The sequence below is a fragment of the Natator depressus genome, chromosome 1, assembly GCF_965152275.1.
Source record: "Natator depressus isolate rNatDep1 chromosome 1, rNatDep2.hap1, whole genome shotgun sequence".
Classification (NCBI taxonomy): domain Eukaryota; kingdom Metazoa; phylum Chordata; order Testudines; family Cheloniidae; genus Natator; species Natator depressus.
In genome coordinates this window covers 257,243,648-257,367,447 of record NC_134234.1, presented here as the reverse complement: position 1 = coordinate 257,367,447, position 123,800 = coordinate 257,243,648, and the positions used below count along the sequence as shown (strand labels likewise).

At 44.9% G+C, this 123,800-nt stretch overlaps 3 protein-coding genes across 5 annotated transcripts; 1 reads left to right on the top strand and 2 right to left on the bottom strand.

Annotated features, from left to right (window-relative positions):
* Window positions 1-18,396: 18,396 nt before the first annotated feature.
* RBX1 (ring-box 1) lies at window positions 18,397-32,383 on the bottom strand. Its single transcript, XM_074941673.1, has 5 exons — window positions 32,178-32,383; window positions 29,427-29,505; window positions 21,742-21,812; window positions 19,998-20,083; window positions 18,397-18,569 (listed from the first exon to the last, which is right to left on the bottom strand). The coding sequence occupies exons 1-5, from the start codon at window positions 32,289-32,291 to the stop codon at window positions 18,557-18,559; spliced, it is 363 nt and encodes a 120-aa protein (XP_074797774.1). The 5' UTR covers window positions 32,292-32,383; the 3' UTR covers window positions 18,397-18,556.
* Window positions 32,384-65,704: 33,321 nt separating this feature from the next.
* Window positions 65,705-90,694, bottom strand: XPNPEP3 (X-prolyl aminopeptidase 3). Its single transcript, XM_074950249.1, has 10 exons — window positions 90,299-90,694; window positions 86,897-87,013; window positions 83,254-83,661; window positions 80,072-80,274; window positions 79,449-79,511; window positions 76,432-76,545; window positions 72,599-72,684; window positions 71,679-71,862; window positions 67,302-67,422; window positions 65,705-66,619 (listed from the first exon to the last, which is right to left on the bottom strand). Exons 1-10 carry the CDS (start codon window positions 90,357-90,359, stop codon window positions 66,453-66,455), a joined length of 1,524 nt encoding a protein of 507 aa, XP_074806350.1. The 5' UTR covers window positions 90,360-90,694; the 3' UTR covers window positions 65,705-66,452.
* A 170-nt stretch (window positions 90,695-90,864) lies between these two features.
* On the top strand, window positions 90,865-123,592 carry ST13 (ST13 Hsp70 interacting protein). Of its 3 annotated transcripts, none has more exons than XM_074941668.1 (12): window positions 90,865-91,076; window positions 95,630-95,684; window positions 97,076-97,145; window positions 97,272-97,342; window positions 97,929-97,995; window positions 99,386-99,470; window positions 104,744-104,854; window positions 107,319-107,421; window positions 116,314-116,430; window positions 117,355-117,406; window positions 118,664-118,764; window positions 121,984-123,592. In XM_074941668.1, exons 1-12 carry the CDS (start codon window positions 90,967-90,969, stop codon window positions 122,110-122,112), a joined length of 1,071 nt encoding a protein of 356 aa, XP_074797769.1. In that variant the 5' UTR covers window positions 90,865-90,966; the 3' UTR covers window positions 122,113-123,592. The 3 variants fall into 3 exon arrangements, with proteins under 3 accessions (XP_074797769.1, XP_074797771.1, XP_074797770.1); XM_074941670.1 differs by lacking the exon at window positions 90,865-91,076 and adding an exon at window positions 91,981-92,002; XM_074941669.1 differs by lacking the exon at window positions 90,865-91,076 and adding an exon at window positions 94,760-94,782.
* Window positions 123,593-123,800: the final 208 nt, after the last annotated feature.

Below are 123,800 nucleotides of genomic sequence, written 5' to 3'. Positions count from 1 at the left end.
AGGTTTATCCGGTGTCTGAACGCGGCTGATAACCGCAGGGTACACCACAAATCTGGAAGTCGCCAAGAGAGTCTAGGTTGGCAGTTTTTGGAGTGAGACAATCCTTATTAATATGTAGAGAGTATGTGTCATAATCCACTAACCTATAGGCTAAGGGTACCCATAAATTTCTTAGGGTATGGAAATAAGATTTGGGTATAGTAGGTTGGGCATGAATTACATAGCGTCAGGATCCTATAAAACATCATGTAAGAATATCTTAGGGAGCTTTTTTCTTTTCTTTGTTCTCCTATACTCTATAGACTATCATTCTATCAGCTCAGCTTGTGTAGTATAGTATAACTATTCATAACTATTGGGGAAGCCAGAACCATCATGTTATCGGGCATGCCAGGAGTAAGGCTGGTCCTTCACCTCCTATTACCGAGTCCTCAAGGAAGGGTGAGAGTATGTTAGGTTAAGGTATTTATAATAGGAATGTTCCCACCAGGAGTTTTGGAATTCTTTTACTGTTTTGCAGTCATAAGTTTCATACCATTTATTATTCTTTTGTTAATCTCAATAAAAGTTTTTATCAATTTGTTATTGTCCTCAGTGCAAGTGTTTTTGCCAAGTGCCCCGAAAGTCCTCTCCCGATAAAGAACTCTCTGAGTTCTCGGACCCTGTAGCCTGAATCAGTGGCGGATTAATGATTTTGCCGCTCCTAGGCCCAGAAATAATTGCCGCCCCCTCCCAGCAGGTCCCAACCCGTCCCAGCTCACCTCCGCTCCAACTCCTCCCCTGAGCGTGCCACCGGGTCCTGCTTCTCCCCGCTCCCTGCCAGTGCTTGTGCGCAAAACAGCTTTGCGAAGGACAGGGGAAGGGGGGGAACGCAGCATGCTCAGGAGAGGAGGCAGGGCCGGGGCGGGGATTTGGGGAAGGGGACCAATAGGGGCAGGGAGGAGGCGGGGAAGGGGTGGAGTTGGGGCAGGGCTGGGGGCAGAGGGCGTGAACTGGTACCAGGGGAAGCAGCCTCTAGCTGCTATTATAAATTTGCCACCCCTGCAAATTTGCTGGCCTAGGCGTTAATACACCACTGGTCTGAATTGAACAAGAACCTATAAATCTTCTGGTTGGATGTGATCAGTGGCGAGCCATAACAACTAACCCATAAAATTCAGGTCAACAACTGGGCTTTCAAAAGGCCGGCTTGGGCTGAACCAAACCCTGGCCAGAGGGTTGGTGCAGCCTTCTCCTGCTGTTCCAATTCCTCCTTCTGGACCCGTCTTTGTGGTTCTTCTGACTGAACCACTGCTGGCGCTGGCGCTTCGGACGAAAGTATAGAGGCCCAGGGACCTGAGAGTGGTGCTGGAATCTTTAAGGCTGTTTAGCCTTTTGTCCATTTTCTCTGAGAAGAGAGTCTCACCCTCAAAGGGAAGGTCTTGGATGGTTTGCTGTACCTCAGAGGGGAGGCCAGGAACCTGGAGCCATGAGTCCCTTATCATGGCCACTCCAGTAGCCATAACTCTGGCTGCCGCATCTGCCCCATCAAATGCCACCTGAAGGGACGCTCTGGAGATCTGTCTCCCTTCCTCAACCAAAGCAGAAAATTCAGTGTGGGAGTCTGAGGGGAGCAACTCCGTAAATTTAGCCATTGCTGAGCCGGTATTGTCGGAGAACCTGCTGCTGATGGCCTGCTGGTTGGATATTCAGAGCTGCAGTCCCCCGTGGAGTAGACCTTTCACCCGAAAAGGTCTAGTTTTTTGGCGTCCTTATTCTTGGGCAAAGGGCCTTGAAATCCTTGCTTCTCCTGCTGGTTAGCAGTGTCCACCACCAGGGAATCAGGCTGAGGGTGGGAATAGTTCATAGCCCTTGGAGGACACAAAGTACTGGTGCTCATTGCACTTGGATGAAGGTGGCAATGAAGCCATGGTCTGCCGCAGGGTCTTGGTCATGTCCATGTCCATGATTGCCTTTATCAGTGGTAAGGCAATACGGGCAGGGCCAGAGGGAGACCGGATGTCCACCATAGGGTCCGCATCATCCACAACTTCCTCCGCCTTAATGCCCAGACCCTGGGTGACCCGGCGCAGAGCTGGTGCTACTGAAGTGCCTGCTAGGGCCTCATCTGGTGAGGGGGAGGAGGAGGAGACCACCAGGGGAGGTGGTTGCTCCCTACCATCCCCACCTGAGGGATCTCTTGACCCCATGGGAACTGTGGTAGGTTGGCCTGGTCCTGGTGCTGTGAAAGGTGCGGGTGTCGGTGCCGACATCATGCCCCACGCTGGTTCCTGTAGGCACCGTCACAGCCAGTGCCAATGATGGAGGTGGCGTTGGTGCTGGTGTGGGCGCCATAGTCGTTGCTGAGGGTGCGTCGTGCACCTTGACCACAACTGGGGCCGTTGATGCCTCCGGTGCTGAAGTGGTCAATATCAGTCCCACAGTCAGTGCTGGTGCCGAAAATGGCACTGCAGGTGCAGGTGCTGGTGTTAATGACTGAGGCACTGGCTCTGGTGCCAGTCGTGGTGGAATGAACATTGCAGACGCCGCTGATGCTGCACCCAAGCGGGACTCTGGGCTCCAACCTTGGGCTTGATGAAAAGCCCATGGAGTCCAAAAGAGGCACTGCAGCAGATTTTGCCATTGAGGGGCCCACTGCTTCGGGTGGGACAACCTATAGTGCCGCAAGAAGGATCTTCTGCTCCTGCTATAGTCAGAGTGGTAGGAGTCTGACTCTGACTCCGAGTAGAACCACCAGGGTGGGGCTGCTCCTCTCGAGGTAGAGCTTCAAGAAGCAGCGGACTGACTGCACGCCCTGGATGGCGCTGCTGCAGTAGAAGGGTGCCAAGGTCAGAGGTGAAAGTAAGCCAGTATGCCCTGGACCGGCTTTCCCAGATGGCAATTTAAAGCCCTAGGGTAGCGGCAGCGAGGCCCCGGTGGGGATTTAAAGGGCCGGGGCCTTAGCGGCTGCCGGAACCCCAAGCCCTTTAAATCTCCGCCTGAGCCCTGCTGCCTGAGCCCTGGGGTAGCGGCGGCGGGGCTCCGGCGGGCATTTAAAGGGCTCGGGGCTCTGGCAGCCGCTACCACAGTGGAACCCCAGGCCCTTTAAAGCTCTGCCAGAGCCCAGAGCCTCAAGGTAGCAGTGGCAGCCGGGTCCCCAGGGCTCCTCAGTGATTTAAAGGGCCCAGGGCTCTGCTGCGGTAGCGGCAGCTGGAGCCCTGGGCCCTTTAAATCACCCCCGAGCCCCAGCGCTCCCAGCCACCTCTGCAGCTGGTAGCTTGGGGGTGATTTAAAGGGCCTGGGGCTCCCAGCCACCACTACCCCAGCTGGAGCCCCGGGCCCTTTAAATTAAGATTTAAAGGGCCTGGGGATTTAAGGCCCGGCCTCTTCCGGTTGAGGCCACGCCTATTCTGCTTGAGGCCACGCCCCCTGCGCAGGACTCCGGCGTTCCAGTAAGTCCTTTAACTTACTTTCACCCCCTGGCCAAGGTGATGGGGATCAGTGTGCCATCATTGCCGGCTTCCTGTTTACCTGCATGGGGTGCTGGGATGGAACCTGCGGAACTGGGACACTTTTCTGTATTGGCAGCGAGAACGGCGCTGTGACCCTTGATAGGTCCTGTGCTGCTTCGAAAGCCTCTGGGATGGACGGGAGCAGTAGATGCTCTGATGAGTGTGGTGAGGGAGATGGGCCCAGACTCAACTGCCTTGCTTGGGCAGGAGTCAATGTGGCCCCACTCTGAGTCTCCGAGCCATGGCCCGACTGAGGTCCCACTGGTGGCTGTTCCCTGGGTCTTGCCGAGGGAGATCAGCCTCTCTCTGACCTCTTTTTCTTCTGCGCCAGCGATTGGGACCGGTGCCAAAGGCTGGAATGTCCCCGAGAGGCTCCATGCCTGTGCCAAGCTTCCTTGCCAGCATCTTTCTTTGGCGCCGGATCCTTCAAAGACTTCGCGCCGAAGACAACGTGCTTGGAGCAGGATCCCCGGCTGGGTCTGGCTGAGATCAGAGAGCTGCCTCCATAAGGAGAATTTCTGAGACACTGCTCCCTCTCCTTAATGGTTCTCATTTGGAATTCCCGACAGATCTTGCAGCAGTCTTTCTGGTGACCCTCACCCAGGCACCGTAAGCAGGAGGTGTGGGGTTCACTTTTTGGCATGCGCTTTGCTCAAATCTGGCAAGTATTAAGGCCCGGGGATCGCAGCATACCCCAGTAACGAATGAGGGGGAGAAATGGGGGTGGAATGGGGGGGAACCCCCCATAACTGAAACTTATAAAGAACTACTAAACTAAACTATATACAGTGTACAGCTAAAGCACTGCTAATCCACTTGCCGAAGCAAGAGAAGAGCAAGAGTAAGTTCCAGCTACCGTCACTGGTGGTAAGAAGGAACTGAGGGGGGTCGGTAGGGCTCCATATTGGGCGCCATGAAGGCGCGACTCCAAAGGCCACCGAGGCCGACCCTACGGTTGCTGCTAGGGGGAAAATCTTCTGGCTACTGTGCACGCACACAGCTGATTGGAATTGACATGAACAAGCACTCGAAGAAGAACGAACAGCTCCGCAGTGGTCCAAGCAGGAGAGCATTTGGTGCAATAAATGCCATGGTTACCTGGGAAGATGCAATGTGAGCTCTCCAAGCCGAGCCAGCAGGAAATGGAATTTCAAAAATTCCTGGGGCTTCTAAGGAGGAGGGGCAGATGATCATTTACCTGGCTGCAGGGCAGTGGAGTTCAAACCACTGACCAGAGCAATCATGATGGGCATTGTGGGACACCGCCTACCTACTGGAGGCCAATTAAAGCGATGAAATCAAACATAGTGTCTACAGCAGTGTTCCTTCTAATTTTTCACATGAATTTTGTTATGTGCACCAGTATGGAGGTGGTGTGTCACACATCACCTTCATATTGGTGCACATAACAAAATTCATGTGGCGGGGTTGGGCCGAGCAGTTCGGGGTGTAAGAGAGGGCCGAGGTCCAAGGCAGAGGGTTGGGGTGCGGGAGGGAGTGAGTGCTCCAGCTGGGGGTGTGGGCTGTGGCGTGGGGCCGGGGATGAGGGGTTTGGGGTGCAGGGTGCCCTGGGGCTACAGCAGGGAGAGAGAACTCCCCCCTGCTCTCTCCCCCCAGCAGCACCTAGGCTGGGGGGGAGAGGCACCTCTCCCCAAGCTGCTGCAGGTCCAGGCCAGGCTGGGTTGTGGCCAGGGGAGGCGCTCCTCTCCCCCAGCCGTGGCAGGTCCGTCCGCAGCCTGGGCCACTGGTGATGGTCCGCAGCTTTGGGCTCCCCTGTGGAGCCTGAAGCGATGGACCATCCGTCACTGGCAGCCCGGAGGAGCGGCAGGGGGCTCCTTTCCGCCCCCCATCCCCCGTCACTGGCAGGAAGCCGGCGGCTGCTGCCTACCAGTGATGGAGGGTGTGGGTGGAGAGAGAAGCCCTCAGCTCGCCAGCTGAGAGGAGCGAGTGGGGGGATGGTTTGGGGAGAAGCCCTGGGCCCAAAGGCCTAGAGGAGCACTGGGGAAGGGCTGGAGAGGAGAAGAAAGGAGCCAGTGAAGTGGAGCACCAAGCAGGTAGGGCCCCTACTGAGCATGGGCCTACCACCATTATAAACCCGCTACTGGCCGGGCTGGGACCGGCGAGGAGAGGAGCCTCTCCCCACCCCGCCATCGCCCTGAGCGCCTGTGCGGCGCTTTATAGGCTGCTGCGGGGCCACGCAGCTTACAGGGAACTTAGGTCTACACTGGCACTTTGTCGAGAAAAATGTAGAGGAAAAAGATGTAAGTCTCTCATCAGGGTGGACATATTTATTTGCCAACTCTGGGCATCTTTCCTGACAAAAGTCGCATCGTAGTGTGTATGCACGCACTGTTTGGTCGACAAAAGGCAGTTTTTGCTGACAAAACTTGGTAGTGTAGACAAGGCCTAAGATTTCATTGTTTTTTACTTCTGTTAACCCTGGCTACAGTTAGGAAGAGTGAGCTGGAGTCTAGTTCATCAACAGAATTGCTCTCTATCTGCCAGTCTGTTACAGCCATGCAAACCCACTGAAGAGAATAAGGTTGCACAAGTGACATTGTCCCCTTATTACTGGAGACTGGATGAGGTGAAAAGAACTCAGTTTGACTCCCGGGGGCCATTTTCCAAACATTCTCAGCATTCAAAAGACACATTATGTGTTGAACTTTTTGAAAATCTAGGCCTGATTATGGGCACTGAGCTCTATCGAAAGTTCTGGCCTCAAAGCCCAGGATGCATTTGCAGGGCTAGTAGGGAGTAAACAGAACACGTGAGAGACAGAAGCAGAGGTACAGTAAACATGTAGCCCCAGAAGTCTCATGTCAGAGCAGAACTAGGCTTTTTATATATAATTGTTATAGTTAATGGCTGTTGAATGTGAGACCTGAATGCAACATGTCATACCAAGGAGTTAAGTCTTTGTGGCCAAGGTATTAATTCTTTTACATAGCAACTACTAACAAAACATATGGTGTAGCAATATAAGCTTGCAATATAATAAAAGATGGCAACACGTAATTATAATAAACATGTAAAGAGATATGATCAAGAGAAAAATGATTTGTGAAAAATATCCTGAACTACATTAGCACTGCAGATTAAAAACCAAAAGTCCTTTCTTTTTTTTAAAAAAAATCTAATTGACTTTTTACCATTAATTTACGCTGTGTTTATTTTTTGGGCTTCACTGAACTTGGACAATTACATCTAATTCGTTTCATTTTCTGTTTCTAAATATTTGCATTTACAGTCACTAGCACCGTACTCTGGATTTGGGTCTTCTAAAGTGTAGTGGATTTTTTTACATTAAACTATCAACATTTAAAAGTACATCCTAGAAGAAACAAACCTATTAATACCAGGCTTTGTCAAACCCTTTCCTTTTATTTGCAAAACCAACATGTAGGGAAGCTATTTGAGAGTGTCCCTTTAAGAAAATGGACACTCCTCTCTTTATGTAATCACGAAGGGTGTGTGTATGTGGGGGAAGTTGCAGTCAGCACCCAGTGAATCAGAAAGCTCTGTTCAGTCAACCTGCATCATTCTTTTTCTATGTAAAGTCTGGTAAACTCACCTTGTTCACACACTTCCCTCCCAGTGCTGCATGTGTACGCAGTGAGAGGCATATCATGCTTACATGGATTATTAGGGGGAAGCAGATGTGCTTCTGTTTCCCAATGGCTTTTTCTGAAAGGCAGAAAGAAACAAGAGGGTAGTGCAATTTACCACTTTTCATCACAGCCAATCCATTTACAAGCAATTTCACTCCCAGACAATTGGCTCACTGGTGATTTCAGTCTCAGCCAATCCAGCTCGTTCCTTGAAGCTCCAATTACACTCTCAGAGGGAGCTGGTTAATTGCATGTTAGTGGCTGCCAAGACCTGCTCCTCTAATAAAACAAGCTGTTGGTTCTTTATACCAATGGAGAAATATTCGGTGGAAACTAGCCCTTTAGTCTGTGCATGTACAGAAGAAAACTCACCTGGAAATAGTAAACCAAAATTGCATCTACTTCACCTCATGTGCCTTTGGAATTTGACAGGAAAAGAGATTGTACATTTCAGCAATAAAACAAGGAACAGTCAAACATTTCTGGGAGATTATAGCACACCTCACACTAAGGCCAGTGACTACCTGAGAAAAATTGTTCCTGAAACGACATACCCTAGATTTTCTTCATTGCTACAATTAAAGTGACAGAAAACGCTGCCTGCAAGTTACTTGATGTTACAGACATAAATGTGACAGTACTAACTAGGCACCTATCAAGACAGGATTGGCTCAGCACATTTGTGGGAAACTAACTATAAAAGTCCTCCAGGTCTCAAGGGCCATCACTGGAAGAAGCATTTCAAGTGAGGGTAGTTTCACATTCTCAAAGAGGGTGCAAAGTATCTCTCTTGGTTTGATGATTCCAGAGGCCTCTGTGTACCACTGGGCTTGTCCTGATGAGAACACCCTGAGGCTATGTCTACACTACCACCTATGTCGGCAAAACTTATGTCGCTCAGGGGTGTGAGCATTCCACCCCTCCAAACAACATGAGTTACACTGATAAGTGCTAAATGTGCACAGCACTACGTTGGCGGGAGAGCTTATGTTGCTTGCAGGGGTGTTTTTGTTTTGTTTTTTTTAATGCCGACAGGAGATCGCTCTCCCATCAGCATAGGGCATCTTCAGTAGACGCTGTGGTGGCACAGCTGTATCAGTACAGCTGTGCCACCGCAGCACGGTATGTGCAGCCATCTAGCGAGGGATTACCTCTCCCCAATTTTTGTACTACAGTCCTGATTTTCTTGGGGGCGAGGCAGCTGTTCCTGAAACTTACAAACTACCCAGAAACATTTGGAGCGGACACAGGTGTCACTGAAAAGCGAAGCCTATTCCACACATTTCAGCTGGCTGTAGGCATTAGTGACAAGGTTACTAGCATCAGGAGAAATCCCAGCTTTTGGTACAAAGAACTTAAACGACTGCTCCTCACAAAAGGAAGCTTCATTCAGCAACAAAAATCCACTCAGGGCATCCCCAGCAAAACTGACTCCTTTTCACCATGATCACATTCCTAAGCAAAGGGCATGTGGGTGCTTTTCAGGCTACCCCCCATCCAGCCCCTGGCTGAAGAAGTGCTGGGAATCTGTGCATAGCTCCCCACTTTTACAAAAGTTTTGCAAGGGACATTTATTCATATAAGACTAGAGATCTCTCATTGTGACAAAGATTGATTTTTGACACCTTTGAAGCTGTTAGAGCAGTTGAAGTATAGAGACAATGTGTGTGAATTTGCGACTGCACATGTCATAACATCTCTTGGTCAGGCAGCTCTACAATCCATCGTTTTATGTTGGAATTATTAATCATCTCAATTTTCCTTGATTGCGTGACAAAGCTGAGTGTATAGTGGCCAGCACGGTTAGCATCCTCACTACTATGGTTGAGCCAGTTAAAAAAAAAGGGGGTGCGGGGGTGGGGGGGCGGAGTCTGGAAATACCTGTTGATACTTATTTTCCATTTAAGGCATTGAAAGGGCAACAATTAGTGCCAGGGCCAAATTAATTACTGAACAATTGTTTGTTTTCTTTTTCTTTGTTAAAAAGAGCCCATCTGCCACTACAAAACCAACCAGACATGGTCACATATCATGGTCACATATCAAGAACACAAGCAAATGTTCTGCTCCCCCTGTTCCTTCATACAGACCTCGACACAATTATCAAAACCTTTGATATCATTAAGGACTCAAATTCAATGTTGTTATACTTCATCTCCACTACTACAGAGCCACCTTTTAGTCACGTTGACACACAAGCACATTGTAAATGAGCCACTCAAGATGGCAGTTTTCGTGGTTGTAGATAGGACCAAAGTGTGTGTGTATGACCAGGATGCTCACAAAAGTGAGAGACCAATAGGGCTAGCTAGAGACAAGTGCTTCATTTCACATTCCCTCCTCTTAGACTGCTGTTCTCAGACATTTTAGCCATCTTCCTCCTAATTTGCTCTCCCTGGCGGTCCCTGCCTCTCTCTTCCTGAATGGGGTCCTGCTGCCCTCATTACACTTCAGTTGTCTTCTGCTCTCCCTGAATTGCCCACTTCCAGCTGCCATGAAACCTTCTGAGTCCAATATTCCATTCCTGCCCCTAAAAAGGACACAACTCAAAACAGTCTGTTCTGTTTGCTGTTTGAACAGCACTAGAGGAAAAACAGTGTTGCTCTGTGTTGTTACTTCTGTCAAGCCCTGCAGTGTTCCCCTGAAAATGGAATGGAAGGGCTATCTCCATGCAATTCTGTTTGGGCCCTTTAATCCAAGCCTTCAATACATAATGCTATTCCAGACTGGAGCCTCTTCAGAGCAACAGTTTCCAAAAATGCAAGATTATGCTGTAGTTTAGTTACGTGGATACACTTTTACCATTAATTCCCCCTGGGAGGGGGTAGGGAGAAACTTCCTGACCCTCCAAGCCACACACAATCTTCAGAAGTTTGGTGCGCACCTGCCAGGGCTCAGGGGCTTTTGCCCTGCGGGGTCAAGGGGCTTCAGCCCCACGGGGCATGCCTGCCAGGGCACAAGGCTTCAGCCCATCTCCTGCTGAAGCGCCAAGGCCCAGCAGGCACCTCCTGCGGAGTTGAAGCCACAAGACCCCCCTGGCCCTGCCTGCTGGGCAGAAACTTCTAGCCCCACCACTCCACTGCAGGGCAGAATCCCTTAGCCCCCCGAAACAGGCTGGTAGACAGAGAATGCCAGGGGAGGACTCCAAGAGCCACACTTTAACTATAAAAGAACCACATGCGACTCATGAGCCACGGTTTGGCCACCCCGGAACTAGACTGAGAAGTCACCAAACTTGTTGCAAGGTTTTGCAGATGTTGAAAAGGGTAATTTAGTAAACCACTGTAGTCTAAAAAACCCCTTACTGTACAGTCACTTCATGCAGTGTCTCATTTTCCACTCTGACAGATGGAGTCACCGGGTCAGATTCTGGCCCCTACTCCAGCATATATAAGGGCTGTAAAGGAGCTGCAGCAGCTCCAGGGAGAAGGTAGTCCTATGTTACCCCTTTCCCTGCTGCCCCCAGAATAAAGGCCTGTCAAGGGTGAGAGTGGGCCTCCCAGGCATGGAGGAAGAGTACCCAGAGTACTTTGCACTAGAGCTATTTTGGGTTGCAGATCAGCCCATATGCAGTAGTGGGGAGGGTGCCATAAATTACTGCAGTCCCCAGGGCTGTTCCAACTTATGCTAGGAGTCCATCAACTCCCAGGGCAGGCAGAATCCAGGAGGCACATAGATGGTTTAAAGATATCTTCATCCCCTTTCTCGGCTGCATCTTCTGTGCATTGCTTCCTAAAAGTTGTAACACAGAATCTAGCTCACTGTGTTTATCACTCCTCATTCTTCAACTAGCTAACCCTGCGTGGGGCACCATGTCACATTCACATGTGGCCCAGTCCCCAACTGCCTCACGATCCAACTCCACGGTATCACTCATGAGGAAATGGTAGGCAAAATACATCTCACTACAGCATATACATTACTTTCACTTGGTCAAAAAAAGGCAAGAAGAGGGAGTGAAGAAAATGTAAGTGGTGTCCAAAATGGGTTAGTTTATTTGAGAAATGTCTGAATCACCTTCCTTTCTAGCACCTGGGTGCCAGAACATTAATACCAGACAGATCCCACCTGGGTAACTCAATGAATCACCACAGCCATTGCTTTCTGATTACATGGTTCCGTCAAAATGAGCATTGCCATTTGAATGGCTGCTCCTTCACCGGGCCCTGAAAGCTGAAGAACCCATGCTCTGACATCCAGTTAGAGGAAGTGAATTCCACAGCGAGATCCCTCTCCTGAGAGCAACCAGGACCATATCTTTAAAGGAACTTAGGCACCAGAAGTTGCAAGATGGAGTTGTTAGAGTGAACGGGCCCTGGGGCAACAGGAGGCAGGGGAGGAAGGAGTCAGGGCAGCGGTGCTGCTGGGGCACAGGCAGATGAGACGGCCCAGAGCTAGGGAGTTGGGGAAGTGATGCCATTGGCTCCCAGGAAGAGAAAAGCTGCTGCCGGGCCCAGAGAGCAATAAGAAATAGATGGCAGTTTCCCAGTCTTAGGGGCGAGGAGAGGGTAAGTGGAGTCTCCACCTGAGCAGACAGGGAGAGGTGTGCATTTTTGTGTGCATTAAAGATTGACTTATCACCCTGAAATTACCACACACACATTGGCAGAGGAACAGAGGGGAGTTAGAAGATAAACTATAAAACATGAACAGGTTTAAAAAAAAAAAAAAAAACCAACCACCTGACACTTCTCATGAGTTTTTGGGGCAACCTCAAGATTTATGTTCTCGTGAACTAGCACTCAGAATCCAGCCCTTTTGTTATATGCTTCCTGGGACTTACCTCCTTAAGGAGGCAGAGAGTTGCATTCTGGATTTAGCTATAGCTTCCAGATGGTGTTCAAGGGAAGTCTTACATAATGTGCTTTGCAGTAGACCAGACTGGAGATGACAAAGGTTTTGATAATTGTGTCAAGGTCTGTATGAAGGAAAAGGGGGAGCAGAACATCTGCTTGTGTTCTTACCCCAACAGCTAGGCATTATCTGCTTGATGGGCAAGACAGGTTTCCTTACTGTGCTCCTCCTGCCACATGGGGTCCTCTGCTGGCACAGTGTTTGCAGGAGGCCCGTAGAGCAGTGGATCCTGTAGTTAACACTCAGTCTCCCTTGAGATACATGGAACAGCTCATACCTCTCCGAGCTATTGTTTCAGGCTAGCTGCAGGCTCATGCAGACATCTCCACGTTACTTACACTTGGGTTGTGTTTTCAAGCTTTTCTTCACAACCATAAGGACTGACATTTTAATTTCTTTAAAAAGAAAAAAAGGAATTAAGATTCTGAATTCATCAGATGATTCCAGGAGCTGGGACCTTGGCACTGCCCTATAATGCCTATGCCTTAATCCAACTGTAAGGAAGAAAGATTGCAATTTCTTAAATGAATCATAGCTAGAAAACACTTCAGGGCCCCACTGCTGCCTAAGAATCCAAGAACAGTGGTGGATTGAGACCACAAAATATTTTTGCAAATGGTAGCCATACCTGCCCAATATGGAATGAACAGAACAGCAATACACATAATATTTTGCATCACTAATATCTTTAGGCAGAATTACTATGAATGGATAATCCCAGAAAACATTAAACAAAATTCCAGTTATACCATGTAGCCGGTAGCATTGATTTGTATAGACCATAGATATTTTAGCTATTTTCTGTGGTGCCAAATATTCCTGTAATTTGTTTCTAACATTGTATGAGACAGAGTACAGGGCAGCAAATATGACATGGTGGCTACTTGCATTTTGTTTTTCTTGTAGAGATTAATTTTAAATCTCAAAAGGTACAAATTGTTCATGGAAGAGCATAAAGTTTAGATCCGGCATAAATCGCTCTTGTATTGCATGATTCACCAAAAAAATGAATACATATGTTTAAAAAAAAATCTTCCTGACTTCTGGAGAGCAGGTGAAATCACATGCAATCTGCCCTGAAGATGCTGAATGTTGCCACACAGGGCTTGGAATCAGGTCAGTGGGACAGGAAGTGTCTGGGCAGGATGGACATCTGGAGGACAGGAAGTTATAGAAAGATTATGTTTGATCTCTTTATGAGTCACCACAGGAACTTCACAGTTCAGCGGTCTCATCTTCTTAAGCCATTTTCATTAGGCACTGATTTTTTAAAAAACAAAAAACTTACAAAAAGCACTTACATTTACCCCATAAATAAATATTTATACTGAACTTTTCATCTTCAAAGCACTATAAAAATATTGGCTAATTCTAACAGCACCCCCATGAGATTGTATGTATTATTTTCTCCCTTGTATAAATGAGACAGCTGAGACAGAAGCTAAGGATAACATTTTCAGAAGACTGTGCAGACAAAAATGATTGTTTGGGTGTATAAAAAGGATTGACGACTCTTCTGGGTACATGTAGCATTTTCAGAAAGTGACCACCAGGGTCCCCGAGTGTCCATGCCCTTTCCCACACCTCTGTCCTTCCGTTTTGTTCCTCACTCCCACATGGGCACTCATGTGGCATTTTCAAAAGCTCTAACAGTGATCACACACAAATAGGGACTTCCGCTCTCTCTGTGCTTCAGGAAGAACTAAACACCTCTCACAAAGATGCAGCACTCAGAAAAAGACACCATAACACACTTATTAAAAGACAACCAAACACATTACAATTTTTCAGAGCTGCACAAGGAGATAGAGCTACTGAGGGGAGAGACAGAGGGAGTGTGTTCAAGTTCCCAGCAGGTGGTTTTCATCCTTGGGGAGAAGAGTCATCAACCAATGGGTCCAACCCCAGGGACACAAAAGGCTGCCAACAGCACGGTCAGTTACACATACAAACACAAAAATACATCATCAGCTACACAACTGAGAAAGAGCAAAGGCTGAAAAAGAACTCACAACAAAACATTTTTGCTGTTGTTTATGAGATGCTACAATAATGCCATTGTCTGAGGACTTGCTGTATCTTCCTCAAGTATCCATTCCACTTGAGGTTTCAACACTGCCGTGTCAGTGGAGAGAGTAGGAGCCAAGGGCAGAGATGCTTAAAGGATGCTCCTGGAAGAAGAGAAGGGTTTCATGGGGGAGTAGATCAAGTGTACACATAGGATACATTTGCATCTCTGGATCTTCAGTCTCAGGATGGTGGAATCAAGACTGAAAGGGGATAAGGAGGCTATTGCATGACATCCCCTGTTGGTAGCTATCTGCAAAATGGGAGCCAATACCGAAGTAAGCATGGAAGATGAAACCTCCTGAAGCAAAGCCAACAAGTGCCTTATAGTTCAGTTGACTGACTGGTTCACGTTTACTTTGATCTGTTTAGTCCTCCTGCAGGGAAGCTACAGACTCTTGAATGTTCCCATGGATGTTAATAATTCTACCTTTGTATTGGTAAATTGCCTCAACAAAGTCTTTTCAACCCTATTCCCATGTGCCTAAAGCGGAAGGGTGATTTGGTGCATCAGCATCCTCACCTAGGTGGAGGGGCATCTCCTTTTATTCCATCCCCATCACCTTGTAAGAGACAACAGAATTGAGACAAACCTGATAGGAGAACAATTCTGGACCACCCTTGGTATCGATCGCTGCAGGGAGATTTTTAGGTCATAAGGAGGCTACTGGAGGATCCACATGCTCAGACAAGCTGTCAGTGCTGTCATCCTCCTTTGTTGGTCTCTTGTGGGAGCACCATGGAGGAACATGATTTATGGATGTTTGAGGCAACCCTTCTTCCTACTGGCTGACTAGCAGGCAGAACAGCAGATATTGGAAGGGGACATAGGAGGAAGAATCATGAGATGGACAGCCACCTGCTCCACCTAGATCAGAAGAATGCTGGTGACTAAGGCTGATGGGGTGGTATGTAGAGTTTCCAAGGTGCCTGCTGAAGTGCTCAAACTATGTCCAAAGAATTAAAGGAGATATTCACTTAGGCCCAGATCCACAAAGGTATTTAGGCTCCTAGCTGTCACCGATTTCAAAGTTAGGAGTCTAAATACCTTAGTGACTCTGGGCCCTGGAAACTCCATTCACCTTGTGTAGTCTTCTATACAAAAGTGTCTACACATCAGGACCTTGATAGTGACCACCACTAAATGCTTCCCCCAATTAGTGCAGTACCAGCAAGGAAGCTTAGATACTCACCATTGTCTCTTAAGGAATGCCTTTCAGCCAGGCTCCCAGGTAACTGGGAGCCACGGCCCTCTGATAAGCCAGCCTGTTAAGAACAGCCATGTACTTCATATATTTGGTTCCTCTCCTGGTCCCAAGGTCCTTCCTGTTTTCCCTTTATATCTTCATGCCAGCATCCAGCCCCAATCCCACGTTGTATTCACCTTAAGTCATTTACTCCATAAATGGGCTTTGACTGTAACTTATGTGCTTCAAAGGTTTTTTTGTTTGTTTGTTTTTTTAAAAGAAGTCTATTAACTTCAGTCTGTCTGTAAAATTGCTTTCAAGTTTTCCATTCTCTGGCTTTTAAAACAAAACAGAGCTTCTCCACCTGGTCAGGATCCTTCACAAATCCACCTCCTGAAATCCCACAAACTCAATTCTTCTGACAGTCAACAATGCCTCAATTTCACCATCTGTAATGTGGGAACAACATGGGGCCTCATGGGTAGTGCAGGGAGAAGAGACTGGTTAGTTAATGGTTTGTAGAGAGCCATGTATGTGTTCAATTACATAATTAACAATTGCTTAATTATTTCAAGGCAGGAGGCTCCTAGCAACCTCAACCAGTGAAGGATTCCTCACAACACACACACTCTCAGGGTCAAGGTGGCAAAATACGCCTTTTTAGGAGGAGGAAATGCAGCTATTTTAGCAGCAACTGCTGGAATTGGCAGGCTTGCCCAATATGGGTTGGTCAACAACAATTATCTGTTAATCCAAGAACAATGATAGCTAGCCTTCTTTCACCTACTGAAATGTGAGACTCATTCTCTTCTCCTCAAGGTTAAAATTAATCAACCTTGAAGGGGAGATGGGGGAAGAAACTTCTTACTCCCTAAGTTGCAAGTGAAGAATAGTATAACAGAGGGACCAGAGAACTAATCCACAGGGATCATGAAGACTTACTTTGCAATGGTAGGGCCCATAATGCGATTTCTGCTATCCTACCACAATGTCCCTGGTGTGAAAGCTCCCTGTCTGTTTCCTGGTGCTAGCAGTTTGAACTGGCCCTAGATCATTGCTCTGTCTGGGGGGTGGGGTACGGTGTTGATGAGAATAACTGCTCTCAAATGAGTCATTACACAGGAGCAAACAAAAATCTACCCTCTCAAAGTCAAAGACCGCAATCCCATTAAGAGGAAAAAAAAAAGATTTCCAAAACAGTATATGAATTCTGTGATGTGGCTTCTCTTAGGAGCCTTGGACCCTCTGTCTCAGGCCTTAACTCCCGCTCTCTTCCTTTCCTCCAGGGTGGAATCAATCTAGTGACCATACCTGCCCCAGTAGGTGAGCAGTAAGTAACCTCTTCCTTTGAAAGGTATCACCTGCTGACAAACAATTCTGCCACTCTGTTACACATCTGCACTCAGCTCTGATTCAAAAAAGTCCTTGGACACTGAAAAACATGTCACTTCTAGGACCTGCATTTGCAACCTTCTGCTCGTTAGCACTACAGGGCTCTAGTGCAGGGGCTCTCAATCTTTCCAAACTACTGTACCCCTTTCAGGAGTGTGATTTGTCTTGTATACCCCAAGTTTCACCTCACTTAAAAACTACTTGCTTATAAAATCAAACAAAAATACAAAAGTGTCACAGCACACTTACTGAAAAATTGCTGACTCATTTTTATCATATAATTATAAATCAATTGGAATACAAATATTGTACTTACATTTCAGTGTATACTCTATAGAGCAGTATAAACAAGTCATTGTCTGTATGAAATTTTAGTTTGTATGAACTTCAGAAGTGCTTTTTATGTAGCCTGTTGTAAAACTAAGCAAATATCTAGATGAGTTGATGTACCCCTAGTTGAGAACCAGTACTTTAGCACTCAGCAGCACATTAGTTACTAAGCTTAACCACCCTCAACAACTGGCCAGAGAGCATTTGTAGAGATCCCAAGGTAGCTCAACTGGAATAGATCTACTGTACACATGGTTACTTCCAATGATTAAACTAACACCTCATGCCAAAGCTACTTGTTAACAGAGACTCAATAGTTTAATTTTACTACACTAGAATAAGAAATCAGAGAGAAGCCAATGATCTGCAGTGGATTTTTTTTTTTTTTAAAGCAGCATTGAGACACTAAAAAAATTTCAATTTAAAATAAGAGATTTAGTGGGAATTTAGTACTTTCGGAAAGGTATGAAACTGACAGCCCTGGAAACCAAAGTCATTCATTTATAGATCTAGTATAGCAAGCAACAGCAATGTTAATTTTCCAAAATTACCACAACATGCCTTAATGCTAATGAGGTAGGACCATATTTTGTGATAAGATTTTATCTCTATGGTCATGAGAGTCCTTGGCCTTTCTGCTGAGACTGTGAATACAGATGCCACATTATGATGATTTTATTATATGGATGGTTGTCAACTGGGAACCAGACAGACCAAGTTTAATATAGACCACTACGTAGTGATCAGATGGTAATGACTTTGGGTCATATAACCCCAGGCTTGATTTGAACTGGGGATCTAGAAGTGAAGGTCATCCAGTTTTAATTTGCTCATTCACTGCCCCATTTGTGGCTTTGAAAACAATTTTGAATGTGAGCTACTTGAGGCAGGCACCTTATTTGTACTTTTTATTTAGAAGTGTTTTATGAGTAGCAACATTTGAGAACCTGCACTCAGCTCAACACCACCAAGCTGAATGGGTTCAACGAACTGGGAATTGTTAACGAGGTTTTCGCCTTGTAAATCATCTGTTCCACTTGAGTTTCATATCAGAAGCAATGGAAAGTAATTTCCATCTGATGACAATAGGGAATTTGTATGAAATGATCAACTGATATCACGGTCTGCCTTCTAGCAGAAAAGTGTCCATCTCAAAAATACTGTCAGCACAACTAAAACCCCTCTGCTGGCCCAGAATTAAGGGCCAGGTCCTCCTCCCATTGACCTCTCACAGAATTTAGTAAGTGCAAAGATGTAGTTTTAAATTGCTTGGTGAGAAATCAGGCATATTGACAAGGCAGGTTGTATGGGAAGTTCTGTCTTGTGGAACACAGGATGGTAGTCCCCAGAACTGTCACTAACACTAAATTGACTAATAAAAGCCCAGTTGGATTCCCTTTGAAGAGGATACCACCCTGTTCACAATCATTTCATTCATGAATACAAAACAAAGTTAGATGGGATGTTCCAACAATATTTTATTTAAGAGTATACAATATGGCAGCATTAAGATTAAAGCAAAACACAAGACATAACTGATTTACATAATTCCTAAAACAGACCCACTAACAAGAGGAGCCAATTATGGTGGTGACAGAAGGGTAAACTTGGCGACCATCTTTCCTTAGTGCCCATACCTGAAAATACAAATATTTGTTATGTTACCGTGCTTGTTATTTTTATACTGAATACCAATGTTGATTTTTTGGCACCAGCTTCACTCTCATGATAATATTTAATCCAATTAACATGCAACATACAAATATGTATTTCAACCTCAGTAGAAATAGCAAAAAGCAAAGGTACCTATTTAACTTTTTCCTTAATTCTCCCAGACAGTAGTGATTAATTGGGGGGAGACTAAATAGCTTATCATTTCATGGACTTGTGACCCTATCGTCACAATCTCCTGCCTGAACTCCACTTCTCAGGTCTGTCCTTGGCATAGAGAGGCTGGAGTATATCATTACCCCTTATACATTACTAGGCATGTATAAAATGTAAGCCAGTTCATGTCTCATACTGGTACCTAGGCATCTTAGTCACTAGCCAAACAGAATAGCTGCCCCATGAGTCCAGTTTTCAATTATGGCTGCCTTAAGATGTTCAAATCCTGCACTTTGGTGCTGAAGTTGTCACAGAAGCAGCCATTTACACAACTGAGTGCCAATTAATGCCCAAATATGGGACTGAGAAATTTTAAAACTCCTGCTTTAGAAGTCAGGACAGTTTAAAGAGAATGCTCTTAAAAAAATCTGGGTGAATCTGTACCTAGCAAAGTAAGTGGTTAATAGATAAATGATTCCGTTAAACCAGGCACAGAGTGGGGCGGGTGCTAGGTCAGTTCTTGATACCATTTTCAGCTTACTGCATCTCAAACCCAACCTTCAATACTCCCTAGTATCACACTTCTGTACCCCCATATAAATAGGTCAGTGCCCCTCAATACTAATCAGTAGCTTCTCTAGCTATTCTAATGATGGGTCTTTAGGCAAGGCCATCAGTCTGGCTCATTTGCTTAGTGGTTCTGCACTGCAAGCAAACATCCACCAAGCCAAGACAGCTAAGTTAGTTTTAGTCATCTGTAACCTTAATAGGGTTTTAAAACAAATCTCAACAATGCAAGGTCAGAGTGACCCGATACAATTTTTGGCATCTTGACATAAACACAATACCCAGGTTTTGGAGCAATGGATTTAACCCAGGTTAGTTTCTGAACCCAAGTCACTCATGTGGAGCTCTGCTATCAGTGAATTTCACTTCTCTATGCTCTCTAGAGGAAAATGTCGATGTAGAGCTCCAGTTTATAACTGCTCTCACTTACACCAGGACTATCTGGACACCCTTCAGAGCCCATAAACTCTGTTAGCAAAGATCGCTGTACAGTGACACAGAAAACTCCTCCTAGTAGGAACAGAGCATGCGGCCAAACCCCAAAATGAGAAAGATACCTGGGTGCTCTATCAGCAAGATCTAGCAGAGATTAACATTGCCTAGCACTCATCACAAGAGCCAATGGATGGTCAATAGTATGTTCCATGTTGGGAAAGGCACAGGATACCTACTTTTGGAACTCCCATTCTCTGTTGTCCAGTGGACACACCTGGCGAGTCTTAAGCCAACGAGAGATGCAGTGGAAGTGGAAAGCATGCTGAAAGAGAAGGTACAAGTTACATAGTTTCATAAGGTGCTGTTCATGAATCTCTTAATACAGAGAAATTAAAGCAATGAAAGTGTCACTATAAAAAAGGGTACACTGAGCGTTTGTAAACTAGGAGATGTGGAGAGCTGACTGAGCTCAATGATAAATGGCAAGGAAGAGGATGGTTTTGATCTGTTAAGAAAAGGAAGGGAAATATCAATGAAGTAGCAGCGAAGAGGCTGTTTCAGAGCTGATGCTAAGGCAAACCACAGATTTCTGACAAAGGAGGGAGAGCAGCGTTCAGCAGCTGTTAGTACTAGCAGAGTAGAGGCCAATAGAGACATGTCGATGGAGCCAAGAAGAGGAATTTCATAGTGGACAAATATTTGAAGAACCAGAGAACGTCCTGAAGGGCAGGAATGATGGAGATGAAGGTAGAGGCTGAAGGAAGCATTCTGCAAGTACTCTGAACCAAATGATGTTTGAATACAAGTGACTTTGGGAGGCCAGATAGAAAGCTCTATTACATATTTGCTGCAGATGCTGTCCTCCTTTAGCTCCTTAAAAATTAGAGTCCCACTTATCAGTCCCATTAAAGGCTTATGTTGGGAATCCCAGTTCCAAACACTTAACACTAAAAGCCATGATTTTATCTTGCCTCTGTAGACAGATACAACTTTGTTTTTAGCCTTGTTGAGGCACTATCTTGTTGTAACATGGCTCCACCACATAGTAGTTTTTGTAATGTAGCCAGGTCCAAGTCTGGCAAGAGTAGTTTCTTTATGCAACCCTTTAACTGTTACCCTGGACACAGTGGCATGCCATGACACTTGGTCAAGCAAACAATGCCAAACCTCCAGGCAAAATGGCATCCTGCATGTGTTGTGACCTAACACATACAGTGTACATGTGATCACACTGTGTGCAGGATGCCATTTAGTTCTAAAAAAAGTATCCTTCATGCGTGTTCAGGGGCTGCCCAGAACTGTTCTGCAGGTAAAACCAGTCCTCGGGCATGCAATGCATGCCTTGCATACATACATACACAGTATGCCCTTGCCAGTACATGAGGTGGTGGGGAAATGCTGATTTGCAAGCTTGAGTCTAGAGACATGGCTGGTACCCTGTGTGAAGGACAGCGATGCCTCAGCAAAATGGGAAAATCTGAAATTAACTGGAACAATTTTTAAATACAGAAAAACCCTCTAGTCAAAAAGCTGACCCTCCACATAGGCTTGCACATCGAGAAATCGATGTGTTGGCATCCAATAACACTTTGTTTTCTGAGGATGGGACAACTCCCAGCTATGAGCCTGTCCCTTGAATATTCAGAGATATTCACATCTCAAAATTAAATTCCTACAATATTGCCAAGCAACAAGGTACAGAGGTATTTCTATCCTTTACCCCTTCCTTTTCTGTATTCTCTTTCTCCCAACCTGTCTTGTTCTACACATTCCCAACCCTCATTTTTCCATTTTCTTCTTCCCTTCTTCTCGTCATCTCTCTACATCACAGTAAGCATCCAGGGTTTGAAAATTCTTTCCTAGTAAAGAACTATGAGACCATCTTAATGGATTAGCTTTCTCTATTCTGATTTTGAGCAATAGAAAATAGGGGACCTAATTTTTTCATAATAGCTGGTTAGTGAAAGCAGTTTGCCTTACATTGCAGACACCCCATGCGACAGTACACTCTTCAGAGGTAGCCGATGCCTGGTTAGCTTGACATTCTATACCTGTAGAGAAAGATTAAACACATTCAGAAGTGAGACCCTTTCTACTTGTAACAATCCTCTTTACTACAATAAATGAGGAAAAATACCCGAGCTCTTTGTTTTGTTGGACTTATTACAAACAAGCAGAGTGTTGGAAATCACTGGGTTTAAGTAAGATTTTTTTCAACTTGGGGAGGGAGGAACTAATCAGTTATTAATGAAGACAGATTTTTTTGTTCACTTTCTTAGATTATTTTGGGGGTAGGAAGGGGGAATTGTGTAGGAGTACCTATATCATCTGTCACTGAAATGTGTCTGCTTTCCAAATTGTAAAGACAAATATTTCTAATTTTGTCATACCAAAGTCTGTTTGGCTTTTGAAGGGTTTTTATTATAGTTATTGTTACGGATTATTGTATCAAAATTGTGAGGAAAGATTTAGTTAAGAGGAAGATTTGCTATACAAGATTCTCTATCTGGGACTGCCCTCTCCACCTCGTTCAAGATATTTGGTTTGTAACAATCAGCGCTTGTGCAAATTTATTCATGTAGCATGGACCTTGGCCACATCTTTGTAGCCTTGTACCAGATAAGCACTTCCAAAGCTACATGGTACAGTACATGTTAAATATTACTTAACAGTAATCTCTTATTCAGGTGTTATATAGAGAGGGAACCTGCAAAGACTGTCGTAAAAATGCCCAAAGAACTTCTCAGGTGGCATGAAAGGAGAAGGGAGGGGAAAAAGGAAGAGGTCAGCCCCAGATTTTCCATTCTAGAGTTGGACCTCTCCAATTAGAGTACTTGTGGCACCTTAGAGACTAAAATTTATTTGAGCATAAGCTTTCGTGAGCTACAGCTCACTTCATCGGATGAATGCATCCGATGAAGTGAGCTGTAGCTCATGAAAGCTTATGCTCAAATAAATTTGTTAGTCTCTAAGGTGCAACAAGTACCCCTTTTCTTTTTGCGAATACAGACTAAACACGGCTGCTACTCTGGAACCTCCAATTAGAGTGTAATCTGAAATAAAATAAGCAGTAAGGACGAGATAAAGGTAAGTATTGCCCCTTCCCTAGAATCAATATTATACGGTTTTGATGCCAATGCTTAAAACACACACACACACACACCCCGACAAAGGATGCTTCTGCAAAGCGGTAGAAGTCAAGCCCACATTGTTATTAACAATTTTGATAGGTAACCAGGGGACAGATCTTTTTCCTACCAAGGAAGAAGTTGAATAGGCTACAGTACTTTCCGAAGTTAGTTTGTGTCTGAATATACTTCAGGGATATAGAATTTGACCCACCAAACCATGGAGGATTTGGATGCTTTCAAGCCTAGGCATTTATTGTGGAACCTAACAAAGATGAAGTTTTACTGCATTTATCTATTCTACTGAAGTCTGTTTTAATTGCTCTTCTCAGATTTATCATACATTTTCTTGCAGGTGTTCAGGCATTAGACAAACAAGAGGAAGAACAGTTTTCTCATGAGGTATGAAAAGGTGAGTTAACCTTGGTTGTGAGCAACTATCCATACCAAGTTATGCCTAGGGATTTTCAATACCATCAGGTAATCTACTACAGATTTAGGTAAGATTTCATTTGTCACACACTTTCCACAGTCACATCTTTTCACGAAAGTCTTAGGTTCAAAATCTAGGCAATAACATAAGAAATTCAGAAGAGCTGAACACCTGAGTTCGTGTTGCTGACCTTTCAATCTTGACACCAATGGAACTGTGTCCAAATTCTTTAGTTACTCAAGAAGGTGGAAGGTATTCAGGAGGCTGACAGAGCTTTGTTACTTTGGAGAATTGCCCATTGGTTTGGAATTCATCATTTCAGTGCCCAGACTCAGTCTTACATAGTTAGGATCGGGAAGCAGGACCACATCCTGGGACAGGAACAGACAGCTGCAACAACTTTTCTTTGGCCAATTTGGGGTGGCAAATTTAAAAAACATTGTAATCAGTCATTCTTCCTAGGAGCAGAAGGGGGAACCACAGACTTTATTCAGTCATCTATGAGCCAGTGTCCGTTCCTATTAATCTTTGACCTGCTTCCCTCGTGCAGAAGAGTCTTGCCTTCGCATTCCTACTTGATACTAATAAGTCAAGCTAGGGATAATGTAGTTGCTTGGATATCAGTCTACTTCTTGGGGGTTGGGGACCATTCCAGATAGTCTGTTGATGCAGTGTCTCCATAAGAACCCCTTATGTTGGGGAATCTGGCAGACTCCATCCTGAATTTTATCTTCTTAGTGGAACTGTTTAGTCTCTCAAGGTCTAAGATGGCTGAGATTCCATAAGATCTTTTTCTTACTATGGATACTGAGTAGATCTCTGAGCTCTTTCTCTCGAGATGAAAAATGCTCAATCACCCATAGTTATAGGAAGTGAGAAATTACCTTCAAAGGATGATTGTATGCTGACTTCTGGAGACTGAAAAATTAAGTGAAGGTATGTGGAAGAGCCTGATGCTCCACAGAGCATCTGAACTGCACAATCACGCATACCTCTCTCCAAAATCAACTGGGACCAATGCTCTGAGAATTAGGATATCTTGCCCTAACCCTATTTCTGCATGGAGGTAAGATGGCTCTAGTCATACTTACTGTTTGGGCTGTACTAGCTTCCCTCAGACATTTCAGAGGTAATGCCTAGACCCAGAACATAAGTCATCCCTTCCCTGCTACCTTTGCGATGGGTAAGGATTAAAAGAACTTCTGCTCCTTCCCAGACTTTGAAAAGCGAGGAGAAAATGCTTTGGTATGTCCATAGTATTGGGTATAACACATCAAGCTTCTCTCTCAACATATTCCACCTGATAATTCTAAGGCACAAAAAATTTACTTTGAATAGTTATCCACTGTCCAGGGCTTAAACCAAAGTTGACACCTGCCCACTAAATTAGCGGTCATAGCTCTGTGTCCCTCCCCATGTCTGCCCCTCTCCCCTGCCCCAGTCCAGGGTTCCATCAACACGAACACAGTATAAAAATTTATTTGATTTGTTGTAGTTTGTGGCAAACTCCTCCTTAGCGTTGGATAGGAAATATTTATCCTTGGTTTTAGCCTGTTTGTCTTGTTTTGCTCGCTTGATCTTGACATCCTCTTCCTTCCTCTTTGCCATTCCAAATATTTACAGAGGAAAGAATCTATCCTACTTCTCTGGCTTGGGGTTATGATTGTTTGCTCCTGAGGAGAAGTTAGAACTTGGGGAAGGTGATTAGGATCTAGAACACTTTTGCCATTTTGAGGTGATCATGGTTATCTACCAAAGTTCTGTCTCAGCTGGTGTTCTGGCTCAGGTTAATCTGTAGGGATGTGTAGGTTTTGAGCTCTGGTGGTCCGCATCATTCAGTATTAGAATTGAATAGGAAGCGTAGGGGAAAGCTTCCCTGAGTGTCCAGATCTTCCTCTTGGGAATAAGATGGGTCAGACAGGACACCAGATTCCTTGGCAAATAAAATTACTCACTTAAACCTGAAGTAGGACCCTGGAGCTTCTCTCTTCAAGGGGAGACTTTTCACTTTAGAGTGTGTGTATGTATGTGAGTGTGTAAAAGGAGTTTTGGACTTATTCCTGAAGAGCTGTTCATCAGCAAGTATGGTCCATACTGCAGAGTCCCAAACACTTAAGAGGTCAGACCGCTTGCAGACACATCTCTGGGGGAGCCCTGGGCTGGTGTTGGTGGATGCAAAGGCCCCCAAACGAGCCATCCAGACTGAACTCCTTCCCTGATAGGGCAAGTCTTGGCAGGCTGGAGGCAATCATAGACATACGCCCATTCTTTAGCTCCCAAGGCAGCATCCTTGCAGATGGATCACCTCTTGACCTTCTGCTTCTCCACGTTTCCAGCTCCACCATGACAGACAAGGGGTTAACAAAGGGAGAGAAGGAGCTCCCTTGGTGGCCGCATTCAGGGAGCAAATCCTGAAAATTCTGCCTCTGCGCCGCCCCCCCCCCCCCCCCCCCCCAGCAGGGGAGATTTGCTGGCTGCTGCCCCAAATTAAACTATAAAAGCAGAGATTGTAGTAGATAACATGGGAGTGCTTAACTACTTCTCTTTGCTAGCGGCAGAGAATCTGAAGTGAAGGCAGAAGGGGTGTGGCAGAGACCTGGAGTCTTGTGGACAAGCATGAGCTATCTGTAGTATTTGAAAGAAGTGCCGCCCAAATGTCTTGCACTAGGGGAGTGGTCAGGATCCCACAGTAAACATGTATTTCAGCATTTCTCCAGTAAGAGACCCCCTTTTGTTTCCTCCACTACTTTGGCAGCCTTCGGTATGTTAATATGGAAAGAGAAGCAACCTAAGATTCAATTTTCTCTCTAATAATTGCTGACAGAAAATAAGGCATGGTTCTCCTTTATTTGCAGCTATATTAATGGACCTCCAAATTAATACTTGTTAAGGTGTGGCTACCCAGGAGACTCCTTTTTTTCCTCCCTCCTTTTATTATTTTGAGTGGCTCCTTTGAGCAACAGTATTGTGAAAATACACACTACATTGTGTTCTCTTTCTCCCTGCAAAGTTGCCTTCTAGAATTATTCATGGCTTCAAGTACTGTACTGCATCAGAAGTCAGAGATGGAAGAAACAATCAAGTCAACTAATCACCTTACTGCTAGTGCAGATGTTTCCTACAAAGTTTTCTAGGGCTTCCCCAGTCCAGTTTTTAAAATTTGGCACAGGAGGGGATTCCACTATGCTCTTTGGAAGACTATTCCAGTACTTTATATTTACAATACTATATATTTCTATTGGATTTTCTCAATATTTAGTTTCATTCTTCTGCTCAAGGTCATATGATCACTTCTAGTTATAATCCCCTGTACCATATTTCTTTCCTCCATTAGTGTTTACACCGTCCAAATATTTGTAGACAGTTATGTTCCAGGCTTAGTCATCACATAGTCAAGCTATTCACAATTACTTTTTAGTCTTCTCAAATTAATCCCTTCAATCCCTTAAGCATTGTGTGTCTCTTCTCTGGACTCGATCCTGTTCGTATATATTTTTGTGGTTATGAGATGGCCAAAACCAATACAGTATTGTAGGTGCAGCGTCACCAGAGTTGACCAGACAGAGGCTTCTTTAATAGCTCAATGTATGCAGCCCAAGACTGCACTAGTCTTTTTTGTTAGTATATTACATTGCAAATTCATTACAGGAGGAGGCTGGTAATACTGCATATCATTCACATTGCCAGACATTTCTTACTATATTTCAAGTTGCCTCTAAACTTTGCCAAACCTTACCCATTTGAGCTGAAATTTTACATGGCAGGTGTCTACCTCAGGGTGCTTTCTCCCCCCCTCCCCCCCCAATTTCAGCCAAAATGGTTCAGCTGTTTGAGAACAAAGCTAGAGGAAAAATACATTTTGGTCATATTAAAACATTTAGAAAGTGACACACAAAATTGTTAAAACACTAAGGTTAAAACACTAAGAGCTAAACATTCAAAAGTTAGGAAAAGCCAGAATGAAGGCTGTCTGTGCAACCTTTAATTCAGCCCTCTGATACAGCTTTTAATTACATGATCATGTACTTTTTTCCACCCCATAGGACCCCTGCCTCATTCAGTGCACAGGATAGACTTCTGGCATTTCCTAATTTTTTAGTGCTTGACTTTGCAAGCCAAATGTTCTTTTAATGTAGTTTGTGTGTATAATATTTTAATATTCTGCTTCCTATTACTCATAGCTCTCTTTCAACATTCCTGCTTTCCAGGTTTTCCCTTGCCATTAAATATCTGTTTCACATACCCTAATCCCAAGTGTATTACCGTGCATTTTTTTAGAAGTCTCATTTTGGTGGTCCTGCAGATATTAATTTCAGTTTCTGAATGATTTCTGACCTCTCAGTTTACTATATGAAAAATTAAAATGCTGTTTACTTTCTTCCAGATTAATTATGTTAAATAAGTCCAGAACCAACACTAATCCTTACAGCACCCAGTTAGACACTTCCCCAACTCTGTACAAGTCAAGTATCACTGTTTGTTTGTATCTCAGCCCATTTTCATGTGAGAGTGCCCCTATCCAAGCCAATATGAATTAATTTAGCAAGTAAAAAATTTGTTAAACATAATTAAGTGCTTCCCCAAAATCAAGTTATTACATCAGGCTCCCTTCAACCACTGTTTGTAATTCTACTTGCACAACCCCTCACCTGCCTCCCCCAAAAAGCAATGCACTGTGGTGTGAGTTTTTCTAAACCTGTTGCTGCTTATCTTCTAGATGTAATTTTTTCCTCTTAGTATTTGGTCCATTATTTTATTAAGGCTGACATGAGACTTACCAAGATAGTAACAGCCAGGATCATTCTTTCCATTTCCTCCCCCACAAAAATTTCTCCACTCTTTCCCAGTTCTCCATGATTTCTCAAAATAAATGTCAGACCTGACCAAATACTGCATGTTAGGTCTTGGTATGGAAGACCATAAATAGTTTGGGGGTAGGTCAGTTGTCTTAAGTCACACCAAGTTCCACTGGTTTATATAAACAGAATTTATTCCATGAATTAAAAATTATGTTAACCTATGGGATTCTCTGAGGACCAAGATTTGCTCATGCCTATATTCTAACTAGGGCCTCAAATGTTTAAATGCCCCACAGGTGTACTTTTTATTTTACAAGACTGAAGATAATGAACAAAGCAAGACCAGCCTTGGAAAACTGTTCTCACAGGGTTCACCTAGAGTATGCCAAATATTTTTTTGTCCATCTATACTAAGGCAAGGGTAGGCAGTTAGATTTTGTGCCTCTGCTAACACTCAATTCTGATAATCTGTTTTTGTACCCATTTTGTAACTCTTTGCAGAATTGATACGAGTGACTGATCTGTGTTCGCGTATACACTTCATGTTAGAAATTTTTTAAACTGAACTCCAGTTTAATACTCTTCATATGGAGTAAGTGTTTTGATGTTTATTTGTAAAATTAAGCTTATTGTACAGTGTTCCCAGATAAAGCAGAACAGACATTTAAGGGTAATGTTTGTATTGTTCAAGTATTTTTGATTGTTTGGTTTGTCTATTCTATAACAAAACAATCCACATGCCTCTGGATAGCCACCACACAATTCCAGATTATAATACCCAGCATGAGGTAGCTAATGCTATCTTCTGTGGAATGATACAAATTGAGGTTAGTGGTCTGACTGGACTCTTGGTCTGTCAGTAATTGTATAAGTATTGTGTGTCATAATCTTCACTGGTTTAATGCAAGAATCAATAATCAATTTGGGTTTTCTAATTAGTTCAGTTTATACATGATTCCCACCCCTAAATAATCTCATCTCACCTTTGGCCCCTCATCATTACTCCACCTCCCGGCACTTCTTTCCAAACCCCTGCCCAGCCAACACTGACTCCTGTGTAGCAGTGTGACACCAATTTAATTCTTCAGTTTGTCCCTCTTTTAAAGTGGGGAAAAAAGGGAAATGCGGTGGTGAAGGAGATTAGATCCTGGCCTTTAGACATTACCAAAACACAAGCTTGCAATTTTGGGCTTTGAAAAAACCTCACTCCTAGAGGTGATTTTGGCTGTACATCACATCTGTGAGGGAACTACCATGTCTGAATAGCCATAGTGCCTGTAATTTCCCCCCACTCCATTTACTTACACAGATCCATGATATGGTTCCTGCAAATGGCACAGTTATCAACCACAATGTCCCAGGCCCAGAGAGCTACTGCATTCCACTACAAAGAGAAAGAAGAACACATTTTCTATTGAAATTACAATATCTGTCAGAGGATTCCTTCCCCCCCACCCCCCGTTGCACTATTCCTGAGATCCCAGCTCTTCAGAGCACAGGATGGAGAGATCTCCTTGAAAACCTACCACCACCACTCTTTGGAAAAGGTAGAGTTGCTTGGGAGTAATGAGACACTCCTGAATCCACCCCAAGACCCAAGCATTTCCTGCCAACCCAGGAAACAGCAGAAATTATTTATTACACAAGAAATATAAATATAAAACAGACTCCTAGTTAGGAAAGATGTAGTCATTTACCTACATAAGCCAGTCACTCTTAAATATAAGTCCCTTATTTTTACTAAGGGAAATACAACCGTTCATATTTCTATTCAAAAGATCTGAATCCCATATCCATGTGGGTCTTTTCCTCCCCAAGCCACATCCTTAGCACTGACGGAATGCGTGCACCTTACTGGAAGTCCAATCCAGATATCCTTGACAAAACAGAAACTACCACCATTAGCAGCAGCCCTACCAATAAGTCACCACTGCAGAACAATGGGAACCAATTACTTGAGACAGTTTATATGCCTCCCTGCACTGAAGTCCCTTTTTTCAAACACAATAGGAGCTAGCACAAAGAACTGCAGGGCACATCTGAGGATCCAATATGGGTGACTGAATAAATGGTTGTTGGGTTTTTTTGGGGTGGGGAGCTAAAAATCGCTTAAAAGGTGAGATCTGAGGTGTCATCCCCCCCAAAAAAGGGACTGACTTCCATGATCACAAAAGCCTACAAGAAGAGGGTCTGCTATGCATTTAAGGGGACAATATTTGAAAGAAAAAAAAAACCACAGGATTGGAACTCTTAGCCAAATGATACAGAATTATAACAGAGTGCATCCCATCCCCTTCTCTGCCCCCCAAAAAGATTCAATTAGAAGACACTTCATAATTACACAGGATACCAGAACTTGGTTGCCTGACATTGTGGGTGGCAAATACTCTAGACCGATTATGTCACAGCAATATAAGTTAGAGATTATTGTCTAACTCCCTTTCCAGTAAGTGATTGTTCTCCACAGTATATAATTTTCCTGTATACAAGCATATCAAGTGATGTTTCCATCACGTCTTCTCAGAGTCCACCCTACCAACAGATGTCACCATTAGTAAGTGTTTCCTGATACTTGTCCTAAATGTCTCCTTACTTGCTCATTATAGCTCTTTGTACAAATTACTTTTCCTCCCCTCTCAGTGTTTTCATGCTGCATAAACTGCAGGCCCAGATTTCTGACCGCTGCTACCATTAAAGTGTTTTTCTAAACTGAGAAGTAACAATGTAAACTTGTAAAAGCCTTCTTACTCAGGAGACCTGATGTATCCAAGTCACAGCTATTAAATTTAGAGATAAAAATCAGGATTTTATTGCTTATTTTACATCTGTCAGATCAGTAAAGCCAATATAGCTACAGGGGAAGGCAGAAGATGATCCAATCAACTACACTACAGTTAGAGTGTCTTCATTTCTGGTGATGTTGTATTCATGCCCACTGGGCAAGGCTGGAGTAACCAACTGGCCTGTGACTAGAAGCTCTGACTGGAGTCACGAGATCTCTGACATCATGTGTTGCCAGGGGAGGTCATGTAGGACAAGCTTCACTCAGCATGAGCCAGTCTTACCCACAATCAAACTCACATTCACACACACTCCTGGAGTGCGGCGGCCACTACTTCTGTCACTCAGGTGTCTGAGGAAGGTTATGAGAGGTCCTGAGCACCCTTTTCACTTTTGCCCAGTGGAGGTCTCCATTGGCAAACTTCTCGCTGGGTTGACAAGAGAAACCTCATCATGCAGGGCCCACTCCTGGGCTGCCAGCGCACCCCTGGCTCCCTGACCCTTCATTTTGGGGGTTGAATGAAAGGAGGAAATGAGACAAGACGTCCTTCCTCCTGGATGGGCCCCAGCCAGCTTCGAGGCAGAATCCAGGGGGTGGGGAAGAGGAGCCAAGGCCACTGGCAAAGGCGCAGTAATACTGTCCGGGGGTCCCCTGCACCACCCCAAAGACTAGACCAGGGTCAGGAAGAAGGAACCTTCAGCCTGTCAGCAGACCCCCGCAGAAGAGGGCTCCCAAGTCCTGACATCACCAAATTAAGCGGCAGCGAGGCCCCGTCACGGGTGGCTCCGTGTTGGGGCAGGGCTACACCAGAGACCCCATGCAGCCGTGTCCCCGGTGCGTTACCTCGCCCCCCGCGCGTCCCCCCACACCTCCCCGGCCAGGCCGCGCAGCATCGTCCTGACAGAGTTGGCTGAGCCGAGGCGTCGCCCCGCCCCCATCCCTCCCCGCCTGCCACCGCCCAGGCCCCTGTGAGAGAGCGGGCGCCTCCCTGACACAGCCCCACCCCTTCGCCCCTCCCCGTACGCCACTGTCACCCGGCAACAACAGCGCGGCTGATTGGCCCCTCCATCCCCCACGTACAGCGGCCCCGCCGCAGCTATTGGCCCCGAACTCCGCCAGAAACCCAGAGCCCCGCCCCCTCCTGAGTAGCGCGGAACCGGAGACCCGGCCCCTGAGGAGAACAAGACCCGCCCCGTCCTCGCCCCGGAGCGACCGGCCCGTTCGCCCCTATCTCGCCCCGCAGCTGTCAGGGTGACGCCCCCCAGAGACCGCACCTTCTTCACTTCGAAGCGCTTCTTACTGGCGCTGCTATTGGTGCCGCTCGGGGTGTCCACATCCATCGCCGCCGCCATTTTGAATACACGATTCCAGGTCCCCTTATTGCGCATGCGCGGGACAGGGGACGAAGACTCGCGACAGCCTCCCTTTTCCCTTCCCCTCGCCCCTCCCCGCGCGCAAACAGGTGTGTGCGGAGCGGGGGGTGAGAGGAAGGAAGCGTCACACGACACTGGTCTCTTAAAGGCGCCGGCCAGGGCGGAGCCCAGAGTCAGCCTCCCCCGCCCTCATGACAGAGTTGCGCAACCCGATGGGGGGGCTGGGCCCGGCAGCAGCATTTAAAGGGAGACGCAAGACTTCCCTCCCGAGCGTTGGAGTGCTGCTGGGGGCCCGCCCCGCCCGTCAGTCTGCGCGGCCCCTGTCCGGCCCCGCGGCGCGCGCAGCGCCTCGTCCGCAGCCTGGGCCCGAGGCCGCGAGGTGCGCGAAGCCCCGGCGCCAGGCCGGCCGCATACGCGAGGCTGTTGGCTGTTCTCTGCTCCCTGCTCCATGGCCGTGGCCCCCAGGGACCGACAGGACATTGCACTGGGGCAGCCACAGGCTGGACTTGGCCCTATGCCTCCCTGTACAGAAATTCAAACTAAGTGTCTCCTTCCAAACAAATGCACCAGCCTTTCAAGGTGCTAGTTGTCAGGGCAGCAGGGGACAATACGGGGTGGCTGGCGCTCAGAGCTACCATGCTTGAGACTAGATTGAGTCTTGTCAAACAGTATGCATCCGATTAAGTGAGGTGTGGCTCACGAAAGCTTATGCTCAAATAAATTGGTTAGTCTCTGAGGTGCCACAAGTCCTCCTTTTCTTTTTGCGAATACAGACTGTTACTCTGAAACCAGTCCTGTCCGACTCATTTTCAGTTGTGATGCCTCCACCTGTTAAGTGTTGACCCGCCCCAAGGCTCATTCTGTCCATAACAAGCATTTGCAAAGCATGTTTTTCAACAGGAAAATCCCACATGGGTGACCTGAGGCTATTGCCCACTGCCCCCGGGGCCAGGAAAACTGTTCAGTTCCTGTTCGCTGGCTAAGCCAGTGGTGGGAATGCTGAGGGAGGCAACCTGTTTAAATCCACCAGGAACGATGCATTGCACCTCATGTAGCTCAGCAATGACTTCTCCTACTGATTAAGGAGCAGTGTTTGAATGACACCCCAGCCACTTCTCTTTAGCTGGGAAGATAGAAGCTAAAGAGCTGCCAGTAGTTTGTATTTATCCTGTAGGACAAAAATCACATCACAATGCTGTGTCCCCACACACTGTTATGATCCGAAAGCGCAAATGCTATCCTGCTGTTCCAGTATATTGTAATCATATATGCTGTAGCATTGTGGTTCTTGAAATAAATTGGATGATCCTTTAAGAAACTAAGGCTACTGGCACACATCCATAAAAAATCAGCAGTGGCTGGCAAACCTTGAAGACCAGGGACTGGTGTGGTACCTGGCAGTGGGGAAACATCAGGACTATGTCAGGAATGCAGAGAATGCCTTTGGATGTATACAGGTAAAGGGAGGGGAATAAATGCAACATAGCATCCTTCCTCTCCTTGTGCTGACAGCTGAGGGATGTGCTTATGTAGCAAGTGTATGGATTTCAGTCACACTGGTCTTGTGGGAAGAGATAGTGAAGGATGAGTTAGGGAAGTAGGATGCAAAAAAGAGGGTCACCCTTGGTGATTTAAATAATTGCCTCTGGATAGGGTAATCTTAGTCCTCTGTACTGTTTGCCATCAGTTATTTGCCAACATGAACTCAGATCCTGCAGCCATTCCATGACCAATCTACCTTACCTCCAGCTGTTGACTGTAGGGGAAGGAAGCTCCCATTATTATGGTAAGAAAACGGTGTATAAATAATAAAATTAGGGTGGTAGCAAATACAGAAAAGGAGCAAAGCCAATCTTACCACAAAGTAAAGGCTGAAAATTTTAAACAAAATTTCTAAATTATTCAATTAAGATTTCAGTGCCAATTTTGACTCATCTCCCATCTCTCCCCTGAATTCTTGCAACCTGTTTTCCCAATAAGAACCAGAGGCTCATCTTCCCAAAGCAGGCTAACCTTAACCTAAGTCTGCATATAGGCCAAGGCTAGACCATATCCTACACACTATTACCACACAAGCCTTAGTTGTCTTACATTTATGCACAGCTACTGTTTTTATTACATAAGAAAACTCAATCACTCACTTCATAGAGGGAGAGCAGATGGGATTTCATTAATATTTATAAGAATTGAGAAAGAGGTGGAAGTTATCAAAAGAGAAGAGGGGGATTATGGGATATTGAGAGGGTATACAGTGGATGGCAATGGGAATGATGCTGTGACCTATAGACGCAGGCTGAATGGCAGTACGTAGGATTCTTCATCTTATAGGTGAAGTGTGAGTGGTGGTATGAAGGGATCTCAAGTCTATATCTGGAGGCTGGATGGCAATGTAATGGGGAGGGGGCACTGGTCCATGCCAGGAGAGGTGGGCAGCTGTAGAAAGTGGCAGCCTTAACTGCGGTGTTGAAATATTAACTGAGACTGTTCTGACCTTTTTGTGTTTAAAATTCTCAGGCTTAACCTTGGACTTTTCGTTGTTGTAGGAATTTCCTTCTTTTTAATCAATCATTTAATTGTAGATAAGGTTCACTTCTGCCCAGAGACTAAATGTAGGAAATAGCAGAGCCAAAGGAACTCGTGTTTTTATTGGAAAGTTAGGATCCTCAGCTATGGAATCTCTACCAAATTAAAGGAGGACTTGTGGCACCTTAGAGACTAACAAATTTATTTGAGCATAAGCTTCGTTAGTCTCTAAGGTGCCAAAAGTCCTCCTTTTCTTTTTGCGGATACAGACTAACATGGCTGCTACTCTGAAATCTACCAAATGAGACCCTGATCCTGCAAGTTGCTCTGAACAGGTGAACCCTCAGGCCTGCGTGGAGCCCCACTGAAGTCAGCTGAGGTCTGCCTGTGCAGATCCAAGGGCAGAATTTGGGGGAGCTAACTCCTTAATCGTAACCTCTTCTTATCACCCTCCCCCCCACCTCCCTTCAGACAAGCTCAGGCTTGTACACATTATTTTTGCGATGTAATCCTTTATTGGCAGTTAAAACTTTTTTCTAATTGTAATAATTTAATTAGTAGACAGGACCTCACAGTGTGTTAGTCTTGAATATACAATATCTTAATATCAACACAACAGTTAGAACCAGCATTGATTTTAAGTCGCCAGCATTGCACAAACTCTTTCCCCTCTTTCAGTCGAAAATATGAGAATGGCAGGCATAAGGGCCAGCACTGAAAATAACAACACCTTGCTCTTATGTAACATTTTTCATCCATAGGTCTCCAGGCATCTTACCAAGAGGGTCAGCACCATTATCTACATTTTACAGTTGGGGAAACTGAGGCATAGAACGGTGATGTGACATGCCCAAGGTCACCCAGCAGATAGGTGACCCAGATATAGAGCTGAGCATAGAACCCAGGTCTTCGGAATCCCAGACCAATGCTCTACCCACTAGGCGACATTGCCATCTCATATCCACCATGACACCAAAGGCCCAGAGCCGTTCAGGGACTCTACCGTGGGTTTCTGCCTGGATGCAGGAAGGAGTAGGGCACAGTGAGGGCGCACAAGAATAGAGGAAGCTTTTCCTCATATACACACATGTAGTGTCCTGGAAAATATCCCCTCTAAAATTTCCTGACCAGGACTATGGAACAACCAAAATTAGGAATATATCCTCCCCCATTCCCTCCAGCATTCATGTCAGGTTTTAACTGAGACTCAGTGCTTGCTGGGACAGGATGTTTGGAAGTGTTTAGTCAGGTATACATAAACTTCCAGTTAAAGGCAAGATCATGGTCCTATTGAACAGACTGGAGTTTTACCACTGCTTTCAATGGAACAAGGGTTGGAAAGCAAGAGGACTTGTCATATGTCTACAGTTAGGCACATGCATAAGTGTTTGCAGGATCAGGGCCTAAGTCTACAAGTTACAAGAAGGCTGTCAAGAAAAAAGTTGTAATAAATGAAAAGCCTTATCTGCGTTATTAACACTAACACCTCAGATTATCCACATGGAAAATATTTACTGTCTAATTTGCTTTTCCACGTTGATGCTATTCATTTATGTGCACAACATTTAGTGTGAACAGTGAAACTAGACAGTCACTTTCACTTTGTTCTCATACCACTAGCCTAATGCTGTTCTGTGTTAGGCATCACAAGGGAATCGTTCAGAGAAAAGGGGGAAAACTTTTGAGAATGTATTTTCCATGCATGAAAACAGCTCTATCATATTAAGTTTGCCAAATCCCTTCGTTTTACTCAACCTGAATTCAATCCTAAATCTAGTTGACAAATGTCCCTTTAAAATAACGAGCCTCAGTCTCAGTAATATTAAATGAGACTCCTGCACATCTGAGACACGAAAACATACATTAGGGTGCACGCATTGGAGGAATTTTTAAATTCATTTAAAATTACTATTACCATGGAAAACTATAATCTTCCATTCTCAGCTGATGTCATTACAGGGAGGTGGCCGCTGATGGGTAAAAGTCATGCAATCAGCAGTCTTGTATGTCTGGGTTTATGATCCAGTGTCTGGCAGTGAAGGAAAAGATGTGGCAATAAAAATCTTTAACTGAATCCTGCTGTATTAAAAAGGTAATTTTTAAAAAGATCTCTTTATTAAAAGGCATTGCAATATTGAGATACTAAATAGAGATGTGCATCATTTCTCTCAGTGCTGAATGGAATCTGTGATATATAATCTGTATATCTATATATATACATAGACAGACCCAGGATAGCACCTTTCATTTAAAGATCCCAAAGTGCTTTACAGACAGACAAAGTGTAATTGGTGGGTTTTTTCTAACCATCCTTCACTTTGTAAAACGCTGAGAGAGTAGTAGATCTGTCTTGATCTACTTAAAAATGATTCAACTTTACTTTCAGTTCATTTTGGTGCCCCATCTAATTTCCTTCCTTCTATGAAGAAGCCCAGTCCCCTGTTTAAGGTTGTTTATTATTTTATCAGAAGAGGGAGGAAGGTGGCACTGGCTGCTGCACAAAGTAGACAGGCCATTGCTTCATGAAGCATCAGTCCAAGAAGAAATAAAACATTGTTAGTCAAAAGTACCACTGATGCTTTTAACATTGGATCATTTTTCAAATCACCAGGGAAATGAGGAGGAAAAGGAAAGGAGACTGCAAAGCTGAGGAGATGGGGACGCAGAAATACTGAGCAATCCAAACCCCATGGCAAGTGACCTGAACCAAATTAGTCCCCACACCCAATTGCTAACTTCTGCCATGCCTCAATACAAGTTGACCTCCCCCACAATTGCTGAACCCTCCCATGCCTTCTAAAACAAGACCCCAACACACTAGCCCCAAATGCTAAAACCGTTTCAACACCCAATAAAGATAAGTTCCTTCCAGCCTGACCCCCTCCTCTGCTGCTGGCAAAACGATTGCACCTTTGCGCAACTACCCTGAAAAAATGTACTTTTTTCACTTTGAAAATGAGCACCTGACTAGGCTGGTTAACAAAGGGCAACGTGTGGCACATGGCCCTCAGCCGCTGCATCCTGTTCAAGGACCCGCAAGGAAGAACAAGGCAGGAGGCTAATGTCCTGAGGACAGAACTGAACAAGAGCGTTACACCATGGGCATGAGAGCAGAAGTGGAGGGATCTGTGTGGCAGGAGGGATCCACTTTCTGGATTTTAGATCTTTAAATCAGCGCTACCTAGAACAGATGTCAACTATGTAAATAAATGGTTTCTTTGCTTTCTAACAGTCATGTTACCTGAGCCAGTAACTATCCAATTTCCTGTCCTAACTACAGAGTCCCCACACCAGCCACAACTTCCATCCCAACCCCCACCCTCGCTGCCCTACAACAAGGTCCATTCACAGAAATATATATCACTGCATGCCTATGGGGGAGCACGTTTCCTGAGGAACCCAAGGAGGGTGTATAAGGCAGAGGAGAGAAATCACAGGCTGCAGCCACAGATCTGCTCGATATGACAGATCTCTCTGGGGCAGTCTGCAGACAGGATCAGTGACACATCCTCCATCACCACCATATCATCCTCAATGCACTGAGACTGAAGAACCTCTCTGGGATGGCATCTCATCCTGGGGGATATGGATACCTGAGGGAAAGGAGGGAATAAAGCCCCTCAGAAGAGCAGGATGAGAAGACACTACAGAATGCTCTCCCCCTTCACTGGCTCACATGGTGATGAGGACAGGGCTGTGCGCTGAGCAATACTGGAGGAGGTCAAACCGGAAGAACTTTGTCCAGGAAAGTTTATCTTATTCCCCACTGTTTGGGGCAGCTTATAAAGGAAGGAGAGGGAAGAGAGCACTTCCCTGCTGTATATAAACCCTCACTATTCCAGCTGGCTGTCTTGCTGCTGGTGACTGGGCTTGAGGAATGACTTTGATGGTGCTCTGGGGAGTGAAAGTTGGAAAGATGCCAGTGTTGGAGACCAGTTTTCACTTGATGGGTGCAAACCCAGCCGTAACAATCAGAAGGAAAGCGTCACCGTTTAAGGAACATGTTTAATTTGTAAACATTAAGTGTAACATTTTGGAGGGTTCCCGCTCCAAATTGCACACATAATCTGTTGGTGCAGCTGAGGCCAGCTAAAGATACAGTAACTCCTCACTTAACATTCTCCCGCTTAATATTGTTTCAAAGTTACGTCACTGCTCCATTAGGGAACATGCTTGTTTAAAGCTGTGCAGTGCTCCCTTATAACGTCGTTTGGCTGCCTGCTCTGTCCACGGCTTGTAAGATTCTGTGGAAGAGCAGCTACTTTACTAGGGAGCATTGCACAAGCTCCTCTTCTCCGCCTCCTCTCCCTCCCAGCGCTTTCCCAGCCTCCAAACAGCTGTTTGGCGGTGCTTAGGGCTTTCTGGGAGGGCAGGGGAGGAGCAGGGACACGGCATGCTCTGGAGAGGAGGTGGAGTGGGCGTGGGAAGAGGTGGGCCTGGAGTGGAGTGAGGACGGGAAGAGGTGGGCATGGTGCATCCCCCGGCAAAGTTGGCGCCTGTTCTTCTGGGGGGGAAGCTGCCGCTGCTGTTGCACAAGGTGCTCCCTGGTGTCCTTGCCTGCAGCGGGCTGTGCCTGTGTGGGGTAAGCCGGGGCACCTCCCAACCACAGTACAGTACTGTACAGTATATAATGCCTTTTGTCTGCCCCCAAAAAATTTCCTTGGAACCTCACCCCCCGCATTTACATTAAATCTTATGGGAAAACTGGATTTGTTTAACATTGTTTCACTTAAACTTGCATTTTTCAGGAACATAACTACAACATTAAGTGAGGAGTTACAGTACTAGTACCTGATTTGCAGGTACAATCTGCTATTTCAATGCCGAAGCACTGCACATTAAACCCACAAATAATAAGGGGTCAAAATTGTGTCAGCAGTTATTTGTATCCACAAAACTGCTGTGTTTTTAAGCAATAAGCCAAAGGGCCTTGCCTGAAGCACTCCCAGCCTTCCACCACCCCAGGGAATGAGCCATACACTCAGTGTCTCTTGCATTGGAAGGCAGAGTTCTAACCACAGGACTAAAGAGGTAGACGTAGATTCTATGGATTATGTTGCTCAATAGGTTATAGGCCATACTGTACCTCAGTCTCTGCAAACATCCTTTTTTCTTCCCATCATGCATGTTATGCAGCAGATGGGCATGTTTGCTATTCCTCCTAATGCCGCTGGGATTGCAATCCATCACAAAAAGGTGAAGAAAGAGATGGGGCCTTTTTTTCCCCTCAACCACACCAGCTACAAAAGCAGGGGGGGGACACAGAGAGGGGAGCAGGCTGCACCATTCTAGGGATCATTACTGATCATTGTCACCCCTCTTCTGTAGTGTCCCAGGTAAGGCTGCTCTGCCTTGTTGCTGATTTGAGCCAATATTACACCAGCATTAATTGCTATGTCTGTCTGTAAAGGAGTGACTGTCAGTCTCATGCCTAAAGGATCACTGGGGGCTTTCCTCCATTTCATGATAAATTGTGGGGCAACTAGGCAGCTTCCCTGCTGTTCTCAATAGAGTAGCCAAGTCTCTTCACTTCTGGCTTGCACACACCACATACTTCAGTCTCAGACCCCCCAAACAGCTCTGCCAATATAGTTCTGCTCTGACCTTCAGCATCCCTTGGATATTCCAGGCCTGGACCATTTTCATCAACAGGGCCTGCCAATTTGCAGCAAACTGTGCTGTGATTTTGTGATGTGGATAAAATGTTCTCTAAGAACTAGGCTTAGAATGCTGAACAGGTTTCTCTTCATCCCTCACTACAGTGCTTAACCCCACTGCACCACCCTAATCTCCTCCCCCACCTAAGGATCTCATTGTAAGAAGGAGTGAAAACATCTAATCCCACCTCCTGTTCCCCACCCCATCCCCTTTACATTTCTTGAGAACTGCTGATGCAATCTGATCTGGCTGTGCTGCCACCTGCTGAGAGAAACAGGCATTGCCTCCCCTTGCTTCACATTTTTATTGGACATGTTCCTGTCAGGGCTGTAACAACATGAGATAGTCATATACTGAAGTGAGCCCTGAACCCAGGTCGCCAGGGCTTGTGCATGGATTGCCATACAGATTGTCTTTCCTGCAGGGAGATAAGGACCAGATCTGGTTTGGGGATGCCAGAGTGAAGAGAATTAAAGTACCTTGAAGAGGTGGTTCTCAGTGGTGCTTTTCTTTAGGATCAACTTCTACAGCCTCATGCTGAGCCTTTTGGGACAGATGTTCTCCAGGCTGACACTTGGAGAGCAGAGGCTCAGGCAGGACTTCTGGATCTCCAGGACAGCCTGGTACAGCTCTGCTTGGGGATCAGTAAACCTGAAAGCCAGGGGAAAGTGAAGGAGGTCACATCTCAAATGGGAAGTTCCCAGGTCAGGCGCAGTTCTGAGTCAGGCACAGCTCAGTGCTGAAGAACCAACAAGAGAACATAACAGCTGTCAATATGAAAGGGCACACAAGATACTATTTAAGTCATCTCCTTCGCTGCTGTGGAGAGGGGACCCTTGGTCAGAATCCTTGGCCTGAAGCCGAACAGGGCAAAGCTGCAGTTTGAAGGGAAGGGCGTGAGCAAAGAGACACTGGAACCAACCCAACCATCGCAGGGACACTTTACTGGAAACTTCCTGACCTGAGACTGGCAGCCACTCACACACGGACGAAACACCTGTTCCCCTACACCTGACGCACATGACCAGAGTCAGCACCTGCACAAGGAAAAGCAAGACATAAGAACATAAGAATGGCTATACTGGGTCAGACCAAAGGTCCATCCAGCCAAGTATCCTGTCTACTGACGATGGCCAATGCCAGGTGCCCCAGAGGGAGTGAACTTAACAGATAATGATCTAGTGATCTCTCTCCTGCCATCCATCTCCACCCTCTGACAAACAGAGACTAGGGACACCATTCCTTACCCATCCTGGCTAATAGCCATGAATGGACTTAACCTCCATGAATTTATCCAGTTCTCTTTTAAACCCTGTTAGAGTCCTAGCCTTCACAACCTCCTCAGGCAAGGAGTTCCACAGGTTGACTGTGCGCTGAGTGAACAACTTCCTTTTATTTGTTTAAAACCTGCTACCCATTAATTTCATTTGGTGACCCCTAGTTCTTATATTATGGGAACAAGTAAATAACTTTTCCTTATTCACTTTCTCCACACCACTCATGATTTTATATACCTCTATCATATCCCCCGAGTCTCCTCTTTTCCAAGCTGAAAAGTCCTAGCCTCTTTAATCTCTCCTCATATGGAACCCATTCCAAACCCCTAATCATTTTAGTTGCCCTTTTCTGAACCTTTTCTAATGCCAGTATATCTTTTTTGAGATGAGGGGACCACATCTGTATGCAGTATTCAAGATGGGGGGGTACCATGGATTTATATAAGGGCAATAAGATATTCTCCATTTTATTCTCTATCCCCTTTTTAATGATTCCTAACATCCTGTTTGCTTTTTTGACTGCCGCTGCACAGTGCGTGGATGTCTTCAGAGAACTATCCACAATGACTCCAAGATCTTTTTCCTGATTAATTGACCCATTAGAAGGTCCATCTCTGTAACTTCAGATTTACCCCCAACAGTTGCACTAAGGGGAGAAATCAAAAAACAATAACCGCAGAAACCTTAAAGTCTATCTATATACATTAAAGTCTATCTACGTACATTAAAACTACCTAGACAGCAAGTCTGCATGTGCACACACAGCTTAATCAGAAATGAACACACACGTACACATTCCTCACCTTCTCTGCAAGCTGGTGTGTGGTGTATTACTAACTATGGGCATCCTGCCTGCCTCTGCTGAACCAGATGCAGGTGATTTCACTCAAGTAGAAGATGAGCATGCTCATCTTCACCATCCAATAATTTCTCCGTAACCAAAAGCAGAAGGGTCAGGGATTCTCTCCTCCCCACCTCTTTTCCAGCATGATGTTTGTGAGATAGTGGGGGGGTGTCTGTGTACGTGTGTGTGTGTGTACGTGAGATAGTGTTGTGTGTGCGCACAGAATCTCACACGCACATATAGGGACAGCAAGTAAAAAGTAAAACTGTGTCTAAAGTTACTTTTCCTCAGGATGTGTTGTCATTGCTTATTAGCTCCTGTTGGAGGCTGACTCCTATCAAACCCTCTTCATGCTCTGCCAATCTCCCCTAGCCAAGGAGGGGACCTCCCAAATATGGTCCCAGTATTTCAGACCCCTTCCGCAAATTAATAGGGGGTCAACATACTGCAAGCGCACATTTCCTCCTTCCTTCCCTTGTATAATTTGGACCACCATGAATGCCAGTGCTATGGCGTTCTGCCATTACGGGTCTCGGGGATGGTGCTAGAGAAGAAAACCACAGTGCGATTCAAACATAGGCCCCATAATGTGCAACAGAGCAGTACGTTACAACAAGGTCATGACGACAGTCTTTCCATGCCCCTTTTAACCAGGCTGAAGGTACTTTTGTGTACTGCTCTCCAAATCCTCCTCTTTTATTTTTTACTCACAGGGCCAATTTAGTGTGTGTTCAGGAGTGGAGGGGTCAGTGGTCTGATTGTCTGCCAGGGTCATTAAACCTTGACTGCCCAATTTGAATACCAAGTCACGATACTTCAGTCTTCCATTTAGAGATCACAAACACCTCTACAGCAACCACGTGCCATGTCACAAGCTGAAACTTGTGACATCATGTAGGGAAATAAGCAGCCAGAGCACAAGAGGTTGTGTCATTACGCAAATATCCCTCAGTAATAATTTATTATTTTTATTACAATAAGCCCCTAGAAATTCCAGTCATGAACGAAGATCCCACTGTGCCAGGTGCTGTACAGATACAGAAGAAAAAGTCCCTGCCGCAAAGCACTTACAAATGAGTATAAGCCAAGAGACAACAAACGGACACAGGCAGCTAGATGGGGAGTACCTGGAAACAATGAGACAATATTAACCAACATGACAGACAGCGCAGAAGTGACTTAAATGTTGTCAATTTTTTTGTAGTCATCATGGCAAAGGGGAGTTTTAAAGAGGTATTTGAAGGAGGATAGTGAATTAGTTTTGTGGCTATTTACAGGAAGCTCCCCTCAAGTATGAAGGGCAGCATGGAAGAAAATGTAACAAGCAGCTGATAGGAGGCAGAAGTTGACAGCTCAGTAGTGAATGAGAGGTGACAGGTAGGGTGGGAAAAGGCCACGAGGGGCCTTGAAAGTGAATACAAGTATCTTACATTTGATGCAATAGAAAAGGGGGAGCTAGTGGAGGGATGCAAAGAGAAGGGTGACTTGGTCAAAGTGACAGGCTAGAAGAACGATCTTTGCAGCATCATTCTGAATGGATAGAAGCAGGGTTGGACTGCATTTGTCAAGGTCAGAGAGAAGGATATTGCAGTGAGATGATGAGAGCCTGGATGAGAGTTTTAGCTGCTTAGGTGAATAGGAAAATGTTTTTCTTAAAGAATCTGTGATATTTAGATATAGTCTGAATCTGAGGACAGAGAAAGAGGTCTCAGTTGAAGACGGTGACAGGTTATGGGCCTGAATGACAGACAGGAAGGTAGTGTTGTGATCAAGAAAGGACATTGGGAGGGAGATTATGAGCTTTGTTTTAGCCATATTGAGCTTGAGCGGATGGCTAGACATCCAAGAGATGTCAGAGAGACAGGCTGGAATTTTAGTTTGGATAGAAGGGGTCTGGAGTCGAGAACAACAGGAATACAGAAATCTGGGAAGTTAGAATTTTTACCTGAAAACAGTATTTCTGCATCTCCAATACACCAGTAGGGAACGATGAGGGGTCTTGTGACATCACAGGAGTAAGACACAGCATCACTAATCACATTGAAGGAATATTTTGGTGCCAAGGACTCTAGTTCCCAACATGTACCTCCCATAAGGCTTAGAAGTTTTCATGGCCCTCATAAAGAAGAAGGTTAATAGGAAGAGTGTTAAAAAGATTCAGTTAAATTAGTAAAAAGCATGTATTATACTCTGGTCCCTGAATGACAAATGGATAATCTGCGAATAGGTTGACTGTAAAAATTGTAGAAGCTACCAAAGTAGTAACACAAATGCTTCTGCATGCTAAAATCAATGAACTCCTACTGATTCCAGAAATCCATGTCTGTTCAGTAACACAAGGGGAGGCCGTTCCAGACTGGTGCGTGGGAGATACTAAAACACTGTTTAGAGATATTCTAATACCTACAGCTCCTATATGCTGGTCTGGAACGCAGCCCTCTCTCCAGCAGTCTCACATTGAGAGAACAGGGGTTGGAAATTAGTGAAGAGAGACTATTCTCAGCACTATACTCAGAGGGTATATCTACATTGCTCACTAAGCTCGGGCTCTGACTCAGGTTTGAGCCCAAGCCCTGATCCTGTCCACACACAAGTTAGTCTGACTTGGGTCAGCAAGCTCTCAGGACTCGGGTCCTAGTATCCTTCTAGGAGGGTGGGTCAGAGCCAGAGTCCCACTGTGACTTAGGTCCACACCCCGTCGTTTTGCAGTTACTCCTGGGGGAATTCTGCACCACTGCATGTGTGCAGAATTCATGTTCCCCACAGATTTCTTTGCTTCCCCACAGAAAAATGACTTCTGACAGGGAAGAAAAGGAAAGTTGCAAGAGTGATCATGCACTCCTCCCCAGAAGTTCAGGCGTGTTGTTTCTGGTGCTTGGAGTTGCTACCAGAGAATTAAATCTTGGCAGTGGGGGGCAGAGCTGGAGATGCCCCGGCTGGTGGCTTCTACCCTGCACTGGGCTCAGCTGCTAGTCCCAGCTGGGCTGGGGAGGATGGGATTTTCTCTTCCCCTGGAAGGCGTGGCTGGGAAGGAGGGAGTGATGAAGCTAGCAAACTGGGGCAGGGGAGCCAGATGGTGAGGAAAGGGCTCAGGGAAAGGTAGTAAGCTCCAAGGGGGAACAGGTCTGGCCTGTTGGTTAGAGGGTCCCTGAGCTGGAACCCATAGTAGAGTGCAGGCTCGGGTTCCCCTGCCAGCCACTGAGGGAGTGGCACTATGCAGCAGTGACTGGGAAGACTGCCTGAGACTCCTGGTTAGGAAAGACTACTGCCCAGGATTGCTGAAGGAAGATTTTGATACTCCAGAAGGAGGAAATGGATAGTGAGCTGCCTGGGGGGCTGAGTCACGAAGAAGAGGCTGCAACTCATGGAGCGAAAGAGGGGCTGCAGACCCAGAGAGAGAGGAGGAGAGACAGCATGCAAGGGGTGTCAACATCACAAGCTATTCCCAGAGTGACCAGGGGGAGGTGCCATCCTTGAGGTGCGTCAAGCACCCCATCACAGGAAGGAATCATTCTTAAAACCACTCTGCCTTGGTGAAACACCAAGGATGTGACGAGACGCTAGAAGGCCCAGACACCAAGGTCGTGGGTGAAAAAATTATATAGATACAACAGCCACCTCCTGAGTCCTCCTCATGGAAACTATGGCAACCAAGGTAAAATCTATGGATTGACAATCACATAAAGATGGAGCTCAGAGGATCAAAGGAAGATTGGTGAATGGACCAGAGTGTCTCCAGGTGAGAGCAATGTGTCTACCTGGGGCTCTTATAACTGGCACATTCCTTTTAAAAAAATAGCAGTTAACGGTTGCCCACTTACTAAGTGCCCTGATAATCTCCTCCCAATAGTGACAGGAGCAGAGACATCATTTCTTCTAAACTTTTGTGCACCCTGAAAGAGCCAGCCCCATCCAAACAGGCTGGCATCTGTGATCATCACTCTACATCAGTCAGGCTCCAATAGAGAGATCCCTTTTAATGAGGGACTCTGAAAATTACCAGGTCAGAAAGGGTTTTACAGAGAGGGAAATGGGAATGGATTTGTCCAATGCTTCTGGTGGGCTCCAGAGAGGAAAGGGGACAGCTAAAGAGCTCTAGCCCAGGGGACCATCCTTGTTTTCAGGACATCAGAAAACCGAACGGGCGTTCTCCCTTTCTGACAGGGCAGCATTGTTGGGACTGAAACCTTAAAACAACTTCTATTATTTCTGTTCACTGCTCTCTCCTGTGATTGAGACGCTGCCCTCAGCAGCACTGAGATGGATTCTGAGGTGCACCAGGTCATGGGTAGCCGAGACTTCAGCACACATTCACTTCCAGTCCAAGTCCACAAAACAGTTCCGGTGCCCAGTTCCACAAAACTCACTTTTAGATAGTCTTAGCCAAAGGAGAACTTTGGGGATGCCCCAACTCTGTCTTCCTCCCCCTGCCATTCATCTAGTTAGTGTGTCATTCCTCTGGAGCCCAGTTTTCTTGTTCATTGTAGTTTGAGCTTCCAGAAAAATTAAGGTCTGGCCATCAGATAGTGAACAAGATCTTTAAAAATCTACCTTTCCGTTCTAGTTGGTTTAACTGGAATCATGTTTAAAAGTTTTGTGCTAATCTTTTCTCTTTGTTCTGGATTAATGAAGTTTCAACTGGCTTTGTGTATAATTTTAAAAAAAGTTTACAGAGAACTTTTAAAGCATATTTAGACATAGGCAGTATTATATGGACTGTAAAGGGGAGATACATTTCTGACTCAAAATCAGTAGGTCCATTCTCTAGTAGAAGAGGGAGATGGAGTGGAAGAATTCTCCTCTTGTCAGACCCAGTGGTTAATTTTTAGCATTACTTAGAAAGCAAATATTTAAATTCAGTAGCTTTCATATATTTCACTTCCTTCCCTGACATTTAATCTTTCCACAGGGAATTGTTTTAGTTCAAAATCATATCCATTTTTCTCACTCAGCACAGGGAAGTTCCAAATTTGACTTCAGGCCTTTTCTTGCATCATGGTATTGTTTAGAATAGCTGGACAGGTGGAAATTAATTTTTGGTCAGATATATAAAAGTATGAAAATATTGGTTGTACCAGGCTACAGGGAGTTTATTTCAATGTTTAACAGGTGCAGCTATTCACAATATATTTAACATGTACATTTTAATCAGGAGCTTTTTGAATGACTTAATAGGTGAGGAATCATTATATTGGTATGGTCAACCATTTACTATAGATAGTTGAATAACTTCTCAGGAATTCAGATGTGACATAATAGTGCACAAAATAGAATACACTTTCTTCATAAAACTCATGTAAGCCCGAGCTTTACATTACCAAATAGGCTATACAGAGGGTTTTGATAGTGCCAATTTTTCATATAAAATTACACAGAATAATTATTGATGTTAATACCTTATTATATGGCGAAAACTCCCTCTATCATTATTGGGTAGAATAGTTGTAATATCCTGCCCAAAACATTATATCCCATCCAGATGTATCCCTTTAATTTAAATAACAATCTTTTTGTTAAACTTTATAGAATTGTCACTGATCTCTTATGGAGGGGTAAGAAATCACATGTTGCTTTAAATAAGTTCAGGTTTCAGAGGGGTAGCCATGTTAGTCTTTATCAGCAAAAACAACGAGGAGTCCTGCATCTATTGAAGTGGGTTATAGACCACGAAAGCTTATGCCCAAATAAATTTGTTAGTCTCTAAGGTACCACAAGGATGCCTCGTTGTTGTTTTATAAATAATTTCAGTTGCCCAAAAGAGAAGGGTGATATTGGGCTGATTTCAAAAAGTACTTTTAGGCGATCCTTCTAGAATACATTGCACATTAGACTTAAGAGCCAATGGATAGCACTTGACTGGGAATAAAATAACTTACATCTCCTCCAGCTGCTTTAATAAAGACTGGATTTTGTAAGAGTGATTATTTGTATGTTCCAGCTGTGAACCATCCCTATATACAAGGTACAATCAAGATGTGGAATAAGGTGAGAAAGGCCTCTGAATAAGATATAAAACTTCATGGGTGCTGTCAGTATTAGGAGATCTGGGTTTCTCACAAAGACAAATTGATCCTGCTTTCCAAACATGGACAAATTTGGAACTCTAGACCGTAGACGGTATTGCACTATGGAATTAAATAAAAAGCACAAATAGCAGAATGCCCATATATACAACAACATGGGATTTTAAATAAGCACAAGCAACACTATCTACAGCTCAGAAGCCACATTTTAAAACATTTCAATACTAACAAAGGCCTACAGGAACAAGTGTTGTAATATCAGCTTTTTAATACAACCCATGAAGGTTTATATCAGCAGCTTATAATGCACAAATTAACCTATTGCAATGATACTTTGGAATCACCCTTCAGAATAAAGATTTAAACATCAAATTTAACCAAAAGCCGTGGTTGGAAGCTATATAAAACACATACTGTATTTCCAGAAATAAAACACTTACGCAAACCCAGATCTGCAAGGCTTAAATTGGTTATTCATTCCTCTTTCCCAGTTCCTTATTCAAAGGTACACAATAAAAAAAATTGTAAATTTTAATTTTTAGAAATTTCATGAAAATAAATAAGATTGAATTTTATAGCAATATGCATGTTTTTAAAGACAGGCCTTTCTGAGATGAAAGCAAGACCCCTATCCCACACGTGTAAATTGCCTCTTTCTTTGAATCAGTAACTGAGATTTGATTATATTTATAAAGGACAAAATATTTTTCGGGTCACCCCAAGTGACATGTCCCTGTGACTATTAGACTGTTTTGAAATAGCTGGCACACGCCACTCCTAAACCCAAAGCTTTATATTTACGCAATATGGTGCCACATGACACTCTCCATCCCATCTTCCATTCTGCAAATTCTCTTTTGAACAAGAATCTGTCTTAGACTGGCCAAGTATGCAAGTAAATACTTCTATCATTATATATGACTGTTTATTAATTTATTTTAAATACTAATGCTACATTCAAATGACATGGAAAAGAACAGAGAGAGCAGATGACAGTTTTTTCTGGGGTTGGGCATTTCATTCTCCGAATGGTATTTGAAAAGATGCAATCCAGTACTTTGACAGAATAAACAAATTGCATCTTGTTTTCCTTCAGTTTACCTCTTTATCATGCACAGAAGTCTCCAGGGGAAATAGCCAAAGTCCAAATAAAAATCATTCAGTTTTTCTGGGGCCAGACTCAACTTCAAATATAATGTGAAAGATGCCTGATTCACCATGAATTAAATTATGTTTACTCAACTGACAAACCATTGCACTTGTTTGCTTTGATGCTGGAACTGTAAAATAAGATGCACTTATTTAGTAATATAAGACAGAATATTAATTGAGGACTTGTTCGTTTTGTTGTTAGTGCTGACTGTTCCTGACACATTCCTAAGAATTTACATTAGAAGACTCTGCTTTGCACAGAACTGAAATTTCATCATGGTCTAGAATTCCTGCATAACTTGGTGCTGTCTACCTGTCCATAAGGAAGGTTGTATGATCTGTTTTCCTGACACAACCAACTACTACACAAAACATTCACCAAGAGGAAAGGAACTAGTGAAGGGATGGGCGCAGGAGTGCCAGAAGTTCTTTTCCATGTAACTAGAATGTAACATTAATATTTAAAATAAATGTTTCAAATATTGATTAGTTTAATAGAGGACCTCAGAATTGTTTGCATAAAAAAGAAGAGTTTAATTAAGTAAAGGTCCTGTCATTAGTTATAAAGTTGTTGGGATAATTCACGTTTCCATAAGCCTGGTAACACGGACCACTGATGTTTCTATGATGGTGGAGTCGAGGTATGACATGTGGCACTATACTGTGCAGAAATAATGCTTTGGGGGCAGGGAGTGGCTTGTGCCAGCGACTTCAGAACAGTTTAACAGTCACAGGGTCAGTCACTTGGGAAGACCCGAGAAGGATTTTGTCATTTACACATCTTCAAATCTCAAATAAAAGTGGCAGAGTCCTGTGGCACCTTATAGACTAACAGATGTATTGGAGCATAAGCTTTCGTGGGTGAATACCCACCTTGTCGAATGCATGTCACGATGAAGTGGGTATTCACCCATGAAAGCTTATGCTCCAATACATCTGTTAGTCTACAAGGTGCCACAGGACTCTTTGCCCCTTTTACAGATCCAGACTAACACAGCTGCCCTTCTGATAAATCTCAAATAGTTATTCAGATTAAGAGGCAATTATGCTACAGAGGTTTGGGGTCATCTCAGAAAAGTATATTCTTAATAACATGAATATATATTGTTATACAAGTCAATCTCACTATTTTGGTGAAATTTCTAAAAATGTACACTTGTACTGTTTTTTTTAAAAGCGTGCCTTTTAATAAGGAAGGGGGACAAAGGAATCAACTTCAGCCTCCTCCCAGGATCTTTATAGGCCTTAGGAGCTTTATTTCTCCTAAACTACGAGACAATATGCCCAAAAGAGCATTTGCAATAAGTGTAAATTACAAGGTTCCTTCTATTTTCATGCCATATGGTCATGTCCACCAACACAAACCTTTTGGGCAGAAGTAATACACACAATAAAGGAGGTGCTGTAAATTGTTGTTCCTACGTAATGGCGTACCTTTGGCTTTGCTAACAGTTTGGAATGTTATTAGATGGATATGAGTGCTTAGCTTAACCCTGGCCAGATATGCAATCCTGGCAACAGGGATGCATCGCAACAGGGCCACCACAGGCTGAATACCTGGCCCTGATCAGAGTAAAGCTCATAAAGGAGCAAGTACCAGCAAGAGCACCACAGAACTCAGACCAGTTCAAAGGGAGCGGGAAACTACAGTTGATTATAGCAAAATAAACACTAGAGACTTACCCCTACTGTATGGTTCTGTATCCATTGCATATTATTATACAGCTATATCACCACCTCTGTGCAGATTTATCCCTGGAAAGAAAAGAGGAGGAAAACATTAGTTATATACATATTCTTGTCATATGTGCAATAAAAACCGTTCAGGGGAAAATGGCATCTCATGCACACCAATATGAATGTAAACAAAGTTATATACAATCAGGGATGCTGGAACAATTTTTATAGTGGGAGTGCTGAAAGCAGAAACCAAGTATTTGGTTATTACTACTTCAAACCAGGGGGTGCTCCTGCACCCCCAGCAGCCCAAGTTCCAGCACCCCATATACATTTAGTTCCACATACAGTGGGCTACTGTCCTGAAACAGCCATCATAGTGCCATTCTCTCAGCCCCCTGGATTGAGTCTGAAATAATCTCTCAGAATGGCTGTTCAACAGCCTCTTCTGGCCCCACCCCCAATCTCAGTTAGGCACCATCCACACAGTTCAGAGAAAACCCAGGTGAGGCATCATCTTGAAACAGTGGACCCTTTGAAAGGTTACATTATAACCACCCTGAGGCGAGGGTCAGTCCTATAGGTGGAACAGAACAAAGGAGGATACTAGTCCTCTTTTAGTGGCATCCAGAGTGCAACAGACAGTGCTCTTACACTGACAGAAGGAACACATGCTCACCATCATCAAACATCCATAGCCTACACCTAAGGACCTTTGTGCCAGCCACAGTGACCACAATTGATGGCATCACAGTAGGTGTCATGCCCACCCAGTTACTGATCATGAAAAACTACAAAGGCTCCAGGTGGCTCACCCACCTCAGCATCTGGACAGTCCTCTGCAGTAAAAATTGTTTTGTGAAAAGGAAGTTGCTGTGTGATCAAAAAGTCAGCAAAGTTCAGAGGTAGTAGTTTCTGACTAATGTCCAATAAGAGTCAAAATAATCCTCTCATCTGACAAACAGGTTCAGGTCATCTACCCTGGCCTCCATCCTAGACATCTCAATTTGTGTATTTTAATAACCGGCTAGATTAGTTAGTTATTGGTTTTGGTTGAAAATGTTTTATTTGCATTTTTTTAAAAAAAGATATTTAGCCTTGTCATGTGACATGGTATCAACACTGGAGTAACATAAGTGACTGGGGCCAGAGATTAAATTCGGTATATTACACTTTTTTATGGAGATGCCAGTCATGAGTTTTGCACATAAGGCAACCTCTTTTTTATGTAGGAAGAATACAATGTATCATCCCCAAAATTAGAGAAGTTTCCTTTAATTAGAATTTAAGGACAAAAGAGAAATCAGGCATAATTTTTTTTTTTTTTTTTTAAACAGTGAGGGTGATTAGCAATTGGAACAAACTACCAAGGTCAGTGGTGGATTCTCGATCTCTTGATGTCTTCAAGACTGGATGTCTTTTTGGAAAATATGCTTTAGTCAAACACAAGTTATTGGGGTCAATATTGGGGTAACTGGGTGAAATTTAATGGCCTGTGATATATGATCTAATGACTATATGATCTAAAGGTCCCTTCCAGCCTTGCACTCTATGAAAACTATGAATAGAGTATAGAATGAATTGTCTGAGAATTTACAAGTAATTCTTTATTAGTTTAAGAATTCACATTCATTCAAAATGGGTGCTTTAAGAAATTTTGCATTTGGTGCCAGGCCATTTCTTGTCCTAAAATTAATGATGGAATAAAACAAACACTTTTCCAAGTTACCACGTAATTAAAACTCATTAAAATCTTGGGCACAGGTTACACTGGAAGAAAATTAGTAATTGTATCTCACTGCTATGATTATTTTGGAGACATCAGTGTAAGTTCATAATTAAGGTTGCCCCATAGTTTTCCTTTTAATTGGACTTTTGTAATCTTTTCTAGCTGTTCAGTCTTCAATCATTTTTGAAAAACATTTGGAAATATATATCTTAGCAAGCTTGTATTTTCAAAAATACTTCTGGGTTCAAAAGTTACATAGTTTTTAAACTACAGCATTTTTTTTTTTTATCCACATTTTTTCAGACAGCATGTCTCACCTTTTTGGGGGCACCCTTTTGGTTAAAAATCACAGCAAGCAGACTCCTCAAAATGTACATGCATTATTTAGTAAAATTCTTTGAGAACAATTACCTTAAGATGGAGTTAAAGTTGAGAATACTTAGCAGTAATTTAGGGTAAATACAGGGATGTTGTAATTATCCAAAAACTAAGCATTATAAATCCAGGAAATTCAGAGTTAAGGTTAAACTTAAGAAAAATCCAAAGATGATAGGGTATAAAAATGCACACAGGACACCCAAGCAACCTTAACTCTGCCCTGTCAGAGACTCTTCAGAATTTCCTAATAATTGAAACTCATTGCATAGGCAATCTTTGAATACATAGTTTTTAAGATTAATGATAAATTTCCCCATTTATTAGTCTTCATAACTAAAAATTTATCCTTAGCAAAAACCTTAACTCAGCCCTGTAGTGACACCATAGGAGGTTGGGGGTGGGGGACAGAGGGAGAAGGGGGAGGGAGGAGTGCTTTTAAAAATCAGTTTAATCTAATGTTGGTCCACAAACTTTAAAATACCTCAATGATAATTACATGTCTTTTGCATGGCTATACTCACCATGGTCACACTCATACAACCATGAACACCCACCCACCCACCCACCCAAAAAACAACAACCCACATACAAAACCCCCAGGACGTCTCCTGGGTTTAAAACAAATACAAAGCAATATACATACCAGAGAGCAGTACGATAGGAGCCTCACTGGTATTATAATGAATCTTCCAGCCAAGAATAGATCAGTGATGAATCTGCCAAGGATGAACCTGCTTCTGCTATTCTGGATCCTGCTTGGGAGGCTACAGAGCAGCCATGTGGTGAAGGTCTGGGGTAGTTGGGAGGATGGTTGGAGACCTGAAGACTCCATGATGGAGGCAGCTCAGGGTGACTGAGCTGAGAATTCTGGAGCTGCCTATGTGTAGATGGGTCTCTCTCAGATCAAGAGTAAGAGGGCTCCCATGCATTGCGTCAATAAGCATATGGTATAAATAAACAGGTTACACCAGAACTGACTCCATTACATTAGGTACTTTCCACCTCTTGCAAGGCCCTAGAATCAACCACTGTCAAGCCCATGGGCAACAATATATAAATATTCAGCAATGAGGTCAACCAGGAGCCTGATAGCACATCAGGGTAACTGTGTAGCACAGTGTAAATCAATGACTTAAGTCTGAGAATTAAACCAAGGCTGCTAAATGGCCAGACTTCGTCAGGAAGAGATAAAAAAGTGTTAAGCTTTTCAAAAATCTCTGTTTTTATAAACTGAGTCTTGAATCTGGCATACACTGACCATGGCTCAAAAACCTGCCCCTGTGAGTCCACAGATGTTTACAGTTATGGTTTCTCTGAGCATATGCAGTAACGTGCGCACATCAAAGATTAGGATGTAACCCTACTAATTATGGAGGTGCTGGTCATAGCTCAATAGATATGGTGGTGCTGAGCCTTGCATTTAAAGCTGGGATTCAACATTTTGTATTATATATGAAGAATGCAGCATATCTCCCCAAACTCACTGCACTTACTTGCTGGGGTCTACTCTGCTTAATCTAACTTCTGCCTGTAAACCAGTAAATTTTGGGGTTCATCTTCTCCTTGATGTGCAGTACACAGAAAGGGAACCTTGCTCTGCTCTAAGCCTCTCTCTGGTGTAGGGTTGTTCATATTTGCCCTGCTTTATTTATCCAAACTGCAGCAGGCATGCTATTATAGGCACGAGTCTGATTCTCCACAGTGTGGAGGGCCTGCAGAACAGACGATTGGCAGTAGTCAAAGTCCCATGAGCTATGGTCCATTCGAGCAGATCTGTGCATAAGATCAACATTCCTAATAGGCTCCAATAGAGACTGGATCTTATTTCTGTGGTACCTTCTTGTTCTTTTTATGGCAATCTTCATCTTTCGTTAACGTTCCTGTGAAAAGAACACTTTGTACCTGATAGTAACCTTATCACCTCCATGTGACCCAGGGCCCCTTGGAGCCAATTGGCAGAGAGCACACGAGGTGCACAGGGTTTATATGCACATTAGTTCACCAAAGGGTGGCATATAAGGACTCCACTGTGAGCCAGTAGCAGTCTGGTCATCAGCATTGGGAAATGCCTGTACAGATAATTATTAAGAAGTGATGTATTTATACTGAAAAGTATGTTCTTAAAGACTTTGGATTAAGGCAGATCACCAGGAGGGGACATACCTCAGGAATGTTCTTTTCAGGCAGGTCGTAACAGATGCTTCTCTCCTAGTCAGATATGTGCCTTGTCTGCCTCACAGTGTACACCTATCTGCATACTGACCCCGACGCCATTTGAGAGATTGAGAAATCCACAAGAGAGGAAAGCCACAGGAAGAAACAATCAGTGGAGGTGAGGTCCTGTTTATGAATAAGGATAAAGGATTGTTCTGATATATTTAGTGGTGCCAGTTAACACCCTGGACACTTTACTGAGAAGGCAAGCTGACAGCATGTTATGCCTCATGAAAGAGGGGTCACAGCCAGCCTGGCTGTAAAGCTTTGGTGAGCACTACTTTATTAGACAAGAGAGTCTCTTGTTAATTAAGTCTAGGCTCTAGAATGTGTTATAATTTTATACATAACCATTTATTTCCAATACTTCTACTTGCTATGACTTTGAATTGCTGTATTTTATTAAACCTATTCCTGATTTCACTATAAACATATCTAAGCACTCTGTGTTAAGGGGAGCAGTGATCTGAGGTGTAACTGGCAAGTTGCGGCTGTATTGTTTCTTTAGAAACTGCAGATCTGTGAATACTGTGAACATCCAGTGGACCAGGGGCTGGACACTCCAGTGGGACTCTCAGAGAGCTCAGGGTTTGGAGCGTGCCTTTCACTAACCTGTAGAGAGACAAAGAAGCCTACGCAGGCTCAAATGGAAGCGCTTGTGTTGCCCTTGGCTGGTGGAGTAGGGAAGCTAACCCATGGCAGCCGGACAAGGCTTCCTCACGCTAAGATCAGGTGGTAACGAGGTGCTTCACAATCCTAGATATCCCCAGGAAGTGTCACACCCCACCACACACACCCCTGGTCTCTGATTGTGTTCCCTGGCTCTGTATGGCTTCTGTGTTTATCATGAATCTGGGAAGGTCCAAAAACTGTATCTTAGTGCCTGCTTACTTCAGCTTTCTCGCTGCACAAAGCTCTGGTTAGCAGAATTATCCAGATAGGAATGAATTCCCTTCTTGCTGAAAGCTATTATTAATTCCCAAACAAAACAATATTAAGACTGAGTTAAGGCTGGAAGTCAGATCAGTAACTTCGGTAAAATACATTACATAGATGATGTAATTATTTCAAAAACAAACATTATAAACTCAAGTTAATTTCATTTAGATATCCATAACAATAAGATACCTATATAAGGTTCTAGACACATAACCATAATACAATAAAATCACAGTTTAAAATAAATCCAAATATTTTAAGGTATGCAAATGGACAGTTACAGCAGCCAAACAACCTTAACTCTGACCCGTAGTGACTGTGCAATATCAGATTACAATTAAAGCATTTGAGTCTTTGTGGATGTAAGATTGAGAGAGAGAGAGAGACAGTATTTTTTTTATATATATATATAAAATTATACACATAACATTTCTATACCTTAACATATTTGGATTTCTTCTAAGTGTAACCTTCACTTTTTATCTGCTGGCTTTATAATGCTAGTTTCTGATATAATTACAACATCCACATTAGGGAAGTTGTGGAACTGCCATCACTGGAGGTTTTTAAGAACAGGTTAGACAAACACCTGTCAGAAATGGTCAAGTTATTATTTAGTACTTCCTTGAGTGTAGAGGACTGGACTAGATGACATATTGAGGTCCCTTCCAATCCTACACTTCTATGATCCCTAAAATGTATTTTACCCAGATTACCGATAGATACTCTCAACCTTATCTCCACCCTAATGTAGGTTTTGTCTGGGAATATACTTTTTTTAAAAAAATTATTAAAAATGTCATACATGAACATACTGAACAAGAACTACAGAGAATTGTACCAGGATATCTCTAATGACTGGAAGATGAATAATATCAGCCTTAAATAATTTTTTTTGAATTTTAACTTTTAGGACCAGATTCATTGGTACGCTATCGTTGCTTTCTGCCACTCTGAAGCAACACAAAGAAGCCAGAGTGTATTGGCCAATTAGACCAGGTTATAAGCTGCTTTGTGTCACCAGAACACCACAGAGCAGCCAGAGAACACAGCTGGCCTCCATGTTCCCCTGCACAAATACACCACAATTTCCATTTCTCCTGTTCTCCGCTCTCCCTTGCATGCACAGATCACAATTTGTCTCTCCCTCGATTTGCAACTCCAATTTGCACCCCCTACATTCTTCTCAAAATACATGCTGTAATTTTGGGGAAGATATGCTGTATTTTTCATGGATAAGTGCAAAATTCACCTCAACCTTAACAATGGAACTGTGACCAGTGCGCCTCCATAATACTAACACAATCCTGGAAAAGAGGCTGAGAGCACAGGCTAGGCTGTATGGTAACTATTAGATTTGAAATAGCTGCCATCCATTTGCCAATCAGAGGACTGCTCTGTGGGATGGTAGAATGGGAATGTGAAGATAAGCCTTTTTCAGGACTATGGAATGCAGAAAGCTTCTCTGTGATTGTCTGCATGGGTTTGAGAATCTTTATCTATATCTTGGCTCCTTTTAAGACTTGTTCCATTATTTCAACAAAAAACTCTCTTCCACATAGAGTTGCACCTGTTCCCTAGTCCTCCCTCAACCAAAATCCTGAGCAAAAATACCTTAAAGTTAGGGGTCATCAAACTCAGGCTCCTACAGATCAACAGAAGTGAATTCTACAGTTAATGACTCTCTGAGGATCATCAGAATTCCCTGATGTTTACATTTCAGGACTGTTAGCTTGAGTGCTTCAGCAGATCTCATCGGCTACAGTAAGGCTTGGTGAGAGGCATCTTTCATATAGCCAGAACCCCAATAATAGAATCATAGAAATACAGGACTGGAAAGTCTAGTCTAGGCCCCTGAACTCATGGAAGAACTAAGTATTATCTAGATCAGGGGTTCTCAAACTGGGGGTCGGGACCCCTCATGGGGTTGCGAGGTTATTACCTGGGGGGTTGCGAGCTGTAAGCCTCCATACCAAAGCCTGCTTTGCCTCCAGCATTTATAATGGTGTTAAATTTTTCAAAAAAGTGTTTTTAACGTATAAGGGGGGGTCGCACTCAGAGGCTTGCTGAAAGGCGTCACCAGTACAAAAGTCTGAGAACCCCTGATCTAGATCATCACTGACAGGTGTTTGTCTAACCTGCACTTAAAAACCTGCAATGATGGCAATTCAACAACCTCCCTAGGTAATTTGTTCCAGTGCTTAGCCACCCTGACAGTTAAGAAACTTTACCTTATGTCTAACCTAAATCTCCCTTGCTACAGCTTAAGCCCAATACTTCTTGTCCTGTCTTCAGTGGATAAGAACACTTTATTACCCTCCTCTTTATAACCACCTTTTATGTACTTGAAGTCTGTTATGTCCTCCCTCGGTCTTCTCCTCTTCAGACTAAACAAACCCAATTTTTCCTATATTTCCTCTAGACCTTTTAATCATTTTTGTTCCTCTCCACTAGTCTTTCCCCAATTTGTCCACATCTTTCCCAAAGTGTGGTGCCCAGACTGGACAAAGTGCTGAGTAGAGTGGAAGAATTACTTCTCACGTCTTGCTTCTAACACTCCTCCTAATAAATCCCAGAATGATGTTTGGTTTTTTTGCAAATCCCAGAATGAGGTTTTGGTTTTTTTGGTATTACACTGTTGGCTTTTATTTAGTTTGTGATCCACTATAACCCCCAGATCCTTTTCTGCAGTATTCCTCCCTAGGCACTCATTTTCCATATTGTATTTGTGCAGTGGATTATTGCTTCCGAAGTGGAGTACTTCACACTTGTCCTTATTGAATTTCATCCTATTTACTTCAGATCATTTCTCGTTTGTCCAGATCATTTTGAATTCTGATCCTGTCCTCCAAAGCACTTGCAACCCCTCCCAGCTTGGTATTGTCTGCAAACTTTATAAGTGTGCTCTCTGGGCCATTATTCAAATCATTGATAAAGACGTTGAACGGAACCAGACCCAAGACAGATCCCTGTGGGACCCCACTCAATATGCCTTTCCAACTTGGCTGTGAACCATTGATAATTACTCTCTCTGAGTATGGTTTTCCAATCAGTTGTGCACGCACTGTATAGCAGGTTCGTCTAGGCCAGAGGTCTCAAACTCAAATGACCACAAGGGCCACATGAGGACTAGTGCATTGGCCCAAGGGCTGCAACACTGACACCCCCTCCTCGCTGCCCCGGCCCTGCCCCCACTCCACCCATTCCATTAGGCCCCGCCCCTGCTGGCCCCTTCCCCCCCCATTCCAACCCCTTCCCCATTCCCAACCAATGGGGGCGGTGCCTGGAAGCAACTCACAGAGCCCTCTGCACCCTGCCCCCGCCAGGGACTGTGCCGGGAGCAGCGCGGGGCTCATGGCACCCGGGGGGCAATCTCAGCCTGCAGGCTGTAGTTTGCCCACCCCTGACCCAGAGGTAGGAGAGGCGGGGGGCACGGGGAGCTTGGCAGGCCGCAGGAAATAGCCCAGCAGGCTGCGTGTTTGAGACCCCTGTTCTAGGCTGTATTTACCTAGTTTGCTTATGAGAAGGGCATGTGAGACAATACCAAAAGCTGTATTAAAGTCCAGATATCACATTTACTGCTTCTCCCCTATCCACAAGGCTTGTTACCTTGTCAAAGACATATATTGGGTTGTTTTGACATGATTTGTTCTTGACAAATCCATGTTAACTGTTACTTATCACTTTATTATCTTCTAGGTCGGGGTGGGCAAACTGCAGCCCACCAGCCGTTTTAAGCCGGCCCTCAAGCTCCGGCTGGGGAGCTGGGTCTGGGGCTTGCCCCGCTCCAGCGCTTCAGCACTCCAGCTGGGAAGCAGGGTTGGGGGTCGCTCCACGCGGAAGCAGCTGCATGGCCCCACTCCAGCCAGGGACCAGGGTCAGGGGCCACTCCACGTGGCTCCTGAAAGCAGCGGCATGGCACCCCTCCGGTTCCTATGCGCTCCAATGGCCCCCTCCAGCACTCCAACAGAGAAGGGACATGCCGCTGCTTCTGGGAGCCGCTTGAGGTAAGCGCCACCCAAAGCCTGCACTCATGAGCCTCTCCCCAACCCCGATCCCCGTCCCGTCCTCTGAACCTCTCAATCCCAGCCCGGAACACCCTCCTATACCCCAAACACCTCATCCCCACCCCAGAGCCCACAACCCCAGCTGGAGCCCTCACCCTCCCCCAGACCCCACTCCCCTCCCACACCCTGAACTCCTCATTTCTGGCCCTAACCAGAGCTCTCCCCCACTCCTGCACCCCAACCCCAATTTTGTGAGTATTCATGGCCTGCCATACTATTTCCATACCCAGATGTGGCTCTTGGGCCAAAAAGTTTGTAAGCACCTAGAACAGGGATGGGCAAATTGATTGTGTAATTATTTGCTCCATTATCTTTCCAGGTACAAAAATTAAGCTGACTGGACTATAATTCCCTGTTTTTATCACAGGGTACGACTATATTTGCCTTTTCCCAGGCCTCTAGAATCTCTCCAGTCCACCCCACGTTCTCAAAGATCATCACTAATGGCTCAGAGATTTCTTCAGCCAGTTTCTTAGTATTCTAAGATATATTTCATCAGGCCCTGCAGACTTGAAGACATCTAACTTGTCTAAGTAATTCTTAAATTGTTCTTTCTCAACTATAGCCTCAGATTCTACCCCATTTACTCTGATGTTCACTGTGCTAGTCATCCAATCACTGCTAACCTTTCTGGTGAAAACTGAAACAAAAAATACTGGGCTTTATACATCAAAGTCAACACCTTCAATTGCATCTGGAAGCCAGGGCAGTGGACAAAGTAATTGGCAAAAGTAACCTCTCCCCAGTTAACGCTGCCAAGCAAGTGGACACCATGTTGCTTTGCTAATTGGAGATTCCAAGGGCTTATGGAAAATAGTTATATGGAAGCTCAAACCTATTTCTGTTCACAAAATGTACTGCCAGGTCCCTGTCTTCAACACCACACGTAGATGGTAAACCCAGGTGTATAAGACTGCTGATTAAGTGTTTTTTACCCACTACTGGCCATGTCATGACGCTAATGGAGGTGGGAGTCTGTAGTGTTCCATGGATGACAGCAATTTAAAATGACAATGGGTTTTTAAATCCCCCTGCTGCCTCGTCTCAGATGACTAGGAGCCTTTAATAAATGCATTAAGACTCACCATTTTAAAGGACATTATCAATTATATTTAAGCCTCAGATCATGCTTTCTGGTTATTCATACACAATAACTTAGAAAAAGCCTTCAACATTCAGTTTGGTAAGAACCAAATTTACTATATTCTGCGGCAGTGACTCTCAACCTTTCCAGACTACTGTACCCCTTGCAGGAGTCTGATTCAACTTGTGTATCACAAGTTTCACCTCACTTAAAACAACTTGCTTACAAAATCAGACGTAAGAATACAAAAAGTGTCACAGCACACTATTACTGAAAGAATTGCTTACTTTCTCTTTTTACCCTATAATTATAAAATAAATCAATTTGAATATAAATCTTGTACTTACATTTCCGTGTATAGTATATAGAGCAGTATAAACAAGTCACTGTCTGTATGAAATTTTAGTTTGTACTGATTTCACTAGTGCTTTTTATGTAGCCTGTTGTAAAACTAGGCAACTATCTAGCTGAGTTGATATACCCCCTGGAAGACCTCTGTGTACACCCAGGGGTACAAGTACCCCTGGTTGAGAACCACTGTTCTGGGGGATACACCCTCCTTAATCACTCAGAACAACAATGAGCAACATTTATTCAAAAAACTAATTGCAGCAACATACAAATGCACTACTGGGCTATGGCTCCTAAAGAAATTCCTATACTGAAGAAATGGCTAAACAAAATGGAAGAAATATAGAATCCGGAACAAATCTCAACTTGAATCTGACAATCTTACAACTGTCTGAAGGACACACAGGCCCTAGGACCGGGGGCGGGGCGCAAACTATGGCCCTCGGGCCGCATCTGGCCCTGCAGACGTTTTAATCCGGCCCTTGAATTCCCACGGAGGAGCGGGGTTGGGGGCTTGCCCCACTTGGCTCCCAGAAGCAGCAGCATGTGTCCCCTGTCCGGCTCCTACACATGGGGGCAGCCAGGGGGCTCCGCACGCTGCTCCCACCCCAATCACGGCCCCCACAGCTCCCATTGGCTGGGAACCGTGGCCAATGGGAGTTGCAGGGGCGGTGCCTGCGGAAGGAGCAGCGCGCAGCAGATCCTCCTGACCGTGCCTACACATAGGAGCTGGAGGGGAGACATGCTGCTGCTTCTGGGAGCTGCTTGAGGTAAGCACCACCCAGAGCCTGCACCCCTGATCCCTTCTTCACCCCAACCCCTTGCCCCAACCCTGATCCCCCTCCCGCCCTCCAAACCCCTCAGTCCCAGCCCGGAATACCTTCATGTTCCCCCAAACTCCTCATCCCCAACCCCACCCCAGAGCCTGCACCCCCATCTGGAGTCCTCACCTGCTCCCGCACCCCAACCCCCAATTTTGTGAGCATTCATGGCCCGCCATACAATTTCCATATCCAGATGTGTCCCTTGGGCCAAAAAGTTTGCCCACCCTTGCTCTAGGAGATCCATTACTCTTCACTCAATAGAACTATGAACAAACAATTTAGATTCTGTACTAAATCACAAATTTAAGCTCCAACAGTCCCAGGAACCACCTCTGTAAGGAAAGGTTTCAGAGTAACAGCCGTGTTAGTCTGTATTCGAAAAAGAAAAGGAGTACTTGTGGCACCTTAGAGACTAACCAATTTATTTGAGCATAAGCTTTCGTGAGCTACACCTCACTCCATCAGATGCATCAATGGAAAATAAGAGTAATTTTTCCACTGCATTTATCCAATGAAATGAGCTGTAGCTCACGAAAGCTTATGCTCAAATAAATTGGTTAGTCTCTAAGGTGCCACAAGTACTCCTTTTCTTTCTGTAAGGAAAATCACACACCATTTTCTTGGATAACTATTTACTATGTGCCTGCATTCAAAAATATTCACTAAAAGACCACTGCCTATCATGCTGACCAATGCTGTGTTATTGTTTACTTGTATTCCCTTGTCTGTCGGTATCCATCTGTTGTCTCTTGTCTTACACTTAGATTATAAATCCTTGGGGCAGGGGCCATCTTTTTGTACTGTGTTTGTATAGCTAGTAGCACAATGGGGTCCTGGTCCAAGAAAAAACAACAACATGTTAATTCATTCAGAGTTAATTTACAGGTGGCTTATATCTCCCTGAAAAAGAAAGTTCTTACTGGAAGTTCTTAGATCTTATGTAACTTTATGGTCAGAGAAATGACTTAATACAAATTATCCTTTTTTCAAAAATAACTTTGTATTTCAAAGTTTTATTTACAAAATAGATACACAGTCATCAACTCTGCAGTTACAGGTACATGGGAAAATATAAAACTTTACAGGTGAATGTTATTCACAGCTAGTCATGTAGATTCGAAGTCCAAAGTTACTACCTGTAGCTATTGGTTGGCACAGCACTAAAGGCATGTCTGGAATAACATTATGTGTAACAGATTTAGAATACAGGCTAAATGATTATCAGTTAGCACATTAGCAGCAATATAATGCATCTCCATATATCTTTAGTGAGCCTTTTTTCTAACAATTTATATTGTACTTGTCACTGTAGTATCTGTGATTTAACAAAATTATTACAATCAAAATATAGTAGATTCTTTTAAATAGGTATAGATTGATCTGTAAAACTCACTAAAAGTGTCACTTTTTCCCCCTTGCTTATTTAAAAAAAAAAACAAAAAACAGGTCAGGTAAGTTAGAAGCCTTTAAAGGGTCAAATTAATCCCTTGGATGCATGTACCTATCTCCCCTTGAAGGCAATGGGACATGCACACATCCACTAGGGTTCACAATTTGGCCCTAATTAAGCAAGTCTTGCAACACCCACCTGAAAGAAGTAAGTAGATTTTGCAGAAGAGGAAAACGAAGCACAGAGAGGTATAGAAGTTTTTGCCAAAGGTCACACAAAATCAGCAGAGAGCTAGGAAGAGAATTCAGGAGTCCTGACTCCCAGTCCTATATGTTAATTGCTAGAGTCATGCGGCTGAGTTGGTGGAGAGACCGAGGGATCGATTAGAAAAGAGAAGCATAGGGATTAGGAAGTTAAATTTTGGAAGAAAGAAAGATAGAAAGCAAGCACAGGGAAAGGAGAGAACTAAATAAAAAAAGAAACTACACTGGAAACAACAGAGGAGAAAATACAGGGAGATCTACCTTAGAAGAGGAAAAAAAAATAGAGTGAAGCAAAATAATGTATAAATAAAACAAGGGATATACATTGTAGTAAGTGATATTTTTCACAATGTATTAAATAGAAAGCTAATTGCCAAAATATGACCAATAAATAACCAAACACAGTATATATGTATTATAGATACATTTACCATTGTTTGAAATGAATTGAATGTTGGAAGGGAATGGAGAATTAGGATTCATCCTCTTCTCTAGAGCCTGAAAATTCATTCATCTACCCTTGAAGGCAAGGGGTCACATTTATACCTGGCTCATAGATATCGTCAAAGACCTTTTTAAAAAAAATAATAATAAAAATTTTTAAAAAAAAACAAAACTTGGAAATCACCAAAAGGCAGGTGACCTATATGTTCAAAAAAACTTTCAAAGGGGAGACTACTGGAACCCCCTACTAGAGGTTATTTTTCTCTCTTAACAAGTTACAAAATATATTCTGGGCTGCTTGAGGGGCATTGGTGTGGTTGCCTGCACCTGCCATTCAAGACCTGGATGGGATTTTGACTGTTCCAGACACAGCTGTACACTAATGTACACATCTGAACTAGAGAGACAGCAGCTCATCAGTGAGGACCAGTGCAATCAAGTTGATCTCAGGTAGAAGAACTGGGGGTAGGGTGTGGGGGAGGTAGAGTGGAAGTCTGGAGCTGAGAATCTGGGGGGGGGGGGGGGAAAGAGATCAGAAGGCTGGATGAATGGGCAATCCAAACATGCACCAAGTGCACTGAACCCAGTCAGTCCCCTCTCCCAACTCCCAACCCATACTGCTGTATGCCTTCAGATGACCCCTCCTTCCTATTGCCAATCTTTCTCAAACCTCCTAGAAAGAGAGCCTAACGTATTCTCTTCCCTAGATGCTAAAATCCTTCTGCATCAATACAAACTACCCACAGCGCGACCCCATCTTTCTGTCTCCCAAAACTCCTCTGGTCATTGCTCCACAGAAGCCCAAAACAACCCACTTGCCCCCTCTCCCAGACAAACTTTTGAACGTTTTCACTTCCATCGGTGTCTGACTGGGCTGGTGTGAAACGGCCAACAAAGGGCAACGTGTGGCACCTGGCCCTCAGCCACTGCATCCGGTTCAAGGACCTGCAATGAAGAAAGGGGGGGGGGGGCGGCGCGGAGGGGGAAAGGCGCACTACTGTCCCGCTGACAGAACTGAAACAGATCATGTGCACGAGAACAGGAGTGGAGAGATCCGCCTCCTGCATTCTAGATCTTTAAATCAGCACTAACTAGAACAGATGTTAACTATGTAAATAAATGGTTTCTTCGCTTTCTAACAGTCATGTTACCTGAGCCATTAACAATCCAATTCCCTGTCCTAACTACAGAGTCCACACAGCAACAACTTCCATCCCAACCTCCCACCCTCACTGCCCTACAACCAGGTCCATTCACAGAAATATATATCACTGCATGCCTATGGGGGAGCACATTTCCTGAGGAACCCACGGAGGGTGTATAAGGCAGAGGAGAGCAATCACGGGCTGCGGCCACAGATCTGCTCGACATGATAGATCTCCTTGGGGCAGTCTGCAGACAGGATCAGGGGTGCGTCCTCCGTCACCACAACGTCATCCTCAATGCGCACACCGAGGCCACGTAACCTCTCTGGGGCGGCCATGTCATCCTGGGGGATGTAGATGCCTGAGGGAAAGGAGGGAATAAAACCCCTCAGAAGAGCAGGATGAGATGATACTACAGAATGCTCCCCCCCTTCACTGGCTCACATGGTGATGAGGGCAGGGCTGTGTGCTGAGCGATACTGGAGGGGGTCAAACCGGAAGAGCTTTGTCAAGGAAAGTTTCTCTCATTCCCCACTGTTTGGGGCAGCTTCTAGAGGATGGGGAGAGAAGACAGCACTTCCCTGCTACGTACAGACCCCCTGTATGTGAATATAAACCCTCATGCTTCCATTCAGCCTTTCTGCATTTCTTGATGTCAGTGCTGCCTATATGAGAAGGGACATTGACAGTGCTCTGGGCAATGGGGGAGAAGGGCAGAGAAAAGAAAGTCAGAGACCAGTTTTTAATCTGAGGGCTGCGAGCCCGACTGTAATGATCTGAAGGAAAGCATCACAGCAGAATGCTTACTTTGTAAAGATTAAGGAATACGCTTTAAGAGCTCACCCTTGCAACTAGCTAGTTCTCGTTATATGCTGGGAGGGTAATAATTCACTGTGCTTTCCTAGTACGGTATGTGTTTTTAACTCCATTGTAAAGCACCTCAAGCATTTTGGTTTGAATGTGCAGGGAGCTATGTAAAATTATATCATATCATCATCAGTGTGACTTGTTACTGAATCAGGGTTGAAAGTGTGTCCTTTTACCTGGCTCAATGGTTATCACCATGCCTGGCTGGAGTGGGAGTGATCGGGACATGTCTGGTGTGTCATGAACATCCATACCCAGGTAATGGCCCACATGATGCGGGCAGTACTTCCGAACAACCTAGCAGAAAGGAAAACACTGTTACTACAGCCACTGAACCTGGCCCCTGATCCTCCATCCCAACACAGAATCATAGAAATGTAGGACTGGAAGGGACCTCAATAGGTCATCTAGTCCAGTCCCCTGCACTGAAGCAGGACTAAGTATTTTCTATTATAGGCCATCCCTGACAGGTGTTTGTCTAACCCAGGGGTTGGCAACCTTTCAGAAGTGGTGTGCCGAGTCTTCATTTATTCACTTTAATTTAAGGTTTCGCATGCCAAAAATACATTTTAATGTTTTTTAGAAAGTCTCTCTCTCTAAGTCTATATATTATATAACTAAGCTATTGTCATATGTAAACAAGGTTTTCAAAACGTTTAAGAAGCTTCATTTAAAATTAAATTAAAATGCTGATCTTACACTGCCGGCCCGCTCAGCCCGCTGCCAGCCTGGGGTTCCATTCACCTAGGCCGGCAGTGGGCTGAGTGGGCCTGCAGCCAGGACCCCGGCTGGCAAGGGGCCAGCAGCCAGAACCCCAGACTGGCAGTGGGCTGAGCAGGGTCGGCGGCCAGGACCCCAGACCAGCAGTGGGCTGAGCGGCTCAGCCTGCTGCCACTCAACCCACTGTTGGTCTGGGGTTCCATCTGCTGGCTCCTGCTGGCCAAGGTCCCAGCTGCCAGCCCCGCTCAGCCCGCTGCTGGTCTGGGGTCCCGGCCCTGTCCACATGGAGTGGGTACCTACCTTCTCCCTGGTTCTAGCCATTCTCTTCCTCTCTCTGCACTGAGCTGAGGGTGGGAGTGTGCTGAGAACAGGGCTGGGGGTTGGGGTGTAGGGTCTGGCCAGGAGCTAGAATGAGGGAGGGAGCTCAGGGTTGGGGCAGGAGGTTTGGATGTGGAGTGCTTACCTGGGCAGCTCCCATTTGGAGCGAGGGGTGCAGGTGGGAGTGTGTGTGTGTGTGGGGAGGTGTGCAGGAGCTCCCATTTGGTGCTCAGGGTGCAGGTGGGGATGTGGGGGGTGCAAGAGTCAGGGCATGGCGTGTGGGGGGGCTGGGTATGTGTGGGGGGTGCAGGAGTCAGGGCAGGGGGCTGGGGTGTGTGAGGAGGGTTCAGGGCAGGGGGTGTGGGCTGGGGTTGTTGGGGTGCTCCCAGCCCCCCATCCTGAGCAGCTCACGACAGGGGGCTGAAGGAGATATGCCATTTCCACCCCCTTCCGCAAGTTCCCCGGAGCAGAGAGCGCACTGCGACTCCGCTTTTCCCTTTCCCTCTCTGTAGCAAGGGCCGACGCAGGGAGGGAGAGGAGGAGGGGCAGGAACCCAGCATGCTGGGGGAAGAGGCAGGGAGAGGGGGAAGCTTGCCTGCCCTGCAAGGAGAGAGCGGTGCATGGGGGGGGCGGAGAAGAGCGGGCCGGGCCGGGCTTTTAATGGCACGCTGCTGTCTGCTGGGGTCCGGCAGACAGCAGCGTGCCATTAAAAATTGGCATGCATGCCATAGGTTGCCGACCCCTGGTCTAACCTGTTCTTAAAAACCTCCAGTGACAGAGATTTCACAACCTCCCTTCGTAATTTGTTCCAGTGCTTAGATATCCTTACAGATAGGAAGGTTTTTTTATATCTAACCTGAATCTCCCCTGCTTCAATTTAAGGTCTTTCTGTCCTGTCCTCTCCTCAGTGGTTAAAGAAGAATTTATCACCCTCCTCTTTATAACAACCTTTTACATACTTGAAGACTGTTATTACGAATAAAAAAGAGGAAGGGTGGGATGTATAGGAACAGGATGGCTTGTGCTTGTCATAAGGACTGTGCTCATCAGTCTCATCCCCAAAGGATCACTGGGGGCTTTCCTCCATTTCATGTTAGCCTGCGGGGGAACTGGGTGCTCATGGAAACAAATGATGATCGCTGGCTTGAGCCAAGCCTAGAGCAGACAGCTTCCCGGCTGGACTCAATAGAGTAGCCAAATCTCTTCACTCCCAGCCTGCACACACCACATACTTCAGTCTTAGGCCCCCTCAAACAGCTCTGCCAAAATAGTTCCGCTCTGACCTGCATCCCTTGAATACTCCAGGCCTGGACCACTCATCAACAGGGCCAGCAATTTGCAGCAAACCGTACAGTGATTTTGTGATGTGGATAAAATGTTCTCTAAGAACTAGGCTTAGAATGCTGTACAGGTTTCACTTCATCCCCCCTACAATGCTTAACCCCACTGCATTGGGTGACCATATTTACCTATGCTGAATACCGGACACCTGGTAAAATTACTCATATTCAAGCGAGTTCAATGGCTATCATTCAGGACTATACAGTACAAATGCTCAAATTAACATCAAGCTGACTGAGCTCCCATTAAAATAAATTCTGCGTAACTGGATTCTTTTTATTTACCTTCTTATCTTTAAGGCTTTAGGGTTCACACAGGGAGGGGTGACACTCTTCCCCCACCCCCCCCACACTCCCATATAACTTCCTCATGTGGGGGGTGACCGACCAACCCCACCCTCCCCGCCCAGGGCTCTCCACTCTCCATGTCTGGCTGGGCCCCTGGGACTGACCCGCCTCTCCCGGTACCACATCTTCCCGAGGCAACAAGCGAGGGGGCACGCAGGGTCACATACACTACCTTCCCCAGATTTCTGCCAAGGCTCACAGCAGAACGTGGCCAGCAGCAGCCTTTTGGCACTCTGCGGGAGGGAAGGGACCGGAGCTGCTCCCAGCCGCAGAGGATGATCCGGTCTGTGCCTTTGCAGAGCTCAACTCTTCCCCCCACCTGTCTGTGTCTGGAAGCAGCTTGTCCCTTCCTGCCCACACAGTGCGGAAAGGCAGTTAACACCTCCAGGCTGCTGCTGGCCACCAGCACAGACATGACCCAGCTGCCTCCTGTCTTCCCCACCCCGGCTACGGCGCAGGCAGGAAGTGGTTGAGCCCTAAGCATGCCTTGTGCACCAGGGCCCCGGGAACTTGACTGCAGGGGGTTCAGCGAACCCGGCCAGAGAGGTGGCTCAGCAGAGGAGGGTGCCATGGGGACGGAGCAGCCCCATGCTCCCTGGGGTCAGGAGCCAGGGCGGTGTGGGAGGAGGAGAGTGCAGAGGGTGCTACGCCCCTGCCCAAGGGGCTTCTGCGGAGCCTGTAGGTTCAGGGCATGAACAGGCTGGCAATCACTTCTCCCCCGCCCCCCCAATCCAGAGCTTAGCTCAGGGGCAGAGGCGCTTCCCATGCCAACACTGTGCAGGGCTTTGGCACATGCAGGGCTCAGGTCCTCCTGGCCAGCACCCCGGGCTGAAGAGGAAGAAGCCTGGTGTTGGTGAGCTGAGTACTCTGACCAGGGGCTGGTTGTCTGCACAGCACTGGGAGTAGGATGCGCCCCACCAGTGGGGATATGGAGGAGCAGCAGGTCTTTGGGGGGGGGGGGGGGGCAGAGGGGCAAAGCAGGGAGAGAACAGCAAGAGGGGGAGCACTTAAAGGGCTGATGGGTGATCAGAAGAGGTGACATGTAACCGGCCGCCGCCTGGCACCTGCCCGCACAAACCAGCTGTCGCAGTGCGCAGCCAGTGCCGGCTGGAAACGGGCCATGGCCCTGCTGGCTGAGAGCTGGCATGCAGTGGTGGTTGTGCTGATGGACCAGCAGGGGGAGTGGCCTGCCCCACATGCTGCATCTTTGCCTTGCCACCAGCTTTGCACACCCACCCCCATCAACAGCCACTAGATCACCCCACACTCACCGCTGATGGGCAGGCAGCCGGCGAGCAGAGATCTGGCCAGCAGCAGGACCCACCAGTACTCTGGGGGGTGGGGGGAAGAAAGACAGAAAATACGGGACGATTTGCCCATTTTTAAGGAAAAGTCAGGACACCTGCAGGAAGACTTAAATACGGGACTGTCCCTTTAAAAACAGGACATCTGGTCACCCTTCCACTGAACCACCCTAATCTTCTCCCCCACCTAAGGATCTCATTGTAAGAAGGAATGAAAACATCTAATCCCACCTCCTGTTCCCCACCCCATCCCCTTTACATTTCTTGAGAACTGCTGATGCAATCTGATCTGGCTGTGCTGCCACCTGCTGAGAGAAACAGGCATTGCCTCCCCTTGCTTCACATTTTTATTGGACATGTTCCTGTCAGAGCTGTAACAACATGAGGTAGTCATATACTGAAGTGAGCCCTGAACCCAGGTCGCCAGGGCTTGTGGATGGATTGCCATACAGATTGTCTTTCCTGCAAGAAGATAAGGACCAGAACTGGTTTGGGGATGCCAGGGTGAAGAGAATTAAAGTACCTTGAAGAGGTGGTTCTCAGTGGTGCTTTTCTTTAGGATCCCCAGCTCTTTCAGCTTCTGTCCCATAAGGCTCAGCATGAGGCTGTAGATATTCTCCAGGCTCACACCAGGAGAGCAGAGGCTCAGGCAGGACTTCTGGATCTCCAGGACAGCCTGGTACACCTCTGCTTGGGGATCAGTGAACCTGAAAGCCAGGGGAAAGTGAAGGAGGTCACATCTCAAATGGGAAGTTCCCAGGTCAGGCGTAGTTCTGAGTCAGGCACAGCTCAGTGCTGAAGCACTGAGAAGAGAACATAGTGGTTGTCAATATGAAAGGACACACAAGGTACTAATGAGGTCACCTCCTTCCCTGCTGTGGAGAGGGGTCCCTTGGTTGGAATCCTTGGCCTGAAGCCAAGCAAGGCAAAGCTGCAGTTTGAAGGGAAGTATGCGAGCAAAGAGACACTGGAACCAACCCAACCATCGCAGGCACACTTAACGGAACCTTCCTGACCTGAGACAGGCAGCCACTCACACATGGACTAAACACCGGTTCCCTTACATCTCACTCACAGGCCCAGAGTCAGCCCCTCCACAAGGAAAGGCAAGACCCATCTCTGTAATCTTAGATTTGTCTTGGTAGATACACTACGAGGGGGGAATCAAAAAATAGTACTAACCATGTACATTCTTACAGTGACCGATAAGGAAAGGCTGAGGCATACAGGTCCTCACCCTGAATGTTTGTTTTATGTAATTTTGGTTACTCTGGGATACTACAGTGATGCATGCACTAAAATACTTACATAGACAGACATCACACGCGCACACACACGCTTACGGCTAATCACAGATTAATGCATCTATGCCCACACTCAACCACAATCCTCACGCTCTCTCAGAGGTAACGCATAGCACATTTCCACATGTGGGCATCCTACCTGCCATTGATGGGCCAGGTACGAGTGATGTCACTTACGTAGCAGGAAGACTCACACCCACCATCCAGTAAGACCATTTCTCCATCCTGGAGAAGAAGAAATATACCATGGCTCAGGCCAGCTGCTAATCGTCCTCTGTGAAAGGGGCTTCCTCTGTGAGAGGCTGACCCCTGGGACAAGGGGATTCTTTTCTGCAAAGATGGAGTGGAGACTGGACTCCTCTCACAGAATAGCATTCCAGTTCCACATGTTCAGAAAAGCAACTATGGCTGAATTGTTCAGTTACCCTGCCAAGTAGTCTTGAATGGTGCCAATACTTAGAAAGCCTGAGCTCCATTCCCCTGAACTATTCTGCACCCGAAGGAGCCATCTTTATTCAAACAGGCTGTCGTCTGTGATCATCACTTTATACCAGTCAGTCTCCAATAGAGAGATCTCTTTTAACAGGAATTCTGTGATGATAATCAGGATTGAAAGGGTTTTACAGAGAAGGAGATGAGAAAGTCCAGTGCCTCTTGTGCATGGGCTCCAGAGAGGAAAAGGGACATTTGATGAGTTCTAGCCCAGGGAACCATCCTTGTTACAAGATATCAGGAGACTGAACAGGCATACTCCCCCTCGGACAGAGCAGCATTGTGGGACTGAAACTTTAAAACAATTTGTTATCTTCACTGCTCTCTCCTGGGACTGGGACTGCCCACAGCAGTGCAGAGATAGATTCTGAGATGCATCAGGTCATGGGAAGCCAAGACTTTAGGACACATTCACATCCACTTTACCTTCTATTCACTTTAGTCCAATTCAGCCAAATGGTAAATAGCTCTGTGTCTCCCACAGAAAGCAACCATGTGCAAGCCCAGGGTACAAGCATGGAGAAACTGCCGTGCGCTCCTTCCTTAAACAGGCTGCCAACCGTGCAACAGTTCTGTAAAAACTTTGGGCCAAATTCTGTATTGACTTACATTAAGTGTCATCCCATTGACTTTACTGGCATTCCACAGCATGGCAGCCAGCACAGAACTTGGCCCCCTGACCATTGATCTCGGAGTCAATGGGAGGGTGTAGTTCTCTGTGCACTAGGGGGAAATCCATGAAGCAGAATCTTAGCAGCTAAACACCAGGAACATCTATCAGTATAGGTTGACAAATATTATGAACATTTACATAAGTAGTTTGGACTCACTGCTAGTCTGACTTTCCATTTGGACTCCATTTTAAACCTCTTGTAAGAAACTGGCTTAATTATTTTAGTTCACTGTGGGATGAGATGATCCCCTGCTTGTTTTCTTGGGAATAATAAAATAAACTGAGTAAATGCTGGAGAATTTTTTTGCTGAAGACACTCAAGATCAGGGTTTGACTATCTTATAAATGTCACTATCAAAGGGTGACACTGGCCCTTTAAGAAGGAAGAGGCCAGTGCACCAGTGACTCATCTGCTGCTTCCCAGTTGGGATTAAGAGAAGGCACCTTGGCCATATCAGTAGGGAGAAACTGAGAGGGTGGAAGAATCAGTCAGGAAAAAAGGCAGGCAAGAGCTGCCTGGGAGTGAGAGCTTGGCAGGTGAGAACAGCCAGAGATCAAGAGGTCCCTGGAGGAAACTGTAGGAGGCTCCTGGGGGAAGGCTGGAGGCAGGGGAGCAGCAAGAAGGGTTTGCTGGCTGACCTCCGCAAGCTAGAGATTCAGGGTCACAGGGCTGAAGGCTGGAAAGCAGCAGAGGGAGTTGTCTGATGACTTCTAACCTGGAGAGAAGGAGAGGGCCAGAGACAACTGAAGGCTGGGAGCACTGGTGGGCTCACCAACAGATGTCTCCACACTGAACAGCTGGAACTAGGGGGAGTCAAGGATGTTCCCCTGGTGAGGATGAACTCCTAGCAGAGAGGGTGTGGGGATTCCCGCTGGAAAGAGTGGGTGGCTATCCTGGCAAAAGGACAGGAGAGGATTGAAGAGCTTGGGATTTGAAGGATGATATACTGTGAGAAATGGATGTCTTGGGACTTTTGTTTTGGACTATTTGCACTGTTTTTGTAACAAGCCAGCCCAAAGGAGGAGGAGTATGGGGCGAGAGATTCATGGCAGAGCTATTGGGGATTCTGAAGGAGGGGAAACTGAGGCAGGTGCACCTATTTGGCTGCTGGAGGATGCTCCAGGCAGGGCCACTGTCTGACAGTCTCACTATGTCAACATCCTGTTCCTGTATTCTACAGATTGAGACAGTGACGACACTACTTAATTATTCTGTGAAGTAACACCAAGACACTATGAAGAGAACCTAACAGTCTGAGATGATAGGATCTTTGAATGGACACAATTTTCATTCTATGGGAAGGGAAGTTTCTCTGGAACAAGAGGTCATTGTGGAGTCTAACTTGGGAGCAGCCACCCACACTTTAACATTATCAGTGGCAATTTTTGAGTTAATCTGAATTGGTGGGAATGGCATGCTTTGCATGGCTGGTTGCCAAGGTGTTAACAGTGCTACCTGGCACTGCCACCTCCTCCTTCCTCCATTGTAAGGGGGACCCTTCTCCAAAAGTTTAGGTGAAATGGGGGATTTAATTCTAGAGTGACTCAATCACGTTTCCGCATAGGAAAGGCAAGTCCTCTAGAAGGAAGTGTCACGAGGAGTTAGGATTTTCATTGGGGATGTCTTCCAAGCTAGACACAATGTCATGCCAGTTGGCAAAAAGGTACAACCCAGAGGAAAAGCAGGGCAAATGTCTTGCTAATGATTGTATCCTCATGATAATCAGTTCCTCATAAAACTAATAAAAATGCTTTGAACTGGCTTTATCAGAAACCGTCCGAGTTACGCTCGCAAGCCTGACCTTGACCAGCAGTGTAACAATGGCAGCCTTTTTTAAACACAGTGACTGGTCTTATCATGGATGCATGTATATGAGAAGAATATTTCAAGGACCCAAATAGCACTCTCTCTTCAACAAAAGATTAAGCCAGGAAGGAAGCTCACTCCTACATAAATGAGGAGGCAAGATAATAGGTTCTAATGAAAAGTGAGTCCTAGATATAGTATAGTAACGTAGTAACCTCCTCCAGAGACTTGCACGAAGCTAAGACTGTTTTGTCAAAATTGCTGGAGAAGGAGTCAATGGTTCGAAGTCCAGAAAACAAGGCAGACAGATTCACCAACAGCAAGTCAAAGAGACCCCAAATAATTTTCCCCTCCCTTCTCAGCCACGCTAAATGGATTTAATTGGACTTTTCTGTCATAAAAAGAGCATAAATTTGCTGCTGCAGCTTACTGTGCACCAAAGTAAAGCAAGGCTGAAGAATTCAGGTGAGAGAGGAGGGGCCCTAGCATCCTTGTTACCACAACTTTGTCTTAAGTGTGACTGGTGCTATTCTCTCACTTTTACAATGTCAGAAACCCACCCAGCATTCTAGACTGCTGCACGGGCACTACAGAAATGCATGATACAGGAGCAGATTTGCAATCCTATGAGAGGTTTCAGAGTGGTAGCCATGTTAGTCTGTATCAGCAAAAACAACGAGGAGTCCTTGTGGCACCTTAGAGACTAACAAATTAGCTCAGCGTCCTTTAGAAAATATGGCAATGGGTGCATTAAAAGACAGACAGTGAAAAGGTAAGGATGGATTTGAAGTTGGCCTTACTGCCAACAACTATTTTATGTTCCCACCTCCCATTGCTGTGTAAATATTCTTTCATTCCACCCCATTTGTTTCAGCACTTCTTGTCACTACAGAGGCAACGAGGGTACAGGTAGGCCTGGTGTAACCAGTGGTCAGGGGCTGGTAAATGGACACAGTATCAGTACACTGGAGTTTAAACACATGGAAGGCATTTGATTTACCTTGATAAGCTGGTTGTTTTTTATATAGTGCAAGGTGTTCGACCGGTTGCCACCAGCAACCACAGGTGGGTAAGCCAAGATGTCAGCCCCTCGTGCCCGGCATTCAAATTCAAACTGGAACAATCAATTCAGAGAGAAGAAGCCCATTAGTACTGGCACAGTAAGCAAGTGTGCTGGGCAACCATAGCTCCTGCCCCTACTGCCATTCTCTCTGTCTGTGCAGAAGGCAGTAACCCAGAAGAAAATGAAACCGAAAACAGCATTTCCTGAATGAAAACAGCCCAAGACTTCTACAGAACAGCAGAAGATGACGCAGAATGATCACTTTTCACAGAAGTGTCTGGAACCCAGTGTTTGGTCTCATAGAAGATCTATCTCTGTCCGAGTTCCTAAATGCTACACTAATGATGTTTTAATACATTTTTGTGGGGATTTGTGCATGTTTAAAGCATTGTTCTCACTTCCCATACAACTTAGCAAATTTTTGAAGCTCTTCTTTATCTATCTTTGGGAGGTGTTTTAATTCCAAAATACCAAAATTTTTAGATTTTGCTAACTTTTATGATCATTATCTATTTTTGTGACCCTGTCTCACTGCCTGATTAAGAGAGTGCCCTATCTTACGTCAGAGCAGAAGACATCAGCAGATTCAGACAGGTTATGCCCCACTATTTGTGCCACAGTGATGAGAGAAACCCCAACTCCTCACTTTCCTCCAATGCTGACGTAGATAATAGAGTGAGGATAAATTTAGTTAATGTCCTCAGACATAAGAGCTAAACAAGTACAAAGTACCATTACCAAACATCTTTTAAAATTTGCCAAGTTGTGTGGGACAAAATGCCCCACAATACCCACAATCTAAATGCTTTGGGTAGTGAATTGTATAGTACAGTTCTGGGTGGAGGGTGTTTTTTTAAATTGCATCTTAAATTAAATCAGCTTCTCTAGAAGTCTGCACTACTGATCAGCAGACAGACAGACCCCCCACTCAACTCAGACATCAAAGGCAACATCCTGCTTGTCTTGCTGAAAGAGACAATCCTGCTAAAATCCCTAAAACTATTTGGATGAGAAAAGTAAACAGGATTCAGTCCTCAGTTTGTATTTTATAGGTATTTCTGAAAATGCTTCTGGGAAGCATTTGTTTCATGGAAAGGTCTAATTTTTTTGTATGTATTTTAGAGGGTTATTTCAGAGAAGATACTGTAATTTTGCATAGAACTGTGGCAGGCAGTTTGTAATTGTAATTATTTTGGGATGAATTTTGTACATATGTGGGACGGCTAATAAACTAAACTGTAAAAAGTTTTAAGATCACATCACTTGTTATTTGGGTATATTCTGGGTTCAAATGCTAGAGAAAAGGCATTACCAGTGGACAAACTTGATATTCACTACATCTTGCAATGGGTAGGGGAAAGGTAAATATTCAGAATCCCCCAGCACTGAATCTAGTGTAAAAGCAGAAGTTTGTGGAGGTTGGATCTTGGCACTGCTGGATAGTATACATCCAATATTAATCTCTCCAGACACGCAAAGAGAGCTGTACAGGCATAGAAATTTAGTTCTTAGCCAAAACAACAATAGGAAGTACATCAGTGTGGAGAGCAATGAAATCCTAAATGGGAAAGCCTTATTCCTCACTGGAAAACTCATTGCTCTCTCCCTCCTTCTCCCACACATTTCTGGCTCTTCTCTGACCTTTCCCCCTTAGTGACACCCTATATTACAATTATTAGGATGCAGACTACATCTGACATTAATAGTTAACAATACCTTAAAGAACACTAATGCCTCGTCTCTGTACTATACTGTACTAACCCCATTAGTAGTTCCACATAATTGACAAAAGTCAGATGGCCGTGATCTATCACTTGCTTTTCATACCTTGCACAAGAAAGGGAGAACGGAAGAGCCTGTGGATCTTCACTAAAGCCTCAGACACAATCCCAGAATTCCCTATTCATCACCCCAACGATTTTCCACTTATGCTGACTTTCCTCCAGTCTCACATTACTTAGATGAAGTGTATTAGGACATTCTCCTTGTCATGCACACTCCCAATTCACCTATACCCACATGTACTGTGAGTTCTCTTCTCTACAGCACACACCACAGGCTCTGGATTCAGCCCCCATTTTTTATTTCGTTTTGTTTCTTTTTTATTTTCTTCTCTTTCTCTCTGTCTTTTCTGTCTCCTTTATTTGTTTCTATTTCTTTATTCATTGCATCTTTTCGTCCTTTTCTCCCCTTATTGCTGCTTCCCTCACTACCACACTGACTAGCATCTCACCCCAACCCCCCAGGTGGGAAAGTCACACCCAGGAATACTCTCTGCTCTGCTACAATACTTGTTGCACTTTTAAAGGAATCGGATAGGCTGCTGTAGCTTCAACGACAATTTTTATGAAACGTATGAGAGGTTCTGAAAAATGCATGATCCAGTTTATAGAATGTGCGGCGCTTCCTTGCACAAGTATTTTTTTTAAAGCACCCGTTAGATTTGCAGTAAGCCTTCCAGAAGCTGCAGCCCCATTCATCTTGCTCTTCTGAAGCAAAGACACTGACACAGAGAGCCTTCTGAGAAAGATGTGTAACCCACACTGGCAGTGTCAGTTGCTGTCTAGTGGTTAGTCCACATAAGAGGTTAAGAGTTTACTACAGCTATCAGCTTAGGGAGTTACTCCTTTAGCTCAATGGGTAAAAAAATCCAGCTTTTAGTATCAAAGGTCCTGGGCTGAAAGCCTGCTGATGGCCCATACTACACTTCAAAATGTTCTGCTGCCATAATTCAAAAGCGTAGGCTTGACAGAGCTGCAGCTGTTGGGGAATGTCATAGGCATGTCAAAGGAACCAGAAAAGTTGGGTGAGAAGGGGCTTGGGTTCCACTCACAGCTCTGCACCCCTATCAGCCATAGGCAGCTCTCAGATCCTTTTACTCTTCCTGGAGAAACAAACAATATACAGCCCTCTCTACCTCCCCAGAACCATCCACAGTCCAACAAGATACTGACCTTAGCATACAGAAATGCTTCATCCACTGGGGATTTGCTGGCAAACATTGTCTCTATAAAAGCCTGTCAAACAACAATATAGACCTTTCATTAGCATGGGATTTGAAGCTGAGGGAAGAGTCTCCTTTGACTTCGCTTTCCTTGACAAAAAATATTCAAGGTTGTGAAGGATGTAAAGGAAACTGCACAGTCCCTCTTTCTCACCCTGGTCTGCAATACAAGAACCAGAGGAAAGTAGCAAAAGAAGGGGAAAGAATGGCATGAGGAAGCAGGGGAGAGGGTGGGAGCACAAAAAAAATCCTTTTTTTTTTTTTTAAAAGGACATCAGATATATAACAACTCCTTGGTTGTCTTGATTGAAATTATGTCAAGGTTGAGCACTCTAGCAGTTCAAGCAGCAGGCCTCATACTCTTTGTGATACGGGGGAGGGAAGTAGAGTATGGTTAACTGAGAGAGGTCAAGAAATTGTGCCTCCATGAAGGGAGATCAGGCAAGACTAAAGTTACCACTCCAGCCTAGCTGAATTCGACCCAGTTTCCTTTTACATGAGTGTACCAGTCCATGCTACCCCATGCTCAAGAAATGACTGCCTTTGTTTCCTTGATGGGTTCACATCCCATACCTCTGATGTCACCCTTCCGGCAACCTTCATCCTCTCGATCTCTGCAAGGGATTTGATCAGCCGGAGTTGTTGCACTAGATGATGAATAGATCGGATGCGGTTTTTGCTCCCAGCTTTGATCTCGGCCAGAGGCTGCAGGTAGTCAGAGTGGAGCTGTGTGTGCACTGGCTTTGCAGAATCATACCAAACCATGTTCGATTCACCTGAGACACACAAAACAAAACAAAACAAAACAGACACAGACTAAGATTAAAGATGTTTTGTGATCACTGTATGAGTGAACTCCTCCTAGACTAGAAAAAGTTGAAGATGTGACATGTCATCTGAAAGGTAATTTCCCCTAGATTTGTAATATGGCCTCATACCTGACATGTGACCTCAGTGTAACATGATATCAATGATCTCCTTATATCTTAGCAGGTTAGTAATATGCAAGTAAACAAGTCTATCTGGGTTTTGTAAATTTAATAATAGTTTATGAAATTAAAAGAATACACTCAGTAAGTAAATATCCATTTCTATAAATATTAGTTATTTTCCCCACATACATTTCCTCTTCAGAGCGAAAGCTGCACTAGTGGGATAAAGTAAAGTGGGGGAAAATGTTTCATGACAAAAACATAACCTTGCAAGATTGCATAATGAGAATTTAGATTCCTGAGCTTAGATGCCCTGTTTGATCCCAAAGGAGAACCCATAAGACAAAACCACCTCTTCATGACCACCTGGGGTAGGGGTCAATAGCAATTATGTTTTGGGGTGGATTGTTTGGAAATGCCCTGTCTCTGGCCTTCAGCTGAAGTGAAGTTCTTCAGGAAGAATGTAATTATCCACATTGAAATCTGCCTAGAATATTGGGATCAGCAGCACTCCATTCTTGACATGGGATTTTTTTAAATGACAATGAGAAGTCAGGACCTCACATTTTCATCTCTGCATGTCCAACAATTCAGCAACCCCCTTGATTAATTCCAAAAAAGTACATGTCACTTTAAAGTATGTTTTCTGTTAATAATGTAGAATAATAAATAGTTTTTAAAAGTTCATCCTTAATAGAGCTAGCAATTATGGATAATGAAACCATCCAGTTACACTAGACAGGATAAAAAAAATACAAGGGAGATAAACTCTTGTGCTTTGGGGCACAAGGGAGGCCTACAACAAATTTTCCCTCTGTGCAGTTTATTCTATGATAGTCCACTATGGGGCATATTGCACCTCCCTTTGCAGCATCTGGTATTGGCCGCTGTCAATGGACCAGATGGACAACTAGTCTGCCTCCTGGGTTCCATTTTTCTTCTCTTGTTTTTTTCAGGTTTTTTTAAACATAATGTTATATACAGAGAAAAAGAAAGAGGAGGGATTAAGATGGGGTGGAACACCCCTTACCTTCATCAGAACATTTCTGTAGAGACCCCAGAAGACACTAACAAAAACCATTTGCTTAACAGAGATAGTCATCTCTGCGGCCCCCCTCAACATGCTATAAAAACTCCAGGGCCCACCAGGGAGGACTTGGGGCTCCAGGCAAGGGGTAGGACCCTTGGGTGTAGACATAATTTGACTTCAAGGGGCAAGGGCCGGTGGGGCTTGGGCCATCTCCGCACAGCAGGGTTCAGGGAGAAAGTGCCACCTCCACTCCCTGACTCACCTCACCAGGCCACCCACCTGGCTGGGATGTAGAGGGGATGCAACCAAAAAAATATAACTCAAATGGGGAACTCAGCTCAAAGTTTGAAAACCACTCAGGGTTCAGGCAGGTGGTAGCTAGGGGCTATTTGCAGGCAGGGGGCAGCTCAGAGTCCAGGCAGGGGCAGCCAGGGGCTGTGTGCGGGCATGGGGTAGCTCAGGTTGCAGGGAGAGGAGTAGCTAGGGACTGTGTGCAGGCAGGGGGCAGTTCAGGGTGCAGGCAGAGAGTAGCTGGGCAGCTCTTACCAGCTGCATGAGCAGTCAAAGGGGGCTGGGATCTGAGGAGAAGCTGCAACCCCAGGAACCAGCAGCAGACGGGGAAATGCCACAGCTGCCCACTCCATACCATCACCAGCCACAGAAGCAGCTGTCCCACACTGCCTGGCTCTGGCTTCCTGCCTACTACCTGGTCAGAGGGCAGGGCCTGAGGGGGGCTGGGGTAGAGGAAGTGTGTGGGGGGGAGCTGCCCCCAGGACTGCCCCACTCTGGGTAAGGCGTTGCAGTTTGGGAGGGCAACAACCTTGTGCTGTCCCAACTCTTCTCATGGACACGGGGCTTCAGCCCCGTTGCTCCCAGCTTCAGCTGGGGTGGGGAGGGGGAGCTTGGGGCTTCAGCCCCGGGGTGGGACTCCCAGCTTCAGCCCCACCATTCCTGGCTTCAGGCCCCAAGGGGCGGGGATCAGGGGCACTGGGTTTCAGCCATGGGGCCCTGTGATCCCCCTGAAAGGGCTCACAGTCTGCCAGGGGGCCGCAGAATCCCAGTTGAAAACCGATGCTCTAACAAAGGTGGAGCAAAAGTGTACTTAATATATTTGGGCACATTTTGGGGAGGTTAAGACAGGAGGTTGTCTAACATGAGTGATCTTTTATAAGCTTCACTGTGTAATAGAATCTGGTATGATGCAGCAAATATACCACACAATCCCGGAAATGAAGAATTGTGAAGATGGGTTTGTGTATCACCACATATGGTTTTTAAAGTGAATTTAATGCAGGTGAAGATGCTGGGCTGAGAGCCATTAGACATTGGAGTCCTCTAGTAAAAGATCAGTACAGTATGGGCAGCAGCAGTGCAAGCTTCCCACAGGCAATATCTGTGGTACTGTACTGCCCCGGTAACATGGAAGGGCCACATTTAGGGGAGAGGAGGAAGGTCAGTCTCTGTGGCCCAGTGAATACTTAATTTCTCTTGACACTGACAACAAAGGACCAATTAGTACCACTTGTGTGTTCAGTGATATCAGTTCAGTAGTACCTGGATACAGACCTCTAATCCACAAGCCAGTAAAGAGCCACAGACAGGTTTTTTTCTATCACGACCAAACTGGGGACAGATTACAACCCATAGCTTAGACGTGAAAAATCTCTTTCCATTCCCAGTGTTATGTGCCTCCCAATACGGGGTCTGGTTGGAACCAGTGACAGAGAACGCTTCTCAATCTTGGGTCATCCAGTCCCTTTAACCTGGGTTCCATCTTATCTCGTTTCCATTACCTTTCAGTTTGGTTACCAGGTGTCTAATCTCCTCTATGGGGTAAGCTTCATCCACTCCTGTCAAAGCTACTGCCCCATCTGTGCCTGACCGTGGCCCATCCCACAGCTCTCGGCTTGGATCTCGCCGTGGTACAAAGAGCATGGCCTTGTGGGATGGCAGTGTCTTGCCAGGCAAACTCTGCAGCACCAGGATGCTGTCAGGTTCCTGGAACCCACACAGGTACAGGAAGTTGGTGTCCTGGTGGAAGGTGTATGGGATGTCGTTACTCATGTAGTAGGTGGGGTTGGACAGCAGAATCACTGTGTGGTCCACCCCACCCCACTCTTGCGCCTCTTTCTTGATCAAAGTCATCAGCTTGTGTCGGCGTAGAGCATATTCCACCTGTGACAATCCCGGTGTTACCTCCCCTATGAATGAAAAACAAAATGGATGAAGTAACATTCTGATCTCATAATCACCTTCTCGCCATCCTACTCAGGGCTCTCCTTAAAACTCCATGCTAGCTCGCTAACCTCATACCCCCCCATTCCACGGCTCTCCCACTCCCCTGATCTTTCTGACCTCAGAATCCACTTTCCTCTGCTCTCCATCCTGCCTCTTTGACCTCAGATATCCACATCCTTGGTTCACTCTGTTCCTACACTGTGCAGGGAAAAAGACTCATTTTTAAACCAATTAACTTTTCTGCTTTAAACTTCTGGGCAAAGATTTTGATCAAGCAGCCTTAGACAAAAACCTAAAGCATTCTGGGAGCAAACTAAAGCCAGACAACAACTACTGGGCGGGGGAGGGGGAAAAGTGGTGGCAAAGCAAGCTAAACTTTAACTCTGTTGGAAACCATCAGCTTTTATGGCATCTGGACATTGAACAGAAGACTGTGGTGCTAAGTCTAGTGTTAATTTCAGCAGATAAGGTTGTATTTGGACAGACATTCTGGTGCCATGTCAAGTCATATATTAGTTAATTCTAAAGTGTAAAAGGCAAAGTCAGTTTTACAGGTACCACATGAGATCAATCAAAGACGGAGAGATTGTCCTTGAATATTTAACCAATCAAGGGGCTCAATTTAGAAACAAGCCAAGCCTTCCAGGATGATGTCAGACTATTTGACTGAGCAAAGAAAACTCCTCCATAAAAGACCTAATTTCTCTCAATGATTAATAAGGTGGGATCTTTTGAACATGAAAAGGAGCTACACTTCCAATGATGCCAAGGATACAAATTCTCTCTCGGGACTTCACATTTTACCAACCTTCACTAGCAAAGAATAAGAAGTACAGAGAACAAGAGATTGTCACTGAAACCTGAAACCAGAGGGAGGACACATGAACAGCCTAAGTATTTTAAAAATACTGGAGACTAGTTTAACTATGATTTAAACCAAAGGTGGGCAAACTACAGCCCGCAGGCCACATCTGGCCCACGGGACCCTCCTGCCCAGCCCCTGAGCTCCTGGCCTGGGAGGCTCACCCCAGGCCCCTCCCCTGCTGTTCCCCCTCCCCCGCAGCCTCAGCTCGCTGCGCCACCGGCGCAATGCTCTGGGCGGCCAGGCAGCACAGTTGCAGAGCCGCAGCCTGACCTGCTGCTCTGGGCGGTGCAGGCATAGCGCTGCCAGCCACCGATACTCCAGGCAGCGCGGTAAGGGGGCAGGGACGATTGGATAGAGAACAGGGGAGTTGGGGGGGGGTAGTCAGGGGGCAGGGGTGTGGATAGGGGTCGGGGCGGTCAGAGGGCGGGGAACAGGGGGGTTGGATAGGGCAGGGGTCCCAGGGGAGCAGTCGGGGGGGGGGGGAGGTTGGATGGGGTGGCAGGGGACAGTCAGGGGTGGGGGGGTCCGGAGGTGGTCAGGGGACAGGAAGCAGGGGATGGGGCAGGAGTCCCTGGGGAGCCAGCAGGGGGCGAGAAGCAGGGGGGTCAGATAGGAGGCGGGAGCCGGGCCATGCCTGGCTATTTAGGGAGACACAGCCTCTCTTAACCGGCCCTCCATACAATTTTGGAAACCCAATGTGGCCCTCAGGCCAAAAAGTTTGCCCGCCCCGATTTAAACTAACATTATTCAAGTCTTAAAGGGTATTCTGGTTAATGTCCTTCCTATTTTGAGATATATATATTTTTCATATTCTAATGTCTATTTTTATAATTCTTTTCCTGTTTGCTATACTATACTGATCTATACTATAATGACTCAATGATTAAAATTGCAACTCATTTTGAGGTATAAGCTCACTCCTCAGCCTCCTTCAACAACTGCTTTCTAAAAAAAAATTGCATTTGTGGTTTCTAACCAGAGGAGAATTTGGGGGAGCTTATTTTTCTGAGGAAAGGGACTTTGAAAAATTAGTGTTTCACTTTCATTAAATTCTAACTTAAAAAGAAAAACAAACAGATCTTAAAACCTGTTTGGTCTAAGAAACTTCATATTAGTTTTATTCTATAGCCCTAGAAGAGGCAAAGGGCACAGATCTATTTCTTTTATGGTCAGATACTGAATTCTGGAGCTATCCACTATGGAACTTTGAAATTCTGAATGCTCCATCTCATTCCAGAGGGCTTCATACATGTAACTGCAAGTCTGGTGACATTTAAAAGTTGTTTGTAGTGGCTGGTGCAATTTGGGAGTTCCACTGGCATTATGGCTGTGCAAACGGAGTTTGTAAACTCTTTTAGCCTTAACTATTCATTTTTACGCTTTCAGAATGACTGCAAATGTTCAATTATTATGTTAAATAAATCGATACCCATTTACAATCCTAGCTGTTTTAATAAGTTTTATGAATTCTTAACTATTCGATAAATTTATTTTTTCCCCAATACCAGCCTTGATTATGTGGGAACTGTTAACCAATAACTGAATTCTTAGCTTTATTCATAATCTCTTTTCTAGATTGTATGTAATAAATTAAAAATATATTTTTACTCTTATAAATCTGTTTAATGCCTCACTTCTTTGACTTACTCACTTTCACTGATTTCCAGCCCACCTTTCTGATCTCACAATGGTGTACCAACTTAATCTGCTCTCCTGTTCCCTACTGTACCTCTCTAATTTTAGAGTCACCTATGCCGGTGTCTTCCTTTCTTCCTTCTACACACCCCTCCATAATTGGGGGAGAGGAGGGAAGTGCTCTTTAAACATGTGCTGTCCTGTTTAATCTGGAATCCTGCTTCCCAACACCTTCTACTGAGACATACCCCTCTTTAAATCTCACTTCTTAAAACCTTCTTTTTCTCTTTGATTTACAGAGTATTGTCTATGAAACATTTCTGTGATACAGAGTGTGCAAAGGACTCTAAAAATGAATTAGATTATACTGGGAGGGTAGCCAGCTAAGAAAGTGCCACTGACAGAAATGGTCTATATTACTTGTGTCTGTGGCAAGAGGAAGATTGCATCAGGAAAGAAAATGAGTCTGGAATGTGTGAATCTAGGGATTAGGGTACAGGAACCTAGCCTCTCTCTGGAATCAGATGCTGTCTCAGAACAGAGAATTCCACAAGGAATAAAATTACTGGAATAAAGTAAATATAAATGATAGTGCCAAGCTACAGACCCCTTTACATGATGCGGGCAACTAAGGTACTTTCTCAGAGAAACATACAAAGGGTGCCACTGGTTAACTACCAACGGCTCAGGATCCTTACCTGGTTTGAGAAGGTGTGGATGTGTGAAGGAGCTGGGCTGTCCCAGGTACCTGTTTGGAATCTTCCTCTGCTGGGCAGGCTGGATGGATAATCTCCGAAAGAAACAGGACTTGCATCCTAAAGCAAAAGAAATGCACAGTATGAAGATGAAAGACCTTTCCAAGTATCATACAGCAAATTTACATACCCTCTAAAGATCTGACTTTTAGCACTGTTCATCCCACTTTTCTTGCAATGATAACTCTCCTTAACTTTTCAACTTGTTGCTTGCATAGTTGACTATAAAACTATTAAAATACAAACTCAAATAATGATTTACAGATGAAATAAATATAGCAGTTATAATCATGGACTAGGATGAATAAATTACGTAATTGGAATTGACAAACCAGTGACTGCATGCTTGAAAGAGGAGAGTTGTGCTGGTTTGTGTGTGATTAATCTCCTCTATCTGTGCACAATGCCATGTAGGGAACATGAAATGTTTAATTTATGCACAAAAAAAGACTGCACTAGCGCCAACACGGTCAACCAACCTCCCCCACCCCCACCATCCTCCCAATATACTTTGATCATGTCCTCAAAGGCCCACCTTATGGGGGAAAAGGGTAGTTAGTTTTTGTGGCCTTTGCAATCAATCTTTGTACGGAGACTGCCAACGAAAGGGCAGCAAGTGTCATTATGATATTTGTTGTGATAAACGTATTCATATTGAGGCTGCCTCAGAGTCTCCTCTTAGTACTTAACTAAGTTATTTACTATCATCCTAAACTGAATTGGAACTAGTCATTCAGAAGTGAAAGTCTCCATAGCCTATCCCAATCCCAAGAGCCAGTCACACTGGCAAAACAGACAACTACAATAAGAACTAGCAGCATGCAGAGAGGTTGGGGAACTGCATAGGAAGAGAGAAACAAGAACATGATAACTTTAATATAATTGAATATCCCTTATCTATTTATCCTCAAAACAACTTTCTAGATTTGGATTTTTAATTATTATTTTAGCAAGTCTGTATCACAGTCTTTCACTACTGGATAACTACTGTGGTGCCTGGCTACAGGACTGCCAAATGCTAGTTGGGACTTAACTAAATAATTGAGCTCCCCAGTCACAGCCACCTCCTGCACCCAGCAACTAGACCCTCTGACCTTAATTCTCCTTTACATCACTCAGGCTTGAGCTACACCACAGAGTCGAAGTAAGGCATTTTACGTCGACCTAATTATGTCAATGTCTACACTACAGCCTTGCTCCTGCTGACGTAAGTGCCCTACTACACAGGCATCATAACTCCACCTCCACGAGAGACGTAGGGCTTAGTTAGTGTCTACACAGACACTGCGGGTTACTTATATCGACTGTTGGCTGTCATTCTTGTCAATTTTACCACTCCATGGAACAGTGAAATTGACAAGAAAGCTGGGCTGTCACCATGGGGCATGTGGGAGCTCCAGCTAGAGGCCAGTTGCCCCCCAGACTCCCTACTAGCTGCCAGATTGCATCCCCCTGCTTCTGACGGTCCGCCCAGTGGCTCCCTGTAGAGAGCCTGGGAGCCACCTGGACTCCGGGTGCAGAGCTCCCCGCCAGGAGCAGCCAGAATCCTGGCAGCAGAGAGCTGAGGGCCCAGGGTGAGTAGGAGCAGGAGCTGAGAGCTGCGGCGGGAAGGCTCCTAGCAGGGAGCTGCCTGCGGAGCTGAGAGCCCAGGCTCTCAGCCCCCCACACTGCCCCTCTTAAGCCAGGGAAGTGCTTCTGGTGGGGATGCACACTACTCAGAAAAGGAGGGTAGTGTGGACATGAACCACCGTAGTGATGACTGGTGGTTGTAAGTTGACCTAACATAGGTGGATGTAAGTTTCTAGTGTAGACATGCCCTCATGCAGTGCCCATTATAAGGTCCTTTTATACTGCTAGAGTAGTATAAAGAAACCTGGTTATGGCCTGGTCTACACTTAAAATTTAGGTTCACAAAATATGGCGCTCAGGGGTCTGAAAAATCCAGACCCAAGCACCATAGCTATGCTGACCGAATCCCTCATGTAGATGCAGCTAAGTCAACAGAAGAATGCTTCCATCAACCTAGCTACCATTGCTTGAGGGGGGTTGGGGGACATCTGTTTCCTACAGCAATGAATTAACACCTTCCCTCACTGTAGGCTGTGTCTACACCATGGGGTTATGCCATTGTAACTACGCTACTGTACTCCCCACAGCATAGATGTGGTCTGTGTCTACACTACAGATTCTACCTCAACATAGCTATGCTGGAATAGCCCCCTAGAGCAGTACTGGGTGGCAGAATGCAAGGCACTGGGTTGCAGCAGCTCTGGTCAGCACCGCTGACTGGGCCGTTAAGAGTCCCGTCAGCGGTGCTCCCTGGTTAAGGCAGGCTAGTCCCTACCTGTTCTGACACTGTGCTGCGCCCCGGAAGAAAAGCTTTTGTTTTTTCGATTGGACTTATTCCTCCAGTCTTTGGAAACTAAATACTGCTTCATTGTGCAAGTGGGAGTACCAGGAAGCAAAGCTAACTAGTCTTTCTTCATTCTCCAAGCTAAGAACAAAGGCCCAGATCCTCAAAGGTTTCAATGGGAGTTAGGCCCCTAAGTACCTTTGGGGATATGGACCTATATGTACATAAATATAAAGCATAAAGGGGGGACACAAAAATTTGACTTTTAAAATCTTTCAGTTTTACTAATTTAAGATTCTTTCCTTATCTATGTTACTAAATACATTTTTCAAAAATATGATTCTTGCTCAGCCAGCAGTCTGTTAGTGCTTGTAAAGTGCTTTGACCCTTTTATGCATGTGCTGTATAAGTAAGGCCCGGATCCCTCAAGGAGCTACATGCAACTGCAGGAGTACGCCAAAAACTTATCCTTGGTTTTAACCGTCTTCTAAAATGGGAAGTAAAATACATTTTTAAACAGCTTTCAGCCACACTTTGTTTTATATTGCAGTGGATATCCTAGCTTTACAAACCTTGGAATTTTCAACTTTGAAAGCAGGAGTGAGGTACATGTATTTTCCTTAACATCAATTTTACCAATAAAAAGAAAAATACTTGACTCACATTATTTGTCACAAAAAGGGAATTAACATGTGCATTAATGACATCTTGAACATCTAGTAAATGCATCTGGTGATTATTATTTCTAATCCCCCCCCCCGTCTATTTTACACTTTATCATGACAATCAAATTAGTTGAACTGGGTTATTAAAGATACAGTGGAAAGGCCAAATAGTCTCTGGGTCCTTAAATGCATGGAGGAAAAAAGGTGGCGGCAGTGGGAAGACAGACACGGGCCATCGAGCGACGAAGCGGGCACCTCGCAGCAGTGAGTGCCAGGCCCCCAGGAGGGGGGAGAGATTCGCCATTAGGAGGAATTAAAGTCTCTGACCTGATAAGCTGCACAAGCCCTTCACGGCCGGGATAAGCCTTTGAACTGGGAGCCACGGCATGGCTGCGCCCCGCGCCGGGACCGCGCTACTGCAGGGTGCCTGGTTCTGTACGGAAACCAGCGCCCCACATCCTCTGCTCTACTGCGGCTGCCATCCCCACCCCCACGCGTGGCAGCGCTCCCAGCCGCCTCGCATAGACCGCTCACACATTGCGGGGCCTTCTGAGCCGACGACCCTGGATGATTACATCATCTACAAGCGCCCATTCCCCTGCGTGTTCCAAGCCTTAGGTGGCCACACAAACCGCCGCCGGTCTATAAAGAAGGTGCCTCAGGCAATTGCTAGCGGTTACCCGGCCAACGCCGAGCAGGGTCTTGCGTGAATCGAGGAGGCGGCTGATGGCGTAACAGAGGGGGAAGGGGGGGTTGTCGGACGGGCGCGTGGAGGCAGGGCATGTAACGGACAGTCGCACGTTTGCCTTCTAGAAGGTTCCGGCAGCCGCGTAGCGGAGGGGCCGAGAGGCGGGGCTTCAGCGGGGGCGGGGGGCTGCGGACCCTGGAGGCGGAGCCGCGGGGCGGGACGCAGCAGCAGCCGGGGCCGGGAGCCGGAGCTGCGGGGAGCGGGGGCTGGGCAGTTCCAGCGCGGCGCTGCGTGGGCCCGGCCGGCCATGGATCCGCGGAAGGTGAGCGAGCTGCGGGCCTTTGTGAAGCTCTGCAAGGAGAGCCCGGGCCTGCTGCACAGCGAGGAGCTGCGCTTCCTGCGCGAGTGGGTGGAGAGGTGAGTCGGCGCCGCGTGCCGGGGGGGCGCCGCGGGGCCAGGGCGCGGCCCTTTCCGCGCTCTAACGGGGCGCGGCGCCGCGCTAGGGGAGCGGCGCGTGGCGGGAAGGCGAGCAGCCCTGGCTGTGTCTGGCCCCCCACCCGCGGCGGCAGCAGGAGCAGCCGCCGGGCTCGGGCGCTGCCCAGCCCATGGCGTCGCCTGGCGTGCGGCGCTGTGCAGGGGAGGCACCGCTCCGCCTCCAGCCACGGGGCGCTCGGCTTAGGGTCTAACCCGGGCTGTGGGATGACCCATGCCTTGCCCCGCGTAGCTGCAGCAGTTGTCCGTCTGGCTCACAAAATCTGCCCACGGTGTAACTGGGTAGTTCAGCGCTACAAGAGTAACTAGCAGCAAGGGGCATCCACCGTATAGCACATGTTAAAACTCCTTCAAACCAGCTCCTACTGCCAGAACTTTACCTGTCCTCCGCCATCCAAACCGGTCCACTTCCTGGTTCAGAAAGCCCAAGTAATCCGACTTTACAGTCCCAAAAGTGTGTGTGGTGGCTTACAATACAAAGTGCCCACAGTACCCCTTGCAAGACGCAGATTTATTCCTTTGCAACCATCAGTCTAGGTTCCACATAGTAAGGTACTTGCAGTATGTGTGCACTGTAGCTCTGGCTGGAAATAAAATGGATCTTAGACAGGTGCATCTCACAATGAAAATACAAGTGCTGATTGTTTGGAAACAGAAGACAAGAAATATAAGGTCTACCAAAGTCTAGTGACTTTTGCCATACAAAGAAATCTATCTATGGAACGCACCCATTTGGTTCCAACAGCTAGTTCCCTCTTGATGCTACAGAAGAACTTGGGAAGAAGAAAATAAGTCATTGCTGATATTTTCCTCAGAGAGGGAAGAAAGAATTATTGATTTGAAATCTGTCAGTAAGTAAAAAAGACACAGTTTTAAAAAGCACACTCTTTTCTGATACTATTTTGCCCACTATTTTTACAGGTAACATCTAAGATAACATGTAGAAGACTAAATGAAAAACATTTTTTTAGTATACTACTTACATTTTACAGCATTTCACATATTTTGAGCAAATGAACCAGTCTTTGAAAATGTTTCTAACACATTTCCTTTTTTCATTAAGCATTATAGTGGCATTAAAATGTTGTGAAAAGCATTAGATGGATGCACGTGGATCTTAATTTCTTGGTATGGTCCATGTTGGTGCTGTAATTATTCGAGCTATTTAGAACTCAACTATTGGCTTTGTTTCACGGATTGTGCAGAAGAGCAAGCAAGCGTCCCTGTGGGCTGTAGGCACGTGCAGTGTAGCCTCAACTAGTCATTTGTGTTGCTCACATTTGCTGAACCGTTGGCTGTTAAGGGAGTTATGGTGATATCTCTCTGGGTTGGCTTAAAGAAATGCTTAGAAGAGAAATTGAACCTGAAGTCTGAAAGCCAGTTAGAAGGTACTGTTGCCATATGCACTGCATTCCCACCTGCAACATAAAATGAGCAAAGTAGTTGTACCCAAGGGTATATGCACAAAGAGGGTGCTGTGTGCTGGCCCACCCTGGCGCTCCACTTGGGCGTTGCCAAGTGGCCGCAGTGCTGGTTCCTCTCCGCCCAGCCCAGCCCCTCCCCGCCTGCTCCTCTCAGCTGGTGGACCAAGGGCTGCCTTCTCCCTGCCCCCTCTCCCCCTCGCTCCTCTGGCCATGAGCTGAGGGCTTCTGCCAGTGACCAGGGAAGGGGAGCCCTTAGCCGCTGCTGCCCTGCTCCAGCCCCAGCTTCTCCCCCAGAGGCTTGTACCACTTGGGGGGGGAGGGGCTCAGCGGCAGGCCCGGGAGTTTCTGGCTGCTGTGCGCTGCAGACAGCTGGGCTCCCCAAATGGCGCAGTTCCTGCCTCCTCCCTGGGTTCTCAGGCCCCTGCCAGCCCTGGGACAGCACTGGTGGGAGGGTGCTGTGCATGCAGCTCTCCCCGCCCTGTGCGCCTGTCCCATCCCTGCCATTATTCGAATGCGGAGGCTGGGGAGTGTGGGGGTTCCAAACCATGCTGGGCAGGAGACAGCACCGGCACCCAGTGGACAGATAACCCGACCAGTGGGTGCTGCTTGCTCCAGGTGAGCCCCCTCTGCCTGGGCCCCATGAAGCAACTGGAGTCCCTTCTTTCCAGCACCCTTAGGGGAGACCCAGTGCCCCCTGCCCCATCCCCCCACCAGTTCCCCTGGGGGTGTCTGGATCTCCCCCAGTTCTCCCTGCCCCATTCCCCTCCACCAGTGCCCCTGGTCTAGGGAGGGATGTGGGTCGGGTCCTGTTCAGTTTGGTCTGGGGAGGGATTTGGAGGGTCAGCGTGGTCTTTTGGGGGCCCAGCTGGCTCTGATCCTTGTCTCTGTGTGCCGCTCGGCCTGCAGGGGTGGGAAAGGACTAGCAAGACTAGTATGAATAATGACACTGTAAATAAAATGTATTTAAGTTTTTCATATTTTTTATTTTTAAAATGTTTTAAACAGTTTTTAAATTCACCCCAATTTCATACAAACATTTAATTCAAGCCCTGGTAGCTCATATGAGAAATAGTGTGATATTTCCCTTTTAGTGGGAGCAGCACATGGCTGGTGTTTTGGCCAGTTTTGACTTTTGTTAGCTGTTTTTACACACATTCCCTCCCCTGCACGCATGCACACACACACACACACAGAGTCTCCCCTGCCCCAACATACACACCAGGGCTCCCTGCATCCAGGTCACTTTCGCCACGTGGGCTGTGCTATGAGGCATCAGGAGCTGCTTCTCTTGTACCTTCTCCTTATGCAGCCCAGGCAGGGAAAGTGACCCGGGTGCAGGGAGCCCTGGTGTTGCTCCTCGCTCCTCCCCCCTCAGAGCTCTGTAGGGGTGTGTGGGGCAGAGGAGTAGCAGTCCAGGGGGGCAAGCAGCAATGCCAGCTGCTTCATGCATCTAAGTCAGTTTCCCCTTGTGGGTGCAGGAGGGGGATGCAGGAGTTAGGAATGAAGGGGGTTAGGGGAGTTGGTGGGGGGGAGGGGGGAGAGCAAGCCTTTGGGGCGAAGGGAGGGGAGCCTTGGGAGCCCTGTGGGGCCGGGGTAATGGGGGGGCACCACACCCCCAGGGGCACCAAAATGCAGGTTCACCCAGGGTGCCATTTTCCCTAAGGGTGGCCCTGAATCATAGACTATCAGGGTTGGAAGGGGCCTCAGGAGGTCATCTAGTCCAACCCCCTGCTCAAAGCAGGACCAATCCCCAGTTTTTGCCCCAGATCCCTAAATGGCCCCCTCAGGGATTGAACTCACAACCCTGGGTTTAGCAGGCCAATGCTCAAACCAGTGAGCTGTTCCTCCTCCTTGTTGAAGAAGGTGCAATTTGTGTTTCAGGCCCTCACCAGGGGCCCATACCACCAGGCACTAATACCTGTCCCCAGTACTGTATACAGTACTGTTTGTTATATAATGTACTTACGTGCCCTATTACTGCTTATTGAGCTAAAGCGGTGTTTCTCAAACTGGGGGTTGCGATCCCAAGGGTGGTCGTGGGGGGGGTGTCACAAGCAGGGCCAGCATTAGGGAGTAGGAAGCAGGGCAGTTGCCTGGATCCCCATGTCACAGAGGAACTTGCATAGCTAATTTACATGTTTCAGCCCTGCTCTCTGCTGAAGCCTGGACCCCTGAACAGGGCAGAAGCCCTTCACCTTGAGCTTAAGGTAGGGAGTTGCAGTTTTTTCAGGGAGGTGGGGGTCACAATTTTTTTTTAAGTCCAAAGGGGTTGCCAGCACAAAAAGGTTGAGAAACACTGAGTTAGACCATTCAAACACTGGTTCTCCTTCCCTGTTGCTCATCCAAAGTCTTAATGCAGCGTGTTTATGCTACGTAAATACTACTAATCTAGTGTTAAAGAAACACTTGAGTAGTCTAGCTGATATCTATCCAGTGTTTCATTTGCATTTGATAGTATTTTGTGTATGTCAGTATTTCTGTTGTTAGTTTCTTTTATTTGTGTGGACATCTCACATACGATTTTTTGTTTGGTTGAGGGTTTTTTTTATATAGCAAAGCATGAATGGGTTTAGTGTGCCATTTTCAAATGCCTAGTTTTTCATTACCTGGTTCCTTCCATCAGAAGGTCTGTGTTCTTAATGGGTGAAAACTGCTAGCATTTTTTTAAATGCTGCATTATCTAAAGATCAAAAAAGATCTAACAAAATTATATCCAACTTTCTCCAAAACTTATCTATAGGTCAGAGAGCAGCATGACCCACTTCTGCCTTTTTTTAAAAAAAAGCACATTTCTTTTTAAAAATGAGTGTCTTAAATAGAGAGCTTAAAATGCAGGGGTTAACTGAGTCAAAACTAACTATTGCTGCATTAAGCTAGATACTAGGGCTGGTGTGCATCTTCTTTTTGCTGTTTGGTGCTTTCCCTTTGACAGATGTTAAGTGGTGGGTTGGTTCCATTTCAGCTTTTCTTGGGACAGTCCTTTCTCTTTCACTAAAACCCTGCTGAAAAGGCTGCACTTCAATAACTTTTGTTTCCCTCCTTTTTTAAAAAAAGTATGGGAGGGACGATACCACCTGCTCCGGACGATGCCCCTGCAGAAACAATGAAGGTAAGAGATAAACATAAGGACTCTGTGGTGCCTCCCCCCCCCACCACCCCAAAAAAAAAACTTGCTGTCAGAATTTGCGCGAAGAATGGGACAAGTGGGTTTGTTTAAAACTTCCAAAGAAGGTAACTGGAAACATCAAGGAATTTTGAATATTTGGTGCTGGATTGTGACAATTTCAGAGATTGAAGGGTGCTATTATATGCCTTTTGTTAAAAGTGCCTTCAGACTTGCCACACACCATTCTGTCTAATGTACCTGACCTCTTATTTATTATTTGTATTACCATAGTGCCCAGGTGTTCTAGTCATGGTCCAGGACCCCAGTGTGCCAGCTGCAGTACAAACAAAAATATGGTCCCTGCCCCAAAGAGCTTACAATCTAAGTATAAGAGAAGAGACAACAGATGAGTACATACAGGAATGTAAGGACACAATGAGACAGTGTTGGTCAGCTTGATAGATAGTGGTATCGGTGCACCAGTGACTTACCTATCATCAAGTTTTTGTAGGCATCATGGCAAAGGAGAGCTGGCGGATGATGATGAGGTAGCTTTAGATTTTTATTAGGAGCTTTTCCCAAATATGAGTGGCAGCGTGGGAGAAAGGACAAAGGTGCTTGTTGGAAAATGTAACCAGTACACAGTGGAGCCTGGAATCAACATCTGGACAGTGTACAAAAAGATAAGGTGGAGAATGGGCCATGAAGGGCCTTGAAAGTGAAGCCAAGGAACTTATATTTGATGCATAAGCGGTGGGAGAAGCTCATGGGCGGATGCTAAAAAGTGTTATGGCCTGAGCAACAGACTAAGAAAATGATCTCTGCATCAGCATTCTGAATGGATATGAGTGGAGCATGATTACACTGTCAAAGACATAGAAAAGGATGCTGCAGTAATTGAGACACAAGCTGAGTTTTAGCTGTACGGTTGGATAGGAAAAGCTGTTTTAGATACTATGGAAAGAGGATCTCTGACCACAAATCAGCACATCTGTGGGCAAGAGAAATCCAGTTTCTGTGGTTGATTCAAACCTTGGTTCTGCTGAGACTGGAAGTAAGGGGCAAATTAGTGTTCATTGCAATGTTGGCTCTAGTGATGTGGCTGATACTATGTGGGCCAACTTACTTTAAAGTTATTAAAACATAAACCCTGAAGGAAAGTTTGACAGCAATTTACAGGTCAGAAATTGGCATGAGTGCAGGAAAGTGAGGAGAAGGGTTTTATGTCGTACTTTTAAAACTACAAATAAAACTCCTTAGCCATACATGGGATACCTTTAGCTGCTGAAGACTTTGTAGTGGAGTTTTCTGATGCCTTGGGATTGTTGGCCTGGAAAAGGAGTACTTGACCATAGATAACATGTACGTACAGATTTCTGTCCTCCCTTTATTAGGACAAAACGGAGAAGCAGCCAGAGGAGCCAGTTAAGCCACCAGAGCCTGAGAGTGAAGAGAGTGACGTGGGTGAGGAAGTAACTGTTACTGCAACTATTCATCAATTTGAACATGAATGTAGCACTATCATATTTGTAGGTGGAAGAATTTAATTTTCCACATTTAAGGATTTGAACACTACTTTTCTCTCTGCAGAAATTGATAACGAGGGAGTGATTGAACCAGACAAGGATGATCCCCAAGAAATGGGAGACGAAAATGTGGAGGTAAACACAACATCTTCAACTTCCATTGCATTGGAGGAGTTGCTGCTTCTGTATGGTTTTTGGTTTTGTGTTTTTTGGGGGGAGGGAGGAGTTGAGTGAAAATCAAACTCATAGGAAACATACATTAGTTAGACAGCCAGTCATTGCTTTTAATGCCTTCAGTTCTCCCTCTTCCCTTCTCCTGAACAGGAAACTTATCCATTGAAAGTTAAGGTCTCTCCTAATTAAAAGCCTGCTTCCATCAGAGACATCACCAAAACTCCCATTATCTTTGGTGAGAATCATCGCTGGACATAAAAATGAGCCACTAAACATTTTTAAAATGTCTGATTGAAAACTAAATATAGAAATCCCACACAAACAAATGAAAAATAATATTTGAGTGTCCTCCTATTCCGTATGAGCAGTGTGTTGCTCTCCTCCCTTCCTTTTTGAAATTGAATTAAATATACTTGGGAGTCTCTGCTTGCTTAACTGTGAGTCTTTAGCCCAAATTAGGCAGAAGACCCTAGAGTTAGAGAACATTAGTTCCCTTTCCTGACCACCATCTAAGTTTGCTGCTTTTGGTCTTGACTTTGTTTCATAGGTAACTGAAGAGATGATGGACGAGGCCAATGAGAAGAAGATGGAGGGCATTCATGCCCTAGGTGAAGGTGAGGGGTTCTGTACCTTAGCACATACCTTGGACGGTGTAGCTGTTATCATCTGCTGTTTTCACTTGCTTTCACTGACAAGTCTGGAAAATCTGACTTAAAGCATCCTGGAATCCTTCCAGTCTGCAGGAAGGAGTGGGGCTAGGTAATGGATTGTTTAAAAGCTTCTGCTGGTGGAATTCATTCCTTGTATTGAGTTCCAGATATAATTTGTTGTCTTAATGAGAGATGCCTAGAAGCATGGTAATACTGAAGTTCAATGGGGGAGCCCTGGTTTTCACACCCTGCTTTTTGGTTGTGGATACCACTCTTCTTGCCTGCCAGAACTTCTTGTTTTACACCCTCCACTCCCTCGTTGGTATCCTGGCACAACACAACTTCATTTTGTATATAAGATTCTGTATAAATTGTATTCTGAAACACCTTAGTTAAATAAACAAATGAAGGATTAGCCCAGGAAAAGAAGAGAAGGTGGGGAGGGTAGGGGGGAAACCAGCAGAGAACAAAGCTCTTAAATTCACACTGGTAAAATTGCTACTGGTCAAACTGATGAAGAGAGTACTCTGTTTCTGCAGCCTGGTTGTGTACTGTTGGGGAACCTGATGTGGCTCTATGGAATGTCCATTTTAAAAAACATGTGTCCATCTTGCCCAAGTCTGTTTTAACAGCAGCATGTGTTGTGTCCTTGGCGGTCCATATGCTTTAGCTCTGAATCTTGATGTCTTCATGATTTCCTTGCTCTGCTGCCTTCCACTGTTTTGGAATGTTTTTGTTGCTAATCTCAAAGTGGCCTGACATGCAAATAGTCTTATTTAAAGGGATCCTTTGAATTTAAGAGTATTTTAGGAGGTATTTCTTTCTTACTAAAAACACATTAAATTTAAAATTCTCCATTTTAATAGTGGTTAAAAGTAAATTTGGGCTGTCTTTCTAGGGATTATTAATTTTTGTCCAAAACATCTGACATTAGTTTTCTATAGGGAATTGTTAAATATATCCATTTAACTTTTATTTTAAAATTGACTAAATTTCAAGTTGGTTTTGTGTACTACATCCATCCATGAGTTCCCATGCGTGTTTTTGTTTTACCATTGCACTTCCAATTTTTAAGTGTTTTTCTTTCCCCTGTTGCTGTGTGGAAGACCCGCATAAATAAAAGGGGAAACTGAATAAATGACTAGTCAAAAAAAGTCAGATGTGCAAAGTACATTGAGATAATCTATTTCATTGTAATTTTGGGTCGTGTTGGTTTTCAGCAATACCAGTAAACTTTAAGACAAATGTGACTTTCTTCTTATGTTGATGGTACACAACACCCAGTAGATGACGGAAATCTGGATTTTTATCTCACTGTGGGGTTATTGAAGCTTTACTGGTACTTGCCTTTCAGGTGAACTTCAGAAAGCCATTGACTTGTTCACTGAAGCAATCAAGTTGAATCCTCATTTAGCCATCTTGTATGCTAAGCGAGCCAGGTGAGTGATATATAGACCAGGGATTTGTTTTCCTCTACATAACCTGGTCTTTTTAAAGGAGCCATGATGGACTGGAAAGCTGAGATTCCAGCTCGTTTATAATTTGAGGGGAGGCTTAAGGAGGAAAAGACATTATCTGTGTAAAGAGTGGGGGGGGAAGCAAAATAGCTTTTAGTTTCACATCATTCATGGGAGTTACTGGACTGCAAGCCAGATGTGATAGACTGTCTCCTATTACATTGTTCAGTCACTATTTTTTCCATTCCTCACGTGGTTGGAAGGTTATGGATGAATCATAAGAGGAAATGCATTATTTGTAGTTGCAAGAGCAGCCATATGAAGGATTTCTGGAATAGCTGAAATGGCTTGTCTGCTCTGTAAAACATGATAATATATGCCTTCTTTGGGACTTCCAGTTTGAAAGATGCAGGATAACAAACTCTTATAACTCATCACGGACTGTGAAATCTGGTCTTTTGTGTGCTTTTAGGCTATGCTATACTATACAGATTTACAGGGGAGACCAGCGTTTCTCAAATTGGGGGTCCTGGCACAAAAGAGTTGCTGGGGATCACAAGGTTATTTTAGGGGGGTTGCTGTATTGCCACCCTTAGTTCTGTGCTGCCTTCAGAGCTGGGCTGCTGGAGAGTAGCAGCTATTGGCCAGATACCCAGCCCTGAAGGCAGCGCCCTGCCAGCGGCAGCACAGAAATAAAGGTGGCAACACCATACCATTCCACCCTTCCTTCTGCACCTCTGTCTTCAAAGCTGGGTGGCTGGAGGGTGGCGGCTGCTGAAGAAGGGGCCAGTTCTGCAGGCAACAGCAAAGAAGTAAAGGTGGCATTACTATACCATGCCATCCTTACTTCTGTGCTGCTGTTGGCAATGGCTCTGCCTTCAGAGCTGGGCTCCCTGCCAGCAGCCACCACTCTCCAGTTGCCCAGCTCTGAAGGCAGCACTGCCACCAGCAGCAGCGTAGAAATAAGTTAGGGTGGCAGTAATTCAACCCCCCACTTCCCAATAACCTTGTGACCCCTTCTATTCCCCCCCCCCTTTTTGGGTCATGATCCCTACAATTTCAACACCCTGAAATTTCAGATTTAAATAGCTGAAATCATGAAATTTACTATTTTTAAAATCCTATGACTGTGAAATTGACAAGTGGACTGTGAATTTGGTAGGGCCCTACTTCTAAGGAAAATCTAAAGATTCTTGTGTTATAGTTAACAAGAAGACCATCTGCAATTAACTTTGTTTAGATTTTTTTTTCTCGCTTAGATATGAAAATTACTTCCTGGGTCATCCAGTCCAGCTAACCTTCACTTTCTGTTCTGACCAATTGAGCATTGTTCTGTGTGCATGTGTATAGCTATATGTGTGGCCCATCATTGTGAAATCATTGAGATTGCTATACAAAACCAAATAAATTAGAAGTTAAATAACTTAACAGTCTATACCCTCCATTTATCCATCAATAAGCATGTCTTGCCATTATAATATGTTATAGACCTCACAACACACAACCCTGGTGGTTTTGTCTGGTATGGTGGATGTATCAACCCTAACTACTCAATGAAGTTTTTGTATATTTTTTTAATGTTGTAGGTGGGGTTCTACAAAGTGTGGGGCAGACTTGTGGTGGGTAGTAGATGAAGAATACTGTCTGTCAAAAGCTGTGTATTAACCATTGTGTCAGAAGTTGCATGTGAACTCTTCTGCTGTAAGGTAAAACCTGACAGAAAAATGTACCTCCTGACCGAAGGTTTTACATCGACGTAGCCTTATTGATCAGGCTTCTGTGCACCCAGTCTCCTCTACCTCAGAAAATCACTTTTGTACACCTCTGTATCAATCAAGTCTGTGTGTGTAGCCCACAAACTTCCAGTTATAACATGAGTAGCTGCTAAAGATGTCCCCAGATACAGCATTTGGGGTTTTTTAAAGCTACTGGCTGCATTAAATATCCTCAGGATCCACCTCTATCAAGCTTTGTCTGGATTGGTCAACAATGAAAAGTAAGAAACAAGGAAAAATTTCGACCAGTGCCCAGATTCATATTATAAATTTGTCTCATTTCTCTCCATAAAAAGACTGCACAGAAAATATAAAAGGGCATAAAAACTGTATGAAACGTAACATCACTTGGTTGCCTACTTCTGGAGAAATAAAGGGATTTATGCCCTGTTTTAGAATACAGTCCCTAACTCTGGAGTGGTTACCAGGTACGTCCATAATTCATTGCTTGAGACCAGATCTTGATCGTGCAAATGCAACTCCCCTTTTCTATCTGGCTTGCACTGTATTTCCAGCCTAGCTTATGAAAATGTGGGACTCTTACAGTATCACACAGAAATGTATAGCATCAAACAAACTCTTAATTCTTCAACATCTTTAAAAATCTTCCTGCAACACTTTTGATAAAATGATGTGAGAGGTGGAAATTTTAAGTGGCTCATAACTACTGTGACAAAGTTCCTCCTCTGCCTTGGTGGGTTCTGCGCTTTCTGGCGGATTTGTTCGCCTCAGACGTTTACAGCAGTCCTCAGTTTGGCTCCTTTGTTAGTGGCACAAACCTGTTGTTTACTTGGCTAACCTCATCACTGGCCAGCATGGGGAAAAGTAGAACACTCCCCCACAGTCTCTGCTGCCCCACCTAATGGGTTGGGGAACAGGCCAGAGACCTTCCCCACAGTCCAGATCAACTCCTCTTATATCAAATAGGGGGATGGGGGGAACCCAGGCCCGCCCTCTACTCCGGGTTCTAGCCCAGGGCCCTGTGGATTGCAGCTGTCTATAGTGTCTCCTGTAACAGCTGCATGACAGCTACAACTCCCTGGGCTACTTCCCTGTGGCCTCCTCCCAACACCGTCTTTGTCCTAACCACCAGACCTTCCTCGTGATGTCCGATAACACTTGTACTTCTCAGTCCTCCAGCAGTCCTCACTCTCAGCTTCTTGCTCCCAGCTCCTCGCACGTGCCTCACTAACTGAACTGAGGTCCTTTTTAAAACCAGGTGCCCTGATTAGCCTGCCTTAATTGGTTCCATCAACTTCCTGATTGTTCTGGAACAGCCATTATCTTACTCAGGGGAAAGGGACCTGCTTAATCTGGGGCTAATATATCTACCTTCTACTACTTTCTTGTAGCATTCTCGCCTGACCCTGTCACACCACATAACTTATTTCCTTGCTAATTAATCACTGATTAATTTGATAACAAAACTTAAACTTTATAAAATGTGTGGTTATTTACATGGTGTAGCAGTAGACTATCAGGAGTTGGTGAATTTCTTGATGGTAGATTATGAGGAGGGATAGGAGCTGGCTGCAGTATAAAGGTTAAAGCTTTATATGATGCATGGACTACAGGGAGAAGCTGCTGCTTTTGAAAATGACTTTTCTGTTAACAACCGCAGTTGAGAACTTCTTACTTTTCACGGTTGGCTCTCCATTTCTGCACTGGTTCTTGACAGCCTCCTTAAAACACTAAGAAAGGATTTTGTAGCCGTTGGCATGTTCTTGATTCTGCCTTCCCCAAGGTCATTTTTAGTCCAAGGTACCTTCCAGTCATAGTCCTTATGCAGCAGTGTCCAGGACAAAATTGCAACTATTGAAACAGGAAAAAATTGTGAAATAAAACGTGCTCTCCTAGATGAATATTACAAAAAGCTTTGCTAAGCAGTCCCAAAGCTAAAGTTTATAGAATACCCCATAGGTAACATTTTGGTATAGCTGAAAATATCCTGTGTACTTGTAGCCTAAAGCAGGGGCAGGCAAACTTTTTGGCCTGAGGGCCACATCGGGTTTCTGAAATTGTATGGAGGGCTGGTTTGGGGAGGCAACAGTCAGGTGTGGCCCAGCCCCCCGGGACTCCTGCCCCATCCAACCACCCCTTCTCCCTGTCCCCTGGCCGCTCCCGGGACCCCTGCCCCCATTCAACCCCCTTGTTCCACACCCTCTGACCACCCTAACCCCTATCCACACCCACGTACCCTGACCACCACCCTGAACTCCCCTGCCCTCTATCCAACCCCCCTGCTCCCTGTCCCCTTACTGCACTGCCTGGAGCACTGGTGGCTGGCGGCTCTACAGCTGCGCTGTGCAGAGCACCAGGACAGGCAGCTATGCTGCCTGGCTGGAGCCAGCCATGCCACCACACAGCCAGAGCCCCGCTGCCCACTGAGCTGAGGCTGCAGGGTAGGAGCTGGGGGCTAGCCTCCTGGGCCAGGAGCTCAGGGGCCGGGCAGGAGGGGCCCGTGGGCTGTAGTTTGCCCACCTCCGGCCTAAAGGTTTCTGTCCCAGCTTTCCATGTTGGAGACCCAAAATGTTACATGGTCTTCAAGGTTTCTGTTTGGTCCCATTGTATGTCCATTTAGCCAAAAACATCTTTTCACATACAGTACTGGTCATAAGGCCCTTCATTTGTCCACAACCATCTAGTTATAACCGATGCGACAAGCTATAAATTATCATGTTCTGAAACTAGACCATAATACTAAAACCAATTTGAAAGCCTTAATTTCTTGTACCCAACCTGGAATAGGCCTTTATTCCTTAAATACCCGCTGTTTCCGTCACTAATGGTTTTCTGCCTCTTTGGGATAGGCCTGCCAAAAGCTTTTTTGGTCTGGTTCCTTTCAGAAGAAAAATTAGAGTGAACAAAATCCAGATTGGTTTTTGAATACTGAAATTACTCTCTGAATAAAAACCACATAGAAAACATCAGTAGTTTAAGGACACTGACTTACCATAAGTCATTCATCCAAGCACAGCTTTCTGTCCAGTCTGGGTCATTGGCCAGTGCTCCATGTAGTCTACCCTCAAACCCAGCATCCCTGTTAACCTCTCAGTTCACTGTTTTATGAACTGGCCCTTCGCACCATCTTTGTCTGGTTCCTACCACCAATTGAGAAATTTCTTCCCTTGCTGATCCCAACTTTACCATGCATCTGAGTTGTGTGTTTAGGACTAGGAAACCTTTTTAACACAGGACATAGAACTTTAACTCTCTGCATCCTTGTATTTCCTTGTCTTCCTTCCACCCTCAAGTGGTTCTTGCTGATCAAGACTGAGGCACACTGATGAAAACTTGCACTACCCTTTCTCATGATTCACCTGTCCAGCAGCTACATGGCAAACTTCAGTAACCAAGACAGAATTCTCACCAGTGCAAAATCTTTTGTCTTTAGAATTCTTTAAATATATTCCATTTAGTTTTCTTGCCTGTGAGAGTTTGTTTTTAAATATGTACAATAAATCTTGTCCTTTTTGTCAGTGTCTTTGTGAAACTACAGAAGCCAAATGCTGCCATTAGAGACTGTGACAGAGCCATTCAAATAAACCCAGATTCAGCACAGACCTACAAGTGGCGAGGGAAAGCTCACAGGTAAAGAATTGCAGCCATGTTTCACCTCTCCCTTTGCTCATTAGTGAGGGAGGCAATTTTTGTTTTTTCTAATCTAATCCATTACAGATTGTGAATTGTTTATCTATCTGATGTTTTGTGGGGAGGAAGGAGATGATTTAATGGGAATGTAAATGTTTCTGGTACTAAATGTCCTTTTATTAGCCATCACCAAAATCTTCTGTTTGGTCATTGAACATTCTTAACTGTAAGGATATGATTTTTATCTGTGTGATTTGGAATCATGAACTGGTATAACATGAATTTTGCTAGTCTTTCATGCCAAAGAATCCTAACATACTTTATACTAGTAAAAGTAAACTTGTTTAGGACTAGTAATGAAGGCTCCTCTCTAAAATGTCCAAAAACCTGTAATGAAATACTATAATTTTTGTAAATTAATTTAGTTTTTGTAATATAAGTATTAAATGTAATAAGGAATTAACAATTAAATGGGTAGGTGTTATGACAACCTTTTTAAAAAATAGGATGAAGTTTTGAATGAGTTTGGCCAATTTTCACTACTTGAATAGCAATTTTAAGCAAAGTTCAGTAAATTCTGTAATTACTTTTTATGGTGTTGTCTTAGTTAACTGTCTTATTCTCTCTGCATCCACACATCTCAAGAATGATGATCTTCTAAAGTTTTTAAACTTGTTTTGGAGGTGTATAACAGTTAAGGAGGAACAAACTAAACTGTTACTAAAAAAAAGCTACTTAAACAACTGTGAAACTCAATTTTTGCTGCTTGCTTTTGGGCAAGCTTATTGGTTCTACATACATCTCTTAACAGGGTCCATAGTGGATGGTATCTGCTTAAGATAGCAGACCATCACTAGGATAACAGTGCTATTTGCAGAACTGGTAATGAAACATTAGCAAAGTTTTCTAAAGGACTTTGAAAATGTCTAATATGTATTCTCATTTAATGAATATTCAGGAACTCTGCTCTTTGGAAAGTGTATTATAGACTCTTTAAGGATTTCTGGTCATCAGGACCAGAGTTTTTCATCATCCTAAAAATTGCACCTTTAGCAACGTCATGATTCCAGTGTTCCCTTGAATCATGTTGGGGCATTGGTTCAGTACCAAGAACATCGCGCTAAATTATGAGATCTGGACAGATGACAATCTGCAATGTTTTAACTTGAGAACTACTTACAAGACCATGGAGGCTCTCCCCTTAACATATCGGAATATTAAAACTTTCCTTGATGTGGTTGACTCTAATACACCCTGAAGTAGTGTTAGAGCGCCTGATAGAGTGGGGGAATTTCCATGCTTTATGATTCTGTTCCTGGCTGTGCCACTAGCCTGCTGGTTAAGTTATTGCACCTCAGTTCCATTTTCACGATCCATAAAATGGGGATATTTGCCATCTTTGTGTATCACGTTAAGATCTATAGGCAAAAAGTGCTGTGTAAGAGTCAGGTGGTGTTATCCTTAATATAATTGGCCAAGCAAAACGAGGCTCAAGGCTCATTGACCAAGTGAAGCAAGGCTCTGAACTCAAACTAATGGCACTTCTCTGTCCTCTTTCTGTCAGTATGTAATGTGATAACTTTTGAAAACTGCATCTGAACAATTCCAAAATTGTAGGAAATTCTCTGTGTATCAATGCGCAGAACCGTATTGATTTTTGGGAAAATTGAAAAAGCCTAACTTCTACTAAAATAACCATTTGGTTACTCATGATATAGTGGTGAGGCAGTGACCTTAGGGTTAGAAAATAGTGGTTAGGGTGCTAGGGAGCTGCTTCTGCGTGCACCACCAAATGGACACTATGTGGGCCTGATTTTAGTTGAAATCAGGTTGCTGAAAGCCCCTCAAGCTAGGCCCGTTCGGCTCCCTCCCCGCTTTGATCAGAACCATATTGATTTTGGTGAAAACTAGAAAAGCAAGCTTTTCTGGATTTCTGACTTTCACCAAAATCAACAAGGTGTTCTGACCAGAGTGGGCGGACAAGGGCCTAGCCGGGTGTACAGCTCAGCCTATGGAAGCAACAAACTCTTTGACAATAGATACTGTTATTTACTTTAAAATTTTAATTGACTATACAATACCTTGCCACTTTGGGTAGGGAGAACCTTGTTTTTCACAATAGCAACCTCTTTTCTGCTGTTCAGAGGAATGGCACTAATTGGCTTCACAGCACCCATTTGGCTTCTCTTGAAGCAAAAGTGGCAGTTGTGTTGTAGGAGTATAAAGTAGCAGGGAAGTATCCCCTAAGTGTTTCATGCCCCTGGGGCTCTCTTTCCATGACCTACAGTAATTATCACCAAGTCTTGACTTTTCTGTGACCATTCAGGTGCGCATTTGTGTGTCCACTTATACAAGGTTCATGTGGATCCATGTAAAGGGACATTGACTACCACCTTGTCTGTTGCGAATTGAAGGATGAGAAGAGAGAGCACTACTAACCCCATATTGGTGTCTTCAATTCCAGACTCCTCGGTCACTGGGAGGAGGCGGCACATGACCTTGCGTTGGCATGTAAACTGGATTATGATGATGAGGCTAGTGCCATGCTGAAGGAGGTGCAGCCAAGAGTAAGTGGGGGTGGGATAATGGAATAAATTGGCTTCTTCATAGTGGCTTCTGCCTATTCTTGCTTGTTAGACTTCTGGAAGCTTCTGAAGGTTGCAAACATTTTCCTTTGGGGCTACATAAGTGCTCTTGCAGCATCAAACATTCAGAGATGAGTTTATAAAACAACTCTGTGGTTTAAACTGCCTTGATTTTTCTTTCCATTTCCAGTTGTGGGTAACTGGATCTTTGAGTGTGGTGCGTCTGCATATTCATAATTACCTGTCCCTTTCCCTCTTGTTCTTTGGAGTTATCTGAGTTTAGCAGAAAGAGCTGAGACAGTTGGAGTCCTGCATCCCTTTGTAACCCCAGCTCTGAGTATTCAGAATTGAGGAGGACACTCAAATAGCTGCAGTGGATCCTGCTTTCCAGAAAGTTCCTAAGGCTCAGACACACCATGGACTCCTCTCACTAGTGTGAATATTCAGCAGCAATGTTCTCTCAGCCCATGATTTCTATAGTAAATTTCTTCCACTACTCCCCCACTGGGGGGCAGCATATGTTTTCCTTAAAAGCAGATATCATTCTCCTTTATGAATTTGCCTCTGCAGAATACTGCTGCAGACATCCCATGCTGAGTCATGTGATCAGTGAGCCATTTCTGAGCAGTAGTTAACAGTTGGAAGGTGTGTAATATTTCTCCAAGTTAGACATTGCATAAATTGAGGGTATAAATATCTTGTCTAATGGTTCCTCTGTTTCTTTTCATTCACGTGTTAGGTTGGTTCTGTGACCACTCTATCCCTTTCTCCTTTGTTATTTTTACATAGTGGTAAATAGTTCATGTGCTGTTTTTAATAGGTATGGACCAGGATCAAGTGTTACATTTTAGTTGCCTTGGGTCTTGCTTAAGATCATGGAGCCACTTAGGAAGCCTGTAGGGTAGGTTCCTCTGAGTCGGCGCACACTGTTTCTTGCTTCAGATAGACGTGAAATGCCTCAGAGAGGGACACTGCCAAGTGCTGGAATATCTACAAGGCTTTATCCAAAAAGTTCCTGAAATCTCTGCTTCAGAATCTGCGTATGCAAGAGGATCAGTGGGTCCTAGATCCCATAAACGGGTATTCCTTCCAGTTACAAGCCATACCATATCTCAACTCCATTTATTTTTTTCAAGCATTCTTCTCAGAAACTGCTGCAAAAGGAGGTCTTGGCAACCATACTGGGAAAGGCTCTGTTCTAGACTTCTGCAAATTGAAGAAATTACCTAAGGAAAACAAAATTCTAACGGTCTCTTCTGGGGAGTATAATCCTCTCAGTCTTCAAGACTGGTATGGAACCGTACCTCTGAAGACTTCTCCTTCCACACCTTGATAAGGCAAAAGCACAGGAAGTATCTTCGGCAACAACTAACATAAGGTTCTTCTGTTTGGACTGGCAGCACCCCTAAAGGTATTCACCAAATGCTTGGCAGTGTTCGCAGTTGATCTGTATGGGAGGCCTTAGGTATATCCATACCTGGATGACTGTCTGCTAAAAGATCAGTCTTTCCTGCAAGGCAAGAGTTACCATGCTGTGCCTTGCTGCTCCTTCATATCTATACAGTAAACTGAATATATCTTGGCTACAGCTCAAGGGCTAGTCTTCACAGAAGGTCCCCTTAGATTCTGCAGGAACTCTAGCTTGACTGCCTAGGGAAATGGTCCAAGAATTCATCCAGAGAATGGAGGTAGCAAAGTCTAGATTAGAAGGCCCAGTGAAATTATCTGAGTGAGCCTGATGTCTACTGCACTTTTGTCTCCAACTTTGCAAGGCTTCAGGTGTACAACCCTTGCAAGGGTGGCTGAATCTGGTGTAAAAACCAAACAATCACAGTTGGACGTGAGTAAAAACCAAACAATCACACTTCAGAAAGTCCAGTACTCATTCTTTGGCAGTATTTGCCCACAGAATCTTCAAGGGTTTAATTGGATGATTAATCAGATAATAGTCTTGGTTGACTTGTCTCAGTAGAGATCCTAAAAGCACTCTTCAAACTTAATCATGGTGTGTGGAAGCCTCAGGAATGAAACTTCACATGCTCTTCCTTGAATTAGGAGCCATCAGACTCTATCATAAATCTATCTTTCCACAGATTGAAGGGTAATTAATGTAGATTCCTACAGATAACATGGTTATGATTGAGGCTTCGATTGAATCACAGATATTTTTAATACAAGTCATGGATAGGTCACGGACAATAAACAAAAAATCACGGCCTGTGACCTGTCCATGACTTGTACTATAAATACTCCTGACTAAATCTGGGGGGCTTTGGGGTGCTGCTGCTGCTTGGGGAGGAGGGGCAGGGTCCTGCCACTGCTACTCCATGAGTGGGGATGTCAGCAGCCCGGGGTCCTGCTGCTGCTGGTCCAGGCAGAACCCGGGACTGCTGTTGCTCTGGCGGCCCCTGGGACCAGATGCCTGGGGCCACCCCAACTGCTTGGGCAACCCTAGGGTCAGCCACACTGGCCACTGCAGAAGTACCAGAAAGTCACAGAATCTGTGACCTCTGTGAAAGACTTGCAGCCTTAGTTATGATATATTACTTTGAGAAAGTGGAAGTCGTTGCCTCCATCAGGAGGCAGCCTTTCTGTAGGAATTGAGCATCCAAAATGAAGTGAACCTGTCTGCTCTACCCTGTTAGGTTATAGGCTACATTTTTAAGCGTACATCTGATGCTGATCATTACCAGTGGCGACTCAAAGTCTTGGTGGCTCATCTTGTTATCTGCCTTGTGGACTCATCCAGATATGGATTTCTTTGCTACAAATCAGTACAATAAGTGCCTGAAGTTTTGCTTGAGCAGGCAAGGAGCCACAGTGCTTAATGAATGTCTTTCTTTTACACTGGGAGTTAAGGGAAAGCTGCTTTGTGTCTTTTTTCTCATTTACCATATTGAGAGAAAGTAGTCTTAATCATGTCATTCAGGACATGGCAAACCTATTTCTCAGAGCTTCCAGCCTGTCCATTCATTCTTCTCATGAGTCAAGTGTTCCTTCACCCAGCAGAGAAACAGGGTTGTGCTTCTGGACCTCAGATTCCTTTACTCAGCAGCATGACTGGTGATCTGCTTACTATGTCTCTGTGAAAGAGACCACAACATCTGTCAATCCTGAGACTTCAAAACATTTTACAAATGTATACGTTCTCATCTAAAAGCCTATTGATCTTTCAGACTCTATTTGCTAGATTCATGAAAAGGCCCTTTTGAGCCATGGATTCTTGCATTCAGTAATACTTCTGGCTGAAGGTGCAAGATTTAGGCTCTAAGGGTATGTCTACGCTACGAAATTAGGTAAATTTTTTTTTTTTTTTTTTAGGAAGCGATTTTATACAGTTGATTGTGTGTCCCTACTAAGCACATTAAGTCGGCGGAGTACGGCCACAGTACCATGGCTAGCTATCCCACATTTCCCAGTCTCTGCTGCCCATTGGAATTCTGGGTTAAGCTTCCAGTGCCTGATGAGGCAAAAACATTGTCGCGGGTGGTTTTGGGTACATGTTGTCAGTCGTCCCTCCCTCCGTGAAAGCAATGGCAGACAATCGTTTCGCGCCTTTTTTCCGTGTGGACGCCATACTGCTTTCAGCAGATGGTGCAGTAGGACTGCTAACCATCGTCATTGAACCACTGCTTCCGCTGCAACTCTACTCTCCTGCTCTTGTCTTGATAGCAAATTTCTCCATGTTGTCTGTCATAGGCTCCCGGGTACGTGTGTTCTTCCTTGGGAAACGTGCGTGGTGCTAACCGTCGTCATCCACCACTTCTGCTGCAACTCTGCTGTGCTGCTATTGTCTCAGTAGCAAATTTCTCCATGTTGGCTGTTATGGGCTCCCGCTTCCACTGCAACTCTGCTCTCCTGAATCCACCTCGCAGGTCCTCTTGTCATTCTCTATAAATATCTATTCTCATGGCATCCGTCATCAGCCACCGCTTCCGCTACAACTCTGCTCTCCCGCAGAGGTCATACCATGGCAAGCATGGAGCCCGCTCAGATCATCGCAGCAGTTATGAGCATTGTAAACACCTCGCGCGTTATCCTGTAGTATGATCAGGATCAGAACCAGAACCCACAAAAGCAGGCGAGGAGGCGACGACAGCGCAGTGACAAGAGTGATGAGGACATAGACACAGGCCTCTCTCAAAGTATGGGCACTGGCAATTTGGACATCCTGGTGGCAATGGGGCAGGCTCATGCCATGGAATGCCAATTCTGGGCCCGGGAAACAAGCACTGACTGGTGGGACTGCATAGTGTTGCAGGTCGGGGATGATTCCCAGTGGCTGCAAAACTTTTGCATGCGTAAAGGCACTTTCATGGAACTCTGACTTGCTTTCCCCTGCCCTGAAGCGCAGGAATATCAAGATGAGAGCAGCCCTCACAGTTCACAAGCAACTGGCTTTAGCCCTCTGGAAGCTTGCAATGCCAGACAGCTACCAGTCAGTCAGGAATCAATTTGGAGTTTGCAAATCTACTGTGGGGGCTGCTGTGATCCAAGTAGCCAACTCAATCACTGAACTGCTGCTATCAAGGGTAGTGACTCTGGGAAATGTGCAGGTCAGAGTGGATGGCTTTGCTGCAGTGGGGTTCCCTAACTGTGGTGGGGCGATAGACGGAACGCATATCCCTATCTTGGGACCGGACCACCTTGGCAGCCAGTACATGAACCGAAAGGGGTACCTTTCAGTGGTGCTGCAAGCACTGATGGATTATAAGGGACGTTTCACCAACATCAACGTGGGATAGCCGGGAAAGGTACATGACGCTCGCATCTTCAGGAACTCTGGTCTGTTTCAAAAGCTGCAGGAAGGGACTTTATTCCCAGACCAGAAAATAACTGTTGGGGATGTTGAAATGCCTATAGTTATCCTTGGGGACCCAGCCTACCCCTTAATGCCATAGCTCATGAAGCCGTACATAGGCAGCCTGGACAGTAGTCAGGAGCTGTTCAACTACAGGCTGAGCAAGTGGAAAATGGTGGTAGAATGTGCATTTGGATGTTTAAAAGCGCGCTGGCGCAGTTTACTGACTCAGACCATAGCGAAACCAATATTCCCACTGTTATTACTGCTTGCTGTGTGCTCCACAATAACTGTGAGAGTACGGGGGAGACATTTATGGCGGGGTGGGAGGTTGAGGCAAATCGCCTGGCCACTGATTACGTGCAGCCAGACACTATGGCGGTTAGAAAAGCACAACAGGGCCCGCTGTGCATCAGAGAAGCTTTGAAAACCAGTTTCATGACTGGCCAGGCTACGGTGTGACAGTTCTGTTTTGTTTCTCCTTGATGAAAACCCACCCCTTGGTTCACTCTACTTCCCTGTAAGCCAATGGACCTCCCGCCTAAGATCACTGCTTGCAGAAGCAATAAAGTCATTGTTTCAAATTCATGCATTCGTTATTAATTCGTCACACAAATAGGGGGATAACTGCCAAAGTAGCCTGGGTGGGGTGGTGGCGGAGGGAAGGACAAGGCCACACTGCACTTCAAAACTTATTGAATGCCAACCTTCTGTTGCTTGGGCAGCCCTCTGGAGTGGAGTGGTTGGGTGAGGAGGCCATGAAATTTGGGGAGGAGGGTGGTTGGTTACACAGGGGCTGCAGCGGCAGTCTGTGCTCCTGCTGCCTTTCCTGCAGCTCAGCCATATGCTGGAGCATATCCGTTTGATCCTCCAGTAGCCTCAGCATTGCAACCTGCTTCTTCTCATCACGCTGCCACCACCTATCATCTTGATCCCGCCACCTCTCCTCTCAGGCATCCCTTCTGTCCTCACATTCATTTTGTGCTTTCTTGGATTCTGACATTGTTTGCCTCCATGCATTCTGCTGAGCTCTTTCAGTGCGGGAGGACTGCATGAGCTCGAACATTTCCTCACGAGTGCGTTTTTTTTCGCCGCTTTATCTGCACTAGCCTCTGGGCTAGAGATGGTAGGGGGAGCGTTGAAACATTTGCAGCTGTGGGAAGGGAAAAAAGGAGAGTAGTATTTAAAAAGACACATTTTTAGAGAACAATGGGAAGACTCTTTCTTTCATGGTGAACCAAGCTGTTAACATTACATAGCATGTGTGCTTTCAGTACAAGGTCGCCCCCCCACCCCACCCCTCCCCGCCACACACACACAATTCTCTGGGATGAGCGCTTCACCCCTCCCCCCACCGCATGGCTAACAGCGGGGATGATTTCTTTTCAGGCACAGGCAAACAGCCCAGTGGGAATGGCCACCTCTGAATGTCCCCTTAATAAAATTCCCCTATTTCAACCAGGTGACCATGAATGATATCACTCTTCTGAGCATAACACAGAGATAAAGAACGGATGTTGCTTGAATGCCAGCAAACTCCAGGACCATACGCTGCCATGCTTTCTTATGCAAGGATTTCAGACTACGTGCTACTGGCCTGGCATGGTAAAGTGCCCTACAATGGAGGACGCAATGAGGCTGCCCTCCCCATAAACCTTTTGCAAAGGCTTTGGGAGTACCTCCAGGAGAGCTTCGCTGAGATGTCCCTGGAGGATTTCCGCTCCATCCCCAGACACATTAAGACTTTTTTCCAGTAGCTGTACTGGCCACGAATGCATCCCAAGTCTTCAGGGCAAATTAATCATTAAACACGCTTCCTTTTAAACCATGTATTATATTTACAAAGGTGCACTCACCAGAGGTGCCTTCTCCATCTTCAAGGTCCAGGAACCTGCCTTGGGAGGGTATTGGCTCCAGGGTGATAAACAGTTCCTGGCTGTCGGGGAGAACGGTTTCATCCTCCTCCTCATCATCTTCCTCGCCCCCAAAATCCTCATCCCTGTTGCGTGAGACGACCCCCCCCCCCCGCCCTTTGCAGGAGTCCACGTACAGGGGTGGGGTAGTAGTAGGGGCACCACCTAGAATTGCATGCAGCTCATCGTAGAAGTGGCATGTCCGGGGGTCTGACTCAGAGCGGCCGTTTGCCTCTTTGGATTTTTGGTAGGCTTGTCTGAGCTCCTTAAGTTTCACACAGCACTGCTACGGGTCCCTGTTACAGCCTCTGCCCTTCATACCCTTGGAGATTTTTTTCAAATATTTTGGCATTTCGTCTTTTGGAACAGAGTTCTGATAGCACGGATTCGTCTCCCCATACAGCGATCGGATCCAGTACCTCCCATTCGGTCCATGCTGGAGCTCTTTTGTGATTCTGGGACTGTATGGTCACCTGTGCTGATGACCTCACCATGCTGGTGAAACAGGAAATGAAATTCAAAAGTTCCTGGTGCTTTTCCTGTGTTCCTGGCTAGTGCATCTGAGTTGAAAGTGCTGTCCAGAGCAGTCCCAATGGAGCACTCTGGGATAGGTCCCGGAGGCCAATACTGTCGAATTGTGTCCACACTACCCCAAATTAGACCCAGGGATGTCGATTTCAGCGCTAATCCCCTCGTCGGGGAGGAGTACAGAAATCGATTTTAAGAGTCCTTCAAGTCAACAAAAATGGCTTCATCGTGTGGACAGGTGAGGGTTAAATCCATCTAATGCTGTTAAATTTGATTTAAACTCATTGTGTAGACCAGGGCGAAGCGTCTGTCATTTTTGAAAATGAGACTTAGGTTCTGCTGAAAACTTACCCCTTGTTTTTCATGGTCCTTACCATGGCAGGAGAATCTAGGAGTGGCAGACCTCAACAGCAAACACTTATTCTCATATTCCACATCAATATATTACTGCCTCTGTATTTGTCAAAGCCCCAGAAACCCCTGGAGAGGTAAGGCTGTGTACTCTGGATTCTGAGGGAATGTTTACTATATAGGACTAAGCTGTGTAGAAAGGCTGACCACGTGTGGCCTCTAAAGAGAAATATAGGGGTCAAGCCATCTCAATTCAAAGGCTCTCTATAAAAGGATAAGAGTATATCCAGTCACGTATGTACTAGGTAGTGTTCTTGTGCTTGAGTCTCAGGGTGTGAGCTTTCAGCCAGAGGAATGACCGCCTCAGGCAAATTATAGATACATGCCATTATCTGAAATCTGCAGGGTTGTTATGTGGAGTTCAGTGCCTTAAGACAGGAGCCATTTTTCCAACACTATTGAAAGCAGAACCTGGTTTCAGGAGGGCAGTGCTTCAATTACTTTTCCACTTGTAGGGCTCCTCACTTGTCTCCCTTCCTTAAGGGGATCGCTGCTAGCTAGTCTTCTGCAGTGGGACTCTATAGAGGCAATATATTTGGAGAACAAGCCACTTGTGAGAAGCAACTTCTTTTCCACTTCTCCTTCCCTGCTTGAGTTCAGGGAAGCTCTGGCTTAATAAGGAACTTACATGTAAGTGTTTTATGTATGAAGACACTCTAGAAGATAAAAAGCCCAACGTTTTAAAAAAGTAGAATCAGGAAGTGACCTTTTGCCCTAATGATCAAATTTTGCGTGCACAGTGGTGGTGGTTTTGGAAGCAACAAAAATGTTCTTCGTATTGTTATTGTGGAAGTTCCCTGTTTGTTTGGCAAACAACTGGTATTGACTGTCTGTGGAAGAGGCCAGGCTTTTCTCTGCCTGTTCTTGCTGGCCAAAGGATATTGGGTTGGGGAGCTCTATGATGTGGATGATATGATAGGGGGACTGGTAAATCCCAGAGCTTCATGTAGAAAGGGAGTATGTTGGGGAAGTGCATATTTTGACTAGTCTAGCCATGTTGTTAGGCCCCAATACTGCTGACAGTATTTGTAAGGGCTATGTGATAAATGTAATCTCTAAAGTCAATTAATGCTACATGATGAAGTCATCAACACTTGTTTTAAAAACTCACTGAAACTAGTTCAGTGGCTAAATTTATGCTGTATCTCAAAGGAAAACATCCATATTATGATGGCTCTATTGGAAATGCACAAGAATACTCACTATTTCTTCCTGCCTCAGGCTCAGAAGATTGCAGAACATCGCAGGAAGTATGAGCGAAAGCGTGAAGAAAAAGAAATCAAGGAAAGGCTGGAGAGAGTAAAGAAGGCCCGAGAGGAACATGAGAGAGCACAGAGGGTGAGCTTTTGATACAAAGCCATTTTTTTTAAAAAGTGTTGCATAATCTTGAGAGTGGTGCAAGGTTAACCTTTTTGGTAGAAATTCTATTGTATGTAACCCCTTCCATGTATATTTTTTTTTTAAATGGAGTTTTAGTATTTGTATTACGATAACACCTAGGAGTCTTAATCATGGACCAGGACCCAATTGTGCTAGGAGCTGTGTCTTGGTTACTTGACTAGCTGAGACAGTGAAATCAGAGGTGGATTGTGCATCCTCGGATTCTAATGAATCTGGAATGAGAGTTACCAGTTCTACCACCGTGTAACTTTTCACTTTCCTTTTTGGCCATGCAACAGGGCAAGGGTTTTCTTAAAAATTCAACTTTTAACAGTAACTGAAGCATATGAGTTGCCCATATCCACAGCTGAACTGCAGTAGGTAGGATCTCAGCACAAAGGTTTTTTGCTGAACATGATTCTAATTTTTAACTCCCCCCCCCCCTTTTTTTTTTTTTCCCCTAGTTTCTCACGTACCCTCCTCTCCACCTTGCCATCTGGTTTTCCTCTCAGTTCTGTTGTATGTAGGTACTTATGTGGGCCCTCATCACTAGTCTCTTAAGCAGAGGTAGTCAGTTATTTTTTTGTCTAGTTCAAAATTTCTTGGTCAAGGTATAGTCTGGGTCCAGACTCCAGAGAAAAGTTTAAACAATAATTAAAAAACAAAAAAAACAAACCCCTACAATAATAAGTAAATAAAAGATTTTGTGGTCTGTTCAAAAGCATCTGGCAGTATGGATTTGGCCTGCGGTCTGCCTGTTGACTATCCCAGCTCTTAAGTGTCTCGAATCTAGCTGACATTTTTCCCAAAAGGCCATTTAGGTAGTAGGAGGTTGTCTGCCATTTCATTGCTCTTTCTGGAATGATGTGCTTTCATTTGCAGGAGGAAGAAGCCCGGCGACAGGCAGGAGGAGCTCAGTTTGGTGGCTTTCCAGGTACCTCATTTTTGGGGGATCCTAATCAGGCACAGAAGGAGGTTGGCTTCTTCATGTGAGGCAGGGCCAAAGCTTTCATTTATTCTCGATACCCTTCAGTGAAAGGACAAGGCTGTGAGATCAGGAACTTGAGAAGGCTTTAGTTTTTGGAGGGATGAAGGGGAGAGGTACTCTTTCTACGAACTACTGAATGACTCATGGTGTGTAGTAAATAAATGTGAGAGTATTCAGAGCTCAACAGTGAAGATCGTTGGGTTGAAGAGAGTTGTGTATGAGAAGAATATGAATATAATGTATTGCTTAGCCAGCTAGAAGTGGGGAATAGAACTCTGTAAAAATACTTTTAGGAAGGAAAGGAGTTGTCCAGGGTGGCCTGGAGGGCTCTCTTGAAGAGTAATATGAGGAGACTGGGTGAAGGGAAATTCAGACTGAATATTGGGAAATATGTGCTGGGAGAGAGCTGTGGTTCATTGAGTAGTAGAATTCATTTAATAAGACATAATTTCTGTACTATTCAGAGAGAACCCATCTCTTTCCCAGCATTGGGATATAATAAGCCTTCAATAATAGTTGCATGCTCTTGGCACTATATTTTGTTTACAATGAGTATTGGGGAGAAATTGGGACTTCTGTGTCAGTACATGAGAAGACTTTCCTGGAGGTGGGGTATGCTAAGTGCATGCTGGCTTCGAATCAGTTCTGCTAGGAAATTGATGAATGGGCAGGAACCCCACCCCATGCTCGGCACAACACACATGATGTATTCTGGTTTAGTGTCCAAAATTGGCATCTCTTATGGCACTTTGCTTATTTTGTTAATACATGACTAAGCATTCAGCCTAAGATTTCTACTGAGTGTGCTTTGTTCATGAGGTGTCTCACTGCTGACTTCCTGCCCCATGTTACTTCTGCCTCAGACACTTAAACCCTTTTTATACTACTGGATTTGAGCTGATAGGCTATACCTGGTTTGGTGAGTAAACCTGAAATAACTGCAGCCATTGTTATGAGCCTCTTATTGCCTTAGATTCCAAAAATGTGGATGAAATGAGATGCATATATTCACAGGAAGAGAAGGTGATGAACCCCCTACTTTCTAGTTGGGGGAACAACAGTAGCCTTGTGGAAGACCTGTTTGTTCACCTTCCTGACCGGGTCTGGTAAAAGACAAGGGCTGTCCTGGGCTATGTGCATGTGCTCGTATATAGATGACTGAACTTTCTTCCTTTCTGTATTCTTGTCTTTTTCTATTTGCAGGCGGGTTTCCGGGAGGTATGCCTGGAGGTATGCCAGGCATGGCAGGGATGCCTGGTCTCAATGAAATTCTCAGCGACCCAGAGGTTCTTGCAGCCATGCAGGTGAGGACTTGTAGTCATAAAACATAAACATGCAAAATGAGGACACAACATATGTTCTCTTCTCACTTACGCGAGAGGAAAAATCTTTCTTATCCAAGTTGGGAGCTTTTTTTCCCCCCTTAAGACAAATGACAAGCAGTTAATGAAACTCTAACAGTGTGGGAGGCATCACTCTGGGATGACTATATAGGCAATTTGTCTAGCTGGTTGTGGCTAATTAATACTCCTGACCTTCCATTGCACCAAGATATTCTAGACAAAACTAGAATTGTACAGTACAGCATGCACTCTAGCTTTTTGGAGCTATTTTCTCCTTCTCTTTTGCATGGTTTTGTGGGACTCTCATTACACTACTTCTACTAGATCTGACCCAACTGTGAATGAGAAGGCTTGTTGTTTCTTGAATGTGTATGGATAAATCTTGTTGAAAGGCAGAACACTGGGCTGGATGAACTGATCTGGCAAATTCCATATTACCATATATGAAAGCCCATTTTTCCCATGCTAAGAACATTCCATACCTGTTAAACCAGTTATGGTGTTGGAGTTCAGAGAAGCATCCCACTAGCTGGCCCTAGGGTAAATCTGTTGGCAGTTGTTGAAGAAAAATTATGGGTGGGGCTGAAACAAAACTGAGACACTCTGACAAGTTGACATGGGCAGGTATAAAGGTGTCTTATTGATCTTTTTATTTAAACAAGTAAATTGGGTATTGGTCCCGGATGACTTTCAGATGTGAAATACTTAGTACCCTGGGCACACTGACCTACTGAAATAGCTTTTTGAAGCCTTCTATGCTAAGCAAAAGCATAGCAAGAAATAATTGTTTGGAATGCCTTAAGCTTGGAAAATGTGTACAATGCCTTTGGCCCATGCAGACATCTTTAATTTTAATGATCGCAATACCTGGGAGCAAATCTTTACCTGAACTGGTGTGATCTGCAGTATTGGCTTCCAGGACGTTCATGAATAATACTGGAAGAAATTTTTTTAGGTCAAAACTTTGCCCTGATGTCCTTAGTTATTGGTGATGGTCTTCTTTCACGTGCTGATTTTTTAAGTCATTCTCTGCAAGTTAATGGGAAAAGATTCCTAGGCTTTTGAGTACTACCACATGGCAGGCCTTTGGCTGCCTTTCTCTAATGTATAGGTGACTTGCAAAGTAGCTGGAATGACTGGCTCTGCATACATTTAGCAAATGGTAATACTTAATATTGACACCTAGATAGGAGTTTAGTCTTCCATGTTTATAGAAGCTGTTTCCTGTTAAGTCATAAACTTTAATTGCCCCTAAAGTCCAGTCCTGTTTAGGGTTGTCTTCATTGAAGTTGTCCTCTTCTGAGTTTTGTAATGAGTGATATTAGCCTTACTCTCTCACACAAAATCAAAACCACAAACTTGTTACTGTGTTCATCTTTTCAAGGCCTGCGTTAGCCTTCCTTTTATCTACTGTTTCAACCTGTTGAAATTGTTTCTAATAAACTTTATTTAGCCAACATCTGTTGAGCTTTTAGTCTCTGAAAGAATCAGCTGAGATGGGTGTTGAGGGAAAGGGAGAAAAATGGCTTGCCTAATGTTTGTTTTTCTGAAGCTACATTTGAGTGGCTATCACATTTTTATTTTCTTGTATTTAACTGTCTCTATCTGGGCATTGTCACTTCCTGCTTTTGAATTTAAGCTGGTGTTCTCACTAGTTCAGTTAAGAACAGTTCAGTTGTCTAGTGCAGATATGGCTGAAGTGTAAGAAGTTTATCATGGAAATGTCTTTCCAACCATAGCACTGATAGCCACATACTGTAATATGTGCATGCCCAGATGCTCAATAAGATCATTCAGAAGCACACCATAGAGTTAAATGTGAAAAGAGCCACTTAGACCAATAGTGCAAATGTCAAAGGTGTTGCACTCAGTACAGAAAAATGTACATATCTTAGTTATGACTCCGTGCTAAGCAGTGAAGCTAAAATTGGTGTAGATAAAAATCTTGTTTTTCAGCAGTAAACACACTAGTTAAAATAGCAAAGTACCTTCTAATAAAATTCCCTCTTTTTTTTTTTTTTTTTTTTTCCATAACTTTATCTCCTTGTTCTTGGGCTGATACAATCGGTGCTCAATCTCAGCCCAAAGGTGAAAATCTGAGGGAAATCCCTATAGCTGTAAGGGAAAAATCTGAGGCAGACTTTGAAATGTCAAACTGAGCATGCAAATAGCCCTCAGAATAGAACTGATTGGTCTAAAATCTATTTAGCATATGAAAGTTCTGTTTTGAATCATTGCAGTATGAAACTTCTCATGAGTTTTAAATCACACTTCCACATTGATGCCCTACCAGGTGGAAGTTGGGGGAGAGATGGGGGAATGTGCCCTGTGAAAGTCTGCACATCTCTTGAATAGGCTGAGAAAGAAGACAGACTTTGTCCAACTTTGCTATCTTCATATGGATGTTTTAACCCCAAACTCCTTGGAATATGAAGACATTAGATTGCACATTTATTTCAAACTCCTTGTGCTCTGGGTTTTACACCCCAGAGTACCTCAGTCTTTAGGACATTAAAATAGATGGCTTTCACTTCCTATGCAAGGTTAAGGTCCAAAATCTGCTCCTGTGCTGACTTCATTGAGGCCTCCAGCGTGATTCTTGTACTGCACCAGTGCCTTTATAAAGTATACACTTTACGTAAGCTCGAGCATGGTATTTGTAATCTTAATGTGCATGGAAGAGTTTTGCTTTTCCCACTTCTAAGAGTTTTATTTTGTCTAATAGCATACTTAAAGAACTTTTCAGCAAAGAAAGTGAAAGTTCTGTATACCTAAATAAAACTGCAGAGGGAACATTCAGTCAGAACATAGTCACCAAAATTCAAATACTGTCAAACTTGACATCCTTACCCATGTCAAGTGACATGGTGTCTGTAATATCTTCAAGTCAGACTCAGTTTCATCTCATCCAAAATATGGTACCTCTTGCACCTTGTTGTGAGATGAGCTTAGTATTGACTCACATGCTACCTAATGAATTGCCAGCTTCACGTCCTGTATCACCTGGATTTTTCTTTAGAGGTCTCTCGTCCAAGACCCAACTAGATAGACTTTAAAGCCAAAGGTGGTGTGACTCCTTATCTCCAGAGCAGTCAGTCTAGTGCTATATTTACTTGAAATGTTTTATGACTTTTTGTATTAGAGTAAAGCTACAATAACATCTTTCCTCTGCTGTTGCAGGATCCCGAAGTTATGGTCGCATTCCAAGATGTTGCCCAGAACCCAGCAAACATGTCCAAGTACCAGAACAACCCCAAGGTCATGAACCTCATCAGCAAACTGTCAGCCAAATTTGGAAGTCAACCATAAAATTCCTTTTTAATAAAATCACAAGTGTATGGAAAAAAGAATTGATTACTTAACAAATGCAGGTGTTGCAATAACACAAACCATTGTACCTCTCATCTTCTCATGAAGAGCACTGGGGTGCTCTAAAGAGAGTCTGCCTCTTGACCCCATGCATCAAACTTTTTGCAAAGATTGGTTTAGTTACTCAAATTATACTCAGTAACATACACTTTCAATCCTCCCTCTCTACCCAAGAGTTGCAAGTATTAAGTGCTGTTTCCTTTGAATTAAGGCTTATAATAGATTGTAATCTTTCAATAGGTAGTCTGATTTAACAAAAAAGCCGTTTTAAATCAAAATGTCATCTTGGCTTTCACTTCCCAGCAAGTAAAGAAGCAGGAATTGTAACACCAGGGTCCTGTGTTATCCATCTGGGACAGGAAAATTGGTCTAATTGTAGGAGAGGGTATGGTGAGGACAATTATTTTAAAGTATTAACTGGATGAAGGAGGTGTCCGCAGGTTCTGTTACACACCCTTTTATTTGCTTTACAGTTTGACATGTGGATGACTTTAGATGGTGATTAGAGCAAAACCAATGAGGGTCACCAATATGCTAACTACTTATACACTGGAACTTCTGGCAGTACTGCCAACAGTTTAAAATTTAGGATTGTCCCCTGCTCTGTGGCTATCCTTTGCTCATTCTGGCATGAAACACATTTTATTGCAAATACCACTGAGGTTAGGTAAGTTTCTTGCTATATTCTTGTCCAACATATTTTTGTAATACTGTTGTATTATCTCTGTCCAGGTGGATAAGGGAGTGCATCTTCCCTGATTGGCTGGTCTTTAACTAGTTGTACTCTTTCTGATGAGGCAACTCTTGCCAGGCTTCATCCATTTGAAAATTGGAAGGAAGGAAACTTGTTCCTATCATCACCTCTGTCCCCTTAAGTGGGCAAGCTATCCTGAACATGGGGTGTAAAATGCTATTACTATCAGTTAAAGGCAGAATAAATCCCACAATAGAGCAACTCTGGGTTCTGAGGAAGTCTGAGTCCTAATATGCTTACAGATGAAATCTCGTGGCCAAAGTCTTCAACTTTTGTCTCTGTCCTCTTGTCAGTTCAGTCAGAGCAGTCGAGTCCTTTCCTACTATCGCACACCCCAGTCTTGCATCTTTAACTTTCTTTTTTAATATGATGCTGTCCCAGTGGTCAACACTTCAGTTCAATTCATGGTTCTTGGGATTTGGGATCAATAGGAGAAGGTGGATTAGTTGGCACAGATGGCGCATACTTTTTAACACTTCGTAAATTTACAGCCTGGGTATCCTTTGAACAGTGTGTCTTTGCTGGTATGTTCTTGCTGCTTCCATTTGTTTTTTGTCTTTACTAAACATTGCCTCCTGCTCATGTTGGAAAGTTTATCATAACTAGCTTTTGGTCACTTTTGGGTCTTCTGAAAGCCTTTCTGTCCAGTGATCTTGTAATTCTGTGTCTTAAGCCATAATGGATATCACTGTTTTTAATTAAATCTGGACTTGTTTAGGAACTCAACAACAGATGCAAAAATCTCACTCTCACACACACACACCCCAAATGCTTTATTTCTCATACTAATAACCTTGCAAAATGGAAAGAGATGTGAATTCTTTTTTGCTTAAGAAATATAGTTCTGAAATACTTCTAGTTGCCTTTTAAAAAA

What these genes read in the sequence shown, in the direction of transcription:
- RBX1 (XM_074941673.1), bottom strand. Translation starts at nt 32,291, where the DNA reads ATGCGCAATAAGGGGACCTGGAATCGTGTATTCAAAATGGCGGCGGCG. An exon ending in GAACCATATCATGGATCTGT is followed by an intron (nt 21,813 to 29,426) that starts GTAAGTAAATGG and finishes CTTTCTCTACAG; the next exon opens with GTATAGAATGTCAAGCTAAC. An exon ending in TCGCATGGGGTGTCTGCAAT is followed by an intron (nt 20,084 to 21,741) that starts GTAAGGCAAACT and finishes CTTCTCTTTCAG; the next exon opens with CATGCTTTCCACTTCCACTG.
- XPNPEP3 (XM_074950249.1), bottom strand. Translation starts at nt 90,359, where the DNA reads ATGCCGTGGCTCCCAGTTCAAAGGCTTATCCCGGCCGTGAAGGGCTTG. An exon ending in CCGGAAGGGTGACATCAGAG is followed by an intron (nt 79,512 to 80,071) that starts GTATGGGATGTG and finishes GTTGTTTGACAG; the next exon opens with GCTTTTATAGAGACAATGTT. An exon ending in AAGCATTTCTGTATGCTAAG is followed by an intron (nt 76,546 to 79,448) that starts GTCAGTATCTTG and finishes TGATTGTTCCAG; the next exon opens with TTTGAATTTGAATGCCGGGC.
- ST13 (XM_074941668.1), top strand. Translation starts at nt 90,967, where the DNA reads ATGGATCCGCGGAAGGTGAGCGAGCTGCGGGCCTTTGTGAAGCTCTGC. An exon ending in CTGCGCGAGTGGGTGGAGAG is followed by an intron (nt 91,077 to 95,629) that starts GTGAGTCGGCGC and finishes TTTTAAAAAAAG; the next exon opens with TATGGGAGGGACGATACCAC. An exon ending in CCCCTGCAGAAACAATGAAG is followed by an intron (nt 95,685 to 97,075) that starts GTAAGAGATAAA and finishes TCCCTTTATTAG; the next exon opens with GACAAAACGGAGAAGCAGCC.